Source organism: Pinus tabuliformis, chromosome 4_2 (assembly GCF_031772625.1).
Source record: "Pinus tabuliformis cultivar Carrire ecotype Pingquan chromosome 4_2, CPIR1, whole genome shotgun sequence".
Taxonomy (NCBI): domain Eukaryota; kingdom Viridiplantae; phylum Streptophyta; class Pinopsida; order Pinales; family Pinaceae; genus Pinus; species Pinus tabuliformis.
In genome coordinates, this window is record NC_142304.1 from 466124912 (window position 1) to 466269090 (window position 144179).

General features: G+C 39.5%; 1 protein-coding gene and 1 long non-coding RNA gene across 2 annotated transcripts; one reads left to right on the forward strand and one right to left on the reverse strand.

The window, feature by feature from the left end:
- Positions 1 to 6517: 6517 nt before the first annotated feature.
- On the forward strand, positions 6518 to 39679 carry LOC149169978 (uncharacterized). Its single transcript, XR_016259433.1, has 2 exons — positions 6518 to 6944; positions 39446 to 39679. It is a non-coding gene; the product is annotated as an uncharacterized LOC149169978 (long non-coding RNA).
- Positions 39680 to 52253: 12574 nt separating this feature from the next.
- LOC149169979 (uncharacterized) lies at positions 52254 to 55849 on the reverse strand. Its single transcript, XM_089425408.1, has 6 exons — positions 55715 to 55849; positions 54816 to 55589; positions 53781 to 53912; positions 53471 to 53687; positions 53091 to 53161; positions 52254 to 52889 (listed from the first exon to the last, which is right to left on the reverse strand). Exons 1-6 carry the CDS (start codon positions 55847 to 55849, stop codon positions 52254 to 52256), a joined length of 1965 nt encoding a protein of 654 aa, XP_089281534.1.
- Between the last annotated feature and the right edge of the window lie 88330 nt (positions 55850 to 144179).

A 144179-nucleotide genomic window follows, 5' to 3' on the forward strand; every position in this document is an offset into this window, starting at 1 on the left:
TCATGGGAGTTAGAGTATCTGGATCAGCGAGACCCTCAGTAGCAGTTGAGTCAGTCGCAAGGATCCAGTGGGCAGGGATCAGGAGGATCCGGAGGTACATCTATGAGGATGTCAGGTTTGTTAGTGAGCAGTGGCTCACTGAGCCAGAGGGGTGGTGCTCCGGGCAGCATGCAGAGCAGTTCACAGAGCAGTTCACTAGGGAGTCCACTGATGGACAGTTCACACGATACCTCAGCTTCTACAGGTTCAGGTGCAGGCAGGAGGACAACAGACAGAGAGTCAGGAGTTCAGGCTCCTGATGATGATGGGGAGGAGGAGTTTCATTCTCCTATGGAGAAGTACACTTAGGGAAGAGGAAGCCCAAGTGGCTTCAGGACACCTTGAGAGATGCCACATTTGTTGCTGAGCCTAAGAGGCTGGTCAGAGAGAGTAGACCACCTGAGAGGTTTTGTAGCTATATGGCAATGGTTACCAGCATCCTTGACTCTGAGCCTTCTAGCTATGAGGAGGCAGCTAGCCAGCAGGTCTGGAGAGAGGCCATGCAGGAGGAGTATTCTTCTATCATGAAGAATGATGTTTGGGAGGTAGTGTCGAGGCCTGAGGGCAAATCCGTGGTTACTTCCAGATGGCTTTACAAGGTAAAGCATGCTGCAGATGGCAACATTGAGAAATTCAAAGCGAGGTTTGTGGCTAGAGGGTTCTCCCAGGTAGAGGGAGTTGATTATGAGGAGACCTTCGCTCCCGTGGCTCGATATACTTCGATCCGCTCCATTATATTGATAGCAGTAGAGATGGGTTGGAAGATCCACCAGATGGATGTGAAGACTGCATTTCTCAATGGCTTCATACAGGAGGAGGTGTACATTGAGCAGCCACAGGGCTTTGAGGTGCATGGGAAGGAGTCCCATGTGTGCAGACTGAAGAAGGCCCTTTATGGCCTGAAGCAAGCTCCCAGAGCTTGGTACTCCAGGATAGATACATACTTGCAGGGGATGGGTTTCACAAAGTGTGAGGCAGATCCGAACCTTTACTTTATTGTGATAGGTGAGGAGCCTCTCATTCTGGTGCTGTATGTGGATGACTTGGTCATTACAGGTGTAGAGAGACTCATAGAGCACTGCAAGAGAGATCTTGCGGCGGAGTTTGAGATGAAGGACATCGGCTTGATGCATTACTTTTTGGGTTTGGAGGTGTGGCAGGAGGAGGGGCATTTCTTCCTGGGGCAGGGGAAGTATATTGTGGACATCCTTGGCAGATTCCACATGGAGGATTGTAAACCCATGTCGACACCGATGATCACCAACTGGAAGAAGCTTCATGCTTCGGATTCCGAGTTGGTGGATCCCACATTGTACAGGCAGCTGATTGGTTCCTTGATGTATTTGGTCAACACTAGACCAGATATTTGTTTTGCAGTCAACACGATGAGTCAATTTATGTGTGAGCCTAGGAAGGTTCACTGGGTGGCTGCAAAACACATTTTGCGGTACTTGCAGGGGACAGTGGATTATGGTCTGGACTACAGGCAGGGGGATGGAGTGAGACTGACAGGTTATACTGATTTTGATTGGGCAGGTTGTGCTTCTGATAGGAAGAGCACTTCAGGGTGCTGTTTTGGGTTGGGTTCAACAGTAGTGTCATGGTTTAGCCGGAAGCAGCAGTCAGTAGCATTGAGTTCAGCGGAAGCAGAGTATATGGCAGCCAGTCTAGCTAGTTGTGAGGCCATCTGGCTTCGCAAGATGTTGTTTGGCTTATTTGGTCAGCCGTTGAGACCTTCAGTGATTTACTGTGATAATCAGAGTTGCATTAAACTCACGGAGAATCCAGTATTTCATGACAGGTCAAAGCATATCGGGATCAAATATCATTTCGTCAGAGACTGTGTTTAGAAGGGCGCTGTGAAGCTCGAGTATATTCCCATTGATGAGCAGGTTGCAGATATTCTTACCAAAGCCTTACCATGGGGCAAGCATGACTGCTTCAGAGACAAGATGGGTGTGGTGAGGAACACCTTCCTCGGTAAGAGGGAGTGTTGAAATTTGGTATCGGAGGACAGGTGGTTCCCTAAGGCTTTGATCTTTGGCCTAGGGAAAAGTGTCCAAAAGAAAATAATTTTTCTCCTAAAGCGGCTTTTATAATTTTTATAAAGTCAAATCTAAGTTAAAAGTGTCTTTAAGTGATAAAGTTACTAAAGTCTAATTTTAAAGTGACTTTAATAAGGTCAATGTAAAATTAGAAAGGAAAGGTGACTTTGGAAATAAATGACTAAGTGGGTCTTTATTAAAGTGGGGTGAACTAAAAAATAGAAAGTGAGATTTAAATGAGCATTTAATCTCAGCCCTAGATCTCAATCTATTTCAGCCATTGGATTTAGGGATCACCCAAAAGTCACTTAGGGTTAGATTAAATGAGGAAAAGGAGGAAAAGGTCATTCATTCTTTCATGAGCAGATTGGAAGAAGGAGATCAAGAGAGCAAGGGAGATTTCTGGACAGGGAGGAGAAGGAGGCAACAACTTGGCACACATTCCAAGGCAGCATTGCAGCAAGTCCGTACAGTTGAGTTAGCATACAGTGAAAGGCAGATTTTTGGGCATGATTTTCAAGGAGGCCGTACAACAGTTTGCACAAAAATCGAGGAGTAGAAATCTAAGTTTGCTGGCACAATTTTCAAGGAGGCCGTATAGCAAATTTTCAAGAAGGCCGTACAACAGTTTTCGGCACAGAAATCGAGGAAATCGTACAACAGAATTTATGGCAGCTTGCACGATTTTCTAGGCAGGCTGTACAACAAAATTTAAGGCTGAAAATTGGCACAGAAATCGAGGAGGACGTACAACATTTATTGTTGTTCAGATTTTGCTGTTTGCAAGTTTTTCCAGTTGGCTGTGAGGCACGGAAAACGAGATAAGTTGTAAAAGTTTACTTGCTGATTTTTCGTTGAATATTTCTCACTGTAAAAAGCATTTTTCAGAAATAAGGAGCTCTCGAACTGGTTTTCCCCAAGAGTTGTAGGGGGTTTCTCCAGGGTCACCTTGACCGAAAATTACTGTGTTTAAATGTGTTGAATGGCTGTTTATATGCGTTGATTTTTATATTTCTGCATTTTCCAGCATTCTGTAAAATTTCCAGAATTTGTGTTTTCAGCAAAATTTATTTTTCAGTTGTTAAATGTATGGATATGGGAAAGGGCATTTAACTATTTTGGAGAAATAAGGTGAAATTGAAAACCGGGGTGGGAAATGAGAAATTTTTACATTCTAATTCATTATTTTCACATCATCTGCAGTTGAATTAGCATGCTTCCTAGTTTCCGTTGAATTTTGAAAAACGTTTTCTGAACTCTGGTTATTTTCTCAGAAATCCTTCTCTTACAAAGTCTACCATACAATAGCTTTCCATCAAATTATTTTGTAAAGGAGAACATGTCAATGAAATTCTATGTTGGGTCTTCACTTGTTTTAATGCCTATGTTATATCGACGTTTGTGTGTTTTTTTTTCTTTTATTCATGTGCGCCTCATCACAAATGAGTAAATGAGGACCACTTTGCAAAGCCTCGTCATCTGTGACAGCCTTTCCTTTCACATATTTTCCTCAAGATATGTTTTGAAATGCGACATAGCTATCCGTAGAACTCCACCTTTTGTTCCTCCACTTTGTTAATAACCTTGCTTTCTCTATGTTCTCCTTGGAACATCCTCAAACATGAAAGCTGGTAAAGGGTTTAAATCTGTGTTGCACGGGTACCCGCACCCAGGGGTGGGGTTCTCGAACCCGTCCGGGGTTCCCGCACCTAAGTACCAGATTCGGGTACGGGTTCTTCCCAGACGAACCCAGAAGAACCGGGTTGTTCAACGAAAAAAATTGGGTTCTTTTCCTTTAATGAGTTCTTGGGTTCTTGGGTTCTTCGGGTGCTTGGGTTCTTCGGGTGCTTCGGGTGCTTGGGTTCTTGGGTTCTTCAGGTTGGGTTCTTTGGGTTCTTCGGGTTCTTCGGGTTGGGTTCTTTGGGTTCTTCATAAAAAACTATGTTAAAAATTTAATTTTCAATTAATTTTTTTTTATTGAAATTTAATAAATAACTTATAACAAAGGTAAACTTAAGAAACCCTAAATCCAGCGGCAGTGGGCAGCTTCAGCGGCAATGGACAGAGCAACTTCAACGGCAGTGGACCGTGGTATTTACAAGTTTTCCTTTGCAATTTTATTATTTCAATTTTCGTTAAAAGTTTAAAACCAAAAACCCAGGCCTATAGACCCGTGTTCTCTGTTCTCTGTAGACCCGTGTTCTCATTTCAAAAGATTACAGTTTCCGAAGACTGTCTTTGTTCACATGCCTTAGCATTGCTCTGTGGGCATGACGTGCTGCTCAAGGGTAATGAATCATTGTAAAAATTTATCAACAGTGATAAGTTTTTCAAAACTTATGAGCGACACAGTATTCTGAAATCATATATGATTATGATATCTCAATATTATTAAAGGAACATTATGGGTGTACAATCCCACAAGCAGAATATCATATCATATTGCCTGTAGCTTTGTGGAAATATTTAATAAGGTGATGACCATAGTTGGAAAAAAAAGGGTAGCTGTTTGCACATTCATGAGTCCCTTCCTACCACAGGAGACTCTTATGATCAGTCTCTCCATTAGTCTTATGCTATAAAAACAATTTCAAAACTTATGCCCAAGGTTTGTTAGAGTCTCAATGTAAATTATGGATCTCCTGTATTTGTGGATCTTCAATGCCTTTAATATTGTATGGCATCGAAACCAGAACTGGAAAAGAGACCTCTTACTCTGTAATTTGAGCCTGTAGATTCTTGTAAATCAATTTGGAATGAATTTAATAATTTATGAAACATTCATTCCCAAGCCAAATAAGTTAATAACTTAATAACCCTCAAATTATAAACTGTAAATGCACACATACAGGTTCAGACATTTTCGGTCAAATAGAAAGTAGGATTGAGAGTCGAGACCAGCCATAAGCTGTAATCAGCTGATGTTGTTAAATGGCGAAGGGCTATTTTGGACAATGGCTAAATTAAGTATCAAAATCTGCCAATTTCTCACAGCATTCTGATAACATCATGTTAAGATTAAAACTAGGAAAATATGCCTAAATGAATAAGCGTGTTTTGTGGAAGGGTAAGGCTGCCACTGTTTTAACTTTTAACTTTTTGGGATTGCTTTACCACAGAGCACACCATGCATGGGGCATTTCCTTCTAATGATGTGCATGTTCAAATTTCATATTTATTATTAATTATAAATTTATAATTTATAAAATTTAATTATTAAAATTTAATATTATTATATTACCCGACGAACCCACGCACCCTGTTTCCAAAAATGCCGTCCCCGTCCCCGCACCCACGTTTCCTGGCAACATAGGTTTAAATCAAAAGGTTGCCACTTGGCAAATTCTTGTCTCCAGTTATGTAGTACATTCAGTGATGTTACAAGAAGGGCAATCTTCAACCTGAGATTTACGGACTACATTAGAAAAATTATAACCTGCAACGTCTTCCCAAGTCCCATATTATGGCCAATATGTAATCCAGACCCTTGTCTCTTGATCTGATCTTGTTTACTGATTGGATACAATTCTCCCACATGAAGCATATGCCAACAATCTGGTGTGGTTTCAAAATACTTCAGATCGATGGAGATACTCTGACTTACACTGAATTTTGTTCTCTGGCAGCATTAACAGTAAAGCCCATATACAATCCCATTTTATTAACAGAATTTAGAGAAGATGCTCACGATTGAGAGCTGAATGTTTTTATGAGCCCAAAACCATACCTGTCAGGCAGTGAGATCATAGTTTTTTAAAGCTTCACTTTCTTTTCAAATAATGTCCTTGAGATGGATGTTGGCTTTATTTCTATGATAGGATTTGGGAATAACATGTTCTGAAAGATGTAGTCTTGAAAAATATCCAAATCAACCCCTGAAGCTGTAACTTTGCATTTCCTATCACATGATTGATCCAAACTGAACATGGTCACAGCCCGCTGTGTGATCAGAACATGGTCAAGAACACCATCTAAAACTGCAACAGACTTGGGCGGTAAAAGGATGCTTATCACCACTGTATTGACCTGTTGCTTTCCACTAAGATTGATCAATGGGTTTTCTTTATTAAGATCTAGGCTCGTCATATTAAATAACAAACCTTTAGATTTACTGAATTTTGTCTCTTGACTTGGAAACCAATGGTCTCACATATTAAATTATTGAATTTATGTAGAAATTATTAAATCTGTGGCCCCTCCCAGTTTCAAGTGTTTTGCATATTGTTTAATGCCCACATCCCCAAGTGTTAGCTGATATAAAAACTGATAATGCAAATTATTTCAAAACACAACAGGACGACTATACACTTTTCATTTTTCTTTTCAGCTGATAAAAAAATAAGTAGACAAACACACAGAATTTAACACAGTGATTTTGGTCAACAGTGACCCTGGAAAACCCCACAGTTGGGAAAACCACTACTAAGGAGAGGACTATATTAGCTTATATTAGAGGAAATAATTACAGAGATTTTAACACATCAAGGTACTTATCTCTCTTGACTTGGAAACCAATGGTCTCACATATTAAATTATTGAATTTATGTAGAAATTATTAAATCTGTGGCCCCTCCCAGTTTCAAGTGTTTTGCATAGTGTTTAATGCCCACATCCCCAAGTGTTAGCTGATATAAAAACTGATAATGCAAATTATTTCGAAACACAACAGGACGACTATACACTTTTCATTTTTCTTTTCAGCTTATAAAAAAATAAGTAGACAAACACACATAATTTAACACAGTGATTTTGGTCAACAGTGACCCTGGAAAACCCCACAGTTGGGAAAACCACTACTAAGGAGAGGACTATATTAGCTTATATTAGAGGAAATAATTACAGAGATTTTAACACATCAAGGTACTTATCTCCCTTGAATATCAAGCCTGCTTCCCTGAAGTTTGTGACAAAGCTTCAACTCTAGATCTGAAATTTGCCTCACTGTTCCAAATTTTTTGACAAAATCACTGTCACTTTTCTACTAAGAATTCGACCTCAGATCTAAAGACAGCCTCTTCTCCAGTGTGCCTCAAATCTGGTGCAGAAAACCCTCTATATCAACCTCAACCTGCGTGCAAGAATATCTGATCACTCTCTTGAAATTTCGGGCCAGCAGACTGAATTTATCAGAAAGTTGAGCTGGAAACAACTGTGTTCTCCAAGGATTTTCGCTGAGAGTCTTTCTCAATGCTCCACAAAATAACCAGTGCAAAACACCCAGGAATTTCGGGCTGTCAGCACAGCTTGAACTCCTAGATTTGCATGCCAGGAACCTCTGCATAAAACTCAGATTAATGGCGACTTTTTCTGTACATTTTTCTCCTGCGTAGCCTTGTAATCCCAACATACTCCTCTCCCTTTTTTTTGGCTCCTCATAACTTCTCCAAATGCACATGAAGAATAGAATAGCCTTCTACCTTTTTTCTTCCTTTCAGCTTCATTAAGTTAGGAAACCCTAACCCTTTTTGATCAAGTGCTGAGATTAGATCTCAGTCCTCTAGATCAATGGTGGAGATCATTCCCTCACTTGACCCCCTTTTCATGTGGTCCCCCTCTTTAATGACTCCTAGTCATTTTATCACTTTATATTTTGTACCATGTACTTTTTCTCCACATAATGTTAACTCTAAAACATAAAGTAACTTTAATTTTTAAAAGTACATAGTACATAAAGTACTTTATAAAGTGACTTTATCATGACTTTAATATAACTCATAAAGTTACATGCTAAAAACGTGTTTTGAAGTGTCTTCCTAGGCAAAAAGGCAAATGCACTAGAAAACACCTCCTTGGTACCTTTTTCTTCAACACATTTCAATGTCATTAAGGTGTCCAAACTTTCGAGGAGTTGGATAATTTTCAGTCTAAACCCTTGATTGCAGGTCTCGCCTAGGGAATGCAGGATATCCCCTTGTTGTTGAAAAGCGTAACTAGGTTCTGTTTTCATAATGACATGTAAATATGTTTTTATGTAATGAGATGTAAATAAGAAATAAGAAATTATTTTATTAACTTGCTTCATGGGTTTCATAAGCAAGGATTTTGTTTTTGAGTCAAGACTCCTATTGAGAGTCTTTCTGATTTTTGTGTCATTTAGTGATAAAATGTAAGAGTCATTGTCATGTAAATGAAGTCATGTTACACTTTGTGAAAGGTCAATATTGTCTATGTAAAGTATCCTCCAAGAACTTGTCATCTATCTATCCTCTTGAAGTCGGCCTACAACGATGAAGGAACTCTCTAGAACAAGTCGGTCTACCTCCAACTGTCATGTCGGCCCTAAGAACTTGAGAAGTGTATATATAGCCTACTCGGCCTCACTTGAAGAAATACAATTCGATCAAGCAACTCGATCTGTTTTGAGACAAGAAGTGCGAAGAAAGGGAAGAAGTAGAAGTACGAAAAGAAAGAAGAACATAAGTGCGAAGAAGGGTTCTTCTTGGTAATACGAAGTTAGGGTTTCTTCTAGGTCAACGAAAAAGGAGTTTCTTCTAGGCAGTGCAAAGATAGGAGAGTGAAGTTTCTTCTAGGCAAGCAAGAAAGGATTCTTCTAGAAAGGTCGAAGTAAAGACCTAGAGATCGAGATTCTCTAGGGGAAGTTGAGAAGGAGCAGTAAGAAGGATAGAGGCCGAGTTTCTCTGGAAGGAGTCAAGGAGAGCAGTTCAAGATCAAGAATAAAAGGCAAAGGAAGGAAGAGGCAGAGCATCAAGGTTGGTGACAAGGTTCTTGGGAGGATACTAGAGTCAAGGGTCCGTGTCATGGTCTTGGTACTTAACAATTGAAGATCTAGAAGAAGAATTTTGATCTGGTTTTCCTCTCAAGAGGTGAGAAGAAGCCTACATGCTGTATCACTTGTCTTTTGATTATGCATTTTGGTAATTGTCTTGATGAAAGAACACATTAATAAGCTAACAAAGAAAAGACTATAAGATAAAGAAGTGTAAGTGCATTACAAGCAATTATCAAGCAGAGAAATTGTTAACTTTGAATGCCCTAGATTTCTCAACACTTGTTGCCATCTTGAGCCCAAGCCTGAGCTTGGCTAATTGAGAAGCTCCCTTAAGCATGTCTTGTCATTAATAATTGAAACATTGTTTTCAATATGCTTATGAAAATTCACAATCATGGATGTATCTTAGACTTTAGTCAAGCAAAATATTCTGTTCGTCATTATTAGGCTTATTTTAAGTGCTAGAGAGCATCATCTGCACTCACTACCTTCCTGATTCATGGCACTAAATGAAGTTTCATTGGCAACCTTTGTTGAGAAATGACTTAATGGTGACTATGACCTTGGTAGTTGTCTTTGGGGTGAGGGATTTTGTTGCACTATTACATTTATTTTTAGAAAACATTTCTGTCTAGAAACCTTCATCTAGATCCATTGTTAGATTATCTTAAAACCAACTATCGAAACAAACACATAAGATCTAGTTACTTGCTAGAATTATTAACTCATGAATGCAGCGAAAAACGAGAAAAGCAACACACCCAATGCACAATTAATTATGCTCTTCTAGAGCAGTTCACCATTCAAAATATCTTCAGAACTTACAAGAGCCCCTTATAGGGAAAATGGATTTGATAAATTAACAAAAGAACAACAAACCTGGAAAAGTTTTAGTCTGTACAAAAATCAAGGCATATCTGCACCAAATGTGTGGTCCCTTTTCAATTTGTACAATTGTGTGAATTCTGTCTTGATGGCTGTACGACCTACTCCGCTGGGCTGTATGATTGTTTTTCTCCTTGCTACTGTCTAATTGCCTTCTCCTTGCTGAACTACTGTTGAACTTCTTGCCAACGGTTGAAAATCAGATCTTTGATTTTTTTTCTTCACTCACGTGACATGTGAAATGCTTTGTGTCTTTGCCCTTTGCCCTCCTTTTCTTTTATAGCTTTACCATGAGCCAAAATCCTAATCTTCAACAATTAAGATCTAACCATGGGATCAATGGTTCTTTTTCAATTAAATCGTTAAGTGACCCACTTTAGTCACTTTAATAAAAAAAATTCACCTAATTAATTAAGAAAGTGAAGTTCTGTAAAAAACATAGGTTGCATTTAATGATGATTTCGATAACTAGACACCCTCATGGAAATACTTGTTTGTGCTACAAACACTAACACTCCTTAGTGAGGAAGGTATTCTCCACCACTCCAAAGTTGTCTCAAAACCAGATGAACTTGCCCTTCACAAGGGCTTGGTGAAAATTTCTACCAATTGCTCCTCATCAGAAATATTTTGGAGCTTGACTGCTCCCTTCAACACCCTGTCTTTGATGATGTGGTATTTGATCTCAATGTGTTTTGACCTATCGTGAAACACTAGATTCTCCAAGAGTTTGATACAACTCTGGTTATCGTAGTGGATCATTGTTGGCTGAAGCTTCTTACCAAACAATCATTTGAGTAGCTTGCGAAGCCAAATGGATTCATAACTAGCTAGATTGGTCGCCTAGTACTCTGCCTTACATGAACTCAGTGCTATTGAGGTATGCTTCTTGTTGAACCAAGAAATGGAGGCTAACCCCAAATTGAAGCAACACCTAGAGGTGCTCTTTCGATCTGTATCATTGCCTGCCCTATTTGAATCTGAGAACTGCAAACTCACACCATCTCCATCAAGGTATTGTAATTCATATCCTACTGTGCCATCTAAATATCTAAGCATGTGCTTTGCCTTTACCATGAATTGAGTCAAGGTGTTAATAGGAAAACTAATTTTTGGTCAAGTGTTGACCAGATACATCAATGAGCCAATCAATTGCCTATATTGTTTGGAGTCTACCAACTCTAAAACTAAAGAATCAATCTTCTTGAAATTGGTCACCATCGGAGTGACCATGAGTCTTTTGTCCTCCATCTTGAATCTCTTTAGTATCTCTAGAGTGTACTTCCCATGTGCGAGAAAGATCTCGCTCAATTGCTACCAAACCTTAATGCTAGAAAGTAATGCATCGACCCAATATCCTTCATCTCAAATTCTAACATTAGGTTTGGCTTGCAACCTACAATCAATCTCTTTTCATCTATTAGAATGAGATCTTCCACATACAATGCCGAAATGAGGGGCTCATGTCCAACCAACAAGAAGTATAGGTTGGGATTTGCTTTGCTCTTGGTGAAGCCCAGTGTTGCGGGGGAGCACTTCTCCCCCCCCGCTCCCGCTCCCAATCCGCGCTCCGGGCGGGAGCGGGTCGGGAGCGCGCTCCCGATAAAAAAGTTTGCGCTCCCTGCCAATTTAGGGAGCGATATCGGGAGCGTCGCCCCCGTCGCTCCCGGAGCGAATTTTCAACGCTCGGGAGCAATCGGGGAGCGAACGCTCCCGATCGCTCCCAAGCATTAAAAATTCGCTCCGGGAGCGAATCGCCTGACGTTGGGAGCGATCCGAGCGGAAAAAAAGCCGCGGACGTGAATTTTTTTTCCAATTAAAAAAAAAAATTGTTTTAAAAGCCCAATGGGGCAAACAAACATTTCATTATCACTTGTATGAGCGCCAAAGCAAGGAGAGCAAGAGCAAAGGAGCGAGGAGAAGCGAGGAGCAAGTGCTGAGGAGCGAGGAGCAAGCCTGCAAAGAGGTAAGTAACTTAGTAATTTAGTTACTTTAGTTAGTTTAATTTAGTTAGGTAGTAATTTAGGTAGTTTAATTTAGTTTATTAACTATATTTAGTAAAAAATTATGAATCTAAATTAAATTAATAGATTAAAATTATTAAATTAATTAATTTAAATAAATTAAATTAATTTGCAGATTCAAAACCCTACAAATATCAAACATCATGGACCTGGCTATATTTCTTGGGATTTTCCTCTTCTTGGTCCCTTTTATGGTTATTATGGTGTTGGAGAGTAGGAAATAGAGGGGCCAAAATGAAGAGGGGGATGAAGAAGCTGGAGAAAGTGGATTTGATGAAAACCCCGGTGAAGAAGAGCTGGAGGAGGGTGAACATGACTCTCAAAAAACTAAACGAGACCAAACCCCATTGTGGAAATATGTTAACAGGCCTAAAGCAGGGAAAGGGGGTGGAACCACTAAATTTCATTGCCCCCATTGCAACAATGATTACACAGGTTCATACACCCGTGCCAGAAAACACCTCTGCGTTGAAAAGGCCATGGGATGGAGACAAACAAATAGGAATCAAAACTTGTCCAGTGGATAGAGCCAAATACATAAGGGAAGAGGAGGGAGCCCAATACAAATAAAAAAAATCAAGGGGTTTCTTTGAACCAAGCTCACAATCACAAGCACAAATAACTCCTTCAGCATCCTCCCAAGGCAGTGGATATGGAGGCACAGGGTCATCAAGTTTAAGGCGTAGAACCATATCAGATTTCCTTGATGAGGGGTGTAGGAATGATGTGGATTCTAAGGTTTACAGGTTTGTCTATGCATGTGGGATACCATTCAATGTTCTTCGCTCACCTTATTGGCACGAAATGGTTTCTGCCATAAATGATGCCCCTAAAGGATACAAGAGCCCTGGGTATGACAAGGCAAGAACCGTTGGAATTGATCATGAAAAAGCAAAAATATCACATTCTTTGAATAGAATGACAAGTTCTTGGACTGACCATGGGGTGTCCATTGTATCTGATGGATGGACAAATGTAAAAGGCAAGCCATTGATAAGTGTTCTTGCTGTGTCTGTTAGTGGTGCCATCTTTCTAACTGCACATGATTACTCAGACAAGTTCAGGACCGGCATCAACATTGCAGAAGCATTACTTGAAACAATTGACCGTATTGGGCCATACAATGTCATCCAAGTCATCACTGATAATGCTCCTAATTGTAAGGCAGCGAGAGCAATTATTGAGGATAAATACCCCAACATATTTTGGTCTGGATGTTTGGTTCACACATTGAACCTTCTGATGCATGATGTTGTCAAGAACAAAAATGCACAATACCAATGGATTGGTGATTTGTACAAGAAAGGCAAACAAATGATAAAATTTATTACAAATCATAGCAATACACATGGCCTTTTCCGCAGTCACTCGAGATTGGAGTTGTTGAAGATTGGAAAGACCAGATTTGGTAGCTATTACCTCACCTTCAGGCGCCTTTTGAAGGTAAGAGAGTCATTGGCTAGCATGGTATCAAGTCCACATTGGCAGGTATTAAAGGAAAGGGCTACAAATGCAGCTGACAGGCAAGGTTTTGAACTGGTGGAGGAGGCTGCTCTTGATGGTCAGTTTTGGACAAGTGTGAGGCAAATGTCGGATTTCACCAAGCCCATTTATCACATGATTCGGTTTGCAGATACAGACAAACCAGTGATTGGCGAGGTGTATGAGCAGATGGATACCATGTTGGGGAAGATATTGTTCATAACAGAGATCTCGACTTGTACAAAATGATTCACGATTGTGTGTGTACGGTGGAATAAACTTAATCTTCCACTACATTGCTTGGCGTATATCCTTACGCCAAAATACTACTCTACATCTTGGTTGGGCCAACCTGCACTATGGGGTGGGATTAGGACCAAACCCCATTTAGATGCAGAGGTAACTAGTGGATATTTGCAAGCATTGGAAAAGTTGATACCTAACAGGGAGGAATGTGCAACTGTGCGCCTTGAAATAGGCAGATACTTCAGTGGCACTGGTTTGTTTGGTACCTTCCATGCAATGGAAGACAAAGACAGATTTGATGCTCTCACATGGTGGGAAACATATGGCGACCATGGACTTTTGCCAAAATTGGCAAAAAAAGTTCTATCACAAGTTGTGAATACTTCTTCTGCAGAGAGGTGTTGGAGCACCTACAGCTTCATACACAATGTGAAAAGAAACAGACTCAATGAAAACCGAGCAGAAAGCTTGGTTTATGTGCACTACAAGTTGAGGTTGTTGAGTCATTACTCTGATCGGGCTTATGAGGATCCCACATATAGAATTTGGGACAATCACCCAGAGGATGACAATTTGGAGGATGGTATAGTGCATCTTGAAGAACTGGAAGAGGAACTTATAAGGGATGAAGATGAAGCAGCGGCAGCTACTGCAGTAGCCTTGCTACCTCCACCTCCACCATCCAGTAGCAGTGCTCGAGGTCCGAGTCTTGTTCCTTTGCTCTCGCCACCTCCATCTACACCCTCACGTGGAGGTTCTAGTTCTGGTCGTCGGTCTGTGTGGGAGACTCCTAGAAGACCACCACGACCTGCTTATACTCCTGGAGACTCTCATGGCAAGGGCCACATGTAGATTTATAGTTTACTTGTCTTTTCTAGTTTCTATTAGTTTTCATAACTGTTGAGTCTTGAGTCCTTGACTCTTTCATATCATAATGATATTTTTTGTAAACAATATATGACTGTGACAATGAAAATTTGAAGTTTGAAGTTGGCAATTATAACTCATTGGTAATGATTGTGAATTATGAATATGATGCTTCGTGAAAGACTAAAGTTGTTTCATTTCATTTCATTATTCATGTTTCATTTTATAACATTTCATTTCATGTTAATAGTTAGAAGTTAGGACTTAGAAATATCTAAGATATTACTTCTTGTAATGGTTAACCGTTAAACTTAGCTTACAAGTACAACTTTAGTGATCAATGATGATAAATGTTATATATTGAATTTTCAATTTTGAAAGCTTGAAGTTGAAACTTTAATATTGAATTTGATGAATCATGATTCATGAGACTCATTATGTTGCAGTTGTAATATGTATTTTACTAACTTGTGGACATGGTTGATGAAAATTATAGTTTCTAGAATCTAGATGATTGATGTGATATGGTTCAATGATCAATCTATGCTTTTTTTTTTTTTTTAATGTTTTTTATATCTAATTAATCATTTTAAATGTTTTTGTTGACATATATGTATCAAAAATTAAAAAATATAAAATATATATATATATTTTTAAAAAATCGCTCCCGGATTCGCTCCCAAACTGAGAGCTTCTGAAAATGGTCGCTCCCGCTCCCGTTTTCGCTCCCTCTCCTGCTCCCAAGTAACACTGAAGCCTATGCCCTGCTAAGAACTGTCAATCCTAGCATATCGGTCCTTGGGCTCCTGTTTGAGTTGACATAGGGCTTTCTTAGGCATGCATACATGTGTCTCACTGTCACGGACTGTTAAATTGTAGCAAGAAAAGGCTTCATTTGACTTGTGCCTTGGCCAAATGGAGAAATTTGAATTTCCACATCAATAGGATGACTTGAGTTGCAGTTAGCAGGAGTGACATGGCATTGTCACTTAGTTAAGTCAGTGAATTCGAGTTTGTGGGCAAGAAGTAGAGTTTTGCATGGGTTGATTGCTAAGATCTAGCAATCTAGTAGAGTTATTGCTATTTAAACTCAATTATATGAGCTCTAAACATAAATAGAGTTAGTAGGAGTTCAATTGAGTAGTTGTAACTATTGTTAACTCACTGATCTCTCAGTTAACTAGTCAATTTATTGAAAATAACCCCAGTCATGCATGCATCAATGTAATCATTATTGTATAATAGTGAGTGTACAATGTTTGCATGTAGCAGATGATACTATTCTCTTGGGAATTGCGCAAGCAAATAGGGGCTTCTCCTATTCCTCAGGAATTGCGCAAGGAAATAGGAGTAGGAGGGCCAAGAATTGGCTAAGTATTTTGTAGAGCAGTCTCAGGAGGAGGAGATAATATTGCAGTGCAGGTTGTGCTTCAGGATTGAAGCTGTCATTGTAATAGATCAAATTTTCTCATTTGATATAATACAAATAGAGGAGGGGTTTTTCCCAGTTTGGTTCCCAGTAAAAACTGCGTTGATTGTGATTGAATGATTGCATGTTTTCTGTTCCGCAGATTGAGTAGAAGAAATTTGTGTCTATGGTTTTCAGTTCGAATTCATTAGCAGCTACAAATTTCGTGTTATTTCTACATGGTATCAGAGCCTTGAAAACTACATAGAAACCAACTTCCTGATCTTCTCTCAGAGAAATTTCAAATAGCAAATTTGTGGTGCAGGAATTTTCTTCAGTGTTGGAACAATGCCTTCCAATGGATTGAAACTTGAGTATGCATTGGAGGGAAGTTCAAATTTCATTGTCTGGAAGGACATAATGGAATTTGTGCTGGATGACAATGGAGTACTGGAATACACAAAACTAATATTGCAAAACCATCAACATCCGATGCACAACAACTGGATCAGAGGAAAAAAGGTACAACTAAAGCCAGGATGATTATTCTGGAGTGAGTCAGAGACCATGTGGTTTCTAGTTTGCATGGCAAGCAGAATGCTTATGCAATATGGAAGACCCTTACAGACCTATTCGAAAGCAGCAGTGATGCCATGAAATTGGCATTGAAAGATAAGCTCATGAACATTTGAATGCAAAAAAATGAAACCATTGTTCAGTACCTATCCAGATTCAGTCAGGTCAGAGATGAACTTGGAGGAATAGGAGATACTGTGCCACCATCTGAGCTTGTGAGCTTAACACTCCTTTGTCTTTTGAAGTCCTGGCATAGCTATTGGGATTCAGTGAATGGAAGAGACAAGCTCCCAAATTGGGAGAGACTTTGGTCTGACTTTGTGTAGGAGGAGATTAGAAGAAACACTAAATATGGAGTCTCAAACAGATTTGATGAGGAAGAAGACTGTGCTCTAGTTGGCAATGTTAGGATATTCTGACACATAGGAAACAATTAAGTATAACTTAGTCTAGTGTATAGTTAGGTAAAGTGTGCTTCTTTAGTATGTACTTTTTGTAACTTACAATCCAACGGTTCATTCTCTCTTCGGTATTAGCGACACTTGATTTGTGGCTTAACACCTGATTGGTCCATGATCTCTATTTAAAGAGCATGGAGGGTCATTTGTAAGGTGATTGTTCATGAGAGAAGCTTATGTAAATTTTCTTTCTTTCACATTAATGGCCGCGTTGGCTCAGGTCGTGGACTATTTCCCTCTTTGAGGGTTTCAACCACGTCAAGAATACTGGTGTACTGATCTGTTTATGAGCGATGTCCTTTGGTGTTCTATCTAAGGAACTTACCCTGTAAATTCCTACATGGTATCAGAGCTATTTGAGGACCACATCTGTTGGTGATCCAAATATGAAGCCGGTACAACTGTATCCGACTGTCGCTTCCTAGATCTATTGTTTTTGACCGCTTTTGGGCTGAGAGGATTGCTCTATTGTGTTAGGAGCATCTGTTCCAATGAGGAACCCCTTTCGTTTCATGCGAAAAGGTTTCCGGTAGCCCTAGCTACGTCATTTTTAATATTTTGAAGTATATAGTCTTTATTTGCAATTATAGTTATTTATCTCTCTGTTTATTTCGGTTTATAATCCTCTATAATTTTTTTTATTATCAGATCTATACCTTTCATTTCTGCGTATGCTCTTTGCACTGTGACTTTGTTCGATCTGGGCAAACCAGAAACAAAAAGAAATGATTTTCCTCATGCGTATGCTCTTTTCTGCTGCGCCTTAGTGTGATCTCAGAAAATCAGAAACATTGAGGAAAATATATAGTTTCCGACGAAGTCTAACTTTAAGTCCTAAGACTTGGATTACTTTTGCTTGTTCGTTTGGTTTGTGTGGTTGTTTTTTTTGTTTTGTTGGCAAAAAGAGGTTTTTAAAGTAAGCACACACTCCAAAGCTTCAAAGAGCAAAAAAAAACACCCTTCCTCCTTTCCAAAAATTACTAACCTTTTAAATTACCTCACTTGGTTTAAAGTTATTTTATGAGAATAGAGGTCTTGGGTTCAAGTCTTTCTTTTTGTTGAGTTACTTTTTCAAAAAGCACATGTAACTTATGTTTTAAAGTTACTTTATGTAAAAGTGTTCTCACTCATTATAAAAAGTGAGTCACTTATAATTCTAAGTTCACTTTATCTTTTATTTAAGTTACAATTTAGTGGATAGTTCATAAAATACTATTGTAAAAGTGACTTTCACTTATTTATAAAAGTGGGTCAAATAAAGTAATTTTTTTTTAAAAGTGAGCTAATTAGATTAAGTTTGGAATGGGGGGATTTTTTTTATATAACATTATCATTCACTTCCCAACATTCATGTTGTTCGTCGGCATCTTCAACAACTTTTCTTCAAAAAGCCATAACTTCTTCATCTGGAAGCCGTTTTTTTAATCGGCCTAATTTTTCGAGATCTTTCTATTGGAACACTTAGTTTCAACATCTACAACTTCAGTTTCTCTTAAAATGGAAAGTCCATGCCTAGTTATTTTTGACAACATCAACTACTTCCAATGGCTATCCTACATTGCAGATTACTTAGAAGTCAAGGTCTTTATAGAATAGCCTCAGGCCAAGAGTCTAAACTTAAGGATGAAGATAAGCAAGCCAAATGGGAAAATAAGAAAGATCAAGCACGTGGGTTGATATAGATATCTATTTCTCCAGACCTTAGATTCCATATCGCAGACATTGATGCCCTCGATGAAGCAATGAAACAACTCAATAAAGTTTTTGGAATTAAAAATGAAATTAGAGCCCATTAACTCAAAAATGAGTTGCTTACGTTGGACCCCAATAATTTTTCTTCCATTAAAGATTTTTTGTCCAAGTTCAAGACCCTTAGACTTCTCTTGGAAGGTGTTAAGGTTAAGAAAGAAGATGGTAGCCTTATCTATTCGATTCTTGCTAAGTTAGGACCAATCTACTATGTGTTTGTTTCCACCTTCCATTCTACTAGAGAAACCTTTATTTCTCAAGGACAAGACTACAAGTCCTCCTCTTTTGATGCCTTTTGTGATTCTTTAATAAGAGAGTAATAAAAACTCTTACATCTTGGTCTTCTTAACATTGGAAACTCTTCTAAGAAAGCCTTAGCAGCCCAACAATAACCAAGTTCAAAGAATCGTAAGAAGAAGCATCCTAAAAAGAATGGTCCTTAAACCAAACAAGGGTCCTAAGCAATTTTAGTCTCACAATAAAAAATCTACTCAACAAAATGATAAGACAAGTAAAAACAAAGAGAAGAAGACTGTTAGACATTGCAAATTTTGTAATTGTGATGGCCACATAGAATCCAAATGCTTTGAGAATATGGAAGCCTTGGAAGCAGCAATGAAGAAGCATAACATCCATTTGGAGCAGTCTTCAACTTCAACTTCATCTTAAGGAATAACATTTTCTGCATGTGGTTTTCAAGCATCTCGGTCTGGTTACTAAATGTATCTTCTTCTTCTCATTCTCATGAGTGGTTCATTGATTCTGGAGCTTCTTATCACATGGCCAAAAACAAAACCATGTTTTCTTCTTTAAATGATTGTAACACCAAAAATATATATGTTGGTGATGATAGATCTCTTAGTGTTGTAGGGACTGAAACTATTCATCTAGACAATGGTCAATTTAATGATGTATTATGTGTGCCTACCTTACCCTGCAACCTTCTATTTGTATATCAGACAACTCATTCAAGTGAAGGTAAAACTATTGAATTTTCACCTCATGATGTTGTAATTAAAGACCTAAGAGATCCTAGACAGATTTTAGCTATTGGCATTGCTGATGATTCTACAAGGTTGTATAAGTTTAACAACTTTGGGTCATCAACTCTTCCCTCGGTATTTGTTGCTCATAATGATGAAGTGAACAAACTTTGGCATGAGCGATTTGGTCACTTAAACTATCGCTTCCTTCAAAATCTATGTAAAGAAAATATGGTGATAGGTCTTCCTATGGTATCTTGTAGAGATGGTGTTTGTTCCAGATGTGTACTTGGAAAACATCATTGGGATAGTTTTGAAAAACGTGCCTCTTGGCACGCCTCAACCCCTTTACAACTTGTGCATCGTGATTTATGTGGTCCACTTCCAATTGTTTCATTCTCTAGTTACATTTATTTCTTAACTTTCATTGATGATTTCTCTAGACACACTTGGGTATACTTCTTAAAACTCAAGAGTGATGAAGTCTTTAACATGTTCTTGGCCTTTAAGGCCTTTGTTGAGAAACAATATGGACATCAAAATCTTAAACTAAGATCTGATAATGGTGGAGAATATGTTAACAACAAATTCATCAACTTTTGCACTGAGCGTAGAATTCAATTGCAACATACTGTTCCATATACTCCACAACAAAATGGTGTAGCTGAAAAGAAGAATCACACCTTAAAGGAAATAGCTAATTGTATGTTTCAATCTAAAGGACTTAGTCTTAATTTTTGGGTAGAAGCAATTAATTGTGCAAATTACATAGTAAATCACACTTCTACTAAAGTTTTAAATAATATCACTCTAGAAGAAGCATGGAGCTCAATTAAACCAAATGTATGTCACTTTTGTGTTTTTGGAAGTGAAGCATATTCCAGATGAGAAACATAAAGTCTTAGAACCTAAGAGTGAAAAATGTATTTTTGTTGGATATTTTGAAGATGTCAAAGGATATAGACTTCTTCAACCTAAATCCAAAAATGTTATCATTAGAAGAGATGTAAAGTTCGCTGAAAATATATCGGCCTACGTGCCTAGTTCAGCGAATGTGCCACCTCTCTCTATCCCTTCTACTTCTAAAAATATTCCTTCTTCAGATGATGATAGCGAGGATGACAATCCTCCCCCACATTCTTGGGATCCTCCTTCAGCTCCTTAGCTTCCAAAATGGGTCCGCGCTACTCGAGATGCAGCAAGTGCTCGTGTAGGTGATCCTATAGATCAACGTCGTACATGTTCTCAGTTTGATAGAGCCTCTTCTTTACTAGTTCAAGCTTTAGCGAATTATGATCCTGACACCTTTGCAGAAGCTTCAGGCCATCGAGATTGGGACGCAACTATGAATGAAGAATATCGTTCATTATTGGCAAATGATATGTGGGTTCTTGTTCTTCTTCCAAAGGGACGAAAACTTGTTAGATGCAAATCGGTTTACAGAACCAAGTTTGGACCAGATGGAAAAGTTGATAAACATAAAGCTCGTCTTGTTGCTAAGGGTTTTTCACAAGTTGAAGGCATTGACTATACTGAAACCTTCTCCCCTGTTGCCAAAATGAACTCTATCCGCCTTGTTCTTTCCCTTGTCGCCTCTTTCAAATGGGAAGTCCATCAGATGGATGTTAAATTCGCCTTCTTGCATGGGGACTTGCATGAAAAAATCTATATGGAACAACCTCCTGGCTTTATACAAACAGACTCCAGCCTTGTATGTCGGCTTAAGAAATCCCTTTATGGTCTCAAGCAAGCCCCTCGGGCTTGGTATGCCAAAATGGATAGATTTCTTTTAGATACTGGCTTTTCTAGGTGTCATTCTGACAATACTGTCTACACCAAGAAAGTGGGTAAGTCTCTTATCATTCTTGTTCTTTATGTTGATGATCTTATCCTTACTGGTAGTGATCCCAACCTTATAAACCATGTGAAGTCCAGCCTTAAAAAGCAGTTTGAAATGACAAACTTAGGACACTTACATTATTTTCTTGGTCTTCAAGTCTTGCAATCCAAAGAAGGTATTTCCCTTTCCCAGTCCAAGTATGCCTGTGATCTTCTACGCCACTTTCACATGGAAGACTGTAAGCTAGCCCCTTCTCCCTTTTAGTCTGGAGCGAAACTTTTAGTTACTTGTACTTCCCCTGAAGTTGATGCTACCTTATACCTTTAGCTTGTTGGAAAACTTTTGTATTTGACCCATACCCGTCCTGACCTTTCCTTTGCTGCTGGCCTTGTTGCTTGGTTTATGCAAAACCCACATGAAATTCATTGGAAAGCAGCTAAAAGAATACTTCATTATGTTCGAGGTACAGTTCGGTTTGGGATTCATTACATTGCAGAAGCATCTCCTCTATTGGTTGGTTTCATTGATTCTGATTGGGTTGTTGACCCTGATGATCGGAAGTCTACTGCAGGTTATGTCTTCACTCTTGGAAGAAACAAGAAACGAATTGCCATTTCTCTTTCTTCAACAGAAGCAGAGTATTGTGGTGTTTTTGAAGCTAGTAAGGAAGCCCCGTGGCTTCGTCAGATCCTGTCAGAGTTTGGTTTTCAGCAGCAACATCCGACATCAGTGCAACAAACACATTGAACTACACATGCACTTCATCACAAAGCTCATTCATGACCGTGTTCTTGAAGTGCAATATTGTTCAATCGATGATCAAGTTGTAGACATCTTTAGAAAGGCTCTTACAGAGGCGAAGTTTACTAAACTTCGATTTGGGGTTGGAGTTCAGGAAGTTGTCACTAAGGGGGGATAGGCTCTAATGCCTCCTTTCTTCTCCTATTGTGTCATCTTTGTACATCCTTCAATCCTATTCCAAGTTGTTCTTAAGGGGGGGTGTTAGGATATTCCGACACATAGGAAATACTGAAGTATAAATTGGTCTAGTGTATAGTTAGGTAAGTGTGTTTCTTTAGTATGTACTTTTTGTAACTTATAATTCGATGATTCCTTCTCTCCTTGGTATTTCCGACACTTGATTTGTGGCTTAACACCTGATTGGTCTATGATCTCTATTTAAAGAGCATGGAGGGTCATTTGTAAGGTGACTGTTCATGAGGGAAGCTTATGTAAATTTTCTTTCTTCTAAAATAATAAATTGCCTGAAGTGGCCGCATTGGCTCAGGTCGTGGACTGTTTCCCTCTTTGAGGGTTTTAACCACGTCAAGAATACTGGTGTACTGATCTGTGATCTGTTTGTGAGCAGTGCCCTTTGGTGTTTTATTTAAGGAATTTACCCTGTAAATTCCTACAAGCAAAGGAAAGAATTCCAATGGCAAGAAGGCCCAAGGCGAGGCAGAATCCAGCTAGAACCATGGCAAGAAGAAAGACCTTAGTCATTTAAATGGTCTCACTGCCATGAGTATGGACAATATGCAACCAAGTGTCCACATAATAAATCCAGTAAGGAACTTGCAACAACAACAGGGGTCCCTTGAATTTCACACTTTTTCTGGTCCCAAAAGTTGCAGATCGAACTTGATGAGTGACTTCGGGTTGCTGCCTTTATATAAGAGTTTCTGCTCCTCAGTTAGGCTGACTTTCCCTTCTTTGAGGACAACTTGATGGAGGAGGCCTAGGAGACCTAATTTTACATAAAATAAATTTCTTTCTTAACAAATAAATCCCAAGAAGGGTCTTTTACAATGTGATATGGACAAGGACATTTGACATAAACTCTAGAAGCCTGCAATTGAGGCTGACCTATAAATGATTGACCCAAGCATGAAACCCATGCTTTAATAAGTCAATTTTATTTATAATAAAATTTCTTTTTATATAAGAGTTTCTGCTCCTCAGTTAGGCTGACTTTCCCTTCTTTGAGGACAACTTGATGGAGGAGGCCTAGGAGACCTAATTTTACATAAAATAAATTTCTTTCTTAACAAATAAATCCCAAGAAGGGTCTTTTACAATGTGATATGGACAAGGACATTTGACATAAACTCTAGAAGCCTGCAATTGAGGCTGACCTATAAATGATTGACCCAAGCATGAAACCCATGCTTTAATAAGTCAGTTTTATTTATAATAAAATTTCTTTTTCTTTCTTTTGACATACAATGCATCATGAATGAAATACAATTATGAACACTGGCATTAGTCACATTCTTCAACAATTGTCACCCTTTTTGATGAAATTTTCCCTTCGGTCTTCTTCATCTCACTGACCAGGACCAGGTTTTCATTTGTTGCTCGTCTCCGCTTGCTGTTCCTGGACTCTTTACGAGTATCCTCTTGGATGTAGTCATCCCAAAGTATCTCCCACTTGGGAAGATACTTTTGGGCACAAATGCGCATGATGAATGGTTCCAGAGGCTTGGTGAACCCATTCAGATCAACATTCACTAGCTCTGTATCTAGTACATCCCTCTCCAATAACTGCAAGCTGGTCATGGATTTATGTGATTCTCATAAGGCAGTTTTTGGTCACATTGTTGGAGGGGTTCATTTTGCACTCTGAGCTTAGTTTTGAGAACCATTTTTTGACTCATGTTATCACTTTGAAAAAGTAATACTACGACATCAAATATATCTTTATATTTGGTCTTTTTGCAACATGTGGAATTAGATGATCCTTAATAACGTAAAGGATCAACCTCTTTTCCTTTATGTCCTTATCCCATGCTGCCTACACTATAGGGTCTACTACTGTTGGTGTCTGCATGCTCCCTAAGGTCTATGTTTGAGCAGGAGGGTCAAACACGACTTCCCAGAAGTGTTGCTCCTTCAAGATCATTGAGATTCTTGCCTTCCATGGCAGGAAATTTGAAACCCCATCAAGTCGATCCTCAACTTTCACATTGGTTACAAACATGGCTGTCCTGAGCTCTGTCTCTCAAGCTTGTTGAAGTATCTTGGAAAATGATAGATATACTTTTCTCTCAGAACAAAACCTCTGACACCATGTTAAATTATCCTAAAATCAACTATCTAGGAAAATAGATCAGATCTAGTTGGAATTATTAACTCTTGCATTTAGCGAAAAACGAGAAATTCAATCACACACAATGCACAATCGTTTTGGCTCTTCTAGATCAGTTCATCATTGAAAACAAGAAAAGCAATCACATAGTGCACAATTATTTATGCTCTTCTGGACTTGTTCATCATTCAAAATATCTTTAGAACTTTTACAAGAGCTCCCTTACATGGAAAATAGCTCTGAGAAATTAAAAAAGAAATAATAAACCCGAAAAAATTTTAGTTTGCACAAAAATCAAGGCATATCTACATGAAATGTGTGGTATGCGCTGCACTTTGTTCGAACTACTCTGCAGTCCGTATTACTGTACGAATCCGTACAAATGACTGTACGTTCTCCTTTGCTGGGTTGTACGACTTCAATTCTCCTTGCTACTGACTGGATGTCTTCTTTTTGCTGAACTACTGCTAAAACTCCTTGCTAATTGTTAAAAATCTGACCACGGATTTTTTTCTTCACTCATGTGACTTGTGAAATGAATGCTCTTTGTGTGTCTTTGTCGTTTGCCCCCTCTTTCTTTTATAACTTTTCTCTTATCACTTTGTCATAAGCCAAAAACCTAATATTCAATGTTTAAGATCTAATCGTGAAATCAATGACTCTCTTTTAATTAAATCATTAAATGACCCACTTTAATCACTTTATTAATTAAAAGTCACTTGAATTAAAAAATGTTCACTTTGTTAATTAATAACGTGAACATTTAGAAAGAGCATAAGATACATTTATTGAAGATTTGCATAAGTAGATGCGCTCATGGAAATACTTGTATGAGCTACATCTATTTTCATTGCCTAGGAGCTTTGGGGTGGAAGAGGTTTGGGAAGGCAAAGCCACCTCTTGGTTGACCTAGGTCATAAATGGTCACATCTACAATGATCCATGATTTGAGAGCGAAAATAGATGTTGGGATAAACGTTGACATGTGTGAAAGAAGACAATGTTAGATAGTGGTTACAATTTTAATTTTAGTATCCCACTATTATTGATTAGTGAATGTCCACATGCCCATTTTCAATGTTTTAGGTTCATTTAATAATCATCTTGACTTGACATTTTAAGCTTTGTCTCTCTTATCTTAATGCAACGGTTTTGATGATATGTCGGTATTTGTTGTGGCATGTCTTTTTTTGGATGCTAGAGGCCATCTTTTTTGTTTTAGAGATGGAGTGCATTCGATATTATTTTTGTTATATGCACCCTTATATAATTGAGAACTTTTGCATATTTGTGTATAAATGGATTGGATTCATATAGATGCACATGAATATATACATTTTTCTTTAAATTTTAAATATTTTATATATTCTTTGGCCAACTGGAATTTTGGTTTGGTTTTTTATTGGTTTTGGTCCAATTTTGATTGCTTGGGGGGTCTATTGTTTGGTGAACTGTTTGGTTTTGCTAACATTGCCTCATATTGAGGCAGACGGTGGGAAAATCACTACGACTAATGGTAGATAAATTCCATTAGAGGGAATGCTATCTGCTCTAGGGCAGGCACGGAAAATCCACCTATACTAGGCAAGGTAGGTGGGCAATCTTTTCAATTGAAAACTCAATAGTTCGTGGGCCTCAAACACGATTTCATGCAATTTCATGCATATGGGTTGACCATTGAGTATTGAGTCATTGAACTAAAATAGGAAGAAATCTAGGAAGAAATCTTTGGTTAGAATGAGGATGGGTGCAAAGCCCCCACACAAACCTAGTGTTGGATCAACGACTTAGCAAGCACCCTTCCATTGAAGTAATTCAAAATGGAGCCCACTGTTAAATGGATTACATTCTTGGAACAAAATTTTGAGGAGCCTTGATTCTTCATTATCTAGACTGACAAAATGACGACGTATTTTTTAGTGGAGGCCATATTAGCTCGAGAAGTTTATATTTAAACAGAACAATGAGAAGAGCTAATGCTATAAAATTGCGTAATTACTCAACCACCCTAAGGAACACAATCTCTCAAGTTATAACTCCTCTCTCTCTAATTATGGTCTCAGTGATCAACCAATTCATGATAATTTGTCTTCATTATGCAAGAATATCAATAATGAGCGTAGTAATTAATATTGAATTTTTCCAATTTATGAATATACTAAATTTACTTGTATTTCTTCGGTTTATGAATTTCGTCTTTGTGATTTCTACATTAAATTTATACTTTTGTGTTTCTTTTCATTGAAAAGCGTTGCCCAATATATCATTTTCATTGTGAGAGATAATTTCATATATTTGTAACTGTAATTTGCTTGTCTTGCCATGTCAATTGGTGATTGTGGAAGGAATTGACAACAAACTTCAAATGGTCTCATGTGAGTAGATGATTGAACTGCCCTATTGTATTCACGTTGAATGTAAGCTTTCATCCCATGTTTTGGGATGCTCGTGATTATATCCCCTCAATAAATGAACAAGTATTGTGTTTACAAGTTTTGTGTATCCATTTACTTGGGTATGGAATGAGTGGATTTGTATCCACACCTTCTCAAGGAATTTTTCAGTTGTCTTTTGGGCTCTGATGCTCTTCTTACAATGAGAAAGAGCAAACACTTATTGAATCTATCCATTGCCACTATAAAATAGTCATTTGCATTCTTTGTCCTTGGAAAATCTCTCGAGAAATCCATGGAAATGCGTTTTGTGTTCTAGAAGGAAGGTGTAACAGTGTATACAATCCCAAGAGGGAGGTCATTGGTTTGCTTATATCACAAAGTGTGCTTGCACTAACATACCTTGAAACATCTTGATCTATGCTCATGTCCTTTAAACAATTTTCCTTTGATGCTTCCTCCTTTGGATCTTAACACCATTAGAAGAACTTTTTACTCACAGTTACCAACCTTCTTGCTTGATTGGCACCTAATGACACAACTTGGCATTCAATTTCATCAGTATACTTTAGTATTAAATATAAACATGTATTTCTTTGTCACTTGCATATTGGTGTCATTGATTTTCGAATCCAATGGATATGTTTGGGAATGGGCATGAGACTCCAAGCCAAGTTTTTGCACCAATGATTTGGAAATCAAATTATCTTATAAATGGGATCAAAGAGTTGACATCTTATTTGTGATCTGAATCTTTGGTAGGAAAAGTGTCTCTTTCCTCTTCAATTTTTTTCTTTCCCTTCCTTTTCCTTCTGTAAGGCTGATTTTTGTTCACCATTGGGCACATTTCTCTTGCTCATTGCTAGATGATGTATTTTTCTCTTTCAAGACTGATTTTTTTTTGCTTGTCGATAGATCCTCTTGCACATACATGACTGATTTTTAATACTTGCAACCATTAATTTGGATATTTAGCTTTGATTTTGGGGTTGGGCAATGCCAATTTTACACCTCTAAATTGCATTCGATTGCTTCACCTCCAACTTGAGATGTTGCAGATGCATTTTCTTGCCTTAATTTTTTTTTTACTTGTAATTTTTGTGCAAAATTGCTTCATACGTTTTGCTTGTGGATAGATCCTCTTGCACATACATGACTGATTTTTAATACTTGCAACCATTAATTTGGATATTTAGCTTTGATTTTGGGGTTGGGCATGCCAATTTTACACCTCTAAATTGCATTCGATTGCTTCACCTCCAACTTGAGATGTTGCAAATGCATTTTCTTGCCTTAATTTTTTTTACTTGTAATTTTTTGTTCTAAATTGCTTCATACGTTTTGCTTATTTGTCATCTCCATATAATTTTTCATGGAAGCATCATCTAAATTCCTTGGAGAAGAATTATGACTAATGGCACAACATCACATTTGTTTACATCAATATACCTGGAAATAATAGAAAATCTGAACTCACATTTCTGTCACTTGCATATTGGTGTCTTTGATCAACAAATCCAAGGTGTGTGCTCGAGGATAGGCATGAGTCTCCAAGCCAAGTTGTTGCACCAATGATTTGGAAATCATTTTTTTTTCGCAAAATTGTGATCAACAAGAGTCAACGCCTTCAGTAAGAAGAGTCGATTATTCAAGCCTTTGGTAAGATGAGTATTTGTCTTTCCTCCTTAATTCTTTTTTCTTTTTCCCTTAGTTTTTGATTTTATCAAGGTTGATTTTTGTTCTTCATTGGCAGATTTATATTGGTCATTACTAGCTGATTTATTTTTCTTTTTTCAGCACTGTTTTTTTTTGGCTTGTTCATAGTTTTTCTTGCTCATACATTAATGATTTTTCTTTAGCCATAGCTGATTTTTCATGCTTCCAATTGCTTATTTATTTATTTTGCATGGGGTTGGTTTTATGTCCATAAATGTAAGTTTTGCACCTCTAAATTGCTTAAAATTTCTTCTTTGTTTTTATTTTTTAGATGGATACAAGGATGGAGCTTCCAACATGTCATCTTTTTATATCCATCTACAAGGCTCACAATGATGTTTTGAGTCATGCTTGAGAAGCGTACACATGTTTTTTCTTGCCTTCCAAAAATATGTGATTGTATTTGTTTTTGAAATTGCTTATCTTGATCCAATGGCACCCCCCTAGTTCTATATAGCTTGTTTTCTTGGAAGCATCATAAAACAGAATTATGACTAATGGCACAACACATTTGATTTTATTGATATACTCGGAAATAGTAGCAAATCTGAACTTATATTTTCATTTATCACTGTCATATGATAAACATGTCTGAAGATAGGCATGAGTCTCCAAGCCAAGTTGCTGCACCAATGATTTGGAAATTAGATATTTCTAATAAATGGGATCAATAAGAGTCGATAACCTCTGATCTTAATCTTCGATTGGAAGAATGTTCCTTGTTCTTTTTACACCTGTAAGGCTGATTTTTGTTCACTCGGAGATTTCTCTTGCTCTTTGCTAGCCGATTTCTATTTCTTTTTCAAGATTGATTTTCTTTTGCTTGTGATTAATTCCTTTTCACAGACTTCCCTGATTTTATCTATTTCAAGGCCAAACATGCCAATTTTACATGTCAAAATTGCATTCAATTTCTTCACTTCAATCTTGAATGATCGTTGCTTGCTTATGGAGCTTCCAAATGTCAATCAATGCTACAATATTTGCAATGATGTTTTGGGTATTTGGATGCTAGAGGTGTATGCCTTTGAAAAATATTGTTTTGAAATTGCTTATTGCTTCAAACTTTTGCTTATTCTGATTCTCTATGTAGCTTGCTTTCATGGAAGCATCATGAAAATCCTCTGGGCAAGAATTATGACTGATATGCCTCCTTAAGAATTGAAATCCTCAAATATATCTAGATAACATATACGGCACTTGATGTAGATATCCCATGTCCATGTGAAGTAAATTGGTTGTGTATTTTTGGATGTTTTGACCTTGTCTTTTTGGAAATTGCCATTTTATTTTCTACTTGTGCTCTTGACCTATTGTGTAGAAATTTCTTCTCATCATGGATTTGAATTTTCCCAATTGGTGATTGGTCTGCCTCAGGAATTGTAATCCTCAAATATATCTAGATAACATATACGGGACTTGATGTAGATACCCCTTGTCCATGTGAAGTAAATTGGTTGTGTATTATTGGATGTTTTGACCTTGCTTTTTTTGAATTGCCATTTTATTTTCTACTTGCGCTCATGACCTATTGTGTAGAAATTTCTTCTCATCATGGATTTGAATTTTCCCTAGTGGTGATTGGGAGCCATCATTTTTTATTTGAAGGGCCCTCCATATTAATGTAACTTAGAGATCTTCAATCTGGTACATGTAATTTTTTTCTTATCTCCATTGTGATGTGCTTATACATCCAACATTTTATTTTCTACTTGTGCTCATGACGTATTGTGTAGAAATTTCTTCTCATCATGGATTTAAATTTTCCTGATTGGTAGCCATCATTTTTCCTTTGAAGACTCCACATGGGTGGCCCACCATATTAATGCAACTTAGAGATCTTCAATCTGGTATATGTAATTTTTTTCTTATCTCCATGGTGATGTGGTTCTACATCTCCAGTTGTTCAGTGATTTAGTCTATTTCTTTTCTTTTCATAAGCATACAGCCTAAATTTCGACTATGTTTTAAAGGGTGTATGTATCTTAAATGTTCTTATTCCCTTGGACTTTTCTTGTTTTGTGTCCTCTTGCCTTTGTGGAGGCTCTTCTTCTTCTTTATCTTCCTCTAGGACATAGGGACACTAGCTTCACTTTTTTTAAAATCATCACAATTTCTTCTATTGACTTCATCAATTTTATTTTCTACACAATTCTTCAATCTTTTGAATCTTGCTTCATAAGTGTTGTCTTCATGATTTGATCTAACATTTCCAATTCGTTGACTATATCTTTAGTTTCTCTTTCTCTAATTTCTTTGCCAAGGGCCTTCCCCTTTTGATTAAGAGTGTTACTTTTCCTTTCACTCCCAAAACTCTTAATGCTTGAAACTGTAGGTCACTGGAGAAAGTACAGTTTGGTTTAGTGCTTCCTAACCTCACGTGAATCCCTATTCACTTTGGAAACAAAATATGAACCTGAGAGACCAAAATCTTGAAAATGTACCCTTTGAAGATGATTCTTTTATCCCAAGCTGGAGAGTGTTTGCTATTTCCATTCTCATAGCGTAAGACTTCACATTATTTTTTTTTAACTGTAACGGATATGGGATTTTATTAAATCTGGTGAAAAAAGAGAGGGGCTTTGCCGAAGCAGCCCTGCTTACATCTTGCTTGTACTTCTAAAACAACTGCTATAACAAAACAATTATGGAGGAGTTTCTACAAAGCTATCCTCATTGATGTACAACCACCCTCTGTCCAGTGCGCTTCCTTTGTTTGCCATCAAGTCCGCTTCACTATTTGAAGTTTTGAGAATATGATATAATTTGATGGATGCAAAGAATGAAAGAACTCTTTTTAGTCTTTCCAGAGTTCTGTTGAGACCTGCATTTCGGAATAACTCTCCATCGCTCAACTTCTTTATGAGAATCTCCGAGTCTCCAAAAATCTGAATATCCTTGATCCCTTTTTCTCTGGCAATTTGGCAAGCTTTAAGGAGGCTGAGCAGTTCTGCTTGATTGTTGGTCTTCACGCCGAGGCCCCAGTAGAAAAAATCTCTGGAGCGCCCTTCAGGGGAGAAGATGATCCCACCGGCGCCCGAGGGGCCAGGGTTTCCTTTAGAAGCCCCGTCAAAGAATATTGTATGAGTGTTTTGAGCTCTCCACCATTTCTGGAATGTTTCATCTGCATCTCTTTTCTTCCAGGTTGGGAGCTCTAGATTAGGAGCAAAGAGAGTTTTCCTATTTTGCAGTTTAAGCTTTCCAATCCAACGCTTCTCTAACTGCTGTAGAGTTGCATCTTCTTTATAATACTGTTGCTGCACCGTTTCTAGGAGAAGAGATCTAGCCTTAGCTGCTACCTGCAAGGAAGTTAACTGGTGTTCCTTGAAGACCTTCTGATTACGGGCCAACCAGATCTTCCAGCAGACAAACTTGGGCAGAGCATTCCAGATTTTATACCAAATCGATTTTTGCGGGATGTGTCGAGAGTACCGACGGCTCCATTCTGCAAAGAGGTCTGGAACTGTTATGTGAGCCGGAGAGGTTATAAGTAATTCTTGAAGCGTATGGTCCCAAACTGCCTTTGCGAATTGACAGTCAATGAATAGGTGTTGCACTGTCTTGGCATTGCTTCTGCAGAGGGCGCACCAGTGAGGGCCAGCGAAACTTCTTTTTGCAAGATTATCGCCTGTTAGAATCTTATTATGGATCAGAGACCAGACAAAAAAATTGATTTTCGGTAGAGCAGAGGGATCCCAAATGTTTTTCCAAAACGCTGGACTGTGTTTGTTATTTCCCTTTATTTGGTATACTTTATATCCTTCCGCAGCAGAGTAATCGCCAGAATGGCCCCAACCCCATCGATCTTGCATCGTTCTATGGATCGGGGCGGCCTCTTCGACCAGCTCCATAAAGATATTCAGTTGATGTTGTAGATGGGCTGGTGGTGCTGGGATTGCCCAACCTGCCCAGTCGCCTCTCTGGTCCCAGTCTGATATTTCATAGAGACTTGACTTCCCGACAGAGATTAACCAATCCTTTAAGCCTGCGATTTCTTCATTATCACTTATGGCATCTCGCCCCATTATCCTGTCATGCCAGATGCTGGTTTTCTTGCCGTTCCCCGGTATTCTATAGATATTACGATTGAAGGTTTTGCTGCTCTTGAGACAGAGCTTCCACAGAAGCGTACTGTTGGCTGTGTGGTCCAATCGAAGGTTTCTCAACTCATCTCTGGTTGTGTATTTTGAACAAAGAATGACGCTGACAGGATGACTTGGCTCTTTATACATTTTCCACAGGATCTTGCTGCCTAGAGCGAGATTAACCAGAGAAGGATCTCTGATTTGCAGACCTCCTTCATCGAAGGGCTTCTTGACTGTTTCCCAGTTTACCAGGTGGAGTTTCTTGTCGTTGCCCCTGCCTCCTTGCCAGAGGAAATTCCTAAGAAGAGAGGAGATTTGGTCCATGATATTTCTGGGTGCAAGCAGAAAGGCAGCTTGGTAAATTATTAAAGAAGAGAGCTGTGATTTGATTAAAACGACCTTACCTCCTTTTGTCAACCAATGGCCTCCCCATTTCAAGATTTTGGTTTTGAATTTGCAGATTATGTCGCTCCACAGCGATCTTTTGTTCACTCCTGAGATTATGGGAAGACCGAGATATCTGATGCTCTCCCATTGTGAATGCCCTTTGAATCCAAGAGTGTTGGCTATATTGATGAGTTCCTGATGATTTGTATTCCAGCTGTAAACTTCGCTTTTGCTTTCATTTACCAATGCTCCTGAGACTTTGCAGTAGTTCCTAATGACCGTGCCGAAGGCTTTTGCAATTCTGATTGAGGCACCCCCCAGAAGAATCGAGTCATCTGCAAATAAAGCATGGTTTATGGGGCTTATTCTGTTGGAGGTTTTGAGGCCCGGGATGGAGCCTGTCAGTCTTTCATCTTCGAGTTTTCGGCTTAATGCTTCTGCCAATATGATGTAAAGATAGGGAGAGAGCGGGCATCCCTGCCTGATGCCTCTCTTAGCTTTAAAGAAGTTTGCAGGTCTGCCGTTTATGAGAGGAGCTATCCATGGATTGTTCATGCAGGCTTTTAGAAGATTGACAAACTGAATGGAGAAGCCAAAGGAAAGCAAGACTTTGCTGAGAAATGCTCTATTAACTCTGTCAAACGCGTTTGCCATATCTAACTTTATTAACATACCTTTCTCTTTTCTCTGCTGGCTTGAGTGAATGGTCTCCTGAACTTGAATGACGTTGTCCAGGATGTGTCTACCCTTCACAAAACCTCCTTGAGTTTTAGAGATGATTCTAGGGAGCAAGGGCTTCATTCTATTGGCCATCAACTTTGCCAAGATCTTATAGGAAGCATTACATAAAGAAATTGGCCTGAATCTGGCAAAAGTTTCCGGGTTAGAGTCCTTAGGGATCAGGGCTAGGTAGGTTGAGTTGGTGCTGCCACCTACTTTGGCTTTTGACATGAAACCCCTTACCATCCTTTGGAGGTCATTTTTTATTATGTCCCAGCAGACTTTATAGAAGTGAATGGAAAATCCGTCCGGCCCGGGGGCCTTGTCGGAGTCCATGGACCAGATGGTTTTGATTATTTCTTCCTCTGTGACAGGTTTACATAAATCTGCATTGTCCTCTGGTGAAATTAAGGAGGGGATGTGGTTGAGAAATTCTGTTTCCTCCATTTCTTCACCTTGGTCATCCGAGCTGTAGAGATTCTGAAAGTGTTGTTCTGCAGCTTCTTTGACTTGTTGATTGCCCTTGCAGATTTGGCCCGTCGTAGTCTTTATTTCTGTTATGTGATTCCTTGACAATCTAGCCCTGTACTGCCGGTGGAAGAAAGATGTGTTGCGGTCCCCTCCTTTTAGCCACAGGCTCCTAGATTTTAGTCTCCAATATTCTTCCTCGTTTCTGAAAGATTGATAGGCTGCTCTCTGCGCTTTTATTTCCTTCTCCAAGAGGTTTTCATTAATAATTTTGCTTTCCATATCATTTTGCAGGGAATGCAAGGCCTGGACTGTTGCAACTCTTAGAGAGGTGGGATTGGGCGCTGGTTTCTTGATCCATTCTTTCAAAGCTTTTTTGGTGAGCTTCAGTTTTTGCTCCCAAACAAAGCTTGGGGAGCCTGCAATGGGGATGTTCCAGGATGCTTTCACCGTGTCCATAAAGCCTTCTCTTTCAATCCACTGAGGAGAGAATCGAAAAGGGATGGGACCCAAGTCTTCTTCATCTTCTAGACAGAGCTGTATTGGCTTGTGATCCGAGGACAATTTGGGCAGAATTTTTGATGTTATGATTTTCTTGTTCATGAGGAGGGATTGCACTAGAAAACGGTCGAGCCGAGCAGAGATGTGTTCTGTTCCAGATCTATTATTTGACCAGGTGTATAAGCCATGAATTGGGTTGAAGTCTTGTAGGTCCCAAAGCTGAGCAAGTTCCTCCACAACACCCACCATAGGGTCCTTGTAGTCAGTGCCTCCTCTTTTTTCTTTGGCTTTCAAAACAATATTGAGATCTCCAGCGAGAATGATGTTGTTAGGGGCTTCCTGTTCGAGGAAATCTGCCAAAGATTTCCAGCAGTCTCTTTTTTCTGAATAGTTGACTGGAACATAAAGATTGACCAGAGAGATAGTTAACTTACTTGGAATGTGGGTGATTTCTGTATAGATCCAATGCAAGGTCTCATGAGTGCTGATCAGCTGGAATTGTTCTCCATTCCAGAGCGTTGCCAGGCCTCCCGAGGATCCCCGAGCGCTGACAGCTATGCCTGAGTTTTTCTTCCATTTTGAGTTGCCGGTTTCTAGCAGGGCTTGTCCTGCTATCTTAGTCTCTTGGAGCATGAGGATATCTGCAGGTTCCGATTTTAAAAGGTCCTTAACTGCTTCGACTTTTGCGGGGCTCCCCAGTCCTCTGCAATTCCAAGAGACTAACTTCATTATTTACCTATGCTTGGGGTGGAACCGCCCTTGGAAGTCCTGGGCCTGTTACTTCTCCCGATTGTCATTTCTATCGTGGATTGGCTCCCTTGGGTTTTGAGCCTTTCTGCTTCTTCTTCTCTTTTTTCTTTACGGGATTTCCTTCCTGGTCTTTTTAATGGCCTCTCAAAGAGTTCTTCTTCTGAAGACTCAGAGCTTACAGCTGGCTTTTTCTTCGCGATGTCAGCATACGTGGGGCTTGAGGGGCTGCCTTGGTTGACTTCAATGTGAATGTCACCCCCTCCCTCTTTATTTTCTGGTGGGGTTTCCTCAAGGTTCTCATTTGCCTGATCTTTGGTCGGTGGATCTGATTGCGCCTCCTCAGATCCTTTTTCGTTATCTCCTGTTTCCTGAGCTGGGGTATCATTGTTCCTGTCACTTGCTGGAACGCTTTTTCCTGTGTTTTTCTTTGCTTGGACTGTTCTTTGGACTAGGGTCCATTGTTCTCCATTCTGTTCCTCTGCTTTCTTCTTACAATTCTTGGCGAAGTGGCCGTAGCCATGACAGTGTCTGCATTTAAATGGGAGCTGTTCGTAATCAAGCTCTTGGATGTGAGACCATCCTGCCACCGTGAGCTTGATCGCTTCCGGCAATCCTTCTTCAAGATCCACTTCGACGCAGATGCGCGCACAAGAGTATTGATCTCTTCTTACTGCCTGGTCTATATACTTGCCTAGTGCGTTCCCAATGGTCTGAAACGATTTTTGGTTCCAACAGTGAAGGGGCAGATGGGGAAGTCTTACCCACACCGGCACCGCGGATGGAACATCTTGAGAGGGATCAAAGTCTGGATTCCATTGATTTAGATAGAGTCCCTGCGGCCCCATGAAGTAGGGGCCATTTCTGAAGATTAGGCTTCTGTCTTCCGGGCATTCAAAAACAAAGACGAAGTACCCTTTGCCCACGAAGTAACTCTTCACTCCATTTTTTATGAGAGGTTGCCAGTTTCTTTGGGTCCAATCCTCCACAGATTTGGGAGAGGGCCATAGGCCTGTAAACTGGCCAATAAGGCCTTTTTCAGCCAAGTTCAGAGCAGCTTTGCAGGTATCCTCCTCTGGCAGGGCAACAGAAGGAATCGATTCCAACCTTTTGATGAATTTTTGCTGGGTCGCTGAAGGTTGCCGAGCTGATCCATTCGCTATCAAGTTCCTGAATGCTGAGACTTCGGGGGGCGGATCCGCAGGGGGAGCAGAACCCTCAGGGGCCTCCATCTGACTGCAGAGGGAGGGGGGGGGCTGTGCGCAGGGGCGCAGCAGCCAGGACGGCGCAGCGGTCTCAGAACCCTAGCTTGCTGAGGACGGGCCGTGCGCAGCAGCCAAAAAAACTAATCTATACCTTTAAATTTGTAAGACTTCACATTATTACTTGTTTTATGCTATAAGATTAAAGTTGTTGCTTTACATATATTCATTTCATGGTCATGTTATATGTGTCATTACTATGATGTGATGGTTTCATATTATTTTTGAATTTATGGATATGATGTTGTGATGATTTGTTTCATTGCCATATAATTATGAATAACACATGCATGACCATTATGGCTGGTATATAGTTATGTTATATTATTTATTAGCCTCTAATAATTGTTCTTTTTTGATCATGAAATAATGTTGATATAATACTCGTGATGACATGCTTTGATAGCATGCATTGCGTGCAATTTATATATCGGCCACAAGATGGCGATGGGTTGATAACATGTGGTATATGCTAGTTACATTTTCATTGTTGAGTGGTGATGATTATGTTATATTATTTATTAGCCTGTGATAATTGTTCTGTTTTGATCATGAAATAATGTTGATATAATACCCGTGATGACATGCTTTGATATTATGCATTACGTGCAATTTATATATCAGCCACAAGATGGCGATGGGTTGATAACATGTGGTATATGCTAGTTACATTTTCATTGTTGAGTGGTGATGATTGGATACATGTTATAACTAATATTTTGTTATTGTTGCTCTCACATTTTCAATGAAAGATCTCATGGGATCCCATGTCCATGAAAAGAAGACCCCCTTATCAACAAAATTTTCTTCCTCGTGGGCAGCTCAACAATTTCTCATTAAACATATTTGAGAAAATAGGAAATTGACTAATTAGTAGGGTGACAACTAATTACGTTTATGGACAAGCAACTAGGAGGTGGACAAGTGAAGTAACTTAGGGTGGAGTGGTGGTGAGTGTGAGTAATTGAGATGGAGAATTATGTAATTAGGGCGAGTACCAATGATTACATGAAAGATCATGAACTAGGTAGGTCAACAAAGGCCATTGGCTATGTTTTATCCCACTGAAATTCTCTATCTTAAGACTCTCCATGGTACAAGCCTTAGAAATTTGGTCCTTTGAGATTGTCAATATAATGACATCGTCATTATGGCCTTTGACCAATTACCTAGCCTCTTGAGATTTTTAGTAAAGCGACACCACCAGTGTGGCCTTTGACTAATTACCTAGCCTCTAGTTTGGTAAGAGGATTCCTTGAATAACACCCCAATTCACCTTAGAGCTAAGTAGATAGCTAAGAGCTTTAACCACCCGTGTTGGGGCAAGGGGCACCTTTGTCGGATATATAAGAAAATTTCAACCTACTTTGAGGAACATATCTTAACAGTAAGACACAATAAGGCACGGGGTAGTGTTTCAACGCTATTGATAAGCCGAACCCTAGTGCAAAAATAATTATTAGAGTGAAGGGCCACTCTACTCAATCATAAACTCTCTAAATCAAGTTAAAGTTGAATGACTTGTGCAGTATGGGGCACACTAGAGAGTTTCTTGCTTGTAGAACCTTGAAAGCTTTTTGGGTTGGTCCCCAATTTTCACTGAATGGCATTGCAATGTATTTTTTTGTTAGGGTCATTCAAACCCGATAAATCACATGGGGTCACTCTTTAAAGACTTGTAATCTTTGCTTTGTAAGGAAATAACTATAAGGGATGAGTCTCATTGCCTCCAATGGGCCCCTAACACATTTAACCACTTTATGTGGGTGGGGGTGCTAGAGAGTGTGCTCTCCATATATTCGTAAAATTGAGGAAAGACTAAGGGAGGGGTTTTGTTGCACTATACATTTATTTTTCAAAAAACATTTCAGCCTAGACATCTTCATCTACTCATGGTCCGTGATTTGAGAGTGAAAGTAAAATGCAGGATAAGTGATGTATTGAACTTGTTTGCTTTTACGAACTTTGATGAACAACCTTGTGGTCTTTGGACAGATTTCAAAAACATTTCAGCCTAGACACCTTCATCTACTCATGGTCCATGGTTTGAGAGTGAAAGTAAAATGTAGGATAAGTGATGTATTGAACTTGTTTGCTTTGACCTGATTACGAACTTTGATGAACAAACCTTGTGGTCGGACAAACGTAAACCTTAATGCAAACTCCATATTGAAGTCGAGGGTGGGAAAATCACTAAGGATTCATGGTAGATAACTTTCCTTAGAGGGGATGCAATTTTGCACTAGGGAAAAAAGCCATAACTTCATTGGAAGCCCTCAAAAATCCACGTATACAAGGCAAGTTAGGTGGGCAATTTTTTCAATTGAAAATTCAGTATTTGAAGGGCCTCGTGCATGATTTCATGCATATGGGTTGAGTGTTGAGTCAAGGAACTAAAATGAGAAGAAATCTAGCAAGAAATCTTTGGTTAGAACGGGTGCCAAGCTCACACACCTTGAATCCAATGTTGGATCATTAACTTGGGAAGCATTCTTGCAAGTGACATGATGAGCTTTGATCTAATGGTGCCTATGATGTAATGAGTAGAAACAATGCTGAAGTAATTTAGTGGATTGATTGGTATTTTTCTTTAGTGGATTGATTGGTATTGTTTAGTTTTCTTTGATAATTTGTTAAATATTTTTAGTATGTTTCATTATAATATTTAGTGGTGTATATAGTTTCCATTTTAATTTTAATTATAATATAGTTTTCATTAATTTGAATTGGTTGATCTATAATGCAGGTAAAGGAAAGTTCAAATATTAGATTATGGAGCGCTGGGGAGAGGAGAGGAGAGGAGAGGAGGGAAGGAAAAACTACATTTTATATAAGTTATAAGTTTTGACCAATGGCCTCGAACTTGTTTTTAAGTTCTAATCAATACCTTAACGACTTTGAGACTTGTTCTTTCATTCATCATACTTACAATATGAATCCATCCATATTATTGAAATTCATTCATTTTTTGTGGTTGAAATTCAATTATTATTTTATGTGTATTTTGGTAATCACATTGACAGCTTTTGAGTTTGTTTAATTTAAAATTTCTTATGAATCCATCCATATTATTGAAATTCAATTATTGTGGTTTTGTATTTTTAAGCGATTTAAAAAATTGAAAATGTATTAATTTGTGAATTATAAAGAGATATTAATGTTATGTTTTTATGATATATTGAAAAATCTTGATATTATATATATATATATTTTTAATTAATAAAAAAATATTAAAAATAAATTGTAAATATTATATAATTTAATATGATGATTATATATTAGGAAAATGCATTATTGATATTTTGTGGTTTGAAGAATGTTTTACGAGGAAATCTAAGGAATGTTTCCTTTGATTTGTTAGTTGAATTAGAATAAATTTCATATACATTTGACAAAACAATTTCTAATCTAATGAATTATCATCTTCTTAAAAGGGAGAATAAAAAATCGAATATTAATTAAAATATAAAGTGTAAAATAACTTGTTAATTTTTTAACGAAGTGCAAAAATGCTGAAAGTTGTAGCTTGGTTGGTACCAATAATTTAGATCACATCACTCATAGGAATCCTTTCCAAATTTAATGATTTGTGATATTGAACTAGAAATATGGAGGATGGGTGCCACAAATAATAATAGACGAGGCTCTCAAAATTTGATAAGCATGGCTCAACTAGAAATATTATAAAGTTGAACATTATGTTGGAAATAAACAATATGGAAACCCAACTCCACTACAAGTAAATTATTTGAAAGAAATAAGATGGAATAAATAGAATTAACCTTTAAAATTGATGGTTACAATTTGGAAGGAGAAATTTGAAACAAATGTCACATGCGTCTTTTATAAGAATTTATTTTTTTTGGGTGTCGAGTGATAATTAGTGATTATAATACTCAAAATGATATTGAAAACTCTAATAAAGACAACTCTTAGTAATTACATTAATTATAGATTAAAAATAATAATACATTAATTAAAACTTTATAGTTGAAAAATTACCATATGGAGTATTGAATTTCTATTGAATGCTATTTATAAATGAAACGATATATGTAAGTAGAAAAGATAACATGTATATTTAATTTTAAATATAGAGAAAATTATTTTATTTTATTATTTGTTCTTACAAAGGTTTTTCTAGGTTTATAGTTTACATATTGTTCATTAAAGTTGTTTTCTGATATTTATTTAAATAGGTTTATGGCTGGTACATATTGTTCATTAAAGTTGTTATTTAATAGTTATTTATTTATGAGGTTTGGTACATTATTGTTTATTAAAGTTGTTTTTAAATATATTTATTTATCTAGGTTTATTAAAGTTGTTTTTAAATATATTTATTTATCTAGGTTTATGGTTCTACATATTGTTCATTAAAGTTGTCTTTTAATATTTATTTATGTAAGTTTATGCTTAGGACATTTTTGTTCATTAAAATTGCTTATTAATATTTATTTAAGTAGGTTTATTATTGGTATATATTGTTGATTAAAGTTGTTTTTAATGTCTATTTATGTATGTTTATAGTTGACCATATTGTTCATTAAAGTTGTTTCTTCATGTTTATTATAATGTGTATTAAAAATAAAAAAAGCTTCTCTTTGCTTCGAGATATTAAACATACATCTCTACTAACAGGGTCAACCACGGGAAGGTGGAAGCTAATTTGCCCCAAAAACTGTGCATTGTTGATATGGGGTCTTTAACATATCAACATGCGAAAATAATTTTATTATATTGATTTATGAGATGAATGTAATGTTTTTAATATATTGTTAAAATGATTGAAAATAATAATTTTATTAATTTGGTTGAAGTGGAAGAAAAAGTGATTTTTTTTTAATATGTTGATCTGAAAATAAAATATATTAACCATATTTATATTATTTTTATGGAATTTATTAAGAGCTTATTATATTATTATTTTATGAAGTTTATTAAAAGTTTGTTATATTATTATTCATATTAAGTTTTTATGTTTGTAATATTTATTAAAAAAAAATAAAATAAAATAAAATAATATCAAAATAGAAATAACTAAAATAAAATCATAAAAATATAAAATGGAAATAAGAAAAAGAAAATCATAAAAGTATATAAAAAATAAAAAAATAAAAGTGAAAAAATAATATTTATAAAATTAGATATATAAATATTTTTTTAATTAATATAATAAATAAATAAACACTAATAGAAATATAAAACTAATAAATATACATATCTAAATTTATTTAATAAACAAATAAAGAAACATTATTCGAGTCACATACATACACAGTTTCAAATCAGAATACAAATTGAATCTATCAAACAAACAAGCATTTCCAAACAATCATACATACATTTTTTGAATTTGAAATACTCAAACACAACATAGCATTTCAAACTAACAAACATAATACAATTTCAACTTAGAATACAAACATTATGAAAAATTGAATTAAATAAATAAACACACCATACAATTTCAAATCAGAATAAAATTGAATCGATCAAACAAACAAGCATTCTCAAACAATCATACATGCATTTTTTGAAAGCACACAAACAAACATAACATAAACATCATTTCATAGAATTTCAAATACTCAACACAACATAGGATTTCAAATTAGCAAACATAATACAATTTCAACTTATAATACAAACATTATAAAAAATTCAATTAAATAAATAAACACACCATACAATTTCAAATCAGATTACAAATTGAATCTATCAAACAAACAAGCATTTCCAAGCAATCATACATACATCTTTTCAAAGAACACATACAAATATAACATAAACATGATTTCAAAGAATTTCAAATTAACAAACATACTACAATTTCAACTTAGAATACAAACATTATGAAAAATTCAGTCAAATAAATAAACACATCATACAATTTCAAACTAAAATACAAATTGAATCTATCAAACAAACAAGCATTCCCAAACAATCATACATACATTTTTTCAAAGCACACATAGAAACATAACATAAACATCATTTCAAAGAATTTCAAATACTCAACACAACATAGAATTTCAAATTAACAAACATAATACAATTTCAACTTAGAATACAAACATTATGAAAAATTCAATTAAATAAATAAACACATCATACAATTTCAAATCAGAATACAAATTGAATCTATCAAACAAACAAGCATTTCCAAACAATCATACATATATTTTTTCAAAGCACACATACAAACATAACATAAACATCATTTCAAAGAATTTCAAATACTCAACACAACATAGAATTTCAAATTAACAAACATAATACAATTTCAACTTAGAATACAAACATTATGAAAAATTCAGTCAAATAAATAAACACATCATACAATTTCAAACTAGAAAGCAAATTGAATCTATCAAACACACAAGCATTCCCAAACAATCATACATACATTTTTTCAAAGCACACATAGAAACATAACATAAACATCATTTCAAAGAATTTCAAATACTCAACACAACATAGAATTTCGAATTAACAAACATAATACAATTTCAACTTAGAATACAAACATTATTTGAAATTCAGTTAAATAAATAAACACATCATACAATTTCAAAGCAGAATACAAATCGAATCTATCATACATACATTTTTTCAAAGTACACTTAAAAACATAGCATAAACATCATTTCAAAGAATTTCAAATACTTAAGCACAACATAGAATTTCAAACTAACAAACATAATACAATTTCAACTTAGAATACAAACATTATGAAAAAATCAATTAAATAAATAAACACACCATACAATTTCAAATCAGAATACAAATTCGATCTATCAAACAAACCAACATTTCCAAACAACCATACATACATTTTTTCAAAGCACACATTCAAACATAACATAAACATCATTTCAAAGAATTTCAGATACTCAACACAACATAGAATTTCATATCAACATAATACAATTTCAACTTAAAATACAAACATTATGAAAACCACCTATACACACATACATATGAAAATTGGATTAAACAATTAAACATATCATACAATTCACATCAACATATAAATCCAATTTATCAAACAAACAAACATTGCCAAAAACAACTTACATACAAATTTTCAAAGCACACATACAAATATAAAGCAAACATCATTTCAAATAATTTGAACTACTCAACACAACATAGGATTTCAGATCAACATAATACAATTTCAACTTAAAATACAAACATTATGAAAACCACCTATACACAGATACATATGAAAATTCGATTAAATAATTACACACATCACACAATTTCAGATCAACATACAAATCCAATTTATCAAACAAACAAACATTGCCAAAACAAATTACATACAAATTTTCAAAGCACACATACAAACATAACATAAACATCATTTCAAATAATTTGAACTACTCAACAAAACATATAATTTCAGATCAACATAATACAATTTCAACTTAGAATGCAATCATTATGAAAACCACCTATACACACACACATATGCAAATTCGATTAAATGATTACACACATCATACAATTTCAGATCAACATACAAATCCAATTTATCAAACAAACAAACATTGCCAAAACAACTTACATACAAATTTTCAAAGCACACATACAAACATAACATAAACATCATTGCAAATAATTTGAACTACTCAACAGAACATAGAATTTCAGATCAACATAATACAATTTCAACTTAGAATGCAAACATTATGAAAACCACCTATACACATGCAAATTCGATTAAATAATTACACATATGATACAATTTCAGATCAACATACAAATCCAATTTATCAAACAAACAAACATTGCCAAAACAACTTACATACAAATTTTCAAAGCACACATAACATAAACATCATTGCAAATAATTTGAACAACTCAACACAACATAGAATTTCAGATCAACATAATACAATTTCAACTTAAAATACAAACATTACGAAAACCACCTATACACCCATACATATGCAAATTGGATTAAATAATTAAACACATCATACAATTTCAGATGAGCATACAAATCTAATTTATCAAACAAACAAACATTGCCAAAACAACTTACATACAAATTTTCAAAGCACACATACAAATACAAAGCAAACATCATTTCAAATAGTTTGAACTACTCAACACAACTTACAATTTCGAATAAGCAAAAATCAAATTAACAAACATAAATACAATTTCAACTTAAAATACAAACATTATGAAAACCAATTATATAAATACACATCATACAATTTAATCTGCCAAACAAACTTAACATATAATATATAATTATTTTATTTAATTAAATTAATATATAATATAAAAAATAGAGAAGGGAAAAATATAATATAATAAAAAAATAAAAAATAAAAAAAGAAAAGAAAGTTAAGCTTAAAAAAAAAAATTTAAAAAGAAAAGAAAACTAAAATAATATAAATAGTTTGCTTATGAAATTATTCATTACTTTTATTTTATTTGATAAATTGTATAGTTTGCATGTATATAACACTTTTTTATGAATTGAAATATAAAACTAAATATTTCAATTATAATTAATGACGATCTGAAAAAGTAAATGTGTACACCTGAAATGTATTTTGGTATGTGTAAGTTTACTAAAAAAATAAAAATAAAAACATGGAAACAATAAATGCTACACAACTCTAAAGAGAATGGGGCCCCATCCTCCCTAGAGCATTTGGGAGAGGTTTTACCTCTCCCACAAAAAAAAAGTACTTTTATTAATACTTGTATGTACATAAGTCTGACATTATACAAAGAAAATCTCTTAAAAAGAGAATGACTATATAACTACATTGATATTTATTTTGAATAAACATATAATTAGGAACCATTCTTGGACATCTATCTGGAAGTAGACCTGCAAAACCGGGAAGTATTCAATTTGTAAGCATAATTCTTATTTTACATTGAGTTTTACATAACTCTTATTTTCTACCTATAAGGAAAATATGAATTTATGATAAAATAAATTTTAAAATAATTTTTTAAAAATGTTCTATAAAAATTCGATAAATATGGTGATACAGAAATAATAAATACAAACTGCGTTGCAATATAAAATTTAAACACTGTAATGTCAGTATGGGGTAGCTCAAGTGGCAATGGCCACCGAACCGGAAGTCTTGGGTTCAAATCTTGGACTACCCTTCCCTTGTAGTGGGGTGTGTAATGGACATGAAAATGGGAGAGTCCTACCAAGCTTACAAAAAAATAATTTAAACACTGTAAACAAAAAAACGCAAGAAATTATTAATGTGAAAGGTTTTAAACAGGGTAAACAAAAAACACAAGAAATTATATATGTGAAAGAAAAAAAGAGTAATAAGAAATATTTCAATTTATATTAAAATAATATTTTAATAAAATTAATTTAAAAATAAACATTAAAATTAAGATTCATATTATACAGAATTGATAAAAATATAATTTCACACCAACAATTTTTTCATATTATATATGTGATCATCATCGTCATTTAATTTGAGATCGTGTTCTTCCTTCGTCATTTGGTTGATTTAGATCCTGTTCTTCGTCATTTGGTTGATTTGAATCGAGAGCCCGGAGATTTTAATGTGAATTAAGAGCCGGGAGCAGATTTCAAAATCTGTGGTTTTTGAATTGTGAAACCAAACACTAATTTCAAAATCTATGGTTTTTTGAATTGTGAAACCAAACACTAATTATTTCAAAATCAAACACTAATTTCATTTTTAATTATGATAAAATAAATAGAATCATAGAAAGATGCAGAGGAAGTTCTCAATCGCGCATTTAAATCCATTTCCATATGCAGATTGAGTTCCCGATTTGGAAGCAATGTGACTCAAAGTTATTGTTAAAAAAATATTATATATAATCACTGTAAAAACATAATTAAAAAAATTAAAAAATATATATAATCACCCTAAAAACATGATTAAAAAAATTAAAAATAATAATAACGCAGGAAGAGCCAGACGTTTTTAAAGTGAAGAATTGAGAACCTGGGAGTACTGAGTAGGATTTGGTGATTTTATTTGTTTTAATCAGATTGAAATTCATTTAAAAAAAAAAAAGTTCAAAGTTTGTTTTAATCACATTGAAATTCATTAATTTTTTTTTTAAAGAGTCAAGGTCTGGAAACTAAATGGCTGGGATTTAGTTATTTTCCTTGCCTATGATGTTCTGGTCAATTTAACTTGAGCAATATTCCCCAACTAATAATATCAAACACTGATTTCAATTTTAATTATGATAAATTTAATAAAATCGGTTACATCATTTGAGAGAGGGAGCCAGCGCATACCTGGAGCTGGAATTGAGACTCGTTGTGGCTTTGCTTTTTTTGGGAAGAGCTCCACGGATAGAACTCTGTTTTTTTCTGGGGAAGAACTTTATGGACAGAACTCTGTAACAGAAGATCTAAGAATTTTGTTTAATAAAAGAATTATAGCACAGTAGAAGTCGCAGTATAGTATAAGAGATTTCTTTTCATGGAAAAAGCACAACAATTATAATACCTGTGGCCCTGAACCAAAAATTTCTTTTCTGGGAAAGAACTCCATGGACAGAACTCTGTAACAGAAGATTTAAAAATTTTGTTTAATAAAAAAATTATAGCACAGTATAAGTCTCAGTATAGTATAAGAGATTTCTTTTCATAGAAAAAGCACAACAATTATAATACTTGAGGCCCTGAACCAAAAATTTGTGAAGAGCAATTTGAATACAGGAAAGTGTGAACACTTATAATATTGTTTAGGAGTCGTTCTCACCTGTGAATAACAAATAGAAATCAGATTGCTTTTCTGAGGTTAGTAATCAATGAGAAAAGCATGTTGGGCTGCACTCAGGGTTTGAACATCCCAATTTTCCCTGGGAGCCCTGGATTACAAATTAAAATCACACAAATTCACACAGAGAGGAAGAGCCGCATTATTGAGCCACTTATTTCAATTTGTACATTTCCCTAAGAAGATAGAGCTGGAGAATGGTTATACCAAAGATTTGAAGCAAACCAGTGGACAAATTATAGAAAATCAAATATATTTACCTCAAACCAAAAACCCTTGCGCAGAGCGGAGGCTCTTCTTTGAGATGGGATGATCCAAATGGAGGCCTGCCTCTTCCTCCTCTGTCACATAGACCCACATGACTCAGACTCAAACTCGAACCTAGACACCAGACCACACACAGACATGACATGACATGACTCGACTCAGACTCAGATTCCCAATCCCCACACACAGACAGACAGAGCAGGCGATGGACAGAGGAGGAAGAAAATGCTAAATTTGGGAGGCTAGATGTATATATAGCCAATTCCTTTCAACGGATAGAAATTCTGTGTAACGCATGAGCGCGAACTCTTGAAGCATCCAGAAATCAAAAGCTACATAATTCGCCACTATGGGAAACACATTGGATCCTGCTTTTCTAAATCCCAACGGTTCACCACCTCAAACAGTTACGTCAGCACTATGGGAAAAGCATTGGAACCTACTTTATTCGGATTACGGTTCTCCACCTTTTTGCGTTTTCTTGAATTGCCTGTAGAATTATCTTTTTTGTATTGGGTTGTTTTTGGGCTACTTCTTTCTTATTAAATTTATTTAGCTTTTTCAGATTTCAAATCCTCCATATTCATGAAATTATTAAATTTATTTAGCTTTTTCAGATTTCAAATCCTCCATGTTGCAGATTCATGAAATAAGTAAAGTTTTATTTTACTTTATTTATTAAAGTTATGGAAATTTGAATTTTTCCTAAATTTGTAAAATAATTTATATTAATAATTTTTCTTATAAATTAATAGAATGACAAATATTTTATTGGTTTTTAGCATTATTTTTTCATATATTTATTATTTTATTTAGTGTAAAAAGATATGTAAATGGATAGTTAATAAGAAAGCAAAGATTGCAATGAAGTGTGAATTCTTGAACTTTACAGATAATACTTTTGTGTAGATAGACAATTGAGGTTATAGGAGTCAAGACACACATGTATGTATCCCAATGAATCCTATCAACTTCAAGTTGAATTTTTTCGTCATTATCTCATGTGATCTTTGCATATATATATATATTGTTGACGTTAGATATAGACCAATTTTTCTTTTGTTACAGTAACATAAGTGCAGTTCAGAGTCTTGAGATTGCTAATACCTTGTCTAACTGGAGCACCTTGTAAATAGAAATTGATACAAACAGGCTGGATATGTCAGACCTTGACATACATCAACATGAGAAGACTATTAAGTGTTGCAAGAAAAAAAACCAGTGAGTCGCAACAACTATTGAGCATAATCTCCAGGCATCCATGATGGCTGGTCACTACTCTCATCCTCCAATCTGACAAAATTCTCCTACTGAGTCCATATGTACCTCCCTATACAACCTCCAATATTCAAATGGCGTTGATCCTTACACAAGCTTCGTGCCATGATCAATGAAGTGATAGGAGCACATGAAATGTGCAAGTATAGTGGGAGCCATGACCCCTTTTCGTACAAGCTAACATCATATCAAGGTGAGGGGGAATGGGTGGGGGTATGTCGCTCCTGGGCACCCTTTGTAGGGGATATTTAAATGATATATGTTGTTTCAAATTCTAAAGGTTATTTTCTTCCAACCTACCCATAGGCATTCTACCATTTACGAAGATGGTCATAAATGTCTAGGTACACATCCTCTTGCTCTAAAGTATTGGTTTTCTATTGAGGTATTGTATGCTTTGCATTTATGTGTCTTCTAAAATTAGGTCTGAAATTTGAATACTAATTGTTTTCTCATAGTGCATTTTGGCATAAAGTTAAATTACTTAGTTGTTTAGGTCTATCTATCAATGTTTTGTGAAACCTGTTTAGTCATGCTGCCGTTCTCATAATCAAAATCCAAAATAGTTCTTGATCTTTACATTCTTCTTCTTCAACATGTATATTGCAACACAGCCACCAAGTTGCGTCTGTCATTAAGGGAAATGTGCTCATCAACACCACATTGCTCCTAACTATGAGCCTCACCTTGTGGTTCAAAATGTTGAGAATAATAGTGGTTTAGCTTACATTTCCTCACTTTTAATATATTTTCCTAGGTATAAGAAAGTGGACAATGCATATTGCAATCATCATCATATACTTCAACAAAAAAATATGAAGTGAAGCTATCATCAATGTACCATTAAATCCACTCATTCATTATTATCATGATTTTGGAAATCATCTTAAATAAAAAAGAAATGCTAACTGTATTTAATATCTGCTCTTCTTGTTCTAGTTATTACCATTTAGAAAGTAATTTAATGACGTAACCCAGCCCACACTGGCCCACAAATCCGCGTGTCCTCGGCTTTACACCTGTTGTCGGACTTTACGACGTGTTAGATTTTTCGGCGATTGCATGCAAGGTGGTCAGTAAATATCTATCTGGCAACTGGGAGTAGTTAATGCTGCATTCAATTTCTACCTACACACCTCGGGCCTAGTTCCTTCGTTTGTTCTTTGGCCAAAACATTTTGGCTTCCCGGTCATTTGAGATGGTTCTGCTCTGCGGTGAGGTTTCTGCGAGGGTTTGTTGGGTTTACTGTATGGTTCTTGCTTTGGTGAATATGGAAATCTCTGGTTCTCCTCCTGGTATGACTGTGGGTGAATACCGGCCTCCCAAACCTGGTTATGTGTTTGTCAGTGGTTTTCTCTAGCGGCTCGAATCCGTTCTGGTTCTGGAGGTGCGCTCGCTCGAATTCTCTTCACACGGTAAGCTCCTTAGTCTCGTCCTGTCGTTCTGTGATGGTCTGGTTGTAGAACCTGGTGTCTCGTCCAATAATCGCTCCTTGCTATTGTTCTATTGCCTCTGCTTTTGTATGGTCACCTCCGGTATTATTATTGTTGCCTCTGGTCACTGTTCTGTGCTTAAAATGGTTTAACTTCCGTCGTCTTTGGATTCAGGTAACAAGTTAATAGACCTTCGCGGCTCTGGACAGGTAATTAATCCCTTCCCTGATTCAATTCGACCTCCTTATGTTGTTGACCCTGACCAGAAATGTTCCTTCTGTCTCAGCTCTGTCAATTTGTTAATGGCTCTGCTCCTCGAACCCTTGGTCCGGCTTACTCAGGTAATGTTTGAAACCCTCCCGTTTTTGTGGTTGTTTAGACTTCGGTTCATCACTGTGTAATGTATTAACTGTGCTCTGTTGTATGTGCAGGTCGATGGCTCGACCTGGGTACGCGGTTTCCTTCTGGGTTCGTTCTTCCAAATATAGCCACTCTTGCTTTACCGGTAGGCTTTGGTCCTTACATTCGTCGTTGCACTGATAGGGTCTTGAGTTTCCTGTAGGGTTTGTAGTTTTCTGTTTCGCTTTTCGTATGCAATCTATGTCACTTTCGAAGATGAAGCTTCAGCCTGGTTGTAATTCCTGCTCTGTTTAACTGTTCGTTTGTATTATTATGGGGGTTGTTGTTACCAAACCCTAGGCTAGGGTTTGTCCACTCTGGACGTGGCACTTGTTTTTATTTATCAATGAATGTAATACATCTATGTCTCGGTCAATAGCAATGAGAACATGGTTTTGTTATATCTGTTTGACTTATGAAAATTATGAGGAATCGTTCGAAGATACCTTTGCTGTGGTTTGCTTCTCCGGCACTCTGTCTCCGGTTCTGTTTGCTCTCGGTCGTTTTGTTGTATTTCACTACTCGGACTGTGGTTCCACTCGTTGGTCCTTCGCTCTGTATTTGGACAGTTGCATGAATTTGCTGTGGTTTGTTTGTTTGATGAGAACACAAAGAAAAATACGACCTTACAGTGGTCATTCACTGTTTGTTAGCACAATTCCTTGTAATTCGATAAATGAAATTACAATGTTACAATAAATAGGCAATCAATACAGATGGACAATGTTTGGAAATAAGTTCTGTATCTATTTCTTTATTTCTCTGTTATGAGATTGCTGAACCCTTCTCTTGTCTTATATTGCTGCTTTTATACATTTTGGTTACAGTTAATTGTAACTGCAATTGTTTTGTCAGTTGAACAGAAACAATTGGTTGTGTAACTACAGTTCAGTTGTCATTACAAGATCTGCATTTAGATCATTTTGTCTTTTCTTTTCTAACTTGACAGATCAATTCCTAAACTACTGTTTATTACTGTTGAACCTTAAAAACCCTTAACCGACATTTAACTTGACCACATAGCAACTAAAATTACAATAAAATAAAATCCTACCTCATGACCTTATAAACTAATTAAAAGAAAAACAATCCAGATACTCAACAACCTTCCAACCTGGCAGAGACTTCACCCGGTCATGGTGAGCTAGATGCTCCTGCATCAGGCTCCCGGGGCAAAAAGAAATCATGGCTCCGGTCCATGAGCTTCTCGACTGAAGTACCTGTCTGTTCAATTTTCCTGGCATCAAGCCATGAACTGTCCTCAATAGGACGATTCTTCCACTTGACCAGGTACTGCACATACTCCTTCCGTCGAGTTCGTTTAACCACCTAAGTGCCGAGAATGCTTTCGATCTCGGGAGGTTGAACGTAAGGCATCTGTCTCTTCCAAGCTTCTCCTTCATCTTGGGTACTCCGTGTAGGTCGCGTGGTTCCATATTCTTCCTTCTCCTTTTGGGTCAGCCGTATAAGGGAACAGGTCTGCTACATTAAAGATAGGTGAAATGCCTATTCCGGGTGGCAATTGTATCTCGTAGGCATTCGTTGAAAACTTCTGAAGGACTTTGCAAGGTCCTATCTTTTTATACTTCAATTTATCGTACGTACATTTAGGGAAGCATTCTTTGCGTAAATGCGCGAGGACTTCGTCCCCCACGTCAAACTGTACTTCCCTTCTCTTCAAATCAGCTTGCTGTTTGTATTTTAAGCTGTTGTATTGTGATTTAATTTTTACTTGTTCATGCAAATCTCTCATCGCGTTAGTGAAATCTTCTTCGTCTGCGCTTCGCCTTTCCTGCAGTCCAAGGTCCCGCAGTTCAATCACTCCGCGAGGATGCATGTCGTACTGAATCTGAAATGGACTGAAACCTGTGCTGCGGTTAGGCGAGTCGTTGTAAGCGAACTTTGCCTTTGCAAGCGCTTGATCCCACATCCGCGAATTCTCTCCGACCAAGCTCTGTAACAGGTTTCCCAAACTCCTGTTTACAACTTCTGTTTGCTCGTCAGTTTGCGGGTGATATGCAAAACTGTATCTTAGCTGTGTGTCCAGTTTTTTCCATAAGGTACGCCAAAAGTGTCCAGTGAACTTCACATCCCTGTCCGAAAGGATAGATTTAGGCAATCCATGTAACTTGACAATTTCATTTTAAAACAAGTGGGCCACGTGAGTGGCATCACTGGTCTTTCTGCAAGGAATAAAATGCGCCATTTTTTAGAATCTTTCCACTACTACCATTACCGAGTCATATCCTCGCTGTGTCTTGGGTAGACCTAAGACGAAGTCCAAGCTAACTGAGTCCCATGGCCTGCCTGGAACAGGTAACGGTGTATAGAGTCCTGTGTTTTAACTGTGACCCTTTGCTAACTGGCACACTTTGCATCTGGCCACAAACCGCTATACATCTCTCCTCATCTTAGGCCAAAAGTAGAAATGACTAAGCTGCTCGAGGGTCTTGTCCATGCTGAAATTTCCAGCCAAACCTCCACTATGCTTCTCTCAAATAATATTGTCCATCATCGAGCAGTCAAGTATGCACAACTGTCCTCCCTTAAACAACAACTTCTCCTGTAGATTGTAGTCCAACCAAGGACTGTTATCTCTCGCTAAGGGATTCTGACATGCCTCATAGGCTTCTTTAAAATCTGTATCCGTCTGGTATAAGTCCTGTAAGTGCTCAAAACCCAACACCTTCACAGTGCTTTCCTGCAGAAGTAGAGCTTTCCTACTCAGCGCATCCGCTACCTTATTTGCTTGCCCGCTAATATGCTTCAACACGAAATTGAAACTCTGCAAATACTCCACCCATTTGGCGTGTTTGTGGTTCAGCTTGTGTTGCTGCATTACATACTATAGTGCATAATTGTTTGAAAACAACACAAATTCATTTCCCAATAGATAATACCTCCAGTGTTTTAATGCCTGTATGACAGCATAGAACTCCTTATCATACGATGAGTACTTTTGTCGACTCTCATTCAGCTTCTCGTTGAAGAACGCTACAGGCTTATCCTCCTGACTGAGTACAGCTCCAATTGCTGTTTCGCTGGCATCACAACGAACCTGAAATAACTTCTTGAAATCTGGTAATCTCAGGATCGGCCTCTCAGTAATCTTTCTCTTTAACAACTAGAAACTTCTCTCTGCTGCCTCTGTCCATCGAAAAGGCTGGCTGGCCTTTTTGATGGTGTCCAGCATAGGCGCACAAATTTCACTGAAATTATTTATGATTTTTCTGTAAAAACTCGCTAATCCGTGAAAGCTACGTACCTCAAATAAATTCTTTGGAGATGGCCAATTCACTATCGCTGCCACCTTCTCCGGATCCATCTTCAATTCATTCTCTGCTATTACAAACCCCAAATAAATCAATTCCTTCTGCAGAAAAGTACATTTCTTCAGGTTTATTAGCAGTTTATTCTACTGTAATTTCTCCAGCACCTTACGCACATGTTGAAGGTGTTCTTCCCTTGTCCTGCTTAAAATAAGTATGTCATCCAAGTATACTATCACAAACTTCCCAATGTACTCCGTCAGCATCTCATTCATTAACCTCATGAATGTACTGGGCGCATTGCTCAGCCCAAATGGCATGACCAACCATTCGTACAACCCCTCATTCGTCTTAAAGGCTGTCTTCCATTTGTCCCCCTCTCGTATCCAAATTTGATGGTACCCGCTTTTCAAGTCTATCTTAGAGAAATAAGCTGCCCCGCTTAAACAATCCATCATATCATCCATCTGTGGCAGTGGAAACTTGTACCGGATAGTGATTTTATTGATGGCCCTTGAGTCGGTGCACATCCGCCATTCTCCTCCCTTCTTGGGAGCGAGAACTGTTGGAACATCACAAGGGCTTAATCTCTCCCTGATCAATCCCTTGTCCAACAGCTCTTGCACCTGCTTCCTAATTTCTTCATTGTCCTTGGGGCTCATTCGGTATGCCGCTTTGTTAGGCAAACTAACTCTGGGTATAAAGTCAATATGATGACTTATGCTCCGTTTGGGGGGCAACTTATCTGGCAAGTCATCTACAACTATGTCCGTAAACTCCTCCAACATTTGCTGGATCTCCGTAGGTAAATCTGATACCTCTGTATGCAACAATGCTGTCCTTTCTTTCTTTACAACTGCATAACCTATCTCACTATCCTCAATCTGTTTTAAAAACTGTTTTCCGCTGACCAAAAATGTTCTTGATTCACTAGTTCCTGCTGGCCCTTCTTCCTTGATGGGTACAAGCGTATGCTTGATTCCATCCTTCACAAATTTATAATAGTTCGTCAATCCATCGTGGACCACTTTCCTATCACACTGCCAAGGCCTGCCAAGCAGCATGTGACATACATCCATCGGCATGATGTCACAAATAACTTTGTCCTTATATATGCCTATTTGAAACTCAACCTCGCTCTGTTCATCCACCAGCAACTGATGGAATTTTTGTAGCCATGAAACTCTGTAAGGGTTGGGATGCTTCGAGCATTTCAACTCCAATTTTTCCACCATTTCTGTGGACACTAAATTATCAGTACTACCACTATCAATAATTAACTTATAACACTTACCTCGCGACTTGCAAATTGTTCTGAATAAAGCCTTCCACTGCGTCTGTTCGGTGACCTCCTTGACTGGTTTTAACAACACCTTGTGCAGCACCAGAGCTTCCCTTGTTTCCGGAGCATTCTCTGCTTCTTGGGGAGGTGCTGCTGCTTCCTCAGGTTGCACCACATACGCACCCTGCTATCTAGCTGGATCTGCTTCTGGACATTCAAAAGATCGGTGTCCCCATTTATGACACCTATAACACTGATAACCAGCCCCTCTACCTCGGCCATTTCCCCTGCCTCGCTGGGATGACCTACCGCCTCTCGCACTGCCACCTCTGTCTGCTGATCCAGAAGCTTTAGAAATGCTGCCTTCCTTGTTGCTATTAGCAGTCCGACCCCTGCCGTAGGATTGGCCTTTCCCTCTATTGGTTCCTCGTCCTCTCCGGGCATTTTGCCTTTTGGTAATTTTCTCCTCAGCCTTCATTGCACTTTGATATGCTTCCTCAATGTTGTTCGAAGACAAAATACTGATTTCATCCAAAATATATAACCTTATCCCATTAACATACCTGGCTGTTATTTCTGCTGTATCCTCTGTATATCTGGCTCGCAAATTCACTCGATAGAACTCCTCCGTGTACTCCCTTACCGTCAATCCTTTCTATTTCAGATTCTGCACCTGCCTGTGCAACACAATCTGATAGTCCCTCGACAGAAATCTGCCCTTTAACTTGGCCACCATCCTTGACCAGGTTTTAATCGGCGCCTTGTTCAATCTCTTCCTCTCGTTCTGGACACTATCCCACCATAGGGTTGCGTGTCCCTTCAATTTTTTCACATCGAACTTAAACCTGTGATCTTCGCTGACTTCCTCGCACTCAAAGTACTTATCCATCTCACTAATCCAATCCAATAAAACTTCAATAGACAGACTGCCATCATACGCCGGGAGTTCTGGCTTGGGTTTACTGCTTGCTACTAAAACAGATCTCAACAAGCTCACTTCTGCAAACTCACCTTCTGGTCCATCTACTGCTACTTCAACTTCCTCTTCACTGTCATTGCCTATTTCTGGATCTCTTCGTCTACCTGCCTCTAATGCCTCCAAACGGGCAACAAGAATTCTGATCTCTTCTCTCAATCCTTCCTCTGCCAATCTTCGAGCACCTTTGCCACGACCTCGCCTTCCTCTCTCCATTCCTCCTACTAACATAAACAACCGCTCTGATACCACTCTGACGTAACCCAACCCACACTGGCCCACAACTCCGCGTGTCCTCGGCTTTACACCTGTTGCCGGAGTTTACGATGTGTTAGATTTTTCGGCGGTTGCATGCAAGGTGGTCAATAAATATCTGTCTGTCAACTGGGAGTAGTTAATGCTGCATTCAATTTCTACCTGCACACCTCGGGCCTGGTTCCTCCGTTTGTTCTTTGGCCAAAACACTTTGGCTTCCCGGTCATTCGAGATGGTTCTGCTCTGCGGTGAGGTTTCTGCGAGGGTTTGTTGGGTTTACTGTATGGTTCTTGCTTTGGTGAATATGGAAATCTCCAGTTCTCCTCCTGGTATGGCTGTGGGTGAATACTGGCCTCCCAAACCTGGTTATTTGTTTGTCAGTGGTTTTCTCAGGTGGCTCGAATCTGTTCTAGTTCTGAAGGTGCACTTGCTCGACTTCTCTTCACACGGTAATCTCCTTAGTCTCGTCCTCCCGTTCTACTATGGTCTGGTTGTAGAACCTGGTGTCTCATCCAATAATCGCTCCTTGTTATTGTTCTATTGCCTCTGCTTTCGTATGGCCACCTTCGCTATTATTATTTTTTCCTCTGGTCATTGTTCTGTGTGTAAAATGGTTTAACTTTCGTCGTCTTTGGATTCAGGTAACAAGTTAATAGACCTTCGCGGCTCTGGATAGGTAATTAATCCCTTCCCTAATTCAATTCGACCTCCTTATGGTGTTGACCCTGACTAGAAATGTTCCTTCTATCTCAGCTCTGTCAATTGTTAATGGCTCTGCTCCTCGAACCCTTGGTCCGGCTTACTCAGGTAATGTTTGAAACCCTCCCGTTTCGGTGGTTGTTTAGACTTCGGTTCATCACTGTGTAATGTATTAACTATGCTCTATTGTATGTGCAGGTCGATGGCTCGACCTGGGTACGCGGTTTCCTTCTGGGTTCGTTCTTCCAAATATAGCTACTCTTGCTCTGCCGGTAGGCTCTGGTCCTTACATTCGTCGTTGCACTGATAGGGTCTTGAGTTTCCTGTAGGGTTTGTAGTTTGTCGTTTCGCTTTTCGTATGCAATCTATGTCACTTTTGAAGATGAAGCTTCGGCCTGGTTGTAATTCCTGCTTTGATTAACTATTCGTTTTTATTATTATGGGGGTTGCTGTTACCAAACCCTAGGTTAGGGTTTGTCACCTAGGGTTTGTCCACTCTCTGGACGCGGCACTTGTTTTTATTTATCAATGAATGTAATACATCTATGTCTCGGTCAATAGCAATGAGAACATGGTTTTTTTATATCTTTTTGACTTATGAAAATTATGAGGAATCGTTCGAAGATACCTTTGTTGTGGTTTGCTTCTCCGGCACTCTCCCTCCGGTTCTATTTTCTCTTGGTCATTTTGTTGTATTTCACTACTCAGACTGTGGTTCCACTCGTTGGTCCTTCGCTCTGTATTTGGATAGTTGCATGAATTTGTTGTGGTTTGTTTGTTTGACGAGAACACAAAGAAAAATACAACCTTACGATGGTCGTTCACTGTTTGTTAGCACAATTCCTTGTAATTCGATAAATGAAATTACAGTGTTACAGTAAATAGGCAATGAATACAGATGGACAGTGTTTGGAAATAAGATCTGTCTCTATTTCTTTATTTCTCTGTTATGAGATTGCTAAACCCTTCTCTTGTCTTACATTGCTGCTTTTATACATTTTGGTTACAGTTAATTGAAACTGCAATTGTTTGTCAGTTGAACAGAAACAATTGGTTGTGTAACTACAGTTCAGTTGTCATTACAAGATCAGCGTTTAGATCATTTTGTCTTTTGTTTTCTAAGTTGACAGATCAATTCCTAAACTACTGTTTATTACTGTTGAACCTTAACAACCCCTAACCGAAATTTAACTTGACCACATAGCAACTAAGAGTACAATAAAATAAAATCCTACCTCATGACCTTATAAACTAATTAAAAGAAAAACAATCCAGATACTCAACAACCTTCCAACCTGGCAGAGACTTCACTCGGTCATGGTGAGCTAGATGCTCCTGCATCATTTAAAACCTTCTATCATTTTGCAACATCAAGTCTTTGTTTTTGTAAATGTAATTAATTAATTGGGGAATGCTATGGAAGAGTGGTAATTTTATTTTCAATTTAATCCACTTGAAACTACTTTATTGGGCATGTTTTGCCTCATTTTTTTTAAGCAATCACGCATTTCTCCTCATTTTGAGGATGATACTTAGGATAAACTAAATTCATCAAGGCCCAAGGGTTCATCCCACCTTCGACGATAACACTAATAAAAGTGGTTGAATTGTTGGTGCCTTTCCATCATCACATATGTACATCTTGCTCATGAAGGACACACATGTCACAATCTAGAACTCTGGTGGGGAGGACAACATTTTATCCTTACAAACACTCTCACTACATCCAATTGATTCATTTTTCCTATTATGTCAATGCTTAAAGTTATTTTTCCTTTTAATGGCATGTGATTGTTGGTTTTATTCTAAAAATTTCTTGAGATTAAACATATTATTATCTTCAATTAACAAGAAAACACTGTTGTATGTTTTCCCTGTGAGCTCACTTTATGCTACTAAAAATCGATATTTCTCACTCTTGGATGGTTGCCTCTAAATCCAACAGTATATTTGTTTTGAGTTTTACAACTTCTATCTATGATGGATATTGTGTAGGGACCTTAGTTGATCATCTAGGTTGTTTTCCATATGTCTTAGAGTTCGTCTCACACAAATTGAAAAGGTAATAAATAATGGTATGTGGACTTCGAGAAATAGGTGTTAACTTGTTAAGGCCCTTTTGACATTTAGTTCTCTATCCCCTCCATTGCTAAAACTTCATTATGGTACTAGTTGAGAAAACTAAATAAGGGAGAATCAACAATCTTGAATTCTAATAAGGTTTTTACTTATACCAACAAGTCATTTAAGAATGATTTCAATTTCCATTGGTTTTCCTCCATTAAACTTTATCCTAATTTGAGCCTGAGCTCACCTAGATTTGTTTTTCTACTCACTAACTAAAGGCTTTGTGAAATCCAAATTTTACTACAATTCCATTTCTTAAGTAAGTTAATATTACCATTATGAATTTCCATGTGGTACTTTGTTGCTTGAGGTCTAATAAGAAGAGGAAATTAGAAGGGTTTTTTTTTTTTTTCTTCAGTTGCTTATGTAAATGGAATACTTTTACTTGTAAATTGTTTAGTGTATTTTATATTGGATATGACCCCAATGGTGGATTTAAAATATAGTCCTAAATTACTAGAAATTCAAAATATTATTTTTGAAACTTGAAGAAACAAGGTATACTATTTCAACATCTCTAAAAAAATCAAAATATAGATTTTTTTTATACCAAAAATGGAAATATAAGTAAATATTAGAAGATTAGAACAACTCTAAACATGAGTACACAACAATGTCGTATTGAATTTTCAATAATTAGGTATTTTAATGAAGATGCGAGTAGATCAAGATAAGTACATCAAGACATTAAGGGTCTAGATGATGATGATGTAGATCATCATCTGTTTAATACCCCTCATTATGCTGGAATTAAGTTTGAGTTTGAGGATACCAAGATCTGCCACTGCTAATGAACCTAAGTTTGAGTCAATATTTACCATTATTTCATCCACATAAGTATCTTTAATATATACATTTTTTTCCCTCTAGAATCTTTGTCGCATGGCTATCTTTATTTTGATAGATAAGGAAAAATTTCTAATGGAACTAGACTAGATCTTCTATCTTCGTGGAGATAAAACTATCATGATTTCCTAGCTTGACATAGTTGTATGTGCTCTAATTTTTCTTACTTGCCAATGAAATTGGTATCCATCTTAAAATATAGGACTTGGTAACCTTAAAAAGATGAAGTAAAATCCATAAAATTTGGAATGTGTTTCAACCATTTCGTATTTTCTTTGCTTATAACAATGTAAACTTTGAAACGGGAACTGATACTGTTACCCGTTTCGTAGAGATAGCAAAAAAATGACCTGATTTTGAAAAGGGGTGATGCAGAACAAACATGTTTTTCTTAGAGCATAGTTTTTGGCACTTTAATTTTTTTATGTACATTACGTTTTAGAATCATAGTGATTTTCATGTTGATTTAAAAAAGTGAGTATTCTGCATCACCCCCTTTTTTTAAAAGACCTGTTTTTTGGCTTTAAATTTTCTAATGTATAAAATGTAAATAATTATTTTCTAAATTTGATCATTGTTGAAGTGGTCGTTTTCTTCACATTTTCTTGTTTTTTTATTTTAATTTTAACTTTTTTTTTTAGTGAGGTTTTTATTGTTTTGCATTTTTAAATTAGGAGGTCGATATTTAGAATTTTCGATATTCTACATATTTATACATCCTTAATTAATTTTTCAATCCACATGAAATAATTGTTTCTAAAAAACAATATTTTTTAACAATGGACATAAAAATAACCATTTTTAACATAAATATAACTAAAAAACTACACGTTTTGATAATTTTTTGCTAGAATTGACATGTCAAAATCGCAATTTTTATATGATAATTTTAACTAAAAATGGTTAAATAATAGCTTTTTTTATGAATTTCATGTCAAAAAAATAATAATAATCACTTTTTTTTTCAAAAAATAATGATTAACTTAAAAATCAATGCGAAAATCACATATTACAGATATTGAACGTATAACAACCCTAATTGAGTGTTTATTCTTCTCATAAAATGTCAAAGTCAAAACATTGCAAAGCTTGATTTACAAGCATAACTTAAATTTAATCAACAATGTCACGTAATCCAAACTCTTCGTCCTCTAGAGTTTCATCATTGCCTTCTTCCACAATATTTTATGTTTCCTTTTGCTCATTTTCCTCTTCTAATGGGTCTTTGATGTCTGCGAATCTCGCACACAACCCCCGACGCCCCAACCCTCTCAACCCCCCCTCCACCGGCCCGGGCGCCCTCACTCGCCCCCCCAACCGACACCCCACCCTACCCCGTCGCCCTCACCAACCCTCACCCGCCCCCCACCCCGGCCCGGGCACCCTGCCAACCCCACCCGCCCGGGAGCCCACACAAACCCCCGCGCCCCAACCCTCTCAACCACCCCCGGCTCGGGAGCCCTCACCCGCCCCACCAACCGCCCCCCCACCCAGCCCCGGCACCCTCACCCGCCCCCCGGCCCGGGCGCCCTCACCCACCCTCACCCGCTCCCCCACCCGACCCGGGCGCCCTCACCCGCCCAACCCGCGCGCCCTCACCCGCCCCCTGCCCGACGCCCTCACCCGCCCGCCCTCACCTGGCGCCCTGCCAGGCGGGGGCGCGGGCTACCCGGGTGGCGCGGCCGAGGCAGGCGCCACCCTGGCGGCCCGCGCCCCCGCCCGACAGGCGGCAGGGCGATTACCAGAATCGCCCTGCCGCTTGCCGGGCCGGGGCGGGGGCCGCCCGGGTGGCGCGGACGAGGCAGGGTGGGTGAGGGCGCCCCCGGGGGGGGAGGGCGGGTCAGGGCGCCCGGACAGGGGGGCGGGCGGGTCAGGGCGCCGAGCGGGTGAGGTGGGTGAGGCCGCCGGGCGAGCGGGCAGCCGGGTGAGGGCGCCGGGGCGGGCGGGCGGGGGCGCCCGGGCGGGTGAGGCGGGTGAGGGCGTCGGGCGGGCGGGCGAGGGCGCCTGGGCGGGTGAGGGCGCGGGGCGGGTGGGCGAGGGCGCCGAGCGGGCGGGCGAGCGAGGGCGGGCGGGCAGGTGACGCGGGTGAGGGTGCCGGGCGGGCGGGTGAGGCGGGTGAGGGTGTCGGGCATGCAAGGGCGCCGAATGGGCGGGCGGACGAGGGCGCCTGGGGGGGCAAGGCGGGTGAGGGCGCGGGGCGGGCGGGCGATTGTCGGAATCGCCCTGCCGCCTGCCGGGGGGGGGGGGCGCGGCCGAGGCAGGGTGGGTGAGGGTGGCCGGGGGGGCCGGCGGGTCAGGGTGCCCGTGCGGGGGGGCGGGCGGGTCAGGGCACCTGGCGGGCAAGCGGGTGAGGGCGCCGGGCGGGCGGGCGGGTGAGGCTGGTGAGGGGCCGGGCGGGCGGGTGTGGCGAGTAACGGCGTCGGGCGGGCAGGCGAGGGCGGGCGGGCGAGGGCGCCGGGCGGGCGAGGGTGGGTGAGGGCGAGCGGCGAGGGCGGGCGAGGGCGGCGGGCGAGGGCGGGTGAGGCGAGTGAGGGTGCCGGGCGGGCGAGGGCGCACGGGCGGGTGAGGCGGGTGAGGGTGCCGGGCGGGCGGGCGAGGGCGTCGGGCGGGTGAGGCGGGTGAGGGCGCCGGGCGGGCGAGGGCGCCCGGGCGGGTGAGGTGGGTGAGGGTGCCGGGCGGGCGGGCGAGGGCGCCCGGGCGGGTGAGGCGGGTGAGGGCGCCGGGCGGGCGAGGGTGCTGTGCGGGCGGGCGGGTGAGGGCGCCGGGCGGGCGAGGGCACCGGGCAGGCGGGCGGGTGAGGGCGCCCGGGCGATTCCGGGAATCGCCTGGGCGGCAGGGCGATTCCCGGAATCGCCCGGGCGCCCTCACCCGCCCGCGCCGCCCGGCGCCCTCACCCGCCGGGCGGGTGAGGCGGGTGAGGGCGTCGGGCGGGCGGGCGGGTGAGGGCGCCCGGGCGATTTCGGGAATCGCCCTGCCGCCCAGGCGATTCCCGGAATCGCCCGGGCGCCCTCACCCGCCCGCCCGCCCGGCGCCCTCACCCGCCTCACCCGCCCGGCGGGCGGCGGGTGAGGGCGCCCGGGCGATTCCGGGAATCGCCTGGGTGGGCGCGCCCTCGCCCAGCTCGCCGCCCGACTCGCCGTTCCACCCAACTGCCGTGTCTGTCTGACCGATGGGTGGGCGCGCCTTTGCCCAGCTCGTCGCCCGACTCGCCGTTCCACCCAACCGTCGTCCAAGTGTCGGAGGTCTGCCCGCCCGCGTCAAAACGCGCCCGCTGTCGTGCACGAGGGCGCCTGCCCATCGTGCATGCCTGCCCGAGACCCGAGGGCGTCACAGGGCGGGTGGGTGAGGGCGCCGGGCGGGCGGGCGGGTGAGGGCGCCCGGGCGATTCCCGGGCGCCCTCACCCGCCCGCCCGCCCCTGCCCTCGCCCGCCCGGTGCCCTCACCCGCCTCACCAGCCCAGCGGGCGAGCGGGTGAGGGCGCCGGCGGGCGGGCGGGTGAGGGTGCCCGGGCGATTCTCGGAATCGCCCTGCCGTCCGGGAGATTCCCGGAATCTTCCTCACCCGCCCGCCCGCCCGTGCCCTCGCCCGCCCGGCGCCCTCACCCGCCTCACCCGCCCGCCCGCCCTCTCGACGCCCTCGCCCGCCCGCCCGACACCCTCACCCGGCTCACCCACCTGGGCGCCCTTGCCCGCCCGGCACAGGGCGATTCCGGGAATCGCCCGGGCGCCCTCACCCGCCCGCCCGGCCGCGCCCTCGCCCGCCCGGCGCCCTGACCCGACTCACCCGCCCGGGCGCCCTCGCCCGCCCGACGCCCTCGCCCGCCCGCCCGGCTCCCTCACCCGCCTGGGCGCCCTCACCCGCCCGGGCGCCCTCTCCCGCTCGCCCGCCCACCCGCCCGGCGCCCGGCGCCCGCCCGCCCAGGCGCCCTCACCCGCTCGCCCGGGTGATTCCTGGAATCGCCCTGCCGCCTGCCGGGAGGGGCCGCCGGCCGCCCTGGTGGCGTGACCAAGGCAGGCACCACCCGGGCGGCCCGCGCCTGACAGGCGGCAGGGCGATTCCCGGAATCGCCCTGCCGCCTTCCTGGCGGGGGCGCAGGCCGCCCGGGTCGCGCCGCTACGCGGCGAAGCCAGGCGTCACCCGGGCAGCCCGCGCCCCCGCCCGACAGGCGGCAGAGCGATTCCCGGAATCGCCCTTCCGCCTGTCGGGCGGCTCGCTCCGCCCCCCGGCAGGCGACAGGGCGATTCCGAGAATCGCCCTACCGCCTGCTAGGCGGGGGTGCGGCCGAGGCAGGGTGGGTCAGGGCGCCCAGGCTGGTAGGCGGGTGCCAGGCGGGTGAGGGCATGGGGGGGGGGGGGCGGGCGGGTGAGGTCGCCAAGCGGGTGGGGGCGCCCGGGCCCGGCGGGTGAGGGCGCTTGGGCCGGTGAGGGCGCCTGGGTGGGGGGGCGGGTGAGGGCGCCGGGCGAGGGGGCGGGTGAGGGTACCCGGGCCTGGCGGGCGGGCGGGTGAGGGTGCCCGGGCCGGGCGGGCAGGCGGGTGAAGGTGGGTGAGGGCGCCGGGGCCGAGTGGGGGGGCGGTTGTGGGCGCCCAGGCTGGTGGGAGGGGGGGTTGAGAGGGTTGGGGCGCGGGCGGTTGTGTGGGCGCCCGGGCGGGGGGGGGGTTGGCAGGGTGCCCGGGCCGGGTGGGTCGGCGGGTGAGGGCGCCGGGGCCAGGTGGGGGGTCGGTTCTGGGGGCGGGTGAGGGCGCCCGGGCCAGGGGAGGGGGGCGTTGAGAGGGTTTGGGCACGGGGGGTTGTGTGGGCGCCCGGGCGGGGAGGGTTGCAAGGCGCCCCGGCCGGCGGGGGGGGGGGGGGGGGGGGGGGGGGGGGGTTGGGGGGTTGGGGGGGCGGGGGTTGAGAGGGCGCCCGGGCCGGGCAGGGGGAAGGGTGAGGGCGCTCGGGCAGGCGTTGGGTTGGGTTGGTAGGGATTAAAGGGGCCAGGGGTGTGGGTTGTGGGTGAAGGTAGTAAGGGTGTCGAGAGGGGGGTTAGAGGTAGGGGACGAGTCGCGCTGTGGCGCCCACCCTAGCATGTTATGGTTGAAAACATGTTAAATTTATACTTAGGAAAGAAAAATGATATTCTACCAAAAACATTAATGTGTTTTTTTTCCTCATAAACAACTTTGTTTGACACATAAAAATTTGGTTTTATTAGCATTTTTTAAAAATGTTGAAAATTGACCCTAAAAAAAAAAATCATTATTCCAGTATCATCACTTTCATTTTGAAGCTATATTTTGCACGAAAATTTCATAGTAAAGTTCGTAGTTACTGCCATTTTTAAAACATGTTCAAAATTAACGCCTAAAAAATAAAAACATCGTTCTAGTATACACACTTTTCGTTTTTAGCACTGTTTTTGATGTTTTTTTGGCCAGAGTTCCCGTTTTGAGTTTATAGTTCCCATTTCAAAGTTTACATTGTTTTATTCTAAAAATTGTATCCATCTTAAAACATATGACTTAATCAAACATTGAATCAGATAGAAAAATTAAAACTAATTAAACATCAAATAAGCCATGTTTAATGAACTAACACACATGCAATGATGGAGGGTTCGATAGCAACAACAATAATGGAGTTTTAATCCAATAAACAATTCAACTGATTGGATAAATAGGTGCACGTAATAAGCAAAGCATATGAAGATAACCAAGGAGGCATAGAAAATATGGTTGAGTTGAATAAATAACTGGGTTAATATATTAATGAAGTAGAAATCTAGATGCGTTAAACTAATAAATTTATGGGTTAACCATGATGAACACATCATGGCTAAACAAAACTAATGTGAGAGCCAAAGCTTGCCATACCCTCCACATACTATGGACAATAGTTTGGACCGTCCTAGATAAGTGTAGAAGTTACCATTAGCTCCACTTTATTGTTTTCCCTCTTCCCTAATCCTAATAAGAATGTTATTTTCTCATTTTTTGTGAGAGGGAGGACTTGACCAGTGTCACTCTACCATAGGTTATCTCTTGACAATTCATTAAGGTATACCATTCTTTTTCCAAGGTACCTAATTAGGGAAACTAGAACTTTGGGGACTTCATTTTCTTCCTTATCATTCCATCTGTAAATTAAACCTTTAATTGATTGGTATGGAAAAATGTTTTCTTTTTGTTCCATTTAGTTTTTGGCTAACCAAATTGCCCATATGATGTGAAGGAGGAGTCTTTGAGCTCTATCGTCACTTTTTTTTCTTGTTCAAGAAAAAATTTGAATGCTACACCTCCAGCCTCTAGCCATCCCAAATAGCCTCAGAGGCCATTAACCTAGTTGCATAACTCTATAATTCCCTAAGTATGAGAAATTCATGAATAAATGATAGATTGTTTCTGTACCCTCCACATACCATGGACAATAGTTGGAACCCTATTAGCCTTTGCACTACAATGCATCCCAAGTTAATATTTTGTTATTGCGTGCTAACCATGAAAAGGGTATCACCTTTGGTGGTGCCTAGAACTTCCAAATTCAAACCTACCAAGGATTATGATGGTTTTCCATAATGGAGTACTATGAGTGATAACCAAAATTAACTAAGTATGCACCCCATATGAGATAGAAACACTACCAAAGTGTATCCTCCTCCTCCACAAACCTAATCCCAACATTGATTAATTGGCTAGTAAAAATATGCCATTGAATAGCCACCCCCCTCAAATATCTAGAGATTTGTTGAATAACTAAGGTTTATCCATTGATAAGTGGGATGATGATAAAACCAAATTTACTAAGATATGGTAGTCTTGAAAAAGTAGTAAATATTTAAACTCCCTTGGCACATCAAAGTCCCGCTCCTTACCAAGTCCTTGATCCCTACCTAAATGAACCACTGTGCCATTCCCACACACCAAAATAGGCATCTTCTAATCACAACAAAATACTCTAACAATGATTTCCAGAATTAAGAGATCCATTTGTGTAATTTATTATCCATTCTAATTCATCACTCCATATGCATTAAATTTATTATCTTGGTCAATATTTATTACTAGAGATCTCTCTTTACGATGAGTTTTAATCCCCCCCTTTCTATGATTTGTTAGGAATTTTAATCCACTTATATAGATGCATTATGTTTATGGATTTATTTATGAATATTATAGCCAAATACCTCTCTTGAAGATAAGTTTCTAATGCTCCTTTATGTGATTTGTTACAAATTCCGATCCATTCTCGAGTATATGCATTTCTTGATCAATATTTCTTGTCATATCTCTCTCTATAATGAGTTTCCATTCCTCCCTTCCAACCAAGGCCTTTGAGAAAAGTGATATGTGCTGGTTGAAGGTGCTAGACCAACCAACATGTCAGGGGATCTCCCCGGTAGGAAGTCCCAATTGGACCTCAAACCGTTTGGTGTAGGAGTCCCAGCAGTGGGTCGTACGGTATCGCCTTGACCGCAATTTTGCACATAGGCATGTAAGATGTCCCTGTTGGTAGCAAGGGTGTGATAGTTGCGACAAATCAAGGAAGGTGCATGAGTGGTTTTAACACATGGAGGGTGAGGTGAGTGTGCCCCTTGGAAGCCTATGATAGCACGACGTTAAGAAGGGAATACATGAGCAAAGATGCATCACAACATGGAAGGCAAGTTAGCTAGCAATCCAAAGTGATGGTTAAACCAACAACACATTTTAGTAAGATTCATACATACATGTACGGAAAATAGCCACACATGCATGTGTAAGCAAATAGATACATATATCATTTAGAGTAAACAGATATTTGAAATACAATACGACATATGCATGAAATGTGTTGGCTCTATTATATTAAGAAGTGTAAGTTCCAGTCATACAATACAACCATGTCCAACCACTAGTTCCGATAGCAAAACGTTATAGTCACTGCTGCCTGCTCCTCCAAAGAGATATACTAGCTCTACGTAGTGGAGAAGCCAAGGCTCGTTACAATCCTGTCCAAGCTTTCTCTAAGATACTCCTATTGGAAGCATGGATGACCGAAAACCTCTACAATGAGTTACGAGGGACTCTTTATAGCAAAGGGTGGGGTGACCCTCAACATTCCCCTTTGTGACCATTCATCTATCCTCATGACTCTTCAACTACTCTATGATTGTTACATTCAACTATCGACACTTGAACTTCCACTTGACAAGACGTTACATACAATTTGCATATGTACCAATGTGAGACAAAATGGCTTGAGCAAGCCATGCAAGACATCACTAACACCCAGACCGTTGTGGTGAGACCAACTCTTTGACACCCTTGTGATGGTCGATGGTGGCGAAGTGATGCCAAGCTTGGTTGTCTATGATGGTGTCTGTGCACTCAATGGTGACATCCTATTGAAAGCGAACTCTTGCCTCCATTGCATCGGGGTACACTAATATGGCTCCTCCATCCAACTCGTCTGATAACATGTGCATGGTCGTCCTAGGTGTGATCGAACCTGCGACATGTTGCTGCATAGTGTCTGCGCTGATCTCCAAGCATGTGCTGGTGGCCATGCACATCAACTTGTCAGAATACATATTCGGCTCCAGTCAGAATTTCTTCTTGTCTTCGCCTCGGTGAGTGTGTCAAATGGGTGGGATTGCATGCATGCGCACAATGACATGCATGTTGTTGAATTTCCTTGTATGCGATCAACAACATTGCTCAACTTGTCTACTCCGTGCCAGCTGCTGGCATGGATATATAACTTGTAAGTGCGGAGTTTCATCCGTCTGTGCATGTTGCACTCCCTACTGTACCTGTTCCTACTGCAACTCATTCTCTCATCTGTGCAACTCTTGTTCTTCCTTGAGTTGCTACTTCAGCACATGCAAGTCCTTCGCTATTTCTCTCTCTGAATTCGTGCCATATTCGTGTCGCGTTGTCTCCTCATAGCCTAAATATCCAAAGCTATTTTCGTCATGAGTGGAACTGCTTTGAACTTGCAGCTTTGCTCCATCTCTATGCTGTCAACAACTTTCCTCTTGGATTCTTCATGTGCAGGTGTGTTGCCTTCTGTTGCTGCTGATGGTGCTGTTCGTTGTGATTCCGTTGGAATTCATCTTGATATCCTTCTCCATGAACAACTTGATGTCTTTGTGGATAGGAAAGTTCATAGACACTTGCTTGACTGCATCCCCAAGTGTGCTCGGAACAGTGTCTTCAACTCTGCTCTCCTAGAAGCCATTATACTTGTGCTGCTGGGAGGAAAACGACACCTGTGATACCTGGAGACATAGAAACACTCATGGAAAGAAAACGGTCAGTTGAAAGCCACAAAAAAATGGAGGAATGACATGCAACATACCTGTGTGACTGTTCGTGAAGATTGCACAATTTCCGCCAGGAGGTCGGGAGACTGACCGCCAAAACTGCGCAGGGCACAGTTCGGGCTATTAGGAGGTTGATTAACTGTTGGAACTACGTAACACACAATCCAGGTTAGCCTGCTGAGGACTGAAACTGCGCAATGCGCAATTTCAGTCAGGAGTGACAGGCAACCAACAAACTGCATTGCGCAGTTTCTGGGGCAAGCATGAGATTGCCTCCAAGAATTGCAAAATGCAAGCTTGGAGGTCAGTGTTGGGCCAGACTTGCACAATTTTTGGAGGGAAGGCAGAGCCTTCACTTCTAGAAATGCGCAATGCTAGCTAGGCAAGGCACGGTCCTGGCCAAGGCAACCTAGATCGGTCGACGGGTGACTGAAAACATGAGAAGTTTGAATGCATGATGAGATGAGTGCAAACAAGAGTGAGCAATCATACATGCAAACATCAGGTGCAGGATTCAGGAAATGGGAAAGCATGCATGTGTGTGAAGCAAGTCTATGCAACGACGACCGTCTGTGCAAAAATAGTGTCATGCATGCGACATCAATGAGATGCAAACGAAAACTAAAAAGGTGATTCTACAAGCTAACATACATCAAATGACAACAAGCTCTCACTGAAATCAAGCAAACAACACTCACACAAAGCGAAACACAAAAAGCGACAGAAACACTGCGCAAGACATGAAAAGCAGGCTTACCCCGAAAATGTTGAGCTAAATGTGCCGATGACTCCTAGATGCAATGTGGGATGTCAGAGCTACAAGGTTGATGTGAGTAATGAGCTCTACAACGTCCGGTTGATGAGTTTTGATAAAATCGAGGTTGTGATGTGCATGCCACAAATATAGGAAAAGCGATACTTAGCGGGAGGTTTCTGAAATGATCCTTGCATGTAATCTCTAGTTGCTGAAAATAGATCCCTGGACCAAAGGATGCCTTTGCATGTTTCCTTGGGAGAAGTAGTATATGCATGCAAATCAGTTTTTCTCGGTCCCAGAGGGAACCGGTCAACCTGAAGGGACATGCATCGGTCTGTGAGCTTTGGATGAAAATATGCGTAGTTTCTGGGCTGAGCAGAGATGGTTTTCCCATAGGGATTGCACAATTTATGGGAGGAACATGTGACTGTCTCCCAGGATTGCGCAATTTTTGAGATGAGCAATTATCCTGGGTCAGACCTCTCAATTTTCTCAAGGAATCCTGTCTGATTGTATTGCGCAATTTTTGAGCCCAATTTGCACAATTTTTTCTAGCTACTGGGTTGGCTATCCCATAGGAATTGCATAATTTCTGGGATCGGCAAGTGACTACTACCCAAAACTGTGCAATTTTTGGGCTGAGCAGTTGTCCTGGGATGAATTGTGCAATTTTTGAGAGGAAGACTGACAAGAAGAATTGCGCAATTCTGGAGCCCAGCTGGGTTTGCACAATTTATGGAGGGAAGGCTGGTTCCCCTCCATAATTGTGCAATTCCTAGAGGGAGCTGCTCAACCAACAACTGATACTAAGTTCAGAAATCAGCCTATGAAGGAGGTGGAACAAATTTGCATGCATAGGCTGACAAGACTCTATGAAACAACTGAAGCTGATGTGCTTGATAATGCAAGACATGATTTTGAGGATGGTTGGTAGGGAGGCTCCAAAATGAAGCTATTTTTTTTTTTTGGAGGGTGGTTGTAGCCGCTACAACACTTGGCGACACACTAGTAGAACTCCAACTCTCTGAATGGACCTTGTTCGTGAAAAGCAAGTCTAACACCTCCAGATGTTCAGTTCTCTATTCGTCTTGGTTTCCACACTTGCTTGATTGTAAGATGTAGCATTTTCCAAAATCTTGGTCAGTCGACACACATTCCAAGCCAAGCGAACACAGTTGTTTCGATTGGGGATGAGGGGTATATTAGTGCACTAGTAGTATAGTCGTCAGAGTTTTAGTTTCATCTCTTGTGTTGCTGCGCTGCTAGCAGGCATGGACAATACCCCAACAGAATCACGCAGGAACACAAGCATCACTCCACTACCAGCAAGCTAGGTCAGTACCCCGACAAAGTTACTTGCATCACCTCTCTGCACAGAAAGCCTTTCTCTTCTTTCACCTTATTCATTTTTCATTTTTTTTGAATTTTTTCACTTTTTCATTTTTTATTTTCATAACTATGCATAACACTTATTCATTTCACAGGTGGAAGAGGGATCCCGACTTATTGAGAGCAGAAGAGGTTGTTCCTTCAAAGAGGTATTTTATTATGATGATGATGATGATGGTTAACGTCCGCTGAGACCAAATAATGGTCTATCGGACCTAAATAAACAAATTATCTATTTTGATTTAAGATTTTATTCCTATGCTCAAAAAGCTTGGAGAGAAGCCTCCCGAGCTCACTATAATTTTGACATTGTAAAAGGCTAGGAAGGTCAGTATTGTAAAAAAGATTGTGAAACTGAGATCTAATGTGGTTATACGCGGGGCACTCTAAGAGGAAGTGGTTTTCATCCTCGATGTTCCTATTCTCACATATATGGCAGATCCTTTCCATCCATGGCGTTTTAGGAACTGCCCAATGACCTGTTTCACTATGGAGCTCATGAGAATTCGTTCTAATCTTTGCTATATTAATTTTCTTCTTTGAGCTAGTTAAAATAGAGAGATACTTTTGATCTTCTAGGGTGGGGTTGATGACCTTCTTATAATAACTTAATTTTCTTTTAGCCGCTAAGTATTTCTCACACCACATTTTTTCTTTGAACTTAGAAGTAACAATATCTTTAATGTTATATACCTCTGACGTTCTTGTTAAGGTTTTCCCCCTCACCTTACTCTACTTGACTGAGATGAAAAGGGTTAACCCAAAAACAACTGACTGGAGTAGGTGACGCTAGTTAGCACGCAAGCGTTGTGTTTTCACCAAGGTTCACTTCGAACAATACGAATTTTCCATTGATGTGGCATGGACTAGAAGTAACATGTTCTTCATGAGAGAGTGGAAAACATATAAACAAATGTTAATAGCTCTACAAGTCCTCTTGTACCTTATCCAATCTTGTTTCAAGAGTCACACACGGTCCATGTGAAAATAAATGTTAGGGTCCCACCCTAACCCCCTTATTTATGTAGTAGGATCGAGTCATAGTTATAGTTAAGTAAGGAGTCAATAAAGCCCATATTAATAATTGTAAGTGGTTAACCCGCAATTAATCACGGGACCACAGTTAGTTGCAAATGGGCCATGGTATTAGATAGATGGTATTAATAAGAACCATGGTATTGATCCATGGTATTGCATGTATGAGTCATATATAAAGGATAGAGACTACCTGCGAGGAGCATCATGTCTTATTTTGTAATCGAGATCTGCTCTGTTGGAGGTTGCCCCCTCGAAGAGGCAAGTGAACATTGCTTTCTGAATAATAAAATACTTGCTATTGTTTCTCACTATTCTATGTCCTGGGTATATTTCTTCACATATTCTGTATTCTTGTAGGTTAAGAGCATAACAAGTGGTATCAGAGCTCTTTCCAGGGCCGGTGGGATCTCCACTTCTTAGCAATTTTTTTTTTTTGGCTAGAGACGTGTTCCGGCGTCTTTAAACCACGAGATCTGTCGTTGAGCGCATAAACCTGCGGATTTGGGGAGGCATGCACATAGGAAATACAAGAGGTGGTCACGCTTGTTGGACTCCCTTGTAACCCCTGTGGGTACCCCTTCGAGTAGTAGCGCATTAGACAGAACCGCGCACGGACTGTCTTCCAAGTATCCTCTGGGTATATCGGAAGCCCCCTAGCTCCTTTGAAACCTCGCCATAGATAAACCGTCTACCGTCTTGTTGCTATAGTACAATGAGAACAGCACTCAGAGAGATTACTCGCCCGTACGATAGGGTAGTCGGGTTGTACGACTAAGGGTACGGTTGATCCTCCTTAGTTAGAGCCCTGAAACATTGGGCCGAGTACTACTGTCAGACCCTTATGTATATTGCGATCTGTAGCACCTGACACTCCTCGAGACCATAGTTCCCTTTTCTATCTCGGGATCACGTATAATATCTGCTAGATCAGATCTCCAAGTGGGGTTGCAGCAGTAGCAGACATCAGTCCCGCAGTTCTGAATTACCAGCCTAGTCCGTTCGTCCAAATTTCACCGCCAAGGGTCACCCCCCACAGGCTCACAGCACGACTCAAACACTAAAGGTTCAAAAGGTGTCCCCTGCAGAAATGGCCGAAAGAAGAAAATAGGGATTATGTTACTACTATGATGAAAATACTCCCCAGGTCATAAATGCAAGGAGCCTAAATTTTTTCAAATTGATGCTACTGATTACAGCTCATCGGAGGAAGCCCCACCACTTGAGGAACCGAAGGAGGTAGAAGAGAAGGACAATGTCCCTTACGAACCAGTTATTTCGCTGCATGATTTGGCAGGGATTTCTTCACCTCAAACTCTCAAAATCAGAGGTTTTATTAAACATCGCCCAGTAGTAGTCTTGATTGATAGTGGAAGTACACATAACTTCATCCATCAAAAAGTCGTGGAAGTAGTGCATTGTTTTGTACGAGCAGTTTCTAACTTCCAAGTCCAAATTGCGGATGGGGGAACAATGAAATGTGAAGGCCGCTGTGAAAATGTCAAAATTCAAATGGGGGATTATCAGTTGAAGACCCACATGTTTTCCATACACATGGGAGGGTGCGACATTGTCCTCAGTGCTAAATGGCTTCGCACTCTTGGGCCAATCACAATGGATTTCCAGGAGTTATATATGAGCTTTAAGCAGAACAAATCCACACATACCCTCCATGGACTCCAGGCGGGAGCTCCCTCTATCATCAGCTCACATAGGATGGAAAAATTGCTAAAAAAGGGCCATCATGGAGTTATAGCTCAATTTAATGGCATCCAGGCCATCGAACCCAATTCTCTGTTGATTCACCCTGAGATGCAACAAATTTTAAATAACCATCTGTCAGTCTTTGAAAAGCCTCATGAGTTTCCACCCTTGTGAGGGGAACATGATCATAGCATCACCTTGGTTCCAGGGGCCCAACCACCAAATGTGCACCCATACAGATATCTGTTCACCCAAAAGAATGAATTAGAAAAAATAATCAAGGAACTTTTGGAAGCAGGTGTCATTCGTCCCAGCATTAGTCCTTATTCATCACCGGTGGTCATGGTGCTCAAGAAATATGGGGAATGGAAGATGTGTCCAGACTTCAGGGCCCTCAATAAGTTGACAGTCAAAGATAAATTTCCCATTCTGGTTGTTGATGATTTGCTGGATGAACTCAATGGAGCTCAATTCTTCACTAAGTTGGATCTTCGCTCAGGCTACCACCAAATTTGCATGAAGGAAGATGACATTCCAAAGACTGCTTTCAGAACTCATGAAGGCCATTATGAGTTCCTGGTCATGCCATTCGGTCTTTGTAATTCCCCATCTACTTTTTAGAGCCTTATGAACCACCTTCTCAAACCATATCTCAGGAAATTTGTCCTTGTCTTCTTCGATGACATCCTCATCTATAGTTGCACTTGGGCCGCACATCTTGAGCATGTAGATCTGCTCTTGCAACTGCTCCTCAAGCATAAATTATTTGTTAAGATGTCCAAATGTTCTTTTGGCAGGGCAGAAGTTGAGTATTTGGGCCACATTGTGGGGCGTGAAGGTGTCAAGGTGGACCCCAAAAATATCCAAGCAATGCAGGATTGGCCTCAACCTAAGACCTTGAAGAGCCTCTGAGGTTTTTGGGTCTCACAGGCTATTATCGAAAATTTATCTGCAATTATGGTCACATTGCGAAGCCCCTCACTCAACTCCTGAAGAAAAATTCATTCTTCTGGAATGATGAAGCACAACAGGCATTTATAGCTCTCAAAAATGCCATGTGTTCCAATCCAGTCTTAGCACTACTTGATTTCACCAAATCTTTTGTCATTGAATGTGATGCTTTGGGTACGGGCATTGGGGCGTCTTAATGCAGGAAGGTCGACCCTTGGCCTTCACAAGCCAACAACTAAGTGGGAGGAATCTGGGACAATCTACCTATGAGAAGGAAATGATGGCCATCTTACATGCAGTAGATACGTGGCGACCTTACTTACTGGGGCGACGTTTCCAAATCCGCACAGACCATCACAGTCTTAAATATTTTTTAGAGCAACGCCTATCCTCCCCACAACAAAATAAATGGCTTGCCTAAATGCTGGGATATGATTATGAGATCATTTACAAGAAAGGGTGCGAAAATATTGTAGTAGATGCATTATCTCGCCAATTTGAGGAGGAAAGTACCCTGCTCGCAATTTCCCTTCCCATTCCAGAATGGATTGAAGAGGCTTGCAGGGAATGGTTTTCACATCCCTAGATCTCCCAACTCATTACTCAATTGCAGGCGGATCCAAATTCCACCAAGGGCTACTCGTGGCAGGATGAGATTCTTCGCTACAAGGACAGAGTTGTAATATCACCAACATCCACCCTCAAAAGCTGCATTTTGGTAGAATTGCACTCATCCCCCATTGCAGGACATTCAGGCTTTCAGAAGACATATGCTCGCACTAGAAGATCATTTTTTTGGACAGGAATGAAAAAGGACATCCTTACTTTTGTAGCGGAATACGATGTCTGTCAACACCACAAAGGGGAGACAGTTAAAGCACCAGGCACATTACAACCGTTGCCCATCCCGACATCTATATGGACGGAGGTTTCTATGGATTTCATTACAGGTCTTCCAAAGTCAGGAAACAAGTCAGTCATCATGGTGGTTGTGGACCGAATTTCTAAGTATGCTCATTTCTGCGCCCTACCCCACCCCTTTACACCGACTTTGGTCGCTCAATCTTTCATGGATCAGATATTCAAATTGCATGGCATGCCCACTTCTATTGTGTCTGATCGTGACCCGATCTTCACCATTAATTTTTGGCAGGAACTCTTTAGGCTACAAGGCACCCAACTAAAACTAATTACTTCCTATCTTCCACAAATGGATGGTCAAACTGAAGCCGTCAACAAATGTCTGGAAACCTACCTTAGGTGTTTCACTTCAGAAAAGCAACATCTATGGGTACAGTGGTTGCCTCTAGCGGAATGGTGGTATAACACAAACTATCATGCCACCACCAAAGTGACTCCCTATAAAGCAGTTTATGGTTAACTCCCTCCTTCCCCTACTTCTTATATCAAGGGGTGCTCCAAGGTACAAACAGTGGATCAACTCCTACAAAACTGCACAACCATGCTCGCCTGTCTTAGAGAGAATCTTCATTAAGCTCAAAACCGCATGAAGCAACAGGTAGATCAGCGTCGCTCAGAGCGCCAATTTCAAGAAGGGGATCAGGTATTTTTAAGGCTGCAACCATATAAGCAAACTTCACTCAAAGACAAGGGTTGTCATAAACTATCTCCAAAATTCTACGTACCATATCAAGTACTTCAGTGCATTGGAGAAGTGGCCTACAAGCTAGCTTTGCCACCCACTGCAAAAATCCATCTAGTTTTCCATGTCTCATGCCTCAAGAAAGTGATTGGGAACAATTGCAGAATTCAAACCAGTCTACCTGAATTGGATGAAGAAGGGTTAATCTGGCTCCAACCTGAACAGGTCCTAGACACACGAGAACAACACTTGCATGGCCGCATGATCAGGGAAGTCCTCGTCAAGTGGAAAGACACCTCTCCGGAAGATGCAACCTGGGAACCAGCCACTATTCTTCAGTAGTTTCTGTAGCTTCAGCCTTGAGGACAAGGTTATTCTTAAGGGGGAGGGCATGTTAGGGTCCCACCCTAACCCCCTTATTTATGTAGTAGGATCGAGTCATAGTTATAGTTAAGTAAGGAGTCAATAAAGCCCATATTAATAATTGTAAGTGGTTAACCCGAAATTAATGATGGGACCATTGTTAGTTGCAAATGGGCCATGGTATTAGATAGATGGTATTAATAAGAACCATGGTATTGATCCATGGTATTGCATGTATGAGTCATATATAAAGGATAGAGACTCCCTGCGAGGAGAATCGTGTCTTATTTTGTAATCGAGCTCTGCTCTGTTGGAGGTTGCCCCCTCGAAGAGGAAAGTGAACATTGCTTTCTGAATAATAAAATACTTGTTGTTGTTTCTCACTATTCTATGTTCTGGGTATATTTCTTCGCATATTCTGGTATTGTCTTGCAGGTTAAGAGCATAACAATAAACTACGTACGAAAACAAGCAAACAAAACAAAATGAAAAGAAAGAACGAGAAGAAAATGTGTATGAAACGCGAGTAAGCAAACAAACAAACACACAAAGAGGAAGAAAACATGCAGGGAATGAAACAACTCAAAAAGCAAACACTACTCCTACTCCTAAGCTAACATTGAATGGGTCGTCTCACGTGAAGTGATACTTGCAATGCAGCCACTAGCACATTGGTTGACCCATGTCGGTGAAGGCATGGTTCACGAACAACATAGCTATGTGTATCAGTAGATGTGAAAGATACAACAATGAAAACAGACACACTCCGAGCTTACAAGCGTCCACAGAACAAAAATGAGCGAAAGTGCATGACATGCAGTCCGTGGACATACCATGATGTTATGTGACACTGCATGAAGATGTTGAGCACACAGATACTCTTGACTGTGATCTGCAAGCATACGTGAGGAAGGTAGACCACTTACGTTGCACAAGTGTGCTTGCTGAGTAAGATTCCTCCAATGCATGAGCGATGGGATCATGTAGTTCGAGTGGAGGAAGTGAAATATGAGTGTTAGATTGATCTTCAATGCATATAGATGAGTGATGTGGAGCCTCACTTGTTTGAACAATTTCCTCATCATAAGTGAAACCAACCTCAGGAGAGCGAGGGTCTAACATAACCATTAGCTCGAGCTGAAATTCCTCGACAGTCTGCGGGGTTTTGACTTTGTTGACAGATGGATCATCGTAGACCAATGGATTAGATGGATTAACAACGAGTGAATCAACATTGTGATTGGATGATGATGTAAAGAGATCACGAAAACCAAGATCAGAAAACTCAAGATGTCGGTCAGCATCCTCATGATTTGATGAATCGCGCAGAGGGGTAGATTAGAAGCAAGAATGTTCATCCTCTGCGTTTCCAGAAAAAATAGATGAAAAATCAATTGGATGTTTAAAAAATGATTGGTCCTCTCCGTTGTCAGATGATGGACTGACATCCGGTGTGCCCTGCGAGTGATCAATAATGGGTGCTTTCATGGATGGAGATAAACATGAAAAATCAGGGATGGTAGGATCATCAAGGATGTCAGGAAAAAATGGAGGAGGTATGGACAGACAGGGATGGTCCTATGCTTCCGGTAGATGTTCAAGCTCTCAGTAATACTCTTCATGAATGACAACGCATGTTGGTTGTGCAACACCAACTCCGTTGATGGCTTGATCCTTGTTCACAACAAGTGTAGAGTCTGGAATGGAATAACACAAGACAGTGTCATCTGGAGGATCATCCAAGTACGAAGACAGAGGTTGAGGTACAAAAGACACGTGATAACCCAATGGATTCACAAATAATCTTGCGCGAAAATCGGAAGGAGCGATGTTAGGAGGATGTGACGGTTGAACAAATGTGTGTTCATGCCATGTTAGGATGATGGACTGACATCTGGTGTGTCTTGCGAATGATCAACAATGGGTGCTTTCGTGGATGGAGATAAACATGAAAAATCAGGGATGGCAAGATCATCAAGGATGTCAGGAAAAAATGGAGGAGGTATGGACAGACAGGGATGGTCCTATGCTTCCGGTAGATGTTCAATCTCTCAGTAATACTCTTCATGAATGACAACGCATGTTGGTTGTGCAACACCAACTCCGTTGATGGCTTGATCCTTGTTCACAACAAGTGTAGAGTCTAGAATGGAAGAACACAAGACAGTGTCTTCTGGAGGATCATCCAAGTACGAAGACAGAGGTTGAGGTACAAAATACATGTGATAACCCAATGGATTCGCAACTAATCTTGCACGAAAATCGAAAGGAGCGATGTTAGGAGGATGTGATGGTTGAACAAATGTGTGTTCATGCTCTCCCACATCACTCTGTGATGGTGGAGCTGTTTGATGAGGGGACAACAGATAATCACTTGTGACAATGACCATGTCTATTTGTGATTGTGCAGCTTCATCACTGAAGTATGCTGAGCGGGGTTTGGGCTTGAACTTCTTGGGATTGAAAGATTTGATAAGGAAATATTCAAATTTGTCCATGAGATACTGAAACTTCATTTGACTCTTCAGGGCTTCAAACATGAATAGACGGAAGCGCTCCGAAAACTCCATAGGTGATTCGTGCAGGGCCTTCCATTGCTTTAACATTTTTTTATCAAGTACTTTAGGATCAAAATGGTGGAAAACAGATTCAATTAGATCGCTGAACTGCTTGAATGAGTGCATGGAACTATGAGGTAGTGTGCCACACCATTTCAATTGGTGGTCACGAAGTGTGTGCGAGCAGTGAACATACCTCTGTTTCATTAAAATATTCCATGCCCTTCATGAGTGAGTGGAAGTCATCTAAGTGCTCAGGCCAGGCCACTTTCCTTCACCATCGTACGTGATTTGTGACAAGTGATCCCAGAACTCCCTCTCGATGTGAAAGATATGTCCATTGGACAGACATTTCGGAGGGTGAACTATAACATACTAAATGATAGATGTGCGAAGACTTAAAACAGATGATGAGGACTCAACTTGTCATCTGTCCCTCCTTCTAGCGCCAAAAATGTTGACGGTGTTGGACCCGCCAACATGTCAGGGGATCTCCCCGGTAAGAAGTCCCAATTAGACCTCAGACCATTTGGTGTAGGAGTCCTAGTAGTAGGTCGTACGGTATCGCCTTGACCGTGGTTTCACACAGAGGCAAGTAATATGTCCTTGTTGGTAGCAAGGTTGTGATAGTTGCGCCAAATCAAGGAAGGTGCATGAGCGGTTCCAACACACGGAGGGTGAGGTGAGTGCGCCCCTTGGAAACTTGTGATAGCATGGAGTTAAGAAGGGAACACACGAGAAAAGATGAATCACAACATGGAAGGAAAGTTAGCATGCAATCCAAAGTGATCGTTAAACCAACATCACATTTTAGTAAGATTCATACATACATGTACATAAAATAGCTACACATGCATGCGTACGCAAACAAATATATCATTTAGAGTAAACAAATAGTTGAAATACAATACGACATATGCATGAAACGTGTTGGCTCTATTATATTAAGAAGTGTAAGTTCCAATCATATAATACAACCATGACCAACCACTAGTTCCGATAGTGGAACGTTACAGTCACTACCACATGCTCCTCCAAAGAGATATACTAGCTCTGCGTAGTGGAGAAGCCAAGGATCGTTACAATACTGTCCAAGCTTTCTCTAAGATACTCCTATTGGAAGCTTGGCTGACCAAAAGCCTCTACAATGAGTTATGAGGGACTATTTATAGAAAAGGGTGGGGTGACCCTCGACATTCCCCTTTGTGATAGTTCATCTATCCTCATGACTCTTCAACTACTCTATGACTGTTACATTCAACTATTGACACTTGAAATTTCACTTGACAAGACGTTACATACAATCTGCACATGTACCCATGTGAGACAAAATGGCTTGAGCAAGCCATGCAAGACATCACTAACACTCGAACCGTTGTGGTGAGACCAACTCTTTGACATCCTTGTGATGGTCGATGGTGGTGAACTGATGCCAAGCTTGGCCTTCCGTGATGGTGTGTCTGTGCGCTCAATGGTGACATCCTGCTGAAAGCAAACTCTTGCCTACATTGCATCCGAGTACACTAGTATGGCTCCTCCGTTTAACTCGTCTGATAGCATGCTCATGGTCATCCTGTGTGCGATTGGACCAGCAACATGAAGTTGCATAGTGTTTGCACTGATCTCCAAACATGTGCTGGTGGTTGTGCGCATCAACTTGTCAGAATACTTATTAGGCTCCAATCAAACTTGCTTCTTGTATTTGCCTTGGTGAGTGTGTCAAATGGCTAGAATCACATGCATACACACAATGAAATGCATGATGTTGAATTCCCTTGCATGCGATCAATAGCACTACTCACCTTGTCTGCTTTGTGCCAGCTACAGGGATGGATCTATAACTTGTACGGGCGGAGTTTGCTTCATGCCCCCTGTTATACCTATTCCTACTGCAACTCATTCTCTCATCTGTGAAGTTCTTGTTCTTCCTTGAGTTGCTGCTTCAACACATGCAACTCCTTCTCTATTTCTCTCTCTGCCTTCGTGCGATCTTTATGTCGCGTTGTCACCTCATAGCATCAATCTCCAAAGCTGTTTTCTTCATGAGTGGAAATACTTTGAACTTGCAGCTTTGCTTCGCCTCTATGCTGTCAACAACCTTCCTCTTGCATTCGTTGTGTGCAGGTGTGATACCTTCTATTGCTGCTGATGGTGTTGCTCGCTGTGATGTCGTTTCCATTCATCTTGATATCCTTGTCCATGAACAAATCAATGTCTTCGTGGATAGGCAAGTTCATAGACACTTACTCAACTGCATCCCCAGGTGTGCTCTGAAAGGTGTCTTCGACTCTGCTATGCTGGAAGCCATTGTACCTATGCTACTGGGAGGCAGACGACACTTGTGATACCTGGAGACATAGAAAAAATCATGGCAAGCAAACTGTCAGTTGAAAACCACAACAAACTGAAGGACTGACATGCAACATACCTGTGTGACTATTTGTGAAGATTGTGCAATTTATGCTGGGAGGTCAAGAGGTTGACTGCCAAAACTGCCTAAGGCATATTTCGGGTTGTCAGGAGGCTGACTGACTGCTAGAAATGCACAATGCACAGTCCAACCTAGCCTGTTGAGGACTGAAACTACACAATGCGCAATTTTAGTCAGCAGTGACATGCAACCAGCAAACTGGATTGTGCAGTTTCTGGGGCCAACAGGAAATTGCCTCTAAGAATTACGAAATGCAAGCCTAGAGGTCAGTGCTAGGCCAGACTTGCACAATTTCTGGAGGGAAGGCAGAGCCTTCGCTTCTGGAAATGCGTAGTGCTAGCCAAGCAAGGCATGGTCTGGGCCAAGGCAGCCTAGATCGACCGACTGAAAGCATGAGAAGTATGAATGCATGATGAGATGAGTCCAAACAAGAGTGAGTGATCATACATGATAACAACAAGTGCAGGATTAACGAAATGAGAAAGCATGCATGTGTGTGAAGCGAGTCGCCGCAACGCCGACCGTTTGTGCAAAAACAGTGTCATTCATGCGACAATAGTGAGACGTGAACGAAAACTAAAATGATGCTTCTACAAGATAAAATACATCAAATGACAACAAGCACTCACTTAAATCAAGTAGACAACACTCACACAAAGGAAAACACAAAAAATGACAGAAATGTCGCACAAGACATGAAAAATAGGCTTACCCTGAAACAACTGAGTTGAATGTGTCGATGACTCCTAGATGCAATGTGGGATGTCAAATATGCAAGGTCAATGTGAGGAATGAGCTCTCCAACGTTCGGTTGATGAGTTTTGATAAAATCGAGGTTGTGACGTGCATGCCACGAATCTAGGAAAAGCTACACTTGGCAGGAGGTTTATGAAATGAGCCTTGCATGTAACCTCCAATTGCTAAAAATAGATCCCTGAATCAAGGGATGCCTTTACATTCTGCCTTGGGAGAAGAAGTCTATGCATGCAAATCAATTTTGCTCGGTCCTGGAGGGAACTAGTCAACCTAAAGGCACATGCATCAGTCTGCGAGCCTGGGATGAAAATATGTGCAGTTTCTGGACTGAGTAGATATGTTTGTCCCAAAGGGATTACATAATTTTTGGGAGGAATAGGTGACTGTCTCACAGTATTATCCAATTTCTGAGCTGAGCAGCTGTCCTCCGTCAAACCTAGCAATTTTCTCAAGGAAGTCTGTCTAACTGTATTGCGCAATTTCTGAGCCCAACAGGCTGCCTGGCTAGATTTGCGCAATTTATGCTAGTTACTGGGCTGGCTGTCCCAAAGGGATTGCGCAATTTCTGGGAGTAGCAGGTGATTTCTGCCCAAAATTGCGCAATTTCTGGGAGCAGCAGGTGACTGCTGCCCGGAATTGCGCAATTTCTAGGCTGAGCAGCTCTCATGGGATGAATTGAGCAATTTTTTAGAGGAAGACTGATAGGAAGAATTGCGTAATTCTGGAGCCCAGTTTGGTTTGCGTAATTTCTGGAGGGAAGGATGGTTCCCCTCCAGAATTGTGCAATTCCCAAAGGGAGTTGCTCAACCAGCAACTGACACTAAGTCCCGAAATTAGCCTGTGAAGGAGGTGGAACAAACTTGCATGCACAGAATGAAAAGACTCCATGAAACAATTGAAGATGATGTGCTTGATAATCCAAGACATGCTGTTGAGTATGGTTGGTAGGGAGGATCCAAAATGAAGCTAAGGAAAAATTTTGGAGGGTGGTTGTAGCCTCTATAACAGTGCTTCATACCCCAACCATGTTGTTTCCTGTGCTATTTATGATAAGCCCTCCCAATTAACCAATTGAATGCCCCTTCACTTCTTGTTTCCTTTCCAATGATAAGAGGATCATTCCTTCCTAATTCTATTTATAGTCTAATTGGGGATGGATGCTAGTGAGAGATAGAATACAAGGATGGAAAAGAGGATGATTTTCGTGAGTGCAACCTTGCTATCCATAGAGATCCATTTATGTACCTAAAAATTGACCTTATTGATGTTGTCTATGAGCAAAAAGTTACAACTACAACTTGAAACTATATCTTTGAGGCCTTCAACTAGAAACCCAAATAACTATGTGCTTCCTCAAAAGGGGCCAAGGGAAAGGGAAGAAACTTTGAAATCATGTTCTTGTGGTGTTTTGATGCTATTCAATACCAAACAAATGACTTAACTCAATTCACATCCATTTCAATGGCTCTAGAGAAGAATAGTATCACTAATTACAAACTTTGGCCTCTCTAGTGGCTCCATTCCTAAATAGTAGAAGGATCATGGAATAGTCACGATAATTCTCATGTCCTCTGGCATTTGAATATTTAGTTTATGATATTTGGTTCAAATTATGTGGTTGTAGATGTTGTATCATGCACATGAACTTCTAAAAATCTAATTGTAGGTAACCATGGAGAAACACTACAATCTACTAGAAAAGAGACAATATTTCATTTGATTTGGTGATAGTATGTGTTTGTTTGCAAAACCATTGCATCTTCATTTTGGCGTGGATGGCATAGTTTCTTTCCCTAAGTGGTTGAATTAAGTAGTACTTGAAAGGGTTACTTCTATGAATCATCTAGGTGGTACATAATAGAGTCACTTCTCTGAATTGATCATGCATGTTGTATTAGTCATGCATCCTTTAGTTGCTCCCCACACAACTAAAAAAAGTTTACTCATTTTGTTACCCCTTGGAATCTTACTTGACCTTGGTTCAATTAGATAGAGTTTTCAACGCTTAAAAAATATGATTTTTATCCAAGCATACCTATGGCCTATAAGATATCAATATAGGTAATTCAACGCCGGGTTGTGCAACTTTCAAGTTCAGAATTTTTTGAACCAATTTTTGTTGATTGCCCTCAAGTTCTCTTAAATGACACTTTTAGTCATGTAGCTTAATTCTTAGCACACTGGTGGTTTTGATAATTTATGGAGATTTATTTACCCCCGCATTTTTCTCTTAACAAGAAAAAAAGGGTTGACATCCAAGAAATTACATGTTACAAAAGTAAACATCTTATTGATTTACCTAAATCAATAAGAACATATCATTCAAGCTTTGTATTAAGCCAAGGTAATATCATTACACAAGCTCTACAACAATCAATCCTCTCTTGTAACTACTCTTTTTTGGAGATAAATTTGTTTCAATAACATATAATATATTCTCAAAAGGACATGCATAACCATCTAAGGTATGATATCCTTGTCCTAACTCTATCAACACACAACATTCTAGTGGTTGTCAACATCATCTAAAAAACTTCTTCTTGTTAAATTAACTTAACTTTCAGGAACCTTATGCACTCATCACTCTATCAACACATAACATTGTAATCATTGTGATGAATTGAAATTTTACGCCACACAATAAAATTCAGTGCATTAAGTAATTTATTTTGTTCCAGGGCCAATACAACTCCCAAATTTCTATGATGAGCTTTGAATATGGACAATGAGGATTTGGAATAATGACTTCGACCATTGACCCAAGGATGTCTCTTTAAAACATTATGTTGTTTTCAAATCATAGGATAGAAAGGTGAGGTCATATAGGTGATCCATAAATATTATATGGCATGCCTTTGTAAGAAGGGAAAGCACAACAAGCCTTTTTCCTTTGATATTAGTAATTGTACACCATGTTGTACCTTAAGAAACCAATCTCCTAGCTGTATAGAAATTGTGCTTAAGACATTAATGATTATAATGATTGTCACTTGTTTGTCACTTAATTATATATTGTGTTCTCAAATGAAGGACCTGGGAAATCTGGTTCTTGACCCTCAATACTTAAGTGACATGAAAACATCAAAATGCCATTTTATTGTTGAATACAAATGATGAATGAAGAAATATTGAATAAGTCATAGATAATATGCTATTTTACATAGGATCTACTATCTGTGACACTGGGAAAAGTTATAGATAAGATGACAGCTTCAATTACTATACTCAAAGGAAGAAAACATAAGATGACACATAACAGAGAAGACACAAAATCGTACCCAACAACGTATGGAAAACTTCTGATTCTTCATCAATCAACAGTTGTATCAGGAATTCAGTAGCTTAGTCTCCAGGTTCTCAAAAATTCAAACCCCCTCTCTCTAAATTTCCCCCCTTTTTATACACTATGAGATAGTTGATAATCACAAAAACTGTCAAACTACCTAACTATCTTTTAACTTCTTTGAAGCAAAGGTTATTACAGAATATTACATAGAGGATAAAAACACATCGTAAATAAAATAACAAGAGGTAACATAATTTAGCAAAATGATGATGATTGTTCGCTTTCAGATTTGTTGCTTGGCTGCTGATGAAGTTTCTCTATATATGCTTTAATAATGATTAAACTGTTTTAATCATAATAAACTGTGTTTGACAAACCCACATGGACCTGGGCCCACATATGTATCGGGCACATTTTGATTGGCCAAAACACAAGAAAACCCGACCAATCAACTTTTTTTGAAGTTTTAGTCATCCACCGCTAATTCTAATTATCTCACTTAAATAGTGGAACTGAACTGAAAAGACTTAACATTTCGATTCATAAACGTGTCGAGTCTACCTTAGTTGTGTGTGAGCCATCTGATCATTCATTTAATCAACGGTCAGATCCTTCGGAACTCACGAGATTTTAAACCCGTTTGAAATAAATCTTATCGAGTCTGCCTGTTCAATGCTTCATTGACTCCCATATGGACCCGATGAGAAATATATACCACCAGTTAATAATCTATCGGATCCGACTTTAGCGCTAAAACCTGATCATTTCTTTGCCCGATATCTGTTGGATCCCATATTTTTGGATGGACGACTGAGATTGGCCTTGACTTTAGCAAGTTTAAACTATGTTTGATATATCGTCGTGTCCGATAAGTTACCGCCCAATTGTCGTTGGATATGTGGCCTGTTGATCGGACGACCCAGATCTTCTCGCATGTACACCGTTGCATCAGATCTCTGAAAAAAACCCATTCAAGTTAACTTGTGTGATTATCGTTGGATCTGTGGCTTGTCGATCAAACAACCCAGATCTTCTCACAGGTTTGCATTCAAATCCATCCCGTCAATCAAACAAAATAATTCATTTCTTTTAGACATTGCAGGGGTAAAGAATATAAAGGAACTACATTGAGGTCGAACCCTCGTAATGATTCTAGGCCACAAGTTGTGGTCAACCATGCTCATGTCACGGTCAACTGCAGGGGTTGAGCCTTAATTATCATTCGTGCTTATTGTTCCCCGCACCACAACTCATCGTTCTCATCAAGCTATCGCTTTATCGCACCTCTTGAACCTACACGACCTTTAGACAATGGTTTAATTTTTCATTTCTTTGGATTTTTGTTTCATTTTGTGATAAAACTGAAAATAAGGCCTAAGTCACAATATAAGATACAACATCTGGCTCCACGTGGGGATAGTGCTTTTGCGATAAAAGCACGAAGAATCCCTTCACCTCGGGCATGGATTCATATATTTCTTAATCAATTTAAATTTTATGGCATTTGCACACTGATTTCACTTTGGTATCTACAATAATTGGATGCTTGTGCTTTGATAGCAAGGTGCTGAGAATCATATATCAGTAGCCTTAATTGGGCATGAAGTCCAAAACTCTGAAAACCATGAAATTTGAAAAACTGAAACCTGACATTCTTGAAGTCTGAAACCTCTACAAACCAGTTTCCAACTGGTACAGTCCTCCTTATTTATCCGCTAAAATTAAACTAAAGAACTACAACTGGAAACCAAATTCTCAACACCTGATCTTATTTATGTATAGGTTCCTACCTATGTGCATGAATGATCTCCATCAGGTGAAGTCAATCTTCCAATGGTACCAGGTTAGCATTTGAGTGCCTAATCTAGAACCATTCTGCCAGTAAATCTTGAAAATACAATTCATCCTGAATAGAAAATAAACTATTCATAAGGGTAGCTCACAACAAAAATTAGGAATATATCCACAAAATTGTATGTGTAGGATGTTAATAAATTTCTCCATGTAATCTACCACAGGATCTTCAAAAGTATAAGAAAAAATATGGTCCTGATGAGCTCCAAAAAAGAAAGTCTCTACGTATGAAGGTTCTTGCTCGAATAAACCTTTTATTGAGATAACATGCTCAACAGAACAATCAACAAAATCTTTAAGAAAATGATCTATGCCACTTTTATGTCTCCACTTTTCATCTCTGAGCTTTGATTGAAAATAATTTGTAATTATGACCTCAGGAAGAAAACGATTTTTTTTCACATACTTATATGACATATGGCCAACTTCAAATAGATTGTTTACCTCTGATCCATGGGCATCATTGTGTTCTTCAACGCAATGATATACAATCTCTTTATCATCTTTATTTTTATATAAGATAGCCTCTTTTTCTATGATAAATGGCTCAATATATTGTTGTACAACATTTCCCACTTGTTGGTTTTCTTCTATATGTCCAACACGCAACTGATGAATTTGAAGACCTTCATCCTGTTCCCCATCTGAACCATTTTTCTTATAGATAGGAGGACCATCAAATTTAACAAAATGAGATCTCTGGGGATTTATTTGCAACTTAATTATTTCTCCCTCTTCTCCACTGCTGGGCAGAAATTCTTGATGCATGTTTGAAATTTTCTCCATCTGAATAGTCTCTTGATTTGCTTGGAACAGAGTCAACTGATTCTCTGCTTGTGAGGTTATTGAAGAAAAGTATTTTATAAACTTTTCAAAGCCTTGCTCATAATTAATTTGGCTATAACCTTTCTGAATGCTTGATATATTATCAACAAGATCATTAGTTTCTTCAACAAGATTATCATGAGCTTTTAAAGTTTCTTTAGAATCATAATATTCACAACAACCTTTAAAAAGAAACTTGTGTGCATAAGAAGTTCTACAAAAAGAATTGAATACTGAATGGAAATATTTCAAAGATGAAATGCTTGAACGAGGCAGAGACATGTACCAAGCCCTAGCTTCTTAGTCCAAATAAAACATAAACAACTTCATCTTCACATCTTCATGAATGATGTTTTGCTGCTCCATGCATTCATGAAACTCTTGGAGGTGCTGAACTGGATCTTCATATTCATTTCCACTGAATCTTGGAAGATACTCATTCCACTCATGAAATGTAGGCATATGATGAGGATAGCCAGTGATCCCAGTAAAATCTAGTGGGCCAAATTTATTAACTAAGAATGCAGGGATAGCCATTAAAACCCAGAAAAGAAAACTTCAAAGTGAAGATCACAGGTGTGGATGTACAACTAACTATTGAAACCTTGTCACCCTCAAGAATCAACTTCAAACTTAATAAACCCAAGGAAAAGTGTTCTTATTCAATTGTTTTGTAGGCTTTGTGGAGTCACCTTTTATTGCTTTTATTCAAAACAACCAAGTATTTCCTTCTCACTGAACAACTAGATGAAAATATTAAAAACCCAGGGAAAAGTGTTATTATATTCTCTCCCCGACAACGACGCCAATTAATGTGATACCTTAAGAAACCAATTTCCTGGCTGTATAGAAATTTTTCTTAAGACATTAATGATTATAATGATTGTCACTTGTTTGTCACTTAATTATATATTGTGTTGTCAAATGAAGGACCTGGGAAATCTGGTTCTCGACCCTTAATACTTAAGTGACATGAAAACATCATAATGCCATTTGATTGTTGAATACAAATGATGAATGAAGAAAGATTGAATAAGTCATAAAAAATATGTTGTTTTACACTGGATCTATCGTTTGTGACACTGGGAAAAGTTATAGATAATATGTTGTTTTACACAGAAACTACTATCTGTAACTTAGAAGAATTGCAGAGATGGGAACTTCAAGTATAGGAGCGCTCTTTAAGGAATTTAACTTTATTTACATAGGCAAATAAATACATGTAACTTCAATTACTATACTCAAAGGAAGAAAACATAATATGACACATAACAGAGAAGACACAAAATCATACCCAACAACATATGGAAAACTTCTGATTCTTCATTAATCAACAGTTGTATCAGAAATTCCTTAGCTTCGTCTCCAGATTCTCCAAAATTCGAACCCCCTCTCTCTAAATTTTCCCACTTTTTATACATTATGAGACAATTGGTAATCACCAAAACTGTCAAACTACCTAACTATCTTCTAACTGCTTTGAAGTAAAGGTTATTATAGAATATTACATAGAGGATTAAAAACCTTGTAAATAAAATAACAAGAGGTAACAAAATTTAGCAAAATGATGATGATTTTTCGCTTTCAGATTTGTTTCTTGGCTGCTAATGAAGTTTCTTTGTAGATGCTTTAATAATGATTAAATTGTTTTAATCTCAATAAACTGTATTTGACAAAACCCCGTGCGTGGACCTGGGGCCACGTATGTATCAGGCACGTCTTGATTGGCCAAAACATAATAAAACCCGACCAATCACCTTTCTTTGAAGTTTTAGTCATCCACCGCTAATTATGATTATCTCACTTAAATAGCGGAATCGGCTATTTTACGCGAAGCATTAGTTTTCCACGGAACTGAAAAGACTGAACAATTTGATTCATAAACATGTCGGGTCTGCCTTAGCTGTGCGTGAGTCGTCCGATCATTCATTCAATCAACGGTCCGATCCTTCAGAACTCATGAGATTTTAAACCCGTTTGAAATAAATCTTATCGAGTCCACCTATTCAACGCTCCGTTGAATCCCATATGGACCCGATGAGAAATATATACCACCAGTTAATAATCTATTGGGTCCGACTTTAGCTCTAAAACCTGATCATTTCTCGCCCAATATCCGTTGGATCCCGTCTTTTTGGATGGACAATTGAGATTGGCCTAGACTTTAGCAAGTTTAAACTATGTTTATATACCATCATGTTCGATACGTTACTGCTCGATTGCCATTGGATCTGTGGCCTGTTGATCGGACGGCCCATATCTTCTCGCAGGTACACCATCGCATCGAATCTCTGAAACAAATCCATTCAAGTTAACTTGTACGATTACCGTTGGATCTGTAGCTTGTTGATCAAACGGCCCAGATCTTCTCGCAGGTTTGCATTCAAAGCCATCCCGTCAATCAACCAAAATACTTCATTTCTTTTAGACTTTGCGAGGGTAAAGAATATAAAGGAACTACATTGAGGTCGAACCCCCACAATGATTCTAGGCCACACGTTATGGTCAACCATGCTCATGTCACGGTCAAATGTGGGGGTTGAGCCTTAATTATCCTTCGTGCTTATTGTTTCCCCGTAGCACATCTCATCGTTCTCATCAAGCTATCGCTTGATCGCGCCTCTTGAACCGGCACGGCCTTAAGAAAATGGTTTAATTTTTCATTTCTTTTGATTTTTGTTTCATTTTGTGATAAAACTGAAAATAAGGCTTAAGTCACAATATAAGCTACAACACACCACATGTTGACATCATGCTATAATAATTGCAATGATTGTGTTGAATAAATCCAATTAAATTTCACCCTAGATGAGCATCCGATATTGGACTAAAATGGCCTACCTCCAAAAGATAGAAAAACATGGAAATCCTCTTTCTTTTCATATTTTCAACTACACACCACACTTTTCCATTATGCTACACTTACTATAATTATTGTGTTGATTGATAAAGAATCCAATTAAATTCCACCCTGTATTAGCATCCTAGGTTGGCCTACCTCCAAAATATAGAAAAACATAGAAATCCTCTTTCTTTTCATCTTTTCAACTATACACCACACTTTTCCATTATGCTACTCTTATTACAATTATTGTGCTGGTTGATAAAGAATCCAACTAAATTCCAGCCTGTATTAGCATCCTAGGTTGGAACTAATATATTTTTTTCAAGTTACCTACACCCCATAATAATAATAAAAAATAAAACTTCTTAGACTTCCAAAAGATTTATAGTCATCTTAATCTAAACTTGAGAATAGAGAAAAAGAGAATGGAACCAAGCACAAATCACTAATTTAATATTTAAAATAAAATAACACAAAAAACATAAAATCAAAATATTGACATTCCAAATACACAATGACTAAACAAATCCTTTACCTACTTATAAATCAATGCCAAACAATAGTTTTAAAGGAATCCTTGAGTTCCACGAATATAACTAAATGCCTCAAGTATCTTTCTAACACCTTGAGAATGAGAAAACATAAATAATTTATTAAAAAATATGAACTTGAACCTAAATATTTCACTTTGTGATGTCAGATTAATTTGTCAAATTAATTCATCTAATTCAAGGATACGCAATTCAGATTGCATTAAATAAAGTAAGCATATGATAATGTTGACAGAGATAGGATAAAAATGTATTTACGATTTATTGTTTGTTGGTTTAAATTTGGGATTCTATTAGAGATATATTGGACTAATTATCTTATTGTTAAGCCTAAAAGGCACTACATAAAATATGTGATAATTTGGATGGTAGAGTAAAAAAAATAGCGAAATACTAGAATATTTAATACTAAATAAGGAAGTGGATGGAATGTTTTAGTTAAATTCTTTGGTACAACTCCAACAACTCAGAAAAAATTACCTTTTATTAAAAAAATCATGGAGGAATAAATCTACCATGATAGGGATTGATTGAGATTAGAGGTGTGTATAGGTATCGCAAAAAAACCATGGAAATATATTTCCAATAGTTGCAGTCCTTCTAAGATATCACTTTTATTTCATTTTTTCTTACAACCTTTCGAAGGCTCTCCACTTGAATAAGGTTTGAAAGATGATCTTAAACAACAAATGTTGTTGCCAATCATTTGACTGATCATGAATCCAAACACACTCTAAAGCTCCAAAATAGTACAATATCTCTATTTTTCTTGAAATTCTTGTTTATGGACCCATTCCAGTTACACTTAGATGCAACAAATTAAAATCTTTTAGTTTTATACAACATTTTTTTGGTTGGATAGGTTCTAATTGAAATTGGTAATTTGAACCATATTAGGTATTTATGTCCATACAATTATAGTTCAAATGGTTAAACTCAAATATAGTATTTTCAAGAAAAACCTCAAGTTTAGGAGCCTTGAGATCATAATGAAAAAGATTCAGTGCATGTGGTGGGATGGGAAGCTTCATTTTTGTATTCCAAGGCCCCTTTCGTATCCACTAATTTGAGGTCAATGGAAAAATAATTCTCCCTATATTTGGGTGTGGTGTTGTTGGAAAACAATGGGGTTGGTTTTGCTGCTAGGAAAACAACGATTCATGACCAACAAAACCATTATAGGCTAATAATTACTGGCTGATGACATAGAAGTTCAACATGGATATTGTATTGTTCCAAGCTGAGCTATCACCAAACATGTTTCTAGTAACATATTCCTTCTTTGAGGATTCAATAACTAGAGGACTTTAGATGCCTATTATGTTAGATTGGGAGACCCATTTTGATTACTTAGCTATACTTGAATTCCTTGATGGTAATATGCTCCCTTGGTGTATAAACAATTATACATTTACTATCTAAATAAATTGTTCTAAAAATAATAGGATTGTGGTACTAGTTGCTTTATGAATATATTTTGCATTGGATGAACCTTTTGTTCAAGGTAAATAGTCTACATCAAGTTATATAAATGGAAGTTTATTGTCTTGTTGTTCTTCCCCATTTAAGATATTGTAAGATGTTAGTGACTCAACATGAAACTCAGAAGAGGAAAGTATATTACTATTATATATTGTGTGAGAAAATATGATAATTCAAGAGAATATCTAGTTGCTTTCCTTAAACTCTCAACCTTTAATAAAATTAATATTTAGTAGTATATGTGGCAATGTTGTCAAACTCAAACTCTTTTGAGACTCAACTAGCCTCTCCATAGCACTTCAGGATTTCTTCCCCACCATGGGTGCCTAGCGCCAATGAATTTCAACAAGCATTCAGGGCCATAGAAAATCATCAGACATTTGGCCATGTTGTCAATCTTCCAGCACACTTGTAGTCACCTAGATATAATTCCTGCACCGGTGAAATCTTGGTCGTTGTACTTCACAATTAACTCACCTTACGAGATAATAATGGTTCCCCATTGTTATAGACATATTTGGGCACTGCAACCCCAATCACATATGTCCCTAAACCAAGGGATTCTAAGTCCCTAAAAGCGTTGTTTCGTACCCTAAAGGAGCAAGGTTAGCTGATTACATCATCTCCCAGAAGTTTTCCCTAAAAAACTACTCAGAACTGGTCAAAACAGGACCATACAGACTGCCCAGTGCTAAGGGTGTGATGCATACTGGAAAGCCATTCTGTAGGGTTCAATGAGCGAGAGCAGACAAATGGAAAAAGTAGTTTGCTAGGTGGAGACCCTGAGAATATTCTAGAAGCTGCTCATTTGACACTTGCCTCTCTGAATTCGCCCAGGGATGAGTAAGGGATCATGAAATCTCTAAGTGGAACCAAGAAATATTAGAGAGATGACACTAATCAAAATCGTAGAAGCTAACTTACCCCTCTGCAAACATCTATATATGGATCCCTCATCCCAGAGATCCAGGGGCTGGAATTTTGTAATTTGCAAGGAAGTGTTGTTGGTTTCTCTGAAGACATTGTTGGGTGATCTTGCTTTATATGAGGTGAAAAGGGCTTTCATGCTGGGAGGATGGCACTAGGTCAGACCAATGGGTTGTAATCCTCTCTTCTACTACTTCTATCAATAAATCTATTTGAGTTTTCCTTCATATTCTTGTATATCTCTGAATATTGTATTGATATATGCATCTGTATGGTTAATATACATCTGATCCTATATTGTTTATGGTTACAGATCTCTATGCTTTGATGGTATTATGCTGCTTTGACTCTACAGGTGCTCTTTGAAGCGGGACAAGTAAGGAAGGAGTGGCGAAATTCTGTCAAAGGGGAAAGGAAACAAGCAAGGAGCCAAGCGAAATACTGAGGTTGGTACTCTCTACTTCTTTCTCATCTATCTCTCATAAAGGAAAACACAAGTGACTTTAGTTTGTTTGTTTCTAAGATAGCTACCCGTCTTAGTGGGACTAGCAGCTCTGAATAGACACTAGCTTTCTCGATAACAAAATGGCGACTCCACTGGGGAGCGAATAGTTTGATTGCTTATCTCTATTTGTTTGCTTCATAAACTACAGACGGAGCCGAAGTTAAGCCAGCTAGCCTTCAAACTGCATTTTCTATGCAAGTGCAAAGTAGATCAATGTTGCTTCAATCAATCTCTAGGTTTGTTTATGAACTGAACAACTGACTTGCAAACATCCTAAGTGACCTGGTGGTAGCTCAAGTAACCTCATTAGATCAGCCCCTATACTTTGTATTTACTGATTATCATTAGCTCAACCTAAATCCCTGAACTAAGCTGCAAACTGTGACCAAAAACCAAGTTAAAGTCTCGTCCCTAGACCATCGCACTGTCTCCTTTTGGCAGACTAGATGCATCGCACCTCCCATGTGCAGTAGGTGGGATGCATCCCTGTTTCCCTGTGTTACATGTGCGATGATAAGGTAAGACTATTTCTGCCTCCAAATTTTGGTTTTTTCTTCACTGTCTTCAGCTTTATTCAGGAGTTTTGTTGTCTGTGATCAGTATACCACTGTTGAAACTCCCTTCCTTTGCATTATTCAGCCTCCATTGTACAAAGAATTGTGAATGTTTTAATGTATTTTTCGCCATTTACAGTTCTCTTTTACAAAAAAGTAGCTTAATCGAACTTTCATCTGTTGATTTGAAAGTGTCACAAGTGTCGTTTTCAGTCAAAGAAAATAATCCTACTCTTTTGATGGTCGATTACACTGTTACTCTTGTATTTGATCTGAATTAATAGTATTTCAAGTGTCGAAAGCAGTTTTCAATTCAAAATCGCAAATTGTCGTCCTTGTCTTCCTTTCGTCTTTTGAAGAGAAAATTGTTAGTACTGTCGCTTTGAGAGAAAAGATAGTTCAGATTTGTATTTAGAATTCTTTTTGTCATTCACACATTAAGAAAGCAGAAAACAAATACATGTATGTGCAATTGAATTTAGACTGCTTGTTGATTTTGATTTAGGACAACGCATTCTAGTGTGTGCTCTCTGCTCTATGTTGAAAGAATTTCACTGCTCTTTCCTTAGTAGCTAGGATTTTCATTGCAAAAAGAAGAGTAAACGATTGTTTATCATCTTAGATTGCATATTTAGGAATTGTATATCTACATCACACGGTGAACCTTAAAGGCAAACTTCTTAAGAAAGATCAACTGTAAAATAAATTCAATGAACATAAAAACGCTTTGGAACCTAACGCACAACATCTTGAATTCTAGGCTAGAGACGTATTCTAGCGTCGTAAAGCCTGGTAACTATCGCTTTCATCGTAGGTTGGGTGATTCCTCCTCTTTGAGATGACAAGTGATAGTATGGACTTTTGCTCCCACATACCGTCGAGTATATATTGGGAGACCACAATAGGTTATATCCTTTATCCTTAGGAAACCGTGTATGCCGCCCTATTGATCGCAATGCACTAAACACAGCATTCGGGAAGATTGATTGTCGTACCATAAAAAGTATTCTGCAGTTTTGTGATTGGTTTGGTAATCCCTCTGTCTAGATTCCCAGAGTAGTCTCTTTCATTCCTTTTCAGACTCCTTAAAGGAAAAGGTCCATCTGAGCACTTGTCACTTCAGGCTCATTAAAAATCGAAGGCGACTAGAGTCATCTTTAGCTTTTTCTCGACTCTTAAAAATTGAAAATCAAGTTGTGTCAAAGCATCATAAAATTCATTTTAATCTGAATAACATCATTGTTCCCTCATTGATGTTAGGTTGAGAAAATCGAGTCCACCAATCAAGGATTTCCCCTTTCTCCTCTTGGGGAGATGTTGGTGCACCTCATATGGCCACATTGTCCCTTCCAGGACTGACAATTGGCCTGCCAGTATGCCTCTTCTCGACCTTTGTCGTTTAAAGCACCGTGATTCCTGAGCAATCAAATCAGCAACTAGATGATACTAGAGTTACCCCCCAACCTTCTACTTCATTTGTTTCTCCCTCGCCTTCTTCCTCTTCGCTTGGTGAAGCTAGTAAAACTAAAAACCAAGTAACTGAGAAGAAGAAGAAAGGGAAGGAGAAGAAGAAGAAGGAGCCAACGACAAAAAGGGGCAACCGTACATCATCTAGTGAAAATCCACACACTGCATCGTCCAAACCTAAATCTCCATGTGTCATCTGCAAAGGGGACCACTATCATCGAGATTTTCCTTGCATCCCACGGATCTTAAGGGACTGGTCTCCCCGCTTGCACAACCCGGTGTCGTCAACCTCTAACGATCATGTTGAGAGTACACCGTCAACTAGTGAAAATGAAGTCAAGGGACAGAAAGGAAGATCCAAATTTCCTTGCAGACTGTGTGAAGGCGATCATGCCATCCACCGTTGTCCCTTCCTAGACGAAGCTAAAAGAGTCTTGGATAACCGTCCTGCTTCACCACTACGGATTCCCCCTGGATACAAGAAACTCTTACTGAGTCCATCGCTAGTTGAAAATCCGACTGACACACCTTTGTTGTCGATCGAAGCACATATCATTGAAGATAAACCCTCTGAGTCCACATTGGACCAAAGTCAACAGGTCGATATGGCAATCAACCCCATCTTGTCTTCAGAGGATCCACCTTCAGATGATACAGTCACCAAAGAGAATGAGAACGACACCGTTCAAATTCTCTTCGTAAACACAGACTTCGATGAGCATGGGGGCAATCTACCCGTTCCTTTACTGTAGGAAGGAAGTTCGTCGGAGATGTATCCAACCATTTATTTGGTCCCACCTACAAGAAACCTAGTTGTTTCCTTCGACTGGAATCTACTAGGCAGACCCCGTCTACCATCTAATGTACCATTTCGAATCATAGTGCAAACGTACAGAATTGTCATGGTTGGTACCATCATAGATGAAGGGGCTTCTGTGAGTATCCTTTCCTCAACTGCTTGGAAAGCGCTTGGTTCGCCATCGCTTATGCATGAGATGTGAAATCTGACAGGCTTCGACAAAGGAACCAGTCGACCATTAGGGATCCTTCCAAATTTGCCTATAAATTTGAGAAGGAAAATTGTTTATCTGAACGTGATGGTAGTCCAAGGACCTTTACATTACAATCTACTCCTTGGGCGTGACTACATTTATAGCATGGGAGCTATTGTTTCCTCACTCTTTCGAGTGATGTGTTTTCTGCATGAAGGCAGAGTGGTCCAGCTCGTAGACCAGCTTTCATTTCCTGGCTCACACATAGCTAATAGTCAAATGGCGTCCCTAACTGGTATTTTTGTGCAAGGAATGTCTCATCAATCTCCAGTCCATCCACCTGATGAGCGTCAGTGATTCAGTGATTTTGACTGAAACCCAGGGGGCATGTGCCCTGGTCTGCTTCGGCAGGAAAACCCCAGTTATAAGGTGGGATTCCGCGTAGGAATATGACTAGTCTGACACACCTGTCCATTTAGGAAAATGGGATTAGACTGGAATAAGATACCTCTGTCAGAAGGTATGCCTTTCTGACAGGCGATGTCTTTCCATGTTCGACATCAGAACATCTTTTCACATGGACCAACTTGTACTCCGGGTGAAGATTGAACGAGTTTTGAAGACCCCGGATCTAGTTTCATCCATCCGGGCTGCGATATATTCAGGAAAATAAAGACATCAAATGTACATCATTGCTACACAGATAATCATCCAAACCAAAGGATGATGGCTCTACCCGAATCATCAGTCTGTCACACAGACAGTTATCTATCCTATGTACATGAAAATGAATTTATAAAGCTGAGCATGGGAATGCCCGCCTCAGCTAGATCATGAAAAATATTATGAAGATAATGTATTGTATTGTATCTTATTACAGGTCACCTTCCAGTTCGAAAAACCTCGGATCCTCATGATAAAGCATTTCGCCCGACATCAAAAAGATTTACGACCTCATGCTTTAGGGGGCAACTGTTATAGACATATTTGGGCACTGCAACCCCAATCACATATGTCCATAAACCAAGGGCTTATAAGTCCCTAAAAGTGTTGTTTCATACCCTAAAGGAGCAAGGTCAGCTGATTACATCATCTCCCAGAAGTTTTCCCTAAAAAACTACTCAGAACTGGTCAAAACAAGACCATACAGACTGCCCAGTGCTAAGGGTGTGATGCATCACACCTGCCACATGCAAAAAGTGTGATGCATACTGGAAAGCCCTTCTATAGGGTGCGATGTGTGAGAGTAGACAAATGGCATAAGCAGTTTGCTAGTTGGAGACCCTGAGAATCTTCTAGAATTTGCTCATTTGACACTTGCCTCTCTGAATTCGCCCAGGGATGAGTAAGGGATCATGAAATATCTAAGTGGAACCAAGAACTATCAGGGAGATGACACTAATCAAAATCCCAAAAGCTGACTCACCCCTCTACAAAAATCTATATATGGATCCCTCATCCCAAAGATCCAGGGGCTGGAATTTTGTAATTTGCAAGGAAGTGTTGTTGGTTTCTCTTTGAAGACATTGTTGGGTGATCTTGCTTTGTATGAGGTGAAGAGGGCTTTCATGCTAGGAGGATGGCACTGGGTCAGACCAATGGGTTGTAATCCTCTCTTCTACTACTTCTATCAATAAATCTATTTGAGTTTTCCTTTATATTCTTGTATATCTCTGAATCTTGTATTGATATATGCATCTGTATGGCTAATATACATCTAATCCTATATTATTTATGGTTATAGATCTCTATGCTTTGATGGTATTATGCTGCTTTAACTCTACAAGTGCTCTTTGAAGCGGGACAAGTAAGGAAGGAGTGGCGAAATTCTGTCAAAGGGGAAAGGAAACAAGCAAGGAGCCAAGCGAAAGACTGAGGTTGGTACTCTCTGCTTCTTTCTCATCTATCTCTCATAAAGGAAAACACAAGTGACTTTAGTTTGTTTGTTTCTAAGATAGCTACCCATCGTAGTGGGACTAGCAGCTCTGAATAGACACTAGTTTTCCCAATAACACCCATTATTACTTACATTGGTTTCTTGTTACAAAGGACGAGGGTGGTGTCTACCAATCTAATATAATAGGCATATAAAGTCCTCTAGTTCTTGAATCCTTAAAGAAGGAATATGTCACCAGAAACATGTTTGGTGATAGCTCATATTGGAACAATATATTATTCATGTTGAACTTCTATGTCATCAGCTAGTAATTATTAACCTACAATGGTTATGTTGGTCATGAATCATTGTTTTCCTAGAAGCAAAACCAACCCCATTATTTTTCCAACAACACCACACCAAAATATAGGGAGAATTATTTTTCCAATGACCTCAAATTAGTGGATACCAAAGGGGTCTTGGAATACAAAAATGAAGCTTCCCATCCCACCACATGCACCGAATCTTCATCATTATGATCTCAAGGCTCCTAAACTTGAGGTTTTTCTTGTAAATACTATATTGGAGTGTAACCGTTTGAACTATAGAGTTGTCCGGGAAGACATATACTCACTTCCCTCTACAAAGAACTGGGGATGCTCCTCAAGCTTGATATGTCCAAGGCTTTTAACAAGTTGAGTTGACAATACATTTACCATACCCTAAAAGCATATGGATTTCATGACAAATGGATACCTTGGGTGATGTTGTTCATCTCCAAATCTTTCTTATCCATTTTGGTCAATGGCTCACCTAATCCAGGTGGATATTGGTGACCACCCGCCAAGTCCACTTGGACCCCACCATTGTTTCTTTCAGCTTTTCAATTCTCTTAATTGTAGCACAGTTTACTATTTTTAGTAGTTTTTTCGGGTCCTAAACTTCCGAAGCCGTTTTGAGGCCCTAAACGACGTTTTTTGGGAAAACTAGGAGCAAAATGGGTCCGTGGACCTATGTTTCTCTTCCCAAAGTTGTAGTTCTCAAATAGATATTTCTAACGAGATATTGTGCACATCAAATGGAGATCATATGCCAAAGTTACTACCCCGAGAAGTTGATGTACCAATTTACCCAAACGGGGCCCATAGTTTGGTATTTCATCTTCTAGGGTTAGGTTTTTAGATGTTTAGGGTTTTCCATTGTTTCTCAACAATAAATAGGCCTTCGGGCCTCATTGTAACATAGTTCAGAGGCATGTAGCCGCCACATCTCTTCTCAGAGATAAGCTACCATCACCCTAGCTAGTTTATTTCCATTTCTGTTTGTAAACATATTTTAGTATTTTACAAAAATGAAGTGAATTATTATTTCTGCTGCATCTCTATATGTATGGTTATATCTATAATTTGTTGCATTCCTTCTTAAATCCAGATCAGTGGTATCAAAGTGATTTTCTCTTTCTTTGTCTTTCTTTGCATGTTCCCAACGAGGTCGGGATATAAGGAGTTAGGACTTGAACTGGTCGAACCTTTGCAAGACCAGCCTCACAAATCTCGACGGTCTCCCATAGCAGATGAAAAGAAAGACGAGGGGGCAGGAGATCCTATCAAAATCTTGCTCTAAGAGGACCTCGAGTGACACAGGAACACAATGATGGACAACTTTGCCTAGATCCTTCAACGGCTACTTAGGGACGATACATCTACTTCCAGCAGCTACTTTGGAAGCGCCACACCCTTTAAGGTACAAGTTAACTTTGACATTCCCATATTTGAGGGTCAGCTAGATGCAAACGTCGTAGATAAATCGTTAAATCTGCTAGAAGGGTACTTTTCTGTTCATGATTTTTCCGGCCGGGAAAAGAAGACTTTTGCTCTTCTCAAAGCCGCCCCCACATCAAGCATTGGTGGGAAACCTACTGCGAGCAGAAGGATGAAAGTATGGCCTCACTATTTTCAGCAGCACCAACTTGGAATTGACTCCGCACTGCCATCAAGGAACAATACTACCCTATTGGAAGCTATGAGGATCAATACATAAAGTGGACCACGCTGCAACTGGGAAGGGACCAATATGTGCCAGAGTTTACCAATATTTTCCATACCCTTCATGCAAAGTTTGGTATCAAGGATTCAGAGTATCATTTAGTACTCAAATGCCACGGCTGCCTGCACAAGTACATCCAACAATAAATAGAATTCCTAAACATCTCCTCGCTTGGCACGACATACAGATATGCCGACAAGATCGAGCAAAAGTTTAAACAGAACAAGTGAGATTTTGGATCTGTGAATCTGAAGCAAGGGAAAGGTTCCCCCAAATCGTAGAACAAAGGACAAAGCTAAGGCGGGCCAGCCCAAGACAAGCCGCCAAAGATGCAAGCAAAGAATAGTGCCACGAAGCCGAAAAAGGACACAAGAAAGTGTTGTGAGTTCCATAAGATCTCCACTCACAACACAAGTGAGTGTTGGGCCAAGCAGTCACTAGTGGCCGAGCTAAAGGTTTTAGAATCAGATGCATGTTCTGACTCTAAGTCAGAACCCAACAAGGGGAATGAAAAAGGGAAGCATATTATCAATGGGGATCCCAATGCCACCTTTTCCACCACGAAGGTCCAGAAGGAGGAAATCGAAGATCCATAGGAGGAGGAGCGTCTCTTCCACTCGCATATATGGGTAAAGGGCTCCCCACTACAGTTCATTGTCAACAGCGGAAGCCAAAAGAACCTCATTTCGACAGAGGTCGTGAAGCGGCTAGGCTTACCGACCACAACACATCCACAATTGTACACCATTGGGTGGCTTCACTAAGGATGAGATCTTCATGTAAGCCAGTAGTGTCGCCTTCCATACAACATCAAGCCCTTCATGGATGAGGTATTGTGTGACGTTGCTCCCCTTGATGTTTGTGATGTATTATTAGGAGACAACCATACTTGTGGAAGATCCCCTTCCACGACCTCTAGACAGGGCCCATCCGCATGACAACTACAGATGAACAAGGTCATGGAGGAGTACAAGGACATATTCACCTCCCCCGCAAGGTTCCTCTGCACTGTCGGGTCAAGCACTCCATCGATATGACCCCAGGTGCACTGCTTCCCAATGGACCAATCTATTGGCACTCCGTTCTAAAGAACAATGAAATCAACAGGCAGATTCAGGAGTTGATGCCAAAAGGTCACATCCGTCCGAGTTGATCGCCCTGTGGGGGCCCAATCATGTTGGCACAAAAGAAGGATGGGACTTGGAGACTCTGTATTGACTATCGGGCATTGAACAAGATCACTGTCCATAATAGGTACCCGATCCCGCGGATTGATGACCCCCTGGACCAACTGAAGGGGGAAAATATTTCAACAAGATCGATTTGAAGTCAAGATATCACCAGGTACCAATCAAACCCTCCGATGTGTGGAAGACTGCCTTCAAAGCCAAGGAGGGCCTTTTCAAATTGTTGGTTATGCCTTTCAGATTGAAAAATGCTCCTGCAACCTTCATGAGGCTAATCGATGCCATCTTGTGGCCATTCGCCAACTCATTTGTAGTGGTATACTTGGATGAAATCCTGATCTTCAACCAAAGTTGGGAAGATAACCTCCACCACATCCGACAGGTTCTCCAAACCCTGCAACAACACAAGTTATGTGCCAATTTGGAGAAATTCACTTTTGGCATGACCTAGGTTTAGTATCTGGGATACATTATTGATGAGTGAGGGGTGCATGTGTATCCAACCAAGATCCAAGTCATTCGGGATTGCCCATCTCCAACCACTCTGAACGAGCTCTACAACTTTTTAGGTCTTGCCAACTTCTACCGCAGGTTTGTGTTGGTATTTTCTCATATCACTTGGCCCTTGAGTCAAGTCACCAAGGGAGGAGCAAAATAAAAATTCTTTTGGTCTGAATCTCAATAGAAGGCACTCACAGAGTTGAAAGATTGCCTCTACTCAACACCAATGCTCGCATTACCAAATTTGCAACAACCATTTGAGGTTGAGACAGATGCCTCTGACTATGCTATTGGGTTAGTCCTTACTCAACATGGGCATCCCGTATCATATCACAGTGAGACACTTTCAGACACAGTCTGGAAGTACCCCACTTATGACAAAGAGATGTATTCCATTATGCAGGCATGTAGACAATGGAAGCATTACATTTTGGGGGAAGGAAACATTCATCCACACAGACCACCGACCCTTGCAGTTCATACAGACCCAAGGGAAATTGCAGAATGATCGCCATCAGAAATGGTCCACATACCTGCAACAGTTCCATTTGAATATCAAGTATAAGAAGCGCAACACCAATAATGTTTCAAATTGCCTCAATCGACCACCAATCATGGCGTTAACAATTGTGCTCAACTCTTGTGGGCACGAGACTTCTGATTGGCCACTTCTTTGCAAAAGCGACCCAGAATTTGGCCACACATACACTCTTGGAGGGTCAGCATGTTCCACATTTTCATCTCTAAGATGCATTGTTATGCCACATGGGTCACCTTTGTGTTCCTTCAAACGAGCATGCCAAGATAATTTGGGAAGCACACTACAGTCGGGTTGTTGGGCATGTTGGGGAGAAGAAAATGGTGGCAGTACTATAGAAGTATTTATATTCGATGAATCTTCGACAGGATGTCAGGAAGTACATCAGATCATGCACTCCTTGTGCCATTGCCAAACCAACCATCAAGAAGCAAGGCCTCTATACCCCGTTGCCCACCCCTAGTCGACCTTGGGAATCCATCTCCATGGATTACATGTCGGGATTTCCTTCTACTAAGCATGGAAACGACTGACAATGCTGGACACCAAACTCATTAAGTCCACAACCTTCCATCCTCAAATTGATGGCCAGACAGATTTGTGAACAGGATGATCATACACATTTTGCACATGTAAAAATCAAAGCATCCATGCACATGGGATGAGAGCCTCCCCTATGTTCATCACAGCTACAAATGGGCTCTCCACAGCTCAACTGGCCTTATCCCTTTTCAGATGGGCTTAGGATTCCAGCCACTGTGTCCCATTGATGTGGCCATGCCATTTGCAGCTACTCACGCAGATTCGACTTAACTCCAGTTCGAAACAGATAAGGAAAACAAATTCATTGAGCACATCCAACATATTCTCCAGTAGGTCCGACATTCTGAATAAATCAAATGCCAAGTACAAGGAGCAACATGATCAACAAAGGGTGCCACAAAAGTTTCAGGTGGGCGACAAAGTCTGGTTGCATTTGCAAAAGGAATGCCTTACCAGAGCCTATCGAAAACTCAGACCACTCTGATATGGTCCTTACACCATTACCAAGGCTGTGGGAGACAATGCATTTGAGCTCAGCATTCCCCCATTCCTTGGCCTCCACCCAGTGTTCAATGTGGACTACCTTCGACCATACTTTCCACCGTTACTAGACACATCTGACATTACAAAACAACTCATACCCACAGAGTTAAATCCAGATTGCATGGAACAAGCTACAACTAATCGGATCATGGACACACAGATCAAGCACATTCGCCAATAGAATATCCAACTGTATCAAATTGTCAAAGCAGGCCAACTCCTTCACCAAGGAAAGTGGCTTACCGGGGAACAAGTTCAGCAAAATTTTCCTCATCTCATGGCGGAACTCAACGCAATGGGGACCATTACTTCCTATGGGGGCAGGAATGATCCAAGTGCATATTGGTGGCAACCCGCCAAGTCCATTTGGACCCCCACCATTTTTTCTTTCAGCTTTTCAGTTCCCTTAATTGTAGCACAATTTACTATTTTTAGCCCTTTTTTTCGGTCTTGAACTTCCGACGTTGTTTTGAGGCCCTAAAAGACGTTTTTTGGGAATACTGATAGCAACATGGGTCCATAGATTGAGGTTTCTCTTCCCAAGGTTGTAGTTCTTGGATATATCTTTCTAAGGAGATATTTTGTGTGTCAAACGGAGATCGTATGCCAAAGTTACGACCCCGAGAAGTTGATGTACCAATTTACCCAAACGAGGCCCACAATTTGGCGTTTCATCTTCTAGGGTTAGGTTTTTGGATGTTTATGGTTTTACAGTAATGAAATGAAGTATTATTTCTGCTGCATATCTATATGTATGGTTATATCTGTAATTTCTTGCTTTCATGTTTAAATCTAGATCAGTGGTATCAGAGCGGTCTGCTCTTTCTCTGTCTTTCTTTGCATGTCCCCAACGAAGTCGGGATATAAGGAGTTAGGACTTGAACTGATCGAACCTTTGCAAGACTAGCCTCGTAAATCCCAATGGCCTCCCATGGTGGATGAAAAGAAAGACGAGGGGGCAGGGGATCCTATCAAAATCTTGCTCGAAGAGGCCCTCGACTGAAAAAGGAACGCAACGATGGACAACTTTGCCCAGATCCTTCAGCGGCTACCCAGGGGCGACACATCTACTTCCAACAACTACTCTGGAAGCGCCACACCCTTTAAGGTACAAGTTAACTATGACATTCCCATATTTGAGGGTCAGATAGATGCAGACATCATAGATAAATGGTTAAATATGCTAGAAGGGTATTTTTTTGTTCATGATTTTTCCGGCTGGGAAAAGATTACTTTCGCTCTTCTCAAAGTCGGCCCCCACGTCAAGGACTAGTGGGAAACCTACTTCGAGCAGAAGGATTAAAGTAAGGCCTCACTGTTTTGTGCCACACCCACTTGGAATTCATTCTAGACTGCCATCAAGGAGCAGTACTACCCTGTCGGAACGCTATGAGGATAAAAACATAAAGTGGACCACGCTGCAGCAGGGAAGGGACCAAGACGTGCCAGAGTTTACCAATATTTTCCATACCCTTCACACAAAGTTGCGTATCAAGGATTTAGAGTAACATTTGGTACTCAAATATCGCAGTTGCCTGAAGAAATACATCCAAGAAGAAATAGAATTCTTGAACATCACCTCGCTCAACACGAAATACTGATATGTTGTCAAGGTCAAGAAAAAGTTTAAACAGAAGAAGCGAGATTTGGATCTGTGAATCTGAAGCAAGGGAAAGGTGCCCCCAAACCATAGAACAAAGGACAAAGCCAAGGTAGGCCGGCCCAAGACTACCCGCCAAAGCTGCAAGCAAATAATAGTGTCGCGAAGCCGAAAAAGGACATGGGAAAGTGGTGTGAGTTCCATAAGAGATCCACTCACAACACAAGTGAGTGTCGGGCCAAGCAGTCACTGGTGGCCAAGCTAAAGGTTTCAAAATCAGATGCATGTTCCAACTCTGAGTCAAAACCTATCAAGGGGAATGACAAAAGGAAGCAGATTATCGATGCGGAGCCCAATGCCATTGTTGCCACCATGAAGATCTAGAAGGAGGAACCTGAAGATCCAGAGGAGGAGGAGCATCTCTTCTACTCCTAGATGTGGGTAAAGGGCTCCCCGCTATAGCTCATTGTCGATAGTGGGAGCCAAAAGAACTTCATTTCGGTAGAGGTTGTGAAGTGACTTGGCTTACCGACCACAGCACATCCACAACTATACACCATTGGGTGGCTTTACAAAGGACGGGATCTTCGCGTAAGCCAGCAGTGTCACCTTCCATACAACATCAAGCCCTTCACGAAGGAGGTATTGTGCGACATTGCTCACCTTGATGTTTGTGATGTATTATTTTGACAACCATACTTGTGGAAGTGACATGTTGTGTATGAATCAAGGCCCCGTGCTGTTATTGTTACTTTGGGAAATAAGTTGTACAGGATACTGGAGGTAGCACCACCTACCGACATCTCTTTGGTTACTGTAAAACAATGCAGTAAGCTCATTCCCAAAACTGGGAAATTTGTTTTCCTGATGATACGCCCTGGAGGAAAGACGAAGACGATGGCCACGACCTCCAGACAAGGCCCCTTTGCATGAAAACTATAGATGGACAAGGTTGTGGAGGAGTACAAGGACATCTTTACCTGCCCCGTAGGGGTTCCTCTGCACTGTCAGGTCAAGCACTCCATCGATTTGACCCCAAGTGCACCGCTTCCCAATGGACCAATCTATCGGTGCTCCGTTCTAGAGAACGATGAAATCAATAGGAAGATTCAGGAGTTGTTTCCGAAAGGTCACATCCGTCCAATTTTATCGCCCTGTGGGAGCCCAATCATGTTGGTACAGAAGAAGGATGGGACTTGGAGACTCTGTATTGACTATCGGGCACTGAACAAGATCATTGTCCGTAATAGGTACCTAATCCCATGGATTGATGACCTCCTAGACCAACTGAAGGGGGGGAAATATTTCAGCAAGATTGATTTGAAGTCAGGATATCAACAGGTACCAATCGAACCCTCCAATGTGTGGAAGACTACCTTCAAAGCCAAGGAGGGCCTTTTCGAATGGTTGGTTATGCCGTTTGGATTGAGGAATGATGCTACAACCTTCATGAGGCTAATGGACGCCATCCTGCGACCATTCACTAACTCATTTTTAGTGGTATACTTGGATGAAATCCTGATATTCAACCAAAGTTGGTAAGATAACCTCCACCACATCCGACAAGTTCTCCAAACCCTGCAGCAACACAAGTTATGTGCCAATTTGGAGAAATGCACTTTTGGCATGACCCAGGTTCAGTATCTGGGATACATTATTGATGAGCGAGGGGTGCATGTGTATCTAGCCAAGATCCAAGTCATTCAGGATTGGCCATCTCCAACCACTCTGACAGAGCTCTGCAGCTTTCTAGGTCTTGCCAACTTCTATCACAGGTTTGTGTTGGGATTTTCTCATATCACTTGGCCCTTGAGTCAAGTCACCAAGGGAGGAGCGAAAGTAAAATTCTTTTGGTCTGAATCTCAACAGAAGGCGCTCACAGAGTTGAAAGATTGCCTCTACTCGACACCAACGCTCGAATTACCAGACTTGCAACAACCATTTGAGGTCAAGACAGATGCCTCTGACTATGCTATTGGGGCAGTCCTTACTCAACATGAGCATCCAATGTCATATCATAGTGAGACACTTTTAGACACAGTCCAGAAGTACCCCACTCATGACAAAGAGATGTATTCCATTGTGCAGGCCTGCAAACAACGGAAGCATCACATTTTGGGGAAGGAAACGGTCATCCACACAGACCACCGACCCCTGCAGTTCATACAGACCCAAGGGAAATTGCAGAATGATTGCCATCAAAAGTGGTCCACATGCCTGCAACAGTTCCATTTGAATATCAAGTATAAGAAGGGAAACACAAATAATGTTGCAGATTGCCTCAGTCGACCACCGATCATGTTGTTAACCACCGTGCTCAACTCTTATGGGCACAAGACTTCTGATTGGCCACTTCTCTACAAAAGTGACCCAGAATTCGGCCACACATACCAGGCACTCTTGGAGGGTTAGCATGTTCCAAATTTTCATATATAGGATGCCCTGTTATGCCACCTGGGTCACCTTTGTGTTCCTTCAAGTGAGCGTGCCAAGATGATTTGGGAAGCACACCACAGTCGAGCTGCTGGGCATTTCGGGGTCGAGAAAATGGTTGTAGTACTGCAAAATTATTTCTATTAGCCGAATATTCGACAGGATGTCGAGAAGTACATCAGATCATGCACTACCTGCGTCATTGCCTAACTGACCATCAAGAAGCAAGGCCTCTATACCCCGCTTCCCACCCCTATTTGACCTTGGGAATCCATCTCCATGGATTACATGTCGGGCTTTCCTTCTACTAAGCATGGAAACGACTATGTTTTTGTTGTCTTCGACAGGTTCTCAAAGATGGCCATTATGGCGGCCTGCAAGAAGAATATCACAGCAGAAGTCATTGCTAAACTCTTCTTTGAATGAGTGTGGGTACACTTGGGGATCCCACAGTCTATCATCTCAGATCGAGACAGCAGGTTCCACAGTACATTTTGGTCCAGTCTCTGGTCGATGTTGAACACCAAACTCACTAAGTCCACAACCTTCCATCCTCAAGCTGATGGTCAAACAGAGGTTGTGAACAGGATGATCATACACATTTTGTGCATGTACAACTCAAAGCATCCATGCACATGGGGTGAGATTCTCCCCTATGTTTACCATAGCTACAACTGGGCTCTCCACAGTTCGACTGGCCACAACCCTTTTCAGGTGGGCTTAGGATTCCATCCACTATGTCCCATTGATGTGGTCATGCAATTTGCAACTAATCACGCGGATTTGGCTCATGTCCAGTCAGAAATAGATAAGAGAAAAAACTTCATTGAGCACATCCAACATATTCGCCAGCAGGTCCATGACATTCTGGAGAAATCAGATGCCAAGTACAAGCAACGACATGATCAACATCGGGTGTCACACAAGTTTCAGGTGGGAAACAAAGTCAGGTTGCATTTGCAAAAGGAACACCTTACCGGAGCCTATCAGAAACTCAGACCACACAGATATGGTCCTTACACCATTACCAAGGTTGTGGGAGACAATGCATTTGAGCTCAACATTCCCCCATTCCTTGGCCTGCACCCAATGTTCAATGTGGACTACCTTCGGCCATACTTTCCACCATTACTAGACACATCCGACATTGCATAACAGCGCAAACCCACAAAGTTAAATCCAGATTGCATGGAACAAGCTGCAACTGATTGGATCATGGACACACATATCAAGCACACTCGCTAGTAGAATATCCAACTGTATCAAATTGTCAAAGTAGGCCAACTCCTTCACCAAGGCATGTGGCTCACCAAGGACCAAGTTCAGCAGAAGTTTCCTCATCTCATGGAGGAACTCAAAGCAATGGGTACCATTGCTTCCTAAGTGGGGAGGAATGATCCAAGTGGATATTGGTGGCCACCCGCCAAGTCCACTTGGACCCCCACCATTGTTTCTTTCAACTTTTCAGTTCCCTTAATTGTAGCATAGTTTATTATTTTTAGTCTTTGTTTTGGGTCCTGAACTTCCAGAGCCATTTTGACACCCTAAATGACTTTTTTTAGGAAATCTAGGACACAAAGTTGTAGTTCTTGGATAGATCTTTCTAACGAGATATTGTACGTGTCAAACGGAGATCATATGCCAAAGTTACGACCCCGGGAATTTGATGTACCAATTTACCCAAATGGGGCCCACAGTTTGGCGTTTCATCTTCTAGGGTTACGTTTTTGGATGTTTAGGGTTTTCCATTATTTCTCAACAATAAATAGGCCTTTGAGCCTCATTGTAATATAGTTCAGAGGCATGTAGCTAGTTTATTTCCATTTCTGTTTGTAAGCATATTTCTGTATTTTACAGTAATGAAATGAAGTATTATTTATGCTACGTCTCTATATGTATGGTTATATCAGGAATTTGTTGCATTCCTATTTAAATCTAGATCAGTGGTATTAGAGCGGTATGTTCTTTCTCTATCTTTCTTTGCATGTCCCCAACGAGGTCGAGATATAAGGAGTTAGGACTTGAACTGGTCGAACCTTTGCAAGACCAACCTCATAAGTCCTTACAGCCTACCATGGTGGATGAAAAGAAAGACGGGGGGCAAAAGATCCTATAAAAATCTTGCTCGAAGAGGCCCTTGAGCGACAAAGGCACGCAATGATGGATGACTTTGCCCAGATCCTTCAACGGCTACCTAGGGGCGACACATCTACTTCCAGTAGCTACTCTGGAAGCGCCACACCCTTTAAGGTACAAGTTAACTTTGACATTCCCATATTTGAGGGTCAGATAGATGCAGATGCTATAGATAAATGGTTAAATGTGATAGAAGGGTATTTTTCTGTTCATGATTTTTCGAGCCAGGAAAAGATTACTTTCGCTTTTCTCAAAGTCGCCCCCCACGTCAAGGACTGGTGGCAAACCTACTGCGAGAAAAAGGATGAAAGTACGAGCTCATTGTTTTCAGCTGCACCCACTTGGAATTTATTCCGGAATGCCATCAAGGAGCCGTACTACCCTGTTGGAAGCTATGAGGATCAATACATAAAGTGGACCACACTGCGGCAAGGAAGGGACCAAGACGTGCCGGAGTTTACCAATATTTTCCATACCCTTCGCACAAAGTTGGGTATCAAGGATTCAAAGTAGCATTTGGTACTCAAATACAGTGGCTTCCTGCACAAGTACATCCTGGAAGAAATAGAATTCCTGAACATCTCCTTGCTCAACACGACATACCGATATGCCGTAAAGATCAAGCAAAAGTTTAAACAGAAGAAGCGAGACTTTGGATCTGTGAATCCAAAGCAAGGGAAAGGTGCCCCCAAATTGCAGAACAAAGGACAAAGCCAAGGCGGGGTGGCCCAAGACAACCTGCCAAAGCTGCAACCAAAGAACAACGCCGCGAAGCCGAAAAAGGACACGGGAAAGTGGTGTGAGTTCCATAAGAGCTCCACTCACAACACAAGTGAGTGTTGGGCCAAGCAATCACTGGTGGCCGAGCTAAAGGTTTCAGAATCAGATGCATGTTCCGACTTTGAGTCAAAACCCGACAAGGGGAATGACAAAGGCAAGAATATTATCAATGCGGAGCCCAACGCCACCATTGCCACCACGAAGATCCAGAAGGAGGAACTCGAAGATCCAAAAGAGGAGGAGCATCTCTTCCACTCCCAGATGTGGGTAAAGGTATTACCGCTATAGTTCATTGTCGACAGCGGAAGCCAAAAGAACCTCATTTCGGTAGAGGTCGTGAAGCGGCTAGGCTTACCGACCACAGCACATTCACAATCGTACACCATTGGGTGGCTTCACCAAGGACAGGATCTTCACGTAAGCCAGCAGTATCACCTTCCATACAACATCAAGCCCTTCACAGATGAGGTATTGTGTGATGTTGCTCCCCTTGATGTTTGTGATGTATTATTAGGAAAACCATACTTGTGGAAGCGACATGTTGTGTATGAATCAAGGCCCCGTGTTATTATTGTTACTTTGGGAAATAAGTTGTACAGGATACTAGAGGTAGCACCCCCTACTGCCATCTCTTTGGTTACTGCAAAGAAATGCAGTAAGCTCATTTCCAAAACCGGGAAATTTGTTATCCTGATGATAAGCCCTTAAGGAAAGAAGAAGACGGTGGCTAGGACCTGCAGACAGGGCCCCTCCACATGAAAACTACAGATGGACAAGGTCTTGGAGGAGTACGAGGAAATCTTCACCTCGATCGCAGGGGTTCCTTTGCACCGTTAGGTCAAGCACTCCATCAATCTGACCCCAGGTGCATTGTTTCCCAATGGACCAATCTATCGGCGCTCCGTTATGGAGAACGATGAAATCAAGAGGAAGATTCGGGAGCTGTTGCAAAAAGGTCACATCCGTTCAAGTTCATCGCCCTGTGGGAGCCTGATCTTGTTGGTATATAAGAAGGATGGGACATGGAGACTCTATATTCACTATCGGGCGTTGAAAAAGATCACTGTCTGTAATTGGTACCCGATCCCACGGATTGATGACCTCATGGACCAACTGAAAGGGGGGAAATATTTCAGCAAGATCGATTTGAAGTCAAGATATCACCATGTACCAATCGAACCCTTCGATGTGTGGAAGACTGCCTTCAAAGCCAAGGAGGGCTTTTTCGAATGGTTGGTTATGCCTTTTGGATTGATGCACGCTCCTGCAATCTTCATGAGGCTAATGGATGACATCTTGTAGCCATTCACCAACTCATTTGTAGTGGTATACTTGGATGACATCCTGATCTTCGACCATAGTTATGAAGAGAACCACCACCATATCCGACAAGTTCTCCAAACCCTGCGACAACACAAGTTATGTGAGAATTTGGAGAAATGCACTTTTTGCATGACCCAGGTTTAGTATCTGGGATACATTATTGATGAACAAGGGTTGCATGTGGATCCAACCAAGATCCAAGTAATTTGTGATTGGCCATCTCCAACCACTCTGACAGAGCTCCGCAGCTTTCTAGGTCTTGCCAACTTCTACTACAGGTTCGTGTTGGAATTTTCTCATATCACTTGGCCCTTGAGTCAAGTCACCAAGGGAAGAATGAAAGCAAAATTTTTTTGGTCTGAATCTCAATAGAAGCCACTCACAAAGTTGAAAGATCGCCTCTGCTCGGCACCAGTTCTTGCATTACCAGACTTGCAACAACCAGTTGAGGTCGAGATAGATGCCTCTGACTATGTTATTGGGGCAGTCCTTACTCAACACGGGCATCCAGTGGCATATCACAGTAAGACACTTTCAGACACAGTCCGGAAGTACTCCACTCATGACAAAGAGATGTATTACATTGTACAGGCCTACCGACAATGGAAGCGTTATATTTTGGGGAAGAAAACGATCATCCATACCACCGACCCCTGTAATTCATACAGACCCAAGGGAAATTTCAAAATGATCTCCATCAGAAGTGGTACACATACCTGCTCCATCAGAAGTGGTACACATACCTGCAACAATTCCATTTGAATATCAAGTACAAGAAGGGTAGCACCAATAATGTTGTAGATTGCCTCAGTCGACCACCGATCATGGAGTTAACCACCGTGCTCAACTCTTGTGGGCACGAGACTTCTGATTGGCCACTTCCCTATAAAAGCAACCCAGAATTCGGCCACACATACTAGACACTCTTGGATGGTCAGCATGTTCCAGATTTTCATCTATAGGGTGCCCTATTATGCCACTTGGGTCACCTTTGTGTTCCTTCAAGCGAGCGTGCCAAGATGATTTGAGAAGCACACTACAGTCGGGCTGCTAGGCATTTCGGGGTTGAGAAAATGGTGGCAGTACTGCAAAAGTATTTCTATTGGCCAAATATTCGACAGGATATCTGGAAGTACATCAAATCATGCACTGCCTACGCCATTGCCAAACGGACCATCAAGAAGCAAGGCCTCTATAATCCACTGCCCACCCCTAGTCGACCTTGGGAATCGATCTCCATGGATTACATGTCGAGCTTTCCTTCTACTAAGCATGGAAACGACTGTGTTTTTGTGGTTGTCGACATGTTCTCCAAGATGGCCATTATGGCGTCCTTCAAGAGGAATATCATAACAGAAGCCACCGCTAAACTCTTCTTTGAATGAGTGTGGGTACACTTTTGGATCCCACAGTCTATCATCTCAAATAGGGACAACAAGTTCCTTAGTGCATTTTGGTCCAGTCTCTGGTCAATGCTGGACACCAAACTCACTAAGTCCACAGCCTTCCATCCTCAAACTGATGGCCAGATAAAGGTTGTGAACAGGATGATCATACACATTTTGTGCATGTACAACTCAAAGCATCCATGCACATGAGATGAGAGCCTCCCCTATGTTTAGCACAGCTACAACCAGGCTCTCCACAACTCGACTGGCCACAACCCTTTTCAGGTGGGCTTGGGATTCCAGCCACTATGTCCCATTGATGTGGCCATGCCATTTGTAGCTACTCAAGCAGATTCGGCTCATGTCCAGTCTGAAACAGATAAGGGAAACAACTTCATTGAGCACATCTAACATATTCACCAGCAGGTCAACGACATTCTGGAGAAATCAAATGCCAAGTAAAAGCAACGAAATGATCAACATCCTGTGCCACACAAGTTTCAGGTGGGCGACAAAGTCAGGTTGCATTTGCAAAAGGAATGCCTTACCGAAGCCTATTGGAAACTCATACCACTCCGATATGGTCCTTACACCATTACCAAGGCTATGGAAGACAATGCATTTGAGCTCAACATTCCCCCATTCCTTGGCCTGCACCCAGTGTTCAATGTGGACCACCTTTGGCCATACTTTCCACCATTACTATACACATCCGACATTACAGAATAGCTCACACCCACAGAGTTAAATCCAGATTGCATGGAACAAGTTGCAACTGATTGGATCATGGACACACAGATCAAGCACACTCGGTATCAGAATATCCAACTGTATCGAATTGTAAAATCAGACCAACTCCTTCACTAGGGTAAGTGGCTCACTAGGGACCAAGTTCAGTAAAAGTTTCCTCATCTCATGGAGGAACTCAACGCAATGGGTACCATTGCTTCCTAAGGCAGGAGGAATGATCCAGGTGCATATTGGTGGCCACCCACCAAGTCCACTTGGACCCCCACCATTGTTTCTTTCAGTTTTTTAGTTCCCTTAATTGTAGCACAATTTACTATTTTTAGCAGTTTTTTCGGGTCCTGAACTTCCGGAGCCGTTTTGAGGCCCTAAACGACGTTTTTTGGGAAAACTGGGAGCAACATCAATTCATGGACTGATGTTGGTCTTCCCAAATTTGTAGTTCTCAGATAGATATTTCTAACGATATATTGTGTGCATCAAATGGAGATCGTATGCCAAAGTTACGACCCCGGGAAGTTGATCTACCAATTTACCCAAACGGGGCACACAGTTTGGCGTTTCATCTTCTAGGGTTAGGTTTTTGGATGTTTAGAGTTTTCCATTGTTTCTCAACAATAAATAGGCCTTCGAACCTCATTGTAACAGAGTTCAGAGGCATGTAGCCGCCACATCTCTTCGTAGAGATAAGCTACCATCGCCCTAGCTGGTTTATTTCCATTTCTGTTTGTAAGCATATTTCAGTATTTTACAGTAATGAAATGAAGTATTATTTCTACTGCATCTCTATATGTATGGTTATATCTATAATTTTTTGTGTTCCTATTTAAATCTGGATCAGTGGTATCAGAGCAGTCTGCTCTTTATCTGTCTTTCTTTGCATGTCCCCAACGAGGTCGGGATATAAGGAGTTAGGACTTGAACTGGTGGAACCTTTGCAATACCAGCCTCGCAAATCTTGATGACCTCCCATGGCGGTTGAAAATAAAGACGAGGGGGCAGGAGATCCTATCAAAATCTTGCTCGAAGAGGCCCTCGAGTGACAAAGGAATGCGATGATGGATAACTTTGCCCAGATCCTTCAATAGCTACCCAGGGGCAACACATCTACTTCCAGAAACTACTCTGGAAGCACCACACCCTTTAAGGTACAAGTTAACTTTGACATTCCCATATTTGAGGGTCAAATAGATGCATACGCCATAGATAAATGGTTAAATCTACTAGAAGGGTATTTTTCTGTTCATGATTTTTCCGGCCGGGAAAAGATTACTTTCGCTCTTCTCAAAGTCACCCCCCACATCAAGGACTAGTGGGAAACCTATTGCGAGCAGAAGGATGAAAGTACGGCCTCACTGTTTTGAGCCGTACCCACTTGGAATTCATTCTGGACTGCCATCAAGGAGCAGTACTACCCTGTCGGAAGATATGACGATCAATACATAAAGTGGACCACACTGGAGTAGGTAAGGGACCAAGACATGTCGAAGTTTACTAATATTCTCCATACCCTTCGCACAAAGTTGGGTATCAAGGATTCGGAGTAGCATTTGGTACTCAAATACCGCGGCTACCTGCACAAGTACATCCAGGAAGAAATAGAATTCCTGAACATCTCCTCGCTCAGCACGACATACCGATATGTCGTCAAGATCGAGAAAAATTTTAAACAGAAGAAGTGAGACTTTGGATTTGCAAATCCGAAGCAAGGGAAAGGTGCCCCCAAACCATAGAACAAAGGACAAAGCCAAGGCGGGGTGACCCAAGACAACCCGCCAAAGCTGCAAGCAAATAACGGCACTGGGAAGCCAAAAAGGACACGAGAAAGTGGTGTGAGTTCCATAAGAGCTCCACTCACAACACAAGTGAGTGTCGGACCAAGCAGTCACTGGTGGCCGAGCTAAAGATTTTAGAATCAGATGCATGTTCTGACTCTAAGTCAGAACCCAAAAAGAGGGATGACAAAGGGAAGCAGATTATCGATGCGGAGCCCAATGCCACCGTTGCCACCATGAAGATCCATAAGGAGGAACCCGAAGATCCAGAGGAGGAGGAGCGTCTCTTCCACTCCCAGATGCGGGTAAAGGACTCACTGCTACAGTTCATTGTCGACAGTGGGAGCCAAAAGAACCTCATTTCAGCAGAGGTCATGAAGCGTTTGGACTTACTGACCACAACACATCCACAACTATACACCATTAGGTGGGTTCACCAAGGACGGGATCTTTGCGTAAGCCAGAAGTGTCGCCTTCCATACAACATCAAGCCCTTCACGGATGAGGTATTGTGTGAAGTTGCTCCCCTTGATGTTTGTGATGTATTATTAGCACAACCATACTTGTGGAAGTGACATGTTGTGTATGAATTAAGGCCCCGTTTTGTTATTGTTACTTTTGGAAATAAGTTGTACAGGATACCGGAGGTAGCACTGCCTACCGCCATCTCTTTGGTTACTGCAAAACAATGTAGTAAGCTCATTTCCAAAATTGGGAAATTTGTTTTCCTAATGATACGCCCTTAAGGAAAGAAGAAGATGGTGGCCACGACCTCCAGACATGTCCCCTCTGCACGAAAACTACATATGGACAAGGTCGTGGAGGAGTACGAGGACATCTTCACCTCCCCCGCAGGGGTTCCTCTGCACTGTCAGGTCAAGCACTCCATCGATCTAACCCCAGGTGCGCTGCTGCCCAATGGACCAATCTATTGGCACTCCATTCTGGAGAACGATGAAATCAAGAGGCAGATTCAGGAACTGTTGCAGAAAGGTCACATCCGTCCGTGTTCATCGCCCTGTGGGAGCTCGATCGTGTTGGTACAGAAGAAGGATGGGACTTGGAGACTCTGTATTGACTATCAGGTGCTGAACAAGATCATTTTCCTTAATAGGTACCCGATCCCACGAATTGATGACCTCCTGGACCAACTGAAGGGGGAAAAATATTTCAGCAAGATCGATTTGAATTCAGGATATCACCAGGTACCAATCGAACCCTCCGATGTGAGGAAGATTGCCTTCAAAGCCAAGGAGGGCCTTTTCGAATGGTTGGTTATGCCTTTCAGATTGAAGAATGATCTTGCAACCTTCATGAGGGTAATGGATGACATCTTGCAGCCATTCACCAACTCATTTGCAGTGGTATACTTGGATGACATCCTGATCTTCAACCAGAGTTGGGACGAGCACCTCCACTACATCCGACAAGTTCTCCAAACCCTGCGGCAACACAAGTTATGTGCCAATTTGGAGAAATGCACTTTTGGCATGACCCGGGTTTAGTATCTGGGATACATTATTGATGAACGGGGGTGCATGTGGATCCAGCCAAGATCCAAGTCATTCGAGATTGGCCATCTCCAACCACTCTGACAGATTCCGCAGCTTTCTAGGTCTTGCCAACTTCTACAGCAAGTTTGTGTTGGGATTTTCTCATATCACTTGGCCCTTGAGTCAAGTCACCAAGGGAGGAGCGAAAGAAAAATTATTTTGGTCTGAATCTCAATAGAAGGCACTCACAGAATTGAAATATCGCCTCTGCTCGGCACCAGTGCTCGCATTACCAAACTTGCAACAACCATTTGAGGTCGAGACATATGCCTCTGACTATGCTATTGGGGCAATCCTTACTCAACACGGGCATCCAGTGGCATATCACAGTGAGACACTTTCAGACACAGTTTGGAAGTACCCGATTTATTCCATTGTGTGAGCCTGCCGAAAATGGAGGCATTACATTTTTGGGAAGGAAACGGTCATCCACACAGACCCCTGCAGTTCATACAGACCCAAGGGAAATTGCAGAATGGTCGCCATCAGAAGTGGTCCACATACCTGCAAAAGTTCCATGTGAATATCAAGTATAAGAAGGGCAACACCAATAATGTTGCAGATTGCCTCAGTCGACCATTGATCATGGCGTTAACCACCGTTCTCAACTCTTGTGGGCACGAGACTTCTGATTGGCCACTTCTCTACAAAAGCGACCCAGAATTCGGCCACACATACCAGACACTCTTGGAGGGTCAGCATGTTCTAGATTTTCATCTGCAAGATGCCCTGTTATGCCACCTAGGTCACCTTTGTGTTCCTTCAAGCGAGAGTTCCAAGATGATTTGGGAGGCACGCTACAGTCGGGCTGCTGGGCATTTCGGGGTCAAGAAAATGGTGGCAGTACTGTAGAAGTATTTCTATTGGCCGAATCTTCGACAGGATGTCGGGAAGTACATCAGATCATGCTATGTTTGCGCCATTTCCAAACTGACCATCAAGAAGCAAGGCCTCTATACCCCGCTGCCCACCCCTAATTGACCTTGGGAATCCATCTCCATGGATGACATGTTGGGCTTTCCTTCTACTAAGCATGGAAAGGACTGTGTTTTTGTGGTCGTCGACAGGTTCTCGAAGATGGCCATTATGGCGGCCTACAAGAAGAATATCACAGCAGAAGCCACTGCTAAACTCTTCTTTGAAAGAGTGCGGGTACACTTTGCGATCCCACAGTCTATCATCGTAGATCGGGATAGAAGGTTCCTCAGTACATTTTGGTCCAGTCTCTGATTGATGTTGGACACCAAACTCACTAAGTCCTTAGCCTTCCATCCTCAAACTAATGGCCAGACAGAGGTTGTGAACAGGATGATCATACACATTCTGCGCATGTAAAACTCAAAGCATCCACACACATGGGATGAGAGCCTCCCCTATGTTCAGCACAACTACAACCAGGCTCTCCACAGCTAGACTGGCCACAACCCTTTTTAGGTGGGCTTGGGATTCCAACCACTATGTCCCATTAATGTGGCCATGCCATTTGCAGCTACTCACACAGATTCGGCTCATGTCCAGTCCAAAACAGATAAGGAAAACAGCTTCATTGAGCAAATCCAACATATTTTCCAGCAGGTCCACAACATTATGGAGAAATCAAATGCCAAGTACAAGTAGCGACATGATCAACATCGGGTTCCACACAAGTTTCAGGTGGGCGACAAAGTCTGGTTGCATTTGCAAAAGGAACGCCTTGTTAGAGCTTATAGGAAACTCAGACCACTTCGAGATGGTCCTTACACCATTACCAAGGCTATGGGAGTGTTGTGGCCAACAACAACCCCCCTTCTTATTTAGTGTTATTCCTAATACTAAATAAGTGGGGGCCCTTAGTCAAAAAATTTAAAAATCAATTAGTACTTGAACTTCATTTTTCAAGAAAACTTACCATCATAAACTTAGGAGAATACCCTTAAAAAAATCAAAAAGCCTAAGTTTTATGATAAAGTAGAATTATTCCTTAGGAAATATCGCATTGCAAAAAGATAATGGATACCTCCTTACAAGCAGAAGTCTAAGATTGCGAGATCGCGATGCGAAACTACACATTAAGAAAACATTTATTGCATCACATGTCTAAAAAATCACTTACGCTGAAAAACTTTAAACTGCCGATATGCGATGGCGCATATCGCAAATCGCATTTCACATAAAACAGATTAACGAATGATTGACATATATTGTGCTCCAGCGATTTGCGATATAGCGATATAGCAATGTTGCGATTTTACGATATTGTGAATTTGCGATATTGCGATATAGTGAGCTAGCAACCTTGCGATATTGCGATTCTGCGATATTGCGAAGAAAATAAAAAAATTGCTTCGTTGCAAATCTTTAGGGCTCACTATTCGAGAAAACTATTTCCATAAACCAAGACCTGGTTATGCGTGTTAATGCTAATTAATGAGTTAGTTGCCAGTTGTTAATGAAATATGGTTTTTTGCTTATCGAAAAGCCAGTTCACGTAAGGTGGTATATTTTATATGTCTTCAGCATTTAGAGCTTTCCCGTCACCTTTCCTTATCATTACTCTCACCTTACTTGTAAACTGCAGGAACGAAGAACAAAGAATTATACAAAGCAGTGTACAGGATATTATGGGGAAGAAAGGCAAAGCTTTGAGCTCTGACGACAAAGAAATGACGCCCCTATATACAGAAACTGCCTGTAACAGAGACGCTAGTATTATTACTTAGGAAGGCATGTGTAATCTACTTGAAGAAGAGAATCCCAAGGTGATGGAGGTTACGGCTACTGTAGGTTCACAAGGGTCTTCTGAGGCATCAGTTGCAGATTTAGCTTGTTCGTTTTTGCACCGGATAGCGGCGAGGCCCAAAATTCTCCCATACACAGACATGGTTAAATGCGTACTGGACAACGCTGACATCAAAAATAGACAATTTAAAACTCAGGGTCAAGAGCTTACGGAATCATTATTTTCACAAAATTTGAGCTTTATATCCGCTAAAAGAAAACGTGCAAAAGGCGAAAAACGCACCAAGGAAGCCCAGATCAAGAAATGGAGGCAGTTTCCGATGCGCGATTAGTGCCTAGCGCTAAATCGCTGGGCAAAACTTCTTGAAAAGGAAAGCTTCTAATTGCTCAGTCACCTGTAAGCCCAGAAATTTGTAAAAAGAACGCTAGAGGTTAAATAAAAAGTAAAACTTGAATCCTAAAACTAGTAGTAATTGTCCGAAACATCTTCAATATGGTATGTACATATGAACAGCAATTGCAGACAAGCTGGAGACAGAAGGCTCAAGAAAAGGCAGAATCAATCAAAATATTAACTAAGTTGAATTGGGATTCTTACTGGGCGTATTTGGTAAAACCACACAGCCAGTGTATGACTCTCAAATGCATCATCAATTCTGCCGAGAAGATGGTGCCAGCTCTCGCTGATTCCGTTTTTGCAGGACAGTTAAAGTCTGAAGTCAATCAGCCGACTCTTCTCAACCAAATGTTGAATGCTTGTGATTTCAAGGAACAGATACAGAAATAGTTAGTTGTTAGTTTTAGATTCAATATTAGTATTATTTTTGCTTTATTTTTGCCTGAAAAAAGGACGGTCATTTAAACCGTATCCTACATTTTTGTAATAAGTTATTTTTAGATTTAGTTATTAGTATTTAAACCCTTCTCATGCATTTAGAGAAGGGTCCTGAAATTTGTCAAAAACTTATCCCCAGAACATGCACTTTTGTACCCTCTGAGGAGGTTTTGATGAATGAATGGAACAAGATTTATTGATATCTGCATTTAATATCTACTACTGATGTTGCACTTCTGTACTATTAGTGGATGTTGGATTAAGAAGAGATAAATCATTATCACTTGAAGCTCATGAGTAGAACTAGTTATAAATGGTATTTCTATCTCTTAACTATTTTTGCCTTTGTGTTAAAAGTGATATTCATGTTCAGTTGTTTATATATTGATGCGTGAATGTCTGAGTTATCATTTGGCACTGTTGTACGGTGATAGCAATTTATTTATGCTTAATGTATGAGTAGCTTATTATGCGATATGCCTTTCACAACTGTTTCGTCTAACTTTTTATACGAAGTGGTTTATCTGTATTGAATTCTTTTCTCATAACAATTGAATTATCTTTATTATCGATTGTTATCTGAAGTCATTTTAGATCGCATAACAGAAGGATTACACCCCAGGTTACTGTAGACTTAGATATTTCTGCTTATTAGAATACAATTTGCATGTTATTAGATTAGAGTTAGAATTAGAGCATCTCACTTAGGAACTTTTAGAAAGGAAATATCAATTCTTCACACACACACACACATAAATTGGGAAACTGGTCCCATATCCCTAGTCAGACCCACTATACCAAACGAAAAAGGAGCTGCTAACCAAGGTCCTGACCGGGTGGGTATCCCCCTTGTTGTAGACCCGATTTTTGGGGCTTCAACAGGGAGATAATGCATTTGAGCTCAACATTCCCCCATTCCTTAGCCTACACCCAGTGTTAAATGTGGATCGCCTTCGGCCATACTTTCCACCATTACTAGGCACATCCGACATTGAAAAACAACTCACACCCACATAGTTAAATCCAAATTGCATGGAACAAGCCGCAACTGATCGTATCATGGACACACAGATCAAGCACACTCGCCAGCAAAATATCCAACTGTATCGAATTGTCAAAGAAGGCCAACTCCTTCACTAAGGACCAAGTTCAGTAGAAGTTTCCTCATCTTATGGAGGAACTCAACGCAATGGGGACTACTGCTTCCTAGGGGGGGGGGAATGATCCAGGTGGATATTGGTGGCTACCCGGCAAGTCCACTCGGACCCCCACCATTTTTTCTTTCAACTTTTCGGTTCCCTTAATTGTAGCACAGTTTACTATTTTTAGCAGTTTTTTCGGGTCCTGAACTTCTGGAGCCGTTTTGAGGCCTTAAATGACGTTTTTTGGGAAAAACTGGGAGCAACGTGGTTCTATAAACCCATGTTACTCTTCCCAAAGTTGTAGTTCTCGGATATATCTTTCTAACAAGATATTATGCGCATCAAACGGAGATCGTATGCCAAAGTTATGACCCCAGGAAGTTGATGTATCAATTTACCCAAACGGGGCCCACAGTTTGGCGTTTCATCTTCTAGGGTTAGGTATTTGGATGTTTATGGTTTTCCATTGTTTCTCAATAATAAATAGGCCTTCGAGCCTCATTGTAACACAATTCAGAGGCATGTAGCCGCCACATCTCTTCTCATAGATAAGCTACCATCTCCCTAGCTAGTTTATTTCAATTTTTGTTTGTAAGCATATTTCAGTATTTTACAGTAATGAAATGAAGTATTATTTCTGTTGCATCTCTATATGTATGGTTATATCTGTAATTTTTTGTGTTCCTGTTTAAATCTGGATCATCACCCTCCCCAACCTTTACCCCCTCTCGAGGCATCAGACAACAAGATCCCCTTCCCCCTACATCTTTATCCATGTTGCAGAAGGCTTAAGCCACTCCATCAAGCATGCCCTCTCCCATGATCACTTGTGAGGTCTTCCTCTTGGCTCCATGCACCAAAAATCAGCCGACCAATAATTTGTTTATGATACCCTACTAATGGGGCATCACTCTCTTCAGGAGGCTTTGACATTCAAACAGATCTTAGACACTTTTGTAGTCGCTTTAGGTACTGAAATAAATAACAACAAATCATGTATTTTCTTCTTTAATAACCCCCTAGGAGGTTCATATCCACATCTCCCGTATCTTTCATTTCAATAAGGGCTTCCTTCCGTCCAAATACCTTGGAGCCCCTCTCACCTCTAATACCTTGCATCTCTCCATATGGGAAGAGTTACTTCAGAGATAAGGTTTAATGGGCCTATCAATATGCCCACTATGTATGAACTAGGTTGAGGATCCTACACACCTATTTCTTACTTTCTCTTTCTCTTCCAAACCTTGGGACCTGATAGCCATCTTCTTCCAACGTCTAAGACAACCCTCTTAGTTTACTAATGCCACCTTGGATAATTGGGTAGAATCTCCTTTTAAAAATATTTTTCTGAACAGAGCATGGATTCTCATCCCTAGCTTTCTCACCTGGAATGTTTGAGAAAAAAGAAATTATAGAATTTTTATAAATTCATCTACCTCCCTAGAAATTTTCTAGAACCTCGGCCTTTCTTAACTCAAAGAGACAATTTCCTCCTCACAATGGACTACGCAAGATTGGGAATGCCCACCAGAAGAACTGAGCATAACAAGATGCTTAACACTAAGCTCTTATCCCTCCCTCCCACATAACACTTTTCTTCTGCCTTTCCTTAATAGTCCCTCCTCCTGGTTCCCCCCGCCATAAGGTTTCATTAAGCTTAAATTTGATGTCAACTTCAGGGGAAACCCTAGACCAACTAGCTATGGAGGTGTCTTTAGGAATTGTTGTGGTCAAAGTATCCATATAGTTGCAGGTAAATTGGGTTTCATCACTAATAACAAGGTTGAACTACGAGAATTAGAACATGACCTATGCATAACATTAAGAAGTGGCTACCATCAGTTCATCATCAAAGGAGACTCTTTTCTCATCATATCAATGTTGAAGAAAATACAATATGGAACATCTCTCTCAAAAATTTCTAGTAGTTCGCACATAGAATCTCACCTATCCAAAGTATCATCCTCGCTCGATCGCATTCAAGCTCCCTTGTTGGCACATATATGTCGATCTGGAAATAAACTTGCATACAACCTAGAAAACTATGCCTTGGACTCTAGGATCCCCCCATTAAATGTGCAATGGTCTCAAAATTATGCCCTGGAATCTGTCGAACTCAAACTCTTTTGAGACTCAACTAGCCCTAGACGAATGGCCTCCGATGTAGGTAGTAGGGGATGGAAATTGACTCGAGGGAGGGCATTAGCTTGCCATGACACCAAACTTGTCCTCTGTAACAAGAAACCAATGTAAGTAATAATGGAGAACCATTATTATCTTGTAAGGTGAGTTAATTGTGAAGTACGACGACCAAGATTTCACTCGTGCAAGCATTATATCTAGGTGAATACATGTGTGCCGGAAGATTGACAACATGGTCAGGGGTCTGATGATTTCCTGTGGCCCTAAATGCTTGTTGACATTCATCAGCGCTAGGCACCCACGGTGGGGGAGAAATCCTGAAGTATTGTGGAGAGGCTAGTTGAGTCTCAAAAGAGTTTGAGTTTGACAACATTGCCACATATACTACTAAATATTAATTTTATTGAAGGTTGAGAATTTAAGGAAAGCAACTAGATATTCTCTTGAATTATCATATTTTCTTAGACAATATATAATAGTAATATAGTTTCATCTTCTTAGTTTCATGTTGAGTCACTAACATCTTACAATAGCTTAATTGGGTAAGAACAACAAGTAATAAATTTCCATTTATATAACTTGGTGTAGATTATTTACCTTGAACAAAAGGATCATCCAAGGGAAAATATATTCATAAAGCAACTAGTACCACAAGCCTATTATTTTTAGAACAATTTATTTAGAGAGTAAATGTATAATTGTTAATACACCAAGGGAGCATATTGCCATCAAGGAATTGAAGTATAGCTAAGTAATCAAAAGGGGTATACCAATCTAACATAATAGGCATATAAAGTCCTCCAGTTCTTGAATCCTCAAAGAAGGAATATGTTACAAGAAACATGTTTGGTGATAGCTCGGCTTGGAACAATACAATATCCATGTTGAACTTCTATGTCATCAGCCAGTAATTATTAGCCTACAATGGTTTTGTTGGTCATGAATCATTGTTTTCCTAGCAACAAAACTAACCCCATTGTTTTTCCAACAACACCACACCCAAATATAGGGAGAATTATTTTTCCAATGACCTCAAATCAGTGGATACCAAAGGGGCCTTGGAATACAAAAATGAAGCTTCCCATCCCACCACATACATTGAATCTTTTTCATTATGATCTCAAGGCTCCTAAACTTGAGGTTTTTCTTGTAAATACTATATTGGAGTTTAACCTTTTGAACTATAATTGTATGGACATAAATACCTAATATGGTTCAGATTACCAATTTCAATTAGAACCTATCCAACCAAAAAAATGTTGTATAAAACTAATAGATTTTAATTTGTTGCATCTAAGTGTAATTGGAATGGGGCCATAAAGAGAATTTCAAGAAAAATAGAGATATTGTACTATTTTGGAGCTTTCAAGTGTGTTTAGATTCATAATCATTCAAATGATTGGCAACAACATTTGTTGTCTAAGATCATCTTTCGAACCTTATTCAAGTGGAGAGCCTTCAAAAGGTTGTAAGAAAAAATTAAGTAAAAGTGATATTTTAGAAGGACTGAAACTATTGGCAATATATTTCTATGGATTTTTTTGTGATATCTATACACACCTCTAATCTCAATCAATCCCTATCATGGTAGATTTATTCCTCCATGACTTTTTTAATAAAAGGTAAATTTTTCTAAGTTGTTGGAGTTGTCCCAAATAATTGAACAAAAATATCCCAACCACTTCCTTATTTAGTATTAAATGCTCTAGTATTTCGCTATTTTTTTATTCTACCATCCAAATTATCACATAGTTTATGTAGTGCCTTTTAGGCTTCACAATAAGAGAATTAGTCCAATATATCTCTAAAAGAAACCCAAATTTAAACCAACAAACTATAAATCTTGAATACATTTTTATCCTATCTATGTCAACATTATCATATGCTTACTTTAGTTAATGCAATCTGAATTGCGGATCCTTGAATTAGACGAATTAATTTGACAAATTAATCTAACATCACAAAGTGAAATATTTAGGTTCAAATTCATATTTTTTAAGAAATTATCTATGTTTTCTCATTCTCAAGGTGTTAGATAGATACTTGAGGCATTTAGTTATATTCGTGGAACTCAAGGATTCCTTTGCAACTATTGTTTGGCATTGATTTATAAGTATGTAAAGGATTTGTTTAGTCATTGTGTATTTTGAATGTCGATGTTTTGATTTTATGTTTTTGTGTTATTTTATTTTATATATTAATTTAGTGATTTGTGCTTGGTTCTATTCTCTTTTTCCCTATTTTCAAGTTTAGACTAGGATGACTATAAAGCTTTTGGAAGTCTAAGAAGTTTCATTTTTTTATTATCACGGGGTGTAGGTAACTTGAACAAAATATATTAGTTCCAACCTAGGATGCTAATACAGGGTGGAATTTAATTGGATTCTTTATCAACCAACACAATAATTGTAGTAAGAGTAGCATAATGGCAAAATGTGGTGTATAGTTGAAAAGATGAAAAGAAAAAGGATTTCTATGTTTTTCTATATTTTAGAGGTGGGCCAACCTAGGATGCTAATACAGGGTGGAATTTAATTGGATTATTTATCAATCAACACAATAATTGTAGTAAGTATAGCATAATGGAAAAGTGTGGTGTGTAGTTGAAAAGATGAAAAGAAAGAGGATTTCCATGTTTTTCTATCTTTTGGAGGTGGGCCATTTTAGTCCAATATCAGATGCTCATATAGGGTGAAATTTAATTGGATTTATCCAACACAATAATTGCAATTATTGTAGCATGATGTCAACATGTGGTGTAAAATTAATAATATCAAAGGAAAAAGGCTTGTTGTGCTTGTCCTTCTTACAAAAGCATGCCATATAATATTAATGGATCACCTATATGACCTCACATTTCTAGCCTATGATTTGAAAACAACATAATGTTTTAAAGAGACATCCGTGGGTCAATGGTCGAAGTCATTATTCCAAAGCCTCATTGTCCATATTCAAAGCTCATCATAGAAATTTGGGAGTTGTATTGGCCCTGGAACAAAATAAATTGCTTAATGCACTGAATTTTATTGTGTGGCATAAAATTTTCAATTCATCACAGTGATTACAATGTTATGTGTTGATAGAGTGATAAGTTCATATGGTACATGAAAGTTAAGTTAATTTGACAAGATGAAGTTTTTTTAGATGATGTTGACAACCACTAGAATGTTGTGTGTTGATAGAGTTAGGACAAGGATATCATACCTTAGATGGTTATGAATGTCCTTTCGAGAAGATATTATATGTTATTGAAACAAATTTATCTCCAAAAAAGAGTAGTTACAAGAGAGGATTGATTGTTGTAGAGCTCGTGTAATGATATTACCTTGGCTTAATACCAACCTTGAATGGTATGTTCTTAATGCTTTAGGTAAATCAATAAGATGTTTACTTTTGTAACATGTAATTTCTTGGATGTAAACCCTTTTTTTTATTGTTAAGAGAAAAATTTGGGTGTAAATCAATCTCCATAAATGATCAAAACCACCTGTGTGCTAAGAATTAAGCTACATAACTAAAAGTGTCATCTAAGAGAACTTGAGGGAAATCAACAAAAAATGGTTCAACAAACTCTGAACTTGAAAGTTGCACAACCTAGCATTGAATTACCTATATCGATATCTTAGAGGCCATAGGTATGCTTGGATCAAAATCATATTTTTTAAGCGTTGAAAACCCTGTCTAATTGAACCAAGGTCAAGCAAGATTCCAAGGGGTAACAAAATGAGTAAACTTTTCTTAGTTGTGTGGGGGCCAACTAAAGGATGCATGACTAATACAACATGCATGATCAATTCAAAGAAGTGACCCTAGTAGGTACCACCTAGATGATTCATAGAAGTAACCCATTCAAGTACTCTTTAATTGAACCACTTAGAGAAAGAAACTATGCCATCTATGCCAAAATAAAGATGCAATGGTTTTGAAAACAAACACATACTATCACCAAATCAAATGAAATATTGTCTCTTTTCTAGTAGATTGTAGTGTTTCTCCATGGTTACCTACAATTAAATTTTTAGAATTTCATGTGCATGATACAACATCTATAGCCACACAATTTGAACCAAATATCATAAGCTAAATATTCAAATGCCAGAGGAGATGAGAATTATCGTGACTGTTCCATGATCGTTCTACTATTTAGGAATGGAGCCACTAGAGAGGCCAAAGTTTGTAATTAGTGATATTGTATCTTCTCTAGAGCCATTGAAATGGATGTGAATTGAGCTAAGTCATTTGTCTGGTATTGAATAACATCAAAACACCACAAGAACATGATTTCAAAGTTTATCCCCTTTCCCTTAGCCCCTTTTGAGGAAGCACATAGTTATTTGGGTTTCCAGTTGAAGGCCTCAAAGATATAGTTTCAAGTTGTAGTTGTAATTTTTTGCTCATAGACAACATCAAGAAGGTCAATTGTTAGGTACATAAATGGATCTCTATGGATAGCAGGGTTGAACTCACGAAAAGCATCCTCTTCTCCATCCTTGTATTCTATCTCTCACTAGCATGCATCCCCAATTATAGTATAAATAGAATTAGGAAGGAATGATCCTCTTATCATTGGAAAGGAAACAAGAAGTGAAGGGGCATTCAATTGGTTAATTCGGAGGGCCTATCAGAAATAGCACAAGGAACAACATTTTTGGGGTATAAATCACATATCACTTTTCTCAAAGGCCTTGGTTGGAAAGGAGGAATTGAAACTCATTATTGAGAGAGAGATATGACAAGAAATGTTGATCAAGAAATGCATATAATCAAGAATGGATCGGAATTCGTAACAAATCACATAAAAAAGCATTGGAAACTCATCTTCAAGAGAGGTATTTGGCTATAATATTCATAAATAAATCCATAAACATAATGCATCTATATAAGTGGATTAAAATGCCTAATAAATCACATAAAAGGGGGGATTAAAACTCATCGTAAAGAGAGATCTCTAGTAATAAATATTGACCAAGATAATAAATTTAATGCATATGGAGTGATGAATTAGAATGGATAATAAAGTACACAAATGGATCTCTTCTTTTTGGAAATCATTGTTAGAGTATTTTTTTGTGATTAGAAGATGCCTATTGTGGTGTGTGGGAATGGCACTGTGGTTCATTTAGATAGGGATCAAGGACTTGGGAAGGAGCGGGACTTTGATGTGCCAAGGGAGTTTAAATATTTACTGCTTTTTCAAGACTACCATATCTTAGTAAATTTGGTTTTATCATCATCCCACTTATCAATGGATAAACCTCGGTTATTCAACAAATCTCTATATATTTGAGGGGGGGTGGCTATTCAATGGCATATTTTTACTAGCCAATTAATCAATGTTGGGATTAGGTTTGTGGAGGAGGAGGATACACTTTGGTAGAGTGTCTATCTCATATGGGGTGCATACTTAGTGAATTTTGGTTATCACTCATAGTACTCCATTATGGAAAACCATCATAATCCTTGGTAGGTTTGAATTTGGAAGTTCTAGGCACCACCAAAGGTGATACCCTTTTCATGGTTAGCACGGAATAACAAAATATTAACTTGGGATGCATTGTAGTGCAAAGGCTAATAGGGTCCCAACTATTGTCCATGGTATGTGGAGGGTATAGAAACAATCTCTCATTTATTCATGAATTTCTCATACTTAGGGAATTATGGAGTTATGCAACTAGGTTAATGGCCTCTGAGGCTATTTGGGATGGCTAGAGGCTAGAGGTGTAGCATTCAAAAATTTGCTTGAACAAGAAAAAAAGTGACGATAGAGTTGAAAGACTCCTCCTTCACATCATATGGGCAATTTGGTTAGCCAAAAACTCAATGGATCAAAAAGAAAACATTTTTCCATACCAATCAATTAAAGGTTTAATTTACAGATGGAATGATAAGGAAGAAAATGAAGTCCCCAAAGTTCTAGTTTCCCTAATTAGGTCCCTTGGAAAAAGAATGGTATACCTTAATGAATTGTCAAGAGATAACCTATGGTAGAGTGACACTGGTCAAGTCCTCCCTCTCACAAAAAATGAGAAAATAGCATTCTTAATAGGATTAGGGAGGAGGGAAAACAATAAAGTGGACCTAATGGTAAGTTCTACACTTATCTAGGATGATCCAAACTATTGTCCATAGTATGTGGAGGGTATGGCAAGCTTTGGCTCTCACATTAGTTTTGTTTAGCCTTGATGTGTTCGTCATGGTTAACCCATAAATTTATTAGTTTAAAGCATCTAGATTTCTACTTCATTAATATATTAACCCAGTTATTTATTCAACTCAACCATATTTTCTATGCCTCATTGGTTATCTTCACATGCTTTTCTTATTACATGCACCTATTTATCCAATCAGTTGAATTGTTTATTGGATTAAAACTCCATCATTGTTGTTGCTATCGAACCCTCCATCATTGCATGTGTGTTAGTTCATTAAACATGGATTATTTGATGTTTAATTAGTTTTAATTTTTCTATCCGATTCAATGTTTGATTAAGTCATATGTTTTAAGATGGATACAATTTTTAGAATAAGCAAAGAAAATATGAAATGGTTGAAACACATTCCAAATTTTATGGATTTTACTTCATCTTTTTAAGGTTACCAAGTCCTATATTTTAAGATGGATACCAATTTCATTGGCAAGTAAGAAAATTAGAGCACATACAACTATGTCAAGCTAGGAAATCATGGTAGTTTTATCTCCATGAAGATAGAAGATCTAGTCTAGTTCCATTGGAAATTTTTCCTTATCTATCAAAATAAAGATAGCCATGCGACAAAGATTCTAGAGGGAAAAAAAAAATGTATATCTTAAAGATACTTATATGGATGAAATAATGGTAAATACTGACTCAAAATTAGGTTCATTAGCAGTGGCAGATCTTGGTATCCTCAAACTCAAACTTAATGCCAGCATAATGAGGGGTATTAAACTGATGATGATCTACATCATCATCATCTCGACCCTTAATGTCTTGATGTACTTATCTTGATCTACTTGCATCTTCATTAAAATCCCTGATAATTGAAAATTCAATACAACATTGTTGTGTACTCATGTTTATAGTTGTTCTAATCTTCTAATATTTACTTATATTTCCATTTTTGGTATTAAAAAAAAAAAATTCTGAGTTTTGATTTTTTTTTAGAGATGTTGAAATAGTATACCTTGTTTCTTGAAAACCTAACATAACCATCAACAGAAGCTAAAGTTCCTCAACTTCGTGACAAGTCTCTAAACCTTTAGGCATAAACTCTCTGAAAGCGAGATGGCTAGGGTATTGGACGCCGCCGACATAATGCGCAGCGCAGAGGCAGAATCGACCGAGCTTTCATGGAGGTTAATCGCCGGACCAGCCCAACTAAACACGCCGAAACGGATCTAGTACAGCAGAGGTCGAGAACATAAACCCTCTGCAACGAATCAAGCCGCGGATGGAAAACGGTTTGTTCACAAGTCATGGACGGGAACTGAAACAATGGCGAGGGTTCCCGGAGATCTGAGCGACGCAGCCACGGTGAAGGCAGAGGTTGGGGGCGCGAGAGCAGCTAGCCCGCAAAGGAAATCAAATGAAGGGTTGCCGAAATCAACTGCGCAGAGATGGAGTCGGCTCCGCGGCGGGCCAAAAAACAAATTATTCATGGCAAATCGGCTCCTGACGACAGATCGACCTTCTTACAGGTCTCAGGCGCATCCTCTGCCCCAAGGTTTTTTCTCCCAGGTATTGCCAGAACCAAACAAACTTCGATATGGCGTAGGGGTTTCAACACGCCTTCGATCAGATCTACAAACCTATCTAGTTTCAGTCATGCAACAAGACAAAGCACCCTGGTTGGGAACGGCTGCTCCAACAAACGCCGCACAGATCGACACGCCTCCCAACCGACCAGATCCTGCAAAGACAGGGTTGTATAAGAGCAATCCACTGTGCAGGGGTATAGATCTGGCTCAAAAAAGGCTCCACAGCACCGATCTAATCCATACAGATGCAGATCTGATTCAGATCTTCATCAAATTGATTGAAGGAAAACACTACTGCATGCGGCTCAGAAAGGCAACAAGCATCCATGAGTTAAAAAAGGAAATACAGGGTCGCCATGGAATCCCAGAACGATTACAAAACCTCATTTACTCAGGGTTCAATTTGAAAGACAACAAAACCCTGCAGCATTATGGCATAGCCAATGATTCAACCATTAATCTAACTCTCCGACTGCGTGGCGGAAGCTCTGGAACCAGCTCTAAAAATACAGGTTCCTTTCGCGATGCAGTAAAAGGAAAGGGAGAAAAAATGAAAAATAAATCAGCACCAACATCAGAATTGCCAGGACCCTACAACGTCGAACAAAAGCCAGAATCACCAACTCTGCAAGTATCTATGCCGGAGGTAAATGACCTATACACTGATTTATCTAATACTGCAGTTATATGTAGATTCAATGGCTTCTGGCCAAAATCAGATGCCCTGCATCAATGGATCTACTCAACATGGACACCTAACTGTGAAATTTATCTCTGCCCTAAATGGTTTTTCATAGTTAGATTTGATTCAGAACAGGAAAGGGACAACATTATCAAATAGGGGCCTTGGTTCTGGGGCAGTGCTGGCCTCTTCATCACACCCTGGTTCTCGGATTTTGATGCTACTACAATGATAGTCTCAACCATGCCTATATGGGTAAGGCTACATGGGCTCCCATTGCATTTCTGGCATCAAAAAGTGTTAATCGCCATTGGGAATTCTCTAGGGAAATTCCTAAAAACGGATGAAGACAGAGCAATTAGGGGAATCTTTACATTTGCCAGAATATGTGTAGAAGTGGATTTGAGTCAGGGGCTACCTGACCACATCACGCTAAACTTCAATAATACTCAATGGATACAGCAGCTTGACTACGAAAACATAGCATTCCGTTGCAGGAACTGTATGCAAACAGGGCATCTTCAATATGATTGCCCATCAGCTCAAAAGGATCCTAGGAAAACTAAGAAACAACAAAAAAAGCCCAAAGGCTGGCAACACACAGAGGCAATGGAAGAAGAGGACATAAAGGAGGAACCCACAGAGAACCAGATGGAACCAGAATCTCAAATGGGACAGAAACAAACTCAGGAAGCGAATACCCTTTCTACTCATACGGGGCTGATCATTACAGATCTACATCAAGAGTTGCAAATGGAAGTAAGTGGCATAAAGAGAACCCATGAATCGGAGGGCTCAGAATCAGACAAAGAACAACAAATGATCACAATGGAAAACCAGCTAGATACAATTACACCCACAGCTGATTCGGGAGGATGGCGTCGGGTGGAGAAGAAGAAGGGAAGAAAAGAATAGGCTTGCTGGAACATATTTTCTTTTTCTGTTACTCTGTTGGATCTTGTCCTTACAGGAATTGCTCATTCGCTATTTAGTGTTTTTTCTTTGTTTTGCTGCCTGTTATTACAGGATCAGCCATCTGCATATGCCTATGGCATCTACAAAATGTAATTTTATCAATTATGAATAAAATTACGATTTTTTCCTAGGGGAAAAAAAAAGTATACCTTGTTTCTTCAAGTTTCAAAAATAATATTCTGAATTTCTAGTAATTTAGGACTATATTTTAAATCCACCATTGGGGTCATATCCAATATAAAAGACACTAAACAATTTACAAGTAAAAGTATTCCATTTACGTAAGCAACTTGTATTTTTTCTAAACAAAGATCAAAGAATCTCATCTATCATACCCATTAAAAAAAAAAAAAAAAAAAAAAAAAACCCTTCTAATTTCCTCTTCTTATTAGACCTCAAGCAACAAAGTACCACGTGGAAATTCATAATGGTAATATTAACTTAAGAAATGGAATTGTAGTAAAATTTGGATTTCACAAAGCCTTTAGTTAGTGAGTAGAAAAACAAATCTAGGTGAGCTCAGGCTCAAATTAGGATAAAGTTTAATGGAGGAAAACCAATGGACATTGAAATCATTCTTAAATGACTTGCTGGTATGAGTAAAAACCTTATTAGAATTCAAGATTGTTGATTCTCCCTTATTTAGTTTTCTCAACTACTACCATAATGAAGTTTTAGCAATGGATGGGATAAAGAATTAAATGTCAAAAGGGCCTTAACAAGTTAATACCTATTTCTCAAAGTCCACGTACCATTATTTATTACCTTGTCAATTTGTGTGAGACGAACTCTAAGACTTATGGAAAACAACCTAGATGATCAACTAAGGTCCCTACACAATATCCATCATAGATAGAAGTTGTAAAACTCAAAACAAATATAGTGTTGGATTTAGAGGCAACCATCCAAGAGTGAGAAATATCGATTTTTAGTAGCATAAAGTGAGGTCACGGGGAAAACATACAACAATGTTTTCTTGTTAATTGAAGATAATAATATGTTTAATCTCAAGAAATTTTTAGAACAAAACTAACAATCACATGCCATTAAAAGGAAAATAACTTTAAGCATTGACATAATAGGAAAAATGAATCAATTGGATGTAGTGAGAGTGTTTGTAAGGATAAAATGTTGTCCTCCCCACCAGAGTTCTAGATTGTGACATGTGTGTCCTTCATGAGCAAGATGTACATATGTGATGATGGAAAGGCACCAAAAATCACACCAATTAAGGTAGGGTGGAATATGTTTCAAACAGTTCTGATGTATATATGTGATAATGGAAAGGCACCAACAATTCAACCACTTTTGTTAATGTTATCATCGAAGGTGGGATGAACCCTTCAGCCTTGACGAATTTAGTTTATCCTAAGTATCATCCTCAAAATGAGGAGAAATGCGTGATTGCTTTAAAAAAATGAGGAAAAACAAGCCCAATAAAGTAGTTTCAAGTGGATTAAATTGAAAATAAAATTACCACTCTTCCATGGCATTCCCCAATTAATTAATTACATTTACAAAAACAAAAGACTTGATGTTGCAAAATGATAGAAGGTTTTAAATTACTTTCTAAATGGTAATAACTAGAAGAAGAAGTGCAGATATTAAATACAGTTAGCATTTCTTTTTTATTTAAGATGATTTCCAAAATCATGATAATAATGAATGAGTGGATTTAATGTTACACTGATAATAGCTTCACTTCATATTTTTTTGTTGAAGTATATGATGATGATTTCAATATGCATTGTCCACTTTCTTATACCTAGGAAAATATATTAAAAGTGAGGAAATGTGAGCTAAACCACTATTATTCTCAACATTTAGAACCACAAGGTGAGGCTCATAGTTAGGAGCAATGTGGTGTTGATGAGCACATTTCCCTTAATGACAGACGCAACTTGGTGGCTATGTTGCAATATACATGTTGAAGAAGAAGAATGTAAAGATCAATAACTATTTTGGATTTTGATAATGAGAACGGCGGCATGACTAAACAGGTTTCACAAAACATTAATAGATAGACCTAAACAACTAAGTATTTTAACTTTATGCCAAAATGCACTATGAGAAAACAATGAGTATTCAAATTTCAGACCTAATTTTAGAAGACACATAAATGCAAAGCATTCAATACCTCAATAGAAAACCAATACTTTAGAGCAAGAGGATGTGTACCTAGACATTTATGACCATCTTCGTAAATGGGAGAATGCCTATGGGTAGGTTGGAAGAAAATAACCTTTAGAATTTGAAACAACACATATCATTTAAATATCCCCTACAAAGGGTGCCCAGGAGCGACATACCCCCACCCATTCCCCCTCACCTTGATATGATGTTAGCTCGTACGAAAAGGGGTCATGGCTCCCACTATACTTGCACATTTCATGTGCTCCTATCACTTCATTGATCATGGCACGAAGCTTGTGTAAGGATCAACGCCATTTGAATATTGGAGGTTGTATAGGGAGGTACATATGGACTCAGTAGGAGAATTTTGTCAGATTGGAGGATGAGAGTAGTGACCAGCCAGCATGGATGCCTGGAGATTATGCTCAATAGTTGTTGCGACTCACTGGTTTTTTTTTCTTGCAACACTTAATAGTCTTCTCATGTTGATGTATGTCAAGGTCTAACACATCCAGCCTGTTTGTATCAATTTCTATTTACAAGGTGCTCCAGTTAGACGAGGTATTAGCAATCTCAAGACTCTGAACTGCACTTATGTTACTAGAACAAAAGAAATATTGGTCTATATCTAACTTCATATATATATATATATATATATATATATATATATATATATGCAAAGATCACATGAAATAATGACGAAAAAATTCAACTTGAAGTTGATAGGATTCATTGGAATACATACATGTGTGTCTTGACTTCTATAACCTCAATTGTCTATCTACACAAAAGTATTATCTATAAAGTTCAAGGATTCACACTTCATTGCAATCTTTGCTTTCTTATTAACTAATCATTTACATATCCTTTTACACTAAATAAAATAATAAATATATGAAAAAATAATGCTAAAAACCAATAAAATATTTGTCATTTTATTAATTTATAAGAAAAATTATTAATATAAAGTATTTTACAAATTTAGGAAAAATTCAAATTTCCATAACTTTAATAAATAAAGTAAAATAAAACTTTACTTATTTCATGAATCTGCACATGGAGGATTTGAAATCTGAAAAAGCTAAATAAATTTAGTAATTTCATGAATCTGCAATATGGAGGATTTGAAATCTGAAAAAGCTAAATAAATTTAATAAGAAAGAAGTAGCCCAAAAACAACCCAATACAAAAAAGATAATTCTACAGGCAATTCAAGAAAACGCAAAAAGGTGGAGAACCGTAATCCGAATAAAGCAGGATCCAATGTGTTTCCCATAGTGGCGAATTATGTAGCCTTTGATTTCTGGATGCTTCAAGAGTTGGCGCTCATGATGCTTCAAGAGTTGGCGCTCATGCTTTACACAGAATTTCTATCCGTTGAAAGGAATTGGCTATATATACATCTAGCCTCCCAAATTTAGCATTTTCTTCCTCCTCTGTCCATCGCCTGCTCTCTCTGTCTGTGTGTGGGGATTGGGAATCTGAGTCTGAGTCGAGTCATGTCATGTCATCTCTGTGTGTGGTCTGGTGTCTAGGTTCGAGTTTGAGTCTGAGTCATGTGGGTCTATGTGACAGAGGAGGAAGAGGCAGGCCTCCATTCTGCGCAAGGGTTTTTGGTTTGAGGTAAATATATTTGATTTTCTATAATTTGTCCACTGGTTTGCTTCAAATCTTTGGTATAACCATTCTCCAGCTCTATCTTCTTAGGGAAATGTACAAATTGAAATAAGTGGCTCAATAATGCGGCTCTTCCTCTCTGTGTGAATTTGTGTGATTTTAATTTGTAATCCAGGGCTCCCAGGGAAAATTGGGATGTTCAAACCCTGACTGCAGCCCAACATGCTTTTCTCATTGATTACTAACCTCAGAAAAGCAATCTGATTTCTATTTGTTATTCACAGGTGAGAACGACTCCTAAACAATATTATAAGTGTTCACACTTTCCTGTATTCAAATTGCTCTTCACAAATTTTTGGTTCAGGGCCTCAAGTATTATAATTGTTGTGCTTTTTCTATGAAAAGAAATCTCTTATACTATACTGAGTGCTATAATTTTTTTATTAAACAAAATTTTTAAATCTTCTGTTACAGAGTTCTGTCCATGGAGTTCTTTCCGAGAAAATAAATTTTCGGTTCAGGGCCACAGGTATTATAATTGTTGTGCTTTTTCCATGAAAAGAAATCTCTTATACTATACTGCGACTTCTACTGTGCTATAATTCTTTTATTAAACAAAATTCTTAGATCTTCTGTTACAGAGTTCTGTCCATGGAGTTCTTCCCCAGAAAAAAACAGAGTTCTATCCGTGGAGCTCTTCCCAAAAAAAAGCAAAGCCACAACGAGTCTCAATTCCAGCTCCAGGTATGCGCTGGCTCCCTCTCTCAAATGATGTAACCGATTTTATTAAATTTATCATAATTAAAATTGAAATCAGTGTTTGATATTATTAGTTGGGGAATATTGCTTAAGTTGAAATTGACCAGAACATCCTGGGCAAAGAAAATAACTAAATCCCAACCGTTTAGGTTTCCAGATCTTGACTCTATGAATTTTTTTTAATGAATTTCAATTTGATTAAAACAAATTTTGAACTCTTTTTTTTTTTTAAATGAATTTCAATTTGACTAAAACAAATAAAATCACCAAATCCTACTCAGTACTCCCAGGTTCTCAATTCTTCACTTTAAAAACGTCTGACTCTTCCTGCGTTATTATTATTTTTAATTTTTTAATTATGTTTTTACGGTGATTATATATATTTTTTAATTATGTTTTTACAGTGATTATATATAATATTTTTTTTAACAATAACTTTGAGTCGCATTGCTTCCCAATCGGGAACTCAATCTGCATATGGAAATGGATTTAAATGCGCGATTGGGAACTTCCTCTGCATCTTTCTATGATTCTATTTATTTTATCATAATTAAAAATGAAATTAGTGTTTGATTTTGAAATAATTAGTGTTTGGTTTCACAATTCAAAAAACCACAGATTTTGAAATTAGTGTTTGGTTTCACAATTCAAAAACCACAGATTTTGAAATCTTCCCCGCAAAGACACTGCTCCGGGCTCTTAATTCACATTAAAATGACGGGAACTCGATTCAAATCAACCAAATGACGAAGAACAGGATCTCAAATTAAATGACGATGATGATCACATATATAATATGAAAAAATGTTGGTGTGAAATTATATTTTTATCAAATCTGTATAATATGAATCTTAATTTTGATATTTATTTTTAAATTAATTTTATTAAAATATTATGTTAATATAAATTGAAATATTTCTTATTATTTTTTTTTTCTTTAAAACTTTTCACATTAATAATTTCTTGTGTTCTTTTGTTTACACTGTTTAAATTATTTTTTTTGTAAGCTTGGTAGGACTCTCCCATTTTCATGTCCATTACACACCTCACTACAGGGGAAGGGTAGCCCAAGATTTGAACCCAGAACTTCCGATTCGGTGGCCATTGCCACTTGAGCTACCCCATACTGACATTACAGTGTTTAAATTCTATATTGCAACGCAGTTTGTATTTATTATTTCTGTATCACCATATTTATCGAATTTTTATAGAACATTTTTAAAAAATTATTTTAAAATTTATTTTATCATAAATTCATATTTCCATTATAGGTAGAAAATAAGAGTTATGTAAAGCTCAATGTAAAATAAGAATTATGCTTACAAATTGAATACTTCCCGGTTTTGCAGGTCTACTTCCAGATAGATGTCCAAGAATGGTTCCTAATTATATGTTTATTCAAAATAAATATCAATGTAGTTATATAGTCATTCTCTTTTTCAGAGATTTTCTTTGTATAATGTCAGACTTATGTACATACAAGTATTAATAAAAGTATTTTATTTTGTGGGAGAGGTAAAACCTCTCCCAAATGCTTTAGGGAGGATGGGGCCCCATTCTCTTTAGAGTTGTGTAGCATTTATTGTTTCCATGTTTTTATTTTTATTTTTTTAGTAAACTTACACATACCAAAATACATTTCAGGTGTACACATTTACTTTTTCAGATCGTCATTAATTATAATTGAAATATTTAGTTTTATATTTCAATTCATAAAAAAGTGTTATATACATGCAAACTATACAATTTCTCAAATAAAATAAAAGTAATGAATAATTTCATAAGCAAACTATTTATATTATTTTAGTTTTCTCTTCTCTTTAAATTTTTTCTTTTTTAAGCTTAACTTTCTTTTATTTTTTATTTTTTTATTATATTATACTTTTCCCTTCTCTATTTTTTATATTATATATTAATTTAATTAAATAAAATAATTATATATTATACGTTAAGTTTGTTTGGTAGATTAAATTGTATGATGTGTATTTATATAATTGGTTTTCATAATGTTTGTATTTTAAGTTGAAATTGTATTTATGTTTGTTAATTTGATTTTTGCTTATTCGAAATTGTAAGTTGTGTTGAGTAGTTCAAATTATTTGAAATGATGTTTGCTTTATATTTGTATGTGTGCTTTGAAAATTTGTATCTAAGTTGTTTTGGCAATGTTTGTTTGTTTGATAAATTAGATTTGTATGTTGATCTGAAATTGTATGATGTGTTTAATTATTTAATCCAATTTGCATATGTATGGGTGTATAGGTGGTTTTCATAATGTTTGTATTTTAAGTTGAAATTGTATTATGTTGATCTGAAATTCTATGTTGTGTTGAGTTGTTCAAATTATTGCAATGATGTTTATGTTATGTTTGTATGTGTGCTTTGAAAATTTGTATGTAAGTTGTTTTGGCAATGTTTGTTTGTTTGATATATTGGATTTGTATGTTGATCTGAAATTGTATGATGTGTGTAATTATTTAATCGAATTTGCATGTGTATAGGTGGTTTTCATAATGTTTGCATTCTAAGTTGAAATTGTATTATGTTGATCTGAAATTCTATGTTCTGTTGAGTAGTTCAAATTATTTGCAATGATGTTTATGTTATGTTTGTATGTGTGCTTTGAAAATTTGTATGTAAGTTGTTTTGGCAATGTTTGTTTGTTTGATAAATTGGATTTGTATGTTGATCTGAAATTGTATGATGTGTGTAATTATTTAATCGAATTTGTGTATGTATGTGTGTATAGGTGGTTTTCATAATGTTTGCATTCTAAGTTGAGATTGTATTATGTTGATCTGAAATTCTATGTTCTGTTGAGTAGTTCAAATTATTTGAAATGATGTTTATGTTATGTTTGTATGTGTGCTTTGAAAATTTGTATGTAATTTGTTTTGGCAATGTTTGTTTGTTTGATAAATTGGACTTGTATGTTGATCTGAAATTGTATGATGTGTGTAATTATTTAATCGAATTTGCATATGTATATGTGTATAGGTGGTTTTCATAATGTCTGTATTTTAAGTTGAAATTGTATTATGTTGATCTGAATTCCTATGTTGTGTTGAGTAGTTCAAATTATTTGAAATGATGTTTGCTTTATATTTGTATGTGTGCTTTGAAAATTTATATGTAAGTTGTTTTTGGCAATGTTTGTTTGTTTGATAAATTGGATTTATATGTTGATGTGAAATTGTATGATATGTTTAATTATTTAATCCAATTTGCATATGTATGTGTGTATAGGTGGTTTTCATAATGTTTGTATTTTCAGTTGAAATTGTATTATGTTGATATGAAATTCTATGTTGTGTTGAGTATCTGAAATTATTTGAAATGATGTTTATGTTATGTTTGAATGTGTGCATTGAAAAAATGTATGTATGGTTGTTTGGAAATGTTGGTTTGTTTGATAGATCGAATTTGTATTCTGATTTGAAATTGTATGGTGTGTTTAGTTATTTAATTGATTTTTTCATAATCTTTGTATTCTAAGTTGAAATTGTATTATGTTTGTTAGTTTGAAATTCTTTGAAATGATGTTTATGTTATGTTTGTAAGTGTACTTTGAAAAAATGTATGTATGATAGATTTGATTTGTATTCTGCTTTGAAATTGTATGATGTGTTTATTTATTTAATTGAATTTCAAATAATGTTTGTATTCTAAGTTGAAATTGTATTATGTTTGTTAATTCGAAATTCTATGTTGTGTTGAGTATTTTAAATTCTTTGAAATGATGTTTATGTTATGTTTCTATGTGTGCTTTGAAAAAATGTATGTATGATTGTTTGGGAATGCTTGTGTGTTTGATAGATTCAATTTGTATTCTAGTTTGAAATTGTATGATGTGTTTATTTATTTGACTGAATTTTTCATAATGTTTGTATTCTAAGTTGAAATTGTAGTATGTTTGTTAATTTGAAATTCTATGTTGTGTTGAGTATTTGAAATTCTTTGAAATGATGTTTATGTTATTTATTTAATTGAATTTCAAATAATGTTTGTATTCTAAGTTGAAATTGTATTATGTTTGTTAATTCGAAAT

What these genes read in the sequence shown, in the direction of transcription:
- LOC149169979 (XM_089425408.1), bottom strand. Translation starts at nt 55,849, where the DNA reads ATGCCCGGAGAGGACGAGGAACCAATAGAGGGAAAGGCCAATCCTACG. An exon ending in ATGATAAGGAGTTCTATGCT is followed by an intron (nt 53,688 to 53,780) that starts GTCATACAGGCA and finishes TATGTAATGCAG; the next exon opens with CAACACAAGCTGAACCACAA. An exon ending in TAAAGAAGCCTATGAGGCAT is followed by an intron (nt 53,162 to 53,470) that starts GTCAGAATCCCT and finishes TACCTGTTCCAG; the next exon opens with GCAGGCCATGGGACTCAGTT.